Source organism: Cololabis saira, chromosome 17, assembly GCF_033807715.1.
Source record: "Cololabis saira isolate AMF1-May2022 chromosome 17, fColSai1.1, whole genome shotgun sequence".
NCBI classification, from domain to species: domain Eukaryota; kingdom Metazoa; phylum Chordata; class Actinopteri; order Beloniformes; family Belonidae; genus Cololabis; species Cololabis saira.
The window spans coordinates 27,531,950-27,669,175 of record NC_084603.1 but is presented as its reverse complement, the minus strand read 5'-3'; the positions used below and the strand labels follow the sequence as shown (position 1 = coordinate 27,669,175).

The following is a 137,226-nucleotide window of genomic DNA, read 5'->3' as shown; positions in this document are numbered from 1 at the left end:
TGTGTGTGTGTGTGTGTGTATATATATATATATATATATATATATATATATATATATATATATATATATATATAGTGTGTGTGTGTATATTAGGGGTGTAACAATATATCGTGCCACAAAATTTCGTGATTCAAAAACGTCACAATACGTGTCGTGGAGGTGACAAAGTGTATCGCGATATTGGAATATTAATATTAATCTATTGTGTTGACTAGTAACGCGCATCCGAAAAAAGAAAAAAGTCAAATCATACATGAGATAAACTATTCAGTTTGTGGCAAAATATTTGTACTTGTATGAAACTGAAGATGCATAATGCAAACCTGACATTTACTTTTAGTTCAGTTTGTGGAAAATGGTTGGCCTGGCTTGCTCTTTAAAACTTAAACAGTTATAAAGCATTACAAACTGTAACAATAGGGCAAATGCACAGCATTGTTTTGTATTTTGTGTCTTTCAAATAAAAGACAATTTTTTCCAGTCATATGTTCCTCATGCAAGGTTGTTAAAAAAATACTGCTATAGTATCGTATCGTATCGTTATCGTGACCTCAATATCGTGTATCGTACCGTATCGTGAGATTAGTGTATCGTTACACCCCTAGTGTATATTTATATATAGGTATATGTATATATAGTTATATGTACATATATACACACATATATATATATATGTATATATGCATGCATATATACACGTGTATGTATGTATGTATATATAAATATATATACACACACACTATAATGTAGTGCCAGGCTTTTGTCCAATAACTGTGGTTGCAAATGCATCCCAGGTCTAAAACATGAAAGGACGTGTATGGGTATCAGTGACTAAACCGGCTCCAAAATGACTCTGTAACGTCTTCTATCGCCGCTCCACCTCCCGGTGCACACAGCAGCAGGAGTTTGAAGACGTCTGCGTGAGAATCACCCAGGCTGAGAGGATAAATGCTGGCTTCATCCTCCTGCAGCCCCTCTCACATTTCTGTCTGCCACCTCATGACAGACTGTTTCCACGATGAGAGCTCTACCTTCCCTGTCACGGATTAGTCGACTTGTTCTCTTCCCACTGTGCAGAATATCACTGTTTTAATAATGCACGGGACTCGTTTCTAAGTGTGTGTGATTTGTGCATTTGTTTAGTCTGCAGGAGTGTTTATGTCTGAGGGGGTTCACTGACCTGTCCTCTTAGTTATCAGTCTCTCCTGTTCCAGGGGTGCCTTCTCTATCGTTCGGAGATGTGTCAAGAAGTCCACCGGCCAGGAGTATGCTGCTAAAATCATCAACACAAAAAAGCTGTCGGCTAGAGGTAAGTGCATCAGATAAGTGTTGGGTGACTTGGGCTCACAGTTTGGTAGGAGTATGAAATTATACAAACTGAAGGCTGCCAACAGTAGGCTGCTAAGTGAAGTCAGATTACTTCCTTAAGAAAAGCGAGCCGGGCGCATAGTCTTGTCCTTGTGAGCTGAGATTCCTGAAAAGCTAGAGGCCACTTGGCAGAGCTGAACTGCTGCACTTTCAGTCACACGGAGGAGTTTGGTGGGCTTTGGCTCTTGTGTTTAACCATTTTTGGTTTGTTTCTGTTGGTCTCCGGTTAAAGGATTGCAAACATTCCTCTTTTAGTTTGAGCCTAAAATAACCTTGTGTATTATTGTAACTTTTAAGATGGTAGTAAAGAAACTTCTGGTTTGTTCCAGTGGTTTTGGTAAAGTAAGAGATGCAAATCAACCAGATTACCAGACAGATATTAACTAGACTTCTTGAACTTCTAATTAAGCTTCATCCATGTACACCTTAAGCAGTTTTAATGGCTTTGTGTTCTTCTCCTAACACGTCCTTATTTTTTTTTAGAGCTCAGACTATGCTTTTTGGGGTTTCTCCTGCATTTTCCTGTGTTAAATCAGTTTTCTGCACATTTGCAAGGCCGTGAAGTCCAAAGTCCGAGCCAAATGCAGGTATTCTTTCCCACTGAAAGAGCTTTTCCTGAACTTCCTGAAATGCTTTGTTTTCCATCCAACTGCTTCTCATCACCCTGTAGTAGTTCTGCATATGGCCTGCTTTAGTGGCAAGTTTTGACTTGCCTCTTACGACCATTTCTGACCAGTTAGAGCAGACTGGGTGTTTTAAGCTAAGATGGAGCATGAAGCTGAAGATGGAGCATTTCCAACACTATGTAAAGAAGTGCTGCAGCAACATGTAGGATACAATCAATACTGTTCTTTTTTTTTTTTAACATCAAAGTATATGAACTTCTTTTAGCCTGTCTTGTGAAAGAAAGCATAATCCTGTAAAACGGCAATAGAAGAATACGTTAAATGATGACGTATGAAGATACAGTTGGATGTACAAATGAGGCTAGTTATCTATCACGGCCTGGACTCTCTTTTAATAGTTAATTATCTCCTAAATTCATTCAAAATGGTGCTTAAGTTAGTCTTTTGCAGTCCAGCGAGTTATCAGTCAGGGCTATCACTTCATTGGTAAACCTCTGAGTACAATGGATGTTTTATTTATTTAAATCAAGCAAACTTGCAATGACACCCTGAGGTTACTGTATGACAAATGCTGATTTGAATGCATGATGTTTCTGCTGTGAGACATTCAACCTGCTTCACATATGTTGCAATGAGTGTCTCAAATTGTAGTGAATGAAACATGGAGTTCTTCTAAATCCTTTGAACGGAGTGGGATGGGTCTGATACTGACGTCACTGATGCCCTTGTCTTTTACCTGTTATCTGAATAAACTGCTGTCTGGTCATGTGGCTGCCCGTGTCTCTGCTGGACTGAGTTGCGATGAGATTGTCTTTCAACACCTCACTTGTTGCTTCAGGGAATACAATATACATCCTGAATTAGTGGCTCTGGCAGCCTTTGTATGTGTCCATAAGCAGCAGATCAGATACAACTTCCTGTGTCTCTGTATTTGTGTCGGATTTATTGTTAGGGCCGACCTGTTGAGTTGCATGTATATCACAGCAGTTCATCTACCATGGAGCTGCAAGCATGTTCCGTCTGTTATCATTAACACATGTGTTTTCACACGTATTCCTCTGTCGTCTAATGTCTTCCGTGTGTTGCAAACGCTGTATAGGTACTTCATGTCTGTTCTTGTAGACCTCAGAATAATATTTGAATTGAATTTTTCTGATCAGTGTTTTCATTCCAGTATCCGATCAGTGAATTAAGTCGGTATCAGCTGCTGGATCAAGCTGGTCCCATCTCTATATTTGCTGTTTTAGGGCTGTACTGGTCCAGAGCCTGTAACGCAGCAACACCCGGGGTGACACATCATCGTGGTCACATTTATCATCACACATTTATACAGAGTACTGCTGTTTTCTCACCAGCTACAATCACACATTTTTTTTTTCTTACCGTCTTACATTTAATTTTATTCACACATGGTCCGTGCGTTCATAGTTTCACTTGCTCAAATGCAAGTAGACATTCGCTTTTCCTTCAGTGCAGTGTCCTTAATCAGAGTTGAAATGTGCTGGCAGTGTTTTCTTTTGTCATTTTTTTCCCTCTCTGCCAACATGTGCCTCAAACTCTTGTACCATGCATAAAGTTGCAACCGGCACCTTGCACGTCCTTGTGTAAAGAGTTAGTTTGGTTTCCTATCAGTGGTCCTCAACCTTTTTTCAGTGATGTACCCCCTGTGAAATATTTTTTCAGCCAAGTGCCCCCTAACCAGCGCAAAGCACTTTTGGTTGTAAAAAAAAAAGACCTAAAACAGAGCACTGTGCCATCAGTAACTGATTTATTAAACAAATATTGCGGCTACGCTTCAACCACAACTCCATCGTTGGTTCAAGTGATTGACAGGTGAAGCCAGGTGGCATTTGAAAGGTTAGGTGGAACCATCCTGGTGTGGGGGAAACTCTGCGGTTTTAGGATAATAAGTTGAATAGCCTACTCCTGAAAATAAAATTCATTTTATGAATTTAGACTTATATTTTCCTAAATTATTTATGAAATATTTATTTTTAAAGGATTTTTGCATGGATGCTACTTATTAAATATATGTATATTTTAAAATCTCACGTACCCCCTGTAGTGCCTTCACGTACCCCCAGGGGTACGCGTTCCCCCATTTGAGAACCACTGTCCTATAGTATCAATACATTGTATTGTAATACATTTTTGCTTCATGTGACTTGTATTGTTGGATAAATGAGTTATACAGCGTTCTCAATCAATTTAATCAAAACACTGAAATAAGTGAGTTCCAGCCACCTTTACAATTACTGCCACAAAACAATGAAGCTGTTTAGGCAGTATGTCGTATTTCAAAACCTTTCTACACTTAAAGGCAGGGTAAGCGATTCTGTGCAGTTTCTATTGTTTTTGTCTCCTTTTTGAATCTCCTCACCATCAGTTAGCTGCCTATCTCAGGAGTTAAATAGGAAAATATAAAATAAATACATTTAAATAGAAAATCCTGGCTTTATTATCTGGTACCCAAGCAGAAACCATAACAAATATTTCTCCAGCCAGTCGCTGATAGACAGAGAGTATCAGGAGAGATCATGACGGGGCATGTTTTCTCAGGGCACTGGTAGAGGGGGGACGGGGTGGTGCTATTACCCCATGTTTTGTTGATATTTAGTTTTAAACATCAGCAGTCATGCATGATGTCACTCAGAAATTGTTTACCCTCCCTTTAATTTTTTTTTAACCTTTAGTTTGTCAGCTGTGCCATCTTTCTACCCAGCGCATGAGAGTCTGATACGAGCTCCGCTGCAGCAGCTGGAAGTTTACTGGCTAGCTCTTTGGATCTCTTTACAGCTGCACATTAACACATGCTGTTCATGCTCGTTAGCTTGTAGTCACTGTTTGTAGGCAACAAATGCACATAAGATCAGCTTTGGTTTAATTTCCGGGAACTTTGAAGTGTTGCTTGAACCGAGGAGGCCGTGTACATGTGTGCGCATAGGCAGGATTAAGCCCTATTCTCTGTGGCTCAGGGAGGGAGGGCACATTGTCTGTGAGGTCAGTGATTATAGTTGGGTCAGGTGGTGTCACCTGCATGTGCAGAGTTGCTGAACCAAACACATGAAGGTGCATGTTCATTGGTGAGCGTAAAGGTGCTGATGATCAGGTTTTCATCTGCACAACTGGGCTAGCTGTTTCCTCTTGTTTTTTATTCTTTAAAGCTTTTTCCCCACCAAGCCATGTCTAGTTTGTTTTAGCTGCATCATTTAAAGCTATAATGATGATTCTTTATGATATTTCCTTTACAGCATGAAGGGAAGCTCACTGTTGCTCAGCATAGTTGCTCTGTGCCTTTTAAACTTGAATCTATGCAGAAAACTACTGAGGGACAAGTTTTGTGATGTTCTATTGCTTTTAGCTGGGTCTATGGGATTTTGGTTTTAGTTTCGCTCCTATGCTCATATTTACTTTCCAGATGTCAATATAGTGTTTAGTGGCTGTGTTAGATGTTCTCGAAGTATATTGAGTCACAATCACTGATACAAACTGAGCTGAAGTCATCCTAACTCCGTGTTAGTGTGTTGCAGACTAGCCAGGTGTCCTTATAAAATGGGATAACATTGTGGTAGTGGCATACCTCTGCTTGGACTGACAGTTTCTATTATCTGCTAAGAAAAAATACATTTTGGATGTTTAAGATAAACTCGTTTGTAGCTGCATATTCAATGTAGAGAAAGTTAAAAATCTAGCGAGTAAAATGTTGGAAACTCCAACTTGTTTGGGGGCAAAAAGAGCTTAAATGCAACATGTGTATGTTCATGTGTTTGTAGATGTGACAGAGAAAAATGATTTACACGGACGTGCAAATGTGTCAGACTAACTCCATACAGTAAGCTGCTGATATATTTCACAAGATAAGCAGTGATGACTCTAGAATTAGTTTGCAGAAGTAGATAACTGTAGTAGATAGTTAGCCTTAGGCAACAGTGACTATTTAAAAAATATTACAAGAACCAAAAGTGAAGAAGGGAAGTGTTATTGTTACTTCAGTGGTGTAGGGCTCCCACATGCTGTTGTACATTGTCTGATGGAAAATAGGAGGTAGCGGTCTCCTTCTGTGGCTTTCTGATAAGCTGGAGGTGAAACGCATCGTATACCAAGATAAAGTGTCAGACATCAATCTTTTAGAAACACAAAACATCAAATTTAATGTTGTTTAAATTAATGTTTTATTAGCTCTTTTATCTTCAGTTTTTTGTGTACGGGGCTCACAGTCATCATCAAACATATGCTCTTATTATAATCAGGAAGTGACTAAATTCATTTTAATGGCATATTCAGAGCAAGGAAGTTTTGATCTTAAATTACTTGTAATATGTTTCTGTGTAGTTACATTTTATTAGTTAATCTCACATTTTAAACTGGTTTGCAATGTTATGATGTATTGTTCAAATACATTGTTTCACCCATGTTGTTCAGCACTCCTTGGAAATGTATTTGCTCTTTTGAATGTGTAATCTTTTATGAGAGCATGTTACAGCAAGAAAAGAGACATGAGCAAACGATAAGGAACAAAAATATTATTGAAAGCGTACGGTAAGGAGATAAAAATCTGACAAGAAAAAATAGACGTAGGTTTAAGTGTCAGTAGCTACCAAAGAACAGTCTTCATATGCACACAAATATAGAGATGTATAATAGCTGGAAATATGTATACATCTTTCACAGCACAGCAGTGTCCCTTAAAAGTAAAGATGCTGGAAATAATATTGGGATGTTTTTTTTGGAGGGGGGGTTAAAATCAGGAGGGGTTCCTTTCTGCCAACCCCAAGTGAAAAGTATAGTTTGATCAGGTACCTGAGTGGCATTTTGACCCATTACCCCCCCATCACTTTTCTCTCCTCAAATGTCCCTATTATGCTGTTGTAAACTTTAATATATTGTTTCTTCAGTGTTTATCACATTAAGAAAAAGGAAAGTCACTGCTATCACAGGAAGCAACATGTTAGCAGAGTTGCAGCTTCATTGCTCTGTAGTTTTTGATGCAAGATCTTTCAAGTGCAGTGTTCGATGTAGGTCATTTACTGTATAGCAGTATTACTCAGACCACTATTCTTTATTATACCCATGTAAAACAGAAGACATTTTAAAATTACTTACAAAAATGTCCCTGGGGTCACATTTGAATGACTGAAAAACTATATATATTTTCTGTTCTGACGAAACTCTGACTCTGTGGGTTCTCTCGAACACAAACAGAAAAATCTTCAGCGTCTGATCCATCTAAACTGCGCGTCATGTTATTTTTAGCCACAATTACATGCCACGTATTGTGTTGGACTGGGAAGGCAGAATATTTTTACACTGGCATTAGGTAAGACCTTGTGATGTGACGGAAAGAGAAGGGGTGAAATAGGGAGAGGCTGGCGGCACTCGTCCTGCTGTTGAATTATTGAGGCGCAAGGCAGCTTCCCCTTTACTGAGCATGGATGAGAGCTTAAAATTGGACCCTCACATTGCTTGTCTTGCCTCTGTTCCCCATTGAATTTCCTTTAATTCGTCTTATTTTTCTTCCTTTTCTACCTGTTTTCATCTTGTTTCTTCTCCCCCCCCCCTCTTTCTTGTCCTCTCCTGCTCTGTCCCTTGTCTGCATAGCTGACGCATCAAAGGCCATACAGACACGCAACGCATTTGTGTGCGTGTGTGTATTTTAGTTTTTCAGGCTTTTGGTGGCATTCTGCTGCGCTTGCTGCAGGCTGATTGGTGAGGGGCAGATAAACGTAGCAGCTCTGCGCGGTGAATGTTTAATGGGACCAACTGTGAATATTTAATGAGGGAGGAGGAGGGAGGGAGAGAGAGGCTTATATGAAAACAGAAAGATGTAGATATTGAAGCACAGTGAGGCTGTCGGGGCTGTATGCTCCAAAGCAGGCATAGTTCTTGGTAATGGTCTCCCCACAGCATGCAAACCTTCCTCCGTTATCAGGGCTTTGGAACAAGAGTTTCAGTGTGTTTTTTTTTTAAATTCTCTTCAGGATTTTTTCTCGCTACTTTCATGTTTCCATCTTTTCCCTTTCATGTTCATCATTAATCCACTTTATCCAAAGGGTATGTCACAATGTGGAAGCCAGCTTGTATAGAACTTTCATTTGCCAAATAGTGTTAGACACAGATGACAGATGCTAACTGAGATTGAGATTTACTACCTGAAAGTGAATCTGAAAGTCACGTTTCACTACAACTAACTGTCTCTGTTTTGGAAGGTACTTTTTCTTTAAAATGGTAGATTAAGTCTCAGTCTTCATATTGAGCTTTAATGTTTTAGTAATGGTTAAAATAAATGTTAAGACTGGTCAGACTTAAAATGTGATAGGAAAAAACAATTGCACTTGGTGGATTCATTCCTCTATCAATATGGTTTTGAAAGTAGTATTTTGTTGAGTCAATAGGCTAAAGATTACAGAAAAATCCATCATAACTTCAATTGTAGATACATCTGGTAACATAACTCACGACTTCTCCATAATTAATGACTCTTTCAGAACTTTTTACTCAAACCTCTAAACTAACCCAAACGCAATCAGAAAACCTAGACCGACCTCTCTCACTACAAGAAATCACCAAAGCCCTTCATCTCATGCCCAACAATAAATCACCCGGTCCAGATGGCTACACAGCAGAATATTATAGACAATCTTGGCCACTTCTCTCATCATATTGTTATGATTATTACATTATTGTCATTATTACAACCATGATTATGACTGTGATGATAACAATAATTGTTTGCTGTCATTTTTGATGAGTGAAATTATTAGTATATACATGTTGATTCTGATTACGATCATGATTATGAATATTATCATTATTATTACCACTTTTGTGGTTCACATTGCTATTATTATCAAACCGTCATCACAACAAAATTTTATTTTATTTTTTTTATATTACTTTTTAATCTGAACAGTAATCATGATAATGAAGTTATCATTATATTATAAATATAGTAAAGGCGGGGGGGCAGGGAGTCTGGGAGTTGCCCAGACCAGGAGAAGCACAGGAGGTCAGATCCACAACAGGCCGGCAGCCTCCTCTGGGTCAGGTTGCGGTCCAAGATGCGATCCCCCTGACTCTAAATCACATTACACAGAATTAAACAAAATTAATCAGGAGGGGAGGCGGGGGAAGGGGAATAGGGGAAAAATAAAAATTATATATATATATATATATATATATATATATATATATATATATATATATATATATAATTACTTAAAATCAAAAGGGGAGGGGAGCTTTCCTTTCACTGCCGTCCTACCTGCCTCTTGCTGGGGCTCCCGGTCGGGCAACTGGAGTCTGGTGGGGGCTCCTGCTCGCTTCCCTGACGCCCCCGTCTGACCTCACCCCTCATTGCAATACATAAATTACCAATTCTAACTCTAATAATCATTCCTGGCATTATCATGATATATTGTTTCATAGTGTATTATTATATTAAGTTATGAAATCTCATGGGATGTTAAACTATAGTATTATTATATTGTTATATATTATAGTATGGTGATGTAATTTTGTTATGTTATATTATGTTATATTAGGATATTATTATGCTATATTTATATTATATCGTGCTACACCACTCTATATGATTGTTTATTTGTTTACTTATTTATTCTCAAATTAATATTCTTAATTTATTAATCTACTTTCATCATCTTATTTACACGCACACACACACGCATACACACACCTAGATACATATCATTGTAACTGATGTCGTCTTTTGTCGCTGTTTGCACTGTATGTTAATAAGTTAAAAAAAAATTAAAAAAAGGCCTGTAAAGATGCCATTGCAATAATCCAACCTACTGGAAAAAAAAGGCTGAAAATTAATTTTCATGTAGTTTAGTCGTCTGTTGTTTGTTTTGTTAGATTTTAAGTTTAAGGCCAAAAATGGAAGCAGACGGCCCCCCTCCTTGCGTCTTGGTCTGCAGGAGATCTTTTCCAGGTAGAGCAATATGGAGTTTGACTATGGATCCTCAAATCATTTTATATATATTGTCATTATAAATTCATTTTTATCGAAATTAATTATATTGAATTATATTTGTATTAGATTCTTTGAAGTCAGAGTATTTGAACTGGATAGGATTTATATATATATATATATATATATATATATATATATATATATATATATATGGATAGATAACAGAAATGTATATAGTTGGACTTGCATTTTAATTCCTTTGCTTCCCTATAAAGTACCTTGAAATGATTTTTGTTATGTTTGAATTACATAAGAGCTTAGGATTTCTTTTGACCTGTGCTTTCAAGGGGCTATGTTCAAATAATTTTGAAAGTTTTTACAGAAAATAATCATGAGATCAGATGCAGCCCTGGTTTGTGGTTGTTAGCCTGCCAACACTTCATTGGATTTCATTACACTAGATAATTCCAGGTGCTTGCACACAAGTCCATCAGTGTGTGTATGTGTGCTCCCTTGTCAGTCCTTGTTATGTCAGTGTGTGAGTCATGAATGAGGCCTTGTTTGTAAGTCTCTTTTCTCACACTGACAGTAAATTTGTTCAACCATGAAGCATGCCTTTTAGTTTTTCAACTCTGCCTTTTTTAAGTTTGTTCTTGCCCTGAAGGCACAATAAATTGAATAACAAGTGTATATTCAGTGTTCAAAGTTCATATGTTAGAAGGAGGAAGAATTGGCAATGATAAGGTTTTGAACCTAAACTGTGATAGCTGTAACAGGGTCAGAGCATCTTTGCACAACAGCACCTGCTGTTTCAGTGAAAAATAAATCTTGAGGATGTTACAATCTAATTTGCAGGATTATAAAATAATATTTTGTTGCAACCTTCATCCAAACTAACTCACCCTGGTTGTGTTAGGAGGCATAGCATAAAGCTTTTGTTCTTAGCTGTGTCAAATATAATAAGAAACTTCTTGAGGAGATGCAGCATTCAAGGTGGTTTATTGCACTGTAACAGCCTGTGAGATAATTACATTTTATTGATGGATAAGTTACCAACAGTAGAATAATACAGTTTCCCAAATGAAGAGATTTTTTTTTTTTTATTGGTGAGTATTATTTATTGTAACTGTTTGAGAGAATGAGGAGGCAATAAAAGAGACTACACTCATGGGAGATCATCTAGCAATATTGAGTGTCTGTCTTTTGTGTTTTTGTGATGGTGAGATCTCATCAGGCAGGCTTTGCTTTCATATACGTGCATCTCACTCTTTCCATCACTCAAAATCTCATTTTTCTTTCAGCTGCTTCTCAAAAGATGTTATTTAGTTTTACATATCCAGATATTTTCTACAGAGTTGGTGATGTATGGCTGTGAGAAATGTATCAATCAATACTGGAAAATGATATGCTTAAATAACAAATAAATTGAATAAAAGAATTATACTAATGCTTCTACACTTAACCCTAGCAGTGGGAGCCAACAACCTTTTTCTTTTAACCACGGAGCTCCTTTTTCATATTTGATCGTCTCTTTTGGAATTGTTTATCGTACATCAAGATAAGTTGCATCAGTTGAAATTGTTAATTTCATTTCTTGATTAAGATGTAATCTATATATAAATAGACATACATATACACACACATACATATACACATATATTTTGAACATAAAACCCTTCTGAATAAATATATAGAAATAAATAAATCTGTTTTCAATGAATGTACACAAAATGAATACATCTATACCCAATGTGCACACACCCATCTACATACATAAACACGTGCACATGCATAACAATACACATAACAGATGAATCCTGTTTAACTTGTCTTAAAGGGGGTTAGGAAGAAGTAAAATGTGTTCAATCTTACCACTTCTCCAATATTCCATAATTACACTTTACGTTCATCTGGTTTTCTGAGTGTCTGAGAATTGTGATTTTAATTTAAAAAATGTGATTAATCTTTCATTCCTTTGCACTAGAAAGATGTCTGAAAATCTAAGTGTCCGGTTGTTGTCTCAGTTAATTTGCAAGGATGTATCCATAGACTCGAATAAAATATTTAAAAAAAAAACCCATTGCTGACAAACAACCTTAAAACCCTAGTTGATGTCTTCATGCCAGCAGAGAATAACATTAAGATGTCAATCCAATACTCACTGATGATTCTCATTAAACAATCATTTCAACTTTGAGTCTCCAGAGACTGTATTCAGGATAACTGCAGCTTTGACATAAATTGATGAAACATTTTTGAACAGCACAGTCTCTCAATTACTTGGGAGTGTAATAAAGTAACCTGAGGTACTTTAGGGTGCAGTTTGGTGCAGAAGTGTGGGTTGTGAGTGCATTATTGGAGCCCTTTGGCTCAGCACCATCAATGTTCTGTATCAAACTAACGCATATTTACTTTTCTGGGGAGGTGTAGATCAGGCATAGGCCAAGGTTTATGGCTGACATGCGTGTTTGGTTCAGCATACAAACATAAATCAGCTTACAGGTCATAAAAAAAGCATAAATCATCTTATAAATGAATCATTTATAAAGGTGTTTGTCAGAATGGTCACGGTATGACCTACTGTGACAATTTTGACCAACACCCTTATAAATGATTAATTCTCTAAGATGATTTATGCTTTTTTTTTTATTACCGTGCTACACAAAGAAGCCATATGAAGATGGTGTAACACAAGTGTCATCTTTATTCCACTTTGTAGCTACTTTTTCTTTTATCTTTTAATTTTGGACAACTTAGGAAATTCTACATTGTGGGACCCCCCCCCCCCCCCCACTGATTTAAGCAGATCATGTTATAAGACTCTTCACACATTGGAACTGCTGGATGTTGATAATCGGTTTAAGTGTTCTAAAATGCTCTTGAAAACAGTGATTCGATCCAATCTATGAGGTTTGTGATCCGTCACAGCTCTTGTGTGCGTGTGTCCATCGCTCCCCAGGAATAATCCACTCCTGATTACACCACCCACCTTAAGCTGTCAATCAAGCAGCTTGTTGCCAGAGCAACAGCTATTTTATATTCCATTCAGTCTTTCCCATCATAGAGCCAGGATTACATAATTTTGGTCACTATATTCATAGCGTCTTTTAAGTGGACATGTATAAAAATCTGAAAGGCCCTACTGTGAAGCTGCACTGCCCTCAATTTCAAATAAGTAGCAATGTTGTTATAAAGGTGAGGATCAACACGGGAAGCCTCTGCAGCAGTGGGAACAACTTAAAAGTTAAATCAGCTTGGAAATATTTTGGTCAGCTCACAGTTATTTGTCCAGGCAACAGAAACTCTTGTGTAAATCGTGCTATTTTGCATATCTCAGTATTTTATTGATGTAAGCTTTTGAGTGTTAATTTTACAACATGCAAAACTGGTGTTATCAAGAAACCATGTAGACATCTCAGTACGGCGTTAACGCCACAGAAACACACACTTTCACACACTCACACAGGACACCTTGATGTCTTTAAATATTTGTTCACCTTTTGTTGTCATTATGTACGTTTTGTGCACAAGGCTGCTGTTTTCCTAAGAAGAGGATGTTTGACCAGTGAAAGATAAACACACACCCACGTTGATCACAACTTCACACACAGTGTGGTGTTCCATTTTCCCTGCCTCGTTCCGTCTCTGCCATCTGTGTAATAGAAACAAATTACACCTGTCTGCGGGCTCTTGGCCAAGTTAAGATCATTCTCTGATCTCCAAAATCTGCTCTGCAGCTCTAATAGTTTGTACTACTCCAATAAACATGTTCAATGGAGTTTAAGTGTGCGGCCGTATCATTTTGTTGAAGTGTGTACTCCTGCTGACTGGCACGCCACCAGCACAGTTGGTGCGTTTGTGTCTGCTTCCAAGGTTACAATCCAAACAGCTCCTCATAATAAAACTCTGCTCACTATAAAAGTCTCATTCAGGGCCTGTTGCCTTGAAACACTTTAGTGCCAGAGAGAGAGCGATGCAGGTTTTTAAAAAAGGCTCTAGTGGAATGAAGCATAACCTCTATTTGATCACTGGTGGATTACAATTACAAAAGAGCTGTCACAGTATCAGGGGAGCCAGATGTCAGAACTGTTTCCAGCAGTTTGGATTAAACCATAGTAACCGGCAAAGCATTTTTATACCTAATTGGCTAGGTTGAGAAAAAAACAAACAAACTGTATTCAATTTATCAGGCATTAATATGCACCGTTTGATTCAAAATGGATTCTCTGCTCAAAATGGATTCAAAACTATTTTTGATTGCGTAGGTACAGTATAAGGGTCCTAATTTCACTGACTATGAAAGTCCACTGTGTGCAATGACAGCAGACTTGAGTCCTGTTTTCTAAATATAAAGTAATCTTAAAGTTATCACAAGCTCAAGTTATTATAAATGGAGATTGAAGTTGAAAGTGAAAAATGGACACACTTTGAGAAAATAAAGATTTGAGAAAATAAAGACGTTATGAGAGCAAAAACAGTACTATACAGTTTAAATGGGTAACAGTCTAAAACCTCTCTATCTGGATTATGGGCTTAGTAGTAATATATTTATAATAAAAAGTGTAAACAACTTTGACCCACTGCTTAAACACAGCACCGTTTTAATAGATGAAATCATGCAAATCTTATGCAAACCTTCAGTAAATCTGGATGAGCCAACATTGCCTAATTTTGTTTGACCTCTCAGGGTTTATTGACATTTTCTTAACCTCATAAAATGTATAAGTATGGATTTAGACTAACAGAATTGCGCTCACAGCTCACACAGAAATGATGCTGTTAAGCTTATAAATGTATTTAATGACAGGACCACAAGCTGGCACAGTTGTGATGATATACCCAATGTATCTTTAATCTTGTATTTGCTGGTACAGTTGACGTAAACAACAAAGCTTTTCAAGAAGACTCATACTTCAGTTGATGATTTTAATGTCATTGTTCTCACTTCCATTATTGAAAGGACTGTTGAACTTTTACATGCAGGGCAGCCTTCTGCTCGGATTGTTTATTTTAAAAGATCAGGAAAAAGTAAGAACATTAGTTTGGGTTCAATGGACAAATATGATGAGACGATGATGGAGCACTAATGCCCGGGATTTTCAAAATTATATGAAAAATGAAGGTTTAAAAGGGATTCAGTGCAATACCAGCAAGCCTTTACATAACTCACATCCTTCACTTGTTTGGAGTTTTTAACCTCTCAATTTTTATCACTGTATCAATTTGCCTACTAATTGGTTGGTTACAATCCATTCATGAAGACATTCTCAACAGGTTATTACTTTGTCATAAAAAAACAAAAAAAACAACAAAAAATAAAACGCTGATCCTTTACTGTCCAAGGATCCTGCTGATGATCACTTCCATTTAGCCATTGCACTTTGTAGTTGGTTATACTCTTATACTTTTATATCTGCAATTCTGTGCTGAGCCAATGCCACGAAATGTTGTTCTGCGTGCATTTGACGACACTGAATGACAATAAAGTTTGTCTAAGTTATTGAGCTTCCTGTCAGTCATCGAGTGTTTAAAAAGCTTTCCAAAAGTTTCAGCTGCTGGATGTTATAGAAAAGGCTACTAAATGTCGGCTACTGTTGATTAACAAAAATGGTCGATTTCTATCGTAAATATTCACTTAGGATCAGCTTGAAACTAGTGATGGACTGAATGTTCGGTAACCGATATTGTTCGGCCGAAAATAGCAAAAAAACACTTTCGGTGTTCGGTGGAATAAGTGGGGAAAAAACCAAACAATTAATAACGGCATGTTTAGAAAACGCAATCAAACAGCGGACAGCGTAGAGTGAGGGGTGTGCGGTGTTAAAAGCAGCAAACATATCAGCATGTCAGATCATTACTTGGATGTGGGGAAAAAGCAGAGGACACAAGAAATGATCCAGGCTGAGTTGGATTTGGGAAACCGCTTGGTGATGGAGACGATTACGGGACGCACAGCAGAGAAAAGGGCCCCCACTACCGATGCGGTGGAGAACCCTCACTGTCTGATATGTTTGACGAGATCGTCCAAGAAAATAACCCAGATTTTTACAATTATTATACAAGGCTTCAAATTGCGGAGATCAGCCCCACCGCGACCTGATTAATTGGATTTGAACAGGAGAAAATGAAAAAGGATTATGAGAGAAAATACAATAAGTACAGTAAGACAAATTGTGACTGGCGGGTATTTCACTGCACATTTATTTGATTTATGCAATGGTGAAAAAATTAGCAAAATAAATGAAAAACTGCGAAGAACCATTGTTTGGTATTACTCGGTATTCGGCCAAGTGTTTATTATTATTTTCGGTTTCGGCCACAAATTTTCATTTCGGTGCATCACTACTTGAAACCCATTTAAGTGAAAGACTCCCACAGACTTTAAAAGGAATAAAGTAGCTCATTTGCCCCTTGTCCAATATTGACTCCGGAATTTTTCCAAACGACGGCGCAAAGTAGTATTTGGGTCCATCTGTTGTGATATATACTTTTTTTTCTGTGTGAAAGTGAACTCAATACCTTTAGGTTCTGTGTTGTTTATAGAGTAAAGAAAAAGATGAGTGTTAAATGATTATAAAACCCAAGCTGGCAAAATGTGGAAATCCTGTTAAACTAAAACGAGTGCTCAGATTTAGCTTGAATCTTAAAACACTGAAGGTTTAACAGTTACTGTACACAATTAGTTTGAAGTTTAGTCCATGAATGTGAGCATGTTGACACAAAGATGAGTTTAAAATGACACCCAGGGCTGCTGTTAGTGCTGTAAATTCTTGGGCCGTTCAGCCCATTTCTGGCCTTTTCTTCCTCTTCGCTGGTTTTTGGCTGTGCACAATGTCTGCCTCTGGGGCTCTTTAGAGTAGAACTAATGTCCGTCTCTAATTAGCAACCTGCAGAGTATTGATAAATAAAATAAACGGTCAGCTGGAGAAGTTTTGAGGACTGGATTTAATTTGTAGCCTAAATAAAAAAAGAAGAGAATTGAAGAATCATAAGATTAGTATTGTTGTTTAAATGGAAGTAACATATTTTGGGTTTCACAACAATCTTGGGTAATTTCACCATTATTGCTACATAGTTCATCTTTTCCATTTCTATTCTAATACTAATACTTTGCTGGTCCACTGACATGAGTCTGACCTCACAGTTATGAGGCATCTGACTTGAGTCAGTCTTTGATAGGGAAACTTTAGAGATCTTACAAAATCTACGTCAGAATGTTACCTTTACCTTTCTTCTTTCTTTGTGCAACTTCATCTACTAGTCCAACTCTGTTTCTGTTGGTCTCAATTCTCATTGTGTCTGTGTGTTTTGTGATGCAGTCGGGGTCAGGTCACTGTGATCCAGGGTTGTAAGCTGGTGGAGGATTGGTTCTATTTATAGTCCTGTCTACTCTGGGCTACACTGACCCTAAGCCAGTGTCTCGTTCTCTTTTGTTTCTCTTTTTTTGTTACTCTGCCAATCATTAAGCTCATTATCAGTTAACTGTTATCCTCAAATCGGAAGAGATTGCTGTCAAGTGTTTAACAAGCTCAATGTCACAGTAACTGTCTTTCAGTAATGCTTTTTGAGATGCCTGTTGCTCATGTTGTCATTTTAAGACGGCATTATAGTTTTTATATTTTTGGTGTTGGAATAAAGTTATAACCTACCTTTGAATTGGCTAATTTCTGTTAATTTTAAATTATTATTATTGTTGTTATTATGGTTGTTAATCATTAACTAATTGACAAAATGTTTGTATAAAAGCTAGAAATGCTGGCCAGTACTAACCTTAGAATACATGCGTTACAGATGCTTGTAACACTTTCATTTGTTTTTTTTCCCCCTTTTTTTCATAATAGATATTAAATCATCATCAAACAAATCATTTTGACAGTTTAAATTTATGTTTTAATCCACTGTGTTATTTGGTTGAAGATATTTGATAGGATGAAATTAGAAAGAGTACATGGATACACTTCCTGAGGACTATGTACATTTAAAGAACAGAAAACAGGACAGTTTCAGGAATGCTCTTTCCTTTACCTTCATATTAATAATAATGGCTTGGTTTTATATAGCACCCTTCAAGGCACCCGGAGCGCTTTACAGAGACCATTATTCATTCATACACATTCTCTCCGGGGGTGGTAAGCTACGTTTTTGTAGCCACAGCGGCCCTGGGGGAGACTGACGGAAGGATGGCTGCCATATTGCACCAAACGGCCCCTCCGACCACCACCAAACATTCAAACACATTCACACGGGGCAAGGTGGGTAAGGTGTTTTGCCCAAGGACACTACGACAGCAAACTGGGACAGAGCGGGATTCGAACCGCCAACCTTCCGATCATTGGTATCTTTTGTATTCTTTATGTTATACAAAAGTAATAAAGTATGCTATCCTAATTCTTGCAGTTCTGAATACACCAACTGCTATTACTACTGCACAAGTTCCTGGACAAGTATTTTTGTACAAATTAAGCCCAACTGCATAAGGAGTTGTATAACATAAATACAATTGCATAAACATGCATGGATGACTTTCTGTAAAGGTGTAAAGACACAAACCTTTATCACACAGCTGGATTGCTGCCCAATAATCTGCCGCTGTTTTTGTATCTGGAGGACCCTGACTTTGAACCGCAGGGCTCCAGCCCAAACCTTACCAGAACTAGTGTAGTATGCTATTATAGGGCTATGCACAAAATGTAGAAACCTTTTGGAAAAACCGTTCTTTGCTAAACAGTCCTCGGGTTACTAGATTTGCTCCTTTCTATAGATTAAACATGGCCTGCTTTGTCTGATCCCGGAGGGGTGGGGACTTTGACAGGGTTGCAAAGTGACAAGCTGAGTATTTATAGTGACAGATATAATTGTGATATGTCAAACCTTTTGGTCTCACATACTGGAATAGATTTTGGGATGATGCATCGATGATACATTTATTAGAAACCTGCAGCTATGCCTTTGTTTTTAGCTGTTGAGCTTAGTGTTTACTCTAATAATCTAGCGACTTGAAACTTTTTCTACCTCCTTCATTGCTGGCAAAGCTTAATCTATATTCTTAAGGGGGGGAATATGGGTAATTTTTCAAAAAGTTAATAAAAGTTGAAAGAAGCCATCTGCATTCTGTTCGGAGCTTTCAGATGAGATGAGCGGAGGGCTGGCTGGATAAACGAATACAAAGGAACATGCCTTTGATCGTCACTCATTCCAATCGGGCTGAGTGCTGTGCTCTTCTCCTGGAGCAGGGAGCAATCACGATGATGTCACAGTATCTCCCTGGAAAGCTTGAAAAGGTGTGTGTCTGCTGCGTGGTCAGGTGTGTGTGGGAGTTGTAAACTGTTGAGTAAACTGAGACTCTTCCTGCTGTTGGCAGTTTTAAGATCCAGGAAAGGACTTGCCCACCTTTTTGTCATCCTTATGTACCCTGCAGCTGCCTCAATGATACAGCCATCTAAGATGGCAAAATTATTTTCTCTTCTTTTTCTTCTGTTCAATCCAAACTGCTATTGAAGTGACAAAAAGTCAATATTTATTAGGGGTGTAACAATATATCGTGCCACGAAATTTCGCGATACAAAAACGTCACAATACGTGTCGTGGAGGTGACAACCTGTATCGCGATATTGGGTTATTAATATATTGTGTTGACTAGAAACGCGCATCCGGCCGCGGCCGCGACCGCGCGGACCAAAATCTTACTCCGCTCAGAACAAAAAGTAGTCCCGTTTTGCGGTCCTGTTTTGAGCTCTGAACCTTTACTTATGTAAGGCTGGTGTAGAGTTAAGCCTTACCTTATTAAATTAAACCTTTTTCGGGTGGTGAGTAGGATAAACACGGGACAACTTCTGCGTGAGTTTGCGTGTACTTCAATGTCCGCTCAACAGCGTAGGATTTTAGAACATCAACACAGCACCTAGTGCTGTATCACTCCGCCCAATCTAAAACATACTAATCACTACAGATTAACTGACTAGTGTAATTATAGTCCCTGATTTACAGAATATAAAGAATATATACATTTATAAAATAATGAACCCTGAATTACCAAAATAACCTTCTTAACAAAAATAAATCTCCTCTTAGACTTATAAGGTGAGCATGAATCAATCTTTTTTATGATGTAAAAATTGTATGTATTTATTTATTCAATTTTAGTTGTTAAATTTCTGGAAAAGAAAAAAGTCAAATCATACATGAGAGAAACTATTCAGTTTGTGGCAAAATATTTGTACTTGTATGAAACTGAAGATGCATAATGCAAACCTGACATTTACTTTTAGTTCAGTTTGTGGAAAATGGTTGGCCTGGCTTGCTCTTTAAAATTTAAACAGTTATAAAGCATTACAAACTGAAACAATAGGGCAAACGCACAGCATTGTTTTGTATTATGTGTCTTTCAAATAAAAGACAATTTTTTCCAGTCATATATTCCTCTATCAAGGTTGTTAAAAAATACTGCTATAATATCGTATCGTTATCGTGACCTCAATATCGTGTATCGTACCGTATCGTGAGATTAGTGTATCGTTACACCCCTAATATTTATTGACACAAATGTTGCTGTTATTAAGGATCAATATGCATTTTTTTTTCTTCATTTGAGGAGCTGTTTATTGGTGCCAAAGCTTCATCCCACTGAATTGTCACACGTCTCACCTGGAGGTCTTTGTAAAAAGAGCAAAGGGTAAAATTGAATCTGCTGCCGTTTCTGTAAGGTTGCTGGGCATGAATTCAATGAGGGTGCGCTGCTTGTCCACCTGCAGCATTTGTCACACTGATGACTTTGTTGGCAATGTTTTTTTAAAGCCTTTCTTCTTTGGAATAAGTGAAATGTTTTACATTTCGTTTGTTCTTATAGCTTAGGTTATCCTTTGTATTTCTTAGACAGAGTTGGTTTGGCCTCTGCTCAGCTTGAAGCTAAATCCTGGGCCAATAAATCTAACAGCACATTGTAAACAAAGACAGCAGTCACCAAATCCCAGCAATCTGTTTCTGTTGTAGCTTTAGACCTGGGAAACATGCATCACTCTCATGTTGTGTCTCAGACAGAAGGTAACAATCCATATAAGTAAAACTTGCAATTCTTTAATCTTTTTTTTTTTCGATGTCTGTCTGCTGTCTTGTCTGAATGTATGCAGTCATCTCTGTCCCGGTTATTGCAAAGGTTTTTAGTTTAACCTCTGAGGGATTTGCTTTTTCTTTTGAGGTTGTGAAACAAAACAAAGGGTTTTTTGTTAATGTTTAAATATCCAATTCAATTTAATTTAAATTAATATTTGCTCACTTGTATGAAGCATCATAGACCTGAATCCATCTTTTGTGTCTGCTATCAGCAAAAACCAGCCAAAGTAAGTTCCAGCTCCCATCCCGGCGGGACAAGTGTGTATTGGTTGACACATCGACTATGATGAAAGGAGCTCACAGAGCTACACATTATAGCTGAGGCGACTATAATGCTAAAAAAAAAGTAATGATAGACGAGGAAATGAAAGTGACAGAGGAAGAGAACAAACAGAAGTAAATGTTAAACAGCTTTGTAAAAGCAACTTAACCTCCACTTACAGTATAGGGGAACCAGAAAATGTCAAACATTGCAAAAGTTCCTCTATGTCGCTTTAAGAACTGCTGTTTGTTTTGCTTATCCAGGCCTCATGAGCCTGTTAAGTGCTGGAAATGTAAATGTAATAACGGCACTCAAACATTTTACTGTTGACAGGGTCCCATCTTTCAGACTGAATTTTTAGTCACCGTGGTAAATAATGATGTCAGTGGAATTACTGAATGAGGTTCCAGTTTTACTTTTTGACTGTAAAAAAAGCAACCTTACCAGACTCTAATTACATAATGTTTACGGTGAAGTTTAACAACCGCTGTGCACCAGACACAGGCTTTGCTTTGGTGTTAAAAAAGTGACGGTAGTGTTTCCTCTAGGATTTTCTTCAGTGGCAGGGCCAGGCTGTCCGGGGAGTTGTTGCATCATGAAGAAATTACACTCGACTCCAGAGTTTACTGTTACAAACTATTTATTGAATGGCCAGTTGAAAATGGCATTTTCGAGGCTGAATGTAAAACTAAAAAGTAAATAAATAAAACAGTAAAACTAAATAAAAATAATTCCTTTACAGAGTCAGTAGGAAAGTTTGCACCCAGACTCAGGACATTGGGGTTTTTCTGTTTTTTTTTTTGTAAAACAGCTCTGAGGCTCTGTTGTATGGAAATTCTTTAATAAGCGTCCCGTTGATGCTCAGCAGCGTACAGGCTGCAACGGGACACCCCTACAGCCTGTTTCTCAAGTCAGTCTTCACCTACAAATAGAAACAATAATGAGATTGTTTCTCTCAATTTCCGACACCCTACTTATTCGTTTCTAGTTTGTGTCTGATATATTATTACCAGAGGTGTATAATCCAGGTGCCATAAAGTAAAAATGCAGTCCAGCAGGTGTTCCAACCAATCACTAAACCAGCTCCTCTGCAGGTAGACGGTAGGTTGTTAGTGAAAACCCCTGTTCTAAATGTACAGGCTGATCTAGAAACATGGCAGGGTTTTTACTTTGTCGCACCTGGATTATACACCTCTGATTATTACGTATCTTACCCTATTCATTGTTGAAAAGTCCCTCACAGTTCACAATATTAAGTTGACGGCTTAATTCTATCAATTAGTTTACTCAAGTAAGGGTTTCAGGATCAGGTTAACGCTTAAATGGCTTTTTAGTAGTGAAAACAAACTGTGCCTGTGTTTTTTGTTAGGTTTGCACCTTTTTTTTTTCATAATTAATTGTGGAGCCACATGGGTAAAACTGGATCCTTCTGTCAATGTTGCATACTAGTTAAGACCACAGTTGTGGAATGTGAAATGTGAAATGTTTAAGGATGACAAGACTAATAACAAGTTTGAAGACTGAATTGAATTGTTTTGGAGCCTCTAGAGGGGTTTGTGGGAGGAAGAATGCTTCATGAAATCAAAATTATAACGGATCACAATAAGAATCCTTACTGTGCAGTAATTCAACAACAAAGTGTCTTCAGTCAAAAGCAGACCACGATAGGAGATCCTTCCTGCCCACAGCAATGATAGACTGAAATGACTCCTTTAAAAAAGCTTAATTACTGACAGTTACTGCAATGTATAATTTCCCTTAGAGGATTAATAAATCGGACTGGCGACCTGTCCAGGGTTACCCCCTGCCTCTCGCCTGAAAATGAGCTGGGATAGACTCCAGCAGACCCGTGACCCTGCAAAGGATAAAGCGGGTATACAGTAGATAATGGATGGATGGATGGATTAATAAATCATGATTGGATTGAACTTGAATACATTTGGGCTGAATTGGAGTGTATTTATTTGCAGCACCTTGAACTTGTTTGCTTTTTATGTAAGTTGCTTTGAGATGACTTTTTGGCACTATACAAATAAAGCGAATTGAATCAATTTGAGTGGAACTGACTCAAAAACTCAAACTTTAAGCTTCTTCTTTAAACTCAATTATAAATGTAAACAGTAAATGGTGTGATTCAGATGAACTTGTGTTCAGTGTTGCATTACATTTCAGAGGGAACGCTGGAACAGAGGTTATGTCGTGATCTGTAGGCCTGCCAAAAAAATGCAGCCCCTTGCAGGAACAAGGGTGCTATTCAAGCCATGTTTTAGAGGGCGTTAGAAAGCTATAGTTTTTGTGTAAGGTGAATGTGTTCAAGTGTGAGGGGGATGCCAGGCGTAGAGACATAAAGGACAGGCCATTAATCAAGCTGCTCTGGTATGTAAATCCACAATATGAAATAAGTTCTGAACACAACTTCTATATACACATTAATCAGAAAATTGTCTAATTTAGAAGGTCAGTCATTAAATCATCCCTGCCTGTGTCCAGTGACATTTGGAGCCTAATCTCCAATTAGCCCTTTGATTGTCTAAAGTTAATAGTGGTTATTTGGATGGAGAAACAGCTTGCATTTACCGACTATATTTGTTACTGCTGTTCTTCTGCAGTTAGTTTTTATTTTCTACAATATATCTTTTTTTTAAAGGGGATACACATTCTCTTAAATTTTCACTGAAATGCCAAAGTTTCTATTATTACTAAGCACTCAGCTGCCAAGATTGTCTGCCATCATAAGTGAAATAAAGCATCTCAGGTCAGCACTAAATAATAGTACTATTTTTGTAAGGCAGATCTGACTTCTAAGGATACAAGCTTCCAAAATAGCCTGTTATGGCTCTGAGAAGAAGGTTGTGGAATGTCTGCAGAGAGCTTTGATTTGCCATCCCTTGAGCACACTGGTCTTATTAAAACTTGGATGTGTCTGTGAGTGGAGGCTTTACAAAAGCATGGGTATGGTACTGGATAGGGGAAGTTTACATGTACACATGTCTCTGGAAGCTGTACTGTATGCAGCTGATCGGTGTCAGAAATCAAAGGTTTGGGACCATATCGAGGATATTCTTATATCTTCATGTTTTCTTGGTGGAACTAATTGGTCAGGACAATAGATTTAACTGGTAATCAATGCACATACTTTTATGTTGCTGAACAAAAACTGTAACAGGTTTCACTATTTAATTTTCAGCAACTAGTGAATAACTTCGATCAGCTGTTTTGGCATTTCTTTCACAAAATTAGAAAGATTAAAACTGGTTGTGTTTTTGGTCTTTTCTTGCATGTTGATGTAAAGAAGTACAGTTAACAAGTTGACTTGAAGGTCTGTGTTAATGTTTTCAGCAGCAGTCCAAATAATACCTAATTTTATGCTTCTTAGATATTTTGCTGCAGAAATTATTTTTGCCTTCAGTGGACTTTGCTGCCAACTCAGATGCAGAAGGATACCTGTAATTCCACTGTCATAACATCCTGAATACATTCGACCCAGCAGATTACGTATTAACATGGTATTCATGGAATTGATTTTTCCCTGCCCCCACAAGTTCCCTCTTTGCTGCGGAGGAAGGAAGTGTTTCCTATTTTACTTTCCTACCAGTGTTTTTCCAACCGCAAGCAAGATTTGAGTGGACTGAAGTCTCTTGTGCGTGTTACCGCAAAGTAGCTTGGTCTGTTGATAATATACAGTTTGGATAAAAATTGGGATTATTGGCTCTAACTATGATAGATGCCACACTTCACACACCACCAAGAGAGTTGTAGCTTTTTCCCTAGAGCTTCTGATGACTGAATTCAGAGTTTCTCTTACATATCTCCTGTTGTTTAAGCACATGTGACTATTTTCCAGTTTTGAGATTTCAGCACATCAATTTGGCACTTTGTGGGGGTTTTTTTAGGCTACCTTATTGCTTAAGTATACATCACTTTTACCAAAAATGGTCATCAATGATATTCGTTCATGATGTAGATTTCAGTTTCGATTTTTTTTTTTTTATTCAAATGTTTTTGTTTTTTTTAAAATTGGAAATGTATATCATAACAGCATCTTTGTCACATTTCAAAGAGCAAACTTCAACAAACTAGCAAACTTCAGACGGGCCTGGACATGTACTGGCTTCAGCAGGGGGAACGTCCGGCACTGCAGGATTTGAGTCCCTGGTGGCGTAGTGTGTTACTGATGGTACCTTTGTTACTTTGGTCCCAGCTCTCTGCAGGTCATTCACTAGGTCCCCCGTGTGGTTCTGGGATTTTTACTCACTGTTCTTGTATCATTTTTACCCCACGGGGTGAGATCTTGCGTGGAGCCCCAGATCCAGGGAGATTGTCAGTGGTCTTGTATGTCTTTCATTTTCTAATAATTGCTACCACAGTTGATTTCTTCACACCAAGCTGCTTAACTATTGCAGATTCAGTCTTCCCAGCCTGGTGCAGGTCTCCAATTTTGTTTCTCACGTCCTTTGACAGCTCTTTGGTCTTGGTCATAGTGGAGTTTGGAGTGTGACTGTTTGAGGTTGTGGACAGGTGTCTTTTATACTGATAACCAGTTAAAACAGGTGCCATTAATACAGGTAACGAGTGGAGGACAGAGGAGCCTCTTAAAGAAGAAGTTACAGGTCTGTGAAAGCCAGAAATCTGGCTTGTTTGTAGGTGACCCAATACCGGTACTTATTTTACAGAGGAATTTACCAATTGATTCAGTAAAAATCGTTTGTCCACTTAATTTTAGAATTTTATAAACATTGAATACTTTTTGTAGATAGTCCCTGTTTATCTGTACATAAACATTGAGCCCAAAGTCCTGGGTATCACAGTGAATTAAGGCCATGTTGGTGTGTCAGCCTCTCTGTCTTGCATGCCACATAAAACTACACGTGCACACGTGTAAGCAGCCCATCTGTCCTGGGAAACAGCAGCTGTTTGATGGCAGAACAGCCAGGACGATCTAGACCTCTGACATTTGACAGCAGTAGGTGTTATCTACTGTATCTGTCTTAAAAACCAATCTGTCTGTCAGATACACACAGCCTCGCTGACATCCTCCTCATGTCATTAGAGTCATTAACTGGACACTGATTAGATTAAGGCAAAACCCACAAGACTAATTTCACTAAGTGCTTAAAGCTTGTGCTTGCCCTGTGTGCGCGTACATTAAATGTAGCAGGCCGTCTGTGCAAATGCATATTGGTTGATCATCTCTGTTTAAGCATCTGGTTTTGCTTCTGTGAATTGTTTGCAGCTCCATTCATGACAACTTCCTTTTTCATTACAGTGATAAGAATCAGCTTCAAAGGAAAATATCCTTTTGATTAGAATATAGTTTCTAGAGGCGTGCCAATAAAGTACGTCTGTGTGTTTAATGCTGTTAAGAAGCAGGGTAGAAAATCAACTTTACCAACTTTTTGTGGTTGCAAAAACTTGTAAAATATTGAAAAGCTATGCAGGAAAAACAGGTCTGAATGTGTGCTGCTGTTATATTTGCCAGTCAGATGTTTACTTGAACTGTGATGACTCATTCAGAGGATTTCCAAGAAACGTTTCTTTGATGGCGGTGTACTGGTCACTGTGGTCCCTGCGGATCACACGCAGGACAAAAAGAGAGCAACTTTATTACTTCCCTTCCAGTCACTGATATTGTTTTTGAAACGTTTTCTCTCTCATCTATTCACAGATCACCAGAAACTAGAGCGGGAAGCCAGGATTTGTCGTCTGCTGAAACATCCAAACATTGGTGAGCTACTTTTGTGATATTGGAATAGCTATCATGAATCACATCTCTCATAAAAAAGGTTAAATATGTTCAGTGACCTCAACAATTAAGATTGCAGGGAGAGGTCCTCTTATGTTATTTTGAAATGCACTCTACTTCCTCACTGGAGACTCAAAAGTTTATTGCCAGGAAGAAATGAAAAAGGAAATAAGTAAACTGATGAATAAATTCAACAAATCACTGCTTTATGTCTCTCTAAGAAAAGCTCATATAAAACTCCAATAATCTGAATCTGAACAAACCCATCCGTGATCATGGAGGTTTGCCACTGTATTAAAATGATCACTGACACCAATCATTACCGTACTTTCGTATTTTGCAGCTGAAAAATATTAGTTGCATACATTTCTTGAGGATGTTAGCTGTTTAAGCTTTTCCCATAAAATGAGGATAAACCACTTAGTTTGTTTGGAGCCTCAGTGAACATGAAACCATGTTGGACAGCACTGTTCATGAACGCCCTGATCAAAGTCATCATTATTGAGCGAATGATTGAAAACTGTTGCAGCTTAGTGGAAGAGGTCTGGTGTGGATTCTTATTTCATAATACATAAGATGTACTTGTTGTTTAGATGTGGTTTTAGAGAGGTAAAACTGTTATAACCTCATTACATCAAATACATAATGCTTTTATCCAAACCAACTTCAAGCTGAATCGACAGACAAAGTGGAGCTCAATATATTTCTCAAAGACACTCAAGTTAACTGGAGAGGTTTTGGACCGTTCCAGAAGGTTCTGGTTAAAGGACGACCACTTAACCTCCAGATAAACCGTCACACCACCAACTGAATTGACATGATTGCTGGCATTAATCCCCAAACCGAAACAAATTAAGAATAAATTCATAAAAGATGAAAGGTAGTTGACAAACTGTTGGAAAGGGTAGCAGAGAAAAAGTTATGGTTCAAATCTCCAAAGATAACTTTGAATGTATTGTGGTTTTTGTAGCTTGGCAACACCTGAGCTAGTGATTTCACTTGTTGCATTATTAGGTAACACAGGTGAAATCTCATTAGATGACATGGATAAAAACTCACAACACAGCAGTTTGGATATATTCCTTCAAAAGAACATGTTCAAGATTACATCATCCCGTTATTAACAGGCATTGCAATCTCCCCTCCTTTTAGTCCGGCTGTGCCGTTTGGAGTCTCTGTCACCCCGATTAGTCTGAACGTTGGCCAGAGAGGCCGTGTAGTAATGAGCATGTTCCTGCAGCCATGTCTTGGTGAATTTCTATTGGAAGCTCAGTAGAAATATCTCAAGTTGATGCAATATTGTTACAAGATGACCAGAGCAACTGCAACAATCCTGGACCCTGAACTTGAGGGATGAGGGAACATATTGAGGCAGAACATAATGTGGGAAGATATGCTAAACTGAAGCTTTTTCCTGTCCTTTTACCTGCCCTAACATGAAACAATGGTTAGTCTCAAATCAGATGAGTCATTTTACTGTAAAAACACACACGCACGTACACACACACACACACACACACACACACACACACACACACACACACACACACACACACACACACACACACACACACACACACACTGTCTTGTTGCATTCAAGTTCTCTGTATCCGATGCGGATGTGAAAACCCTGTTCCTCTTGAACATATAACCACTTGGGTATTGTTTCATTTCACACCTTGCAAAAATAAAAAAAAATACTTCATTTTAATTCTCCTCATCTATGTTCAGTTTAATAATACCGGCAGCTGAATTGGTTTAGATGATAGTCCAACCAGACAGTTACTTGATCTGTCACTGTGGAAGATATTTGCATTGTACAGATGGTCAGCAGACAGGAAGACGGCGTCGGAACGCCACCGTATGTGCTATCAGCTGGTGGTGTAACACTTTTACAATTGTGTGCTTTGAGGGTGTGAAGATGAATAGATGTTTTCTCAATATGACTATTACACCCTTTATCTTCAAACATTTGTAATATGTATTAAGTATCATATATCCTGTGTGTGCGTGTGCGTGCGCGTGCGCGTGTGCGTGTGCGTGTGCGTGTGTGTGTGCGTGTGTGTGTGTGTGTGAGAGAAAGTGAGAGAGAGATAAACAAAAGGAACTGGCCCCTTGAAAAAGGAAGGAAATGACAAAGTATCTTTGCGGCAGAACTGCCAAGTGTTATCACAGCCCGCCATCCTCTGTAAGCCATACATACAGACCTGCGGAGTATGATAACAATATAATAGGCTGAGTTTTATTGGTCTGTCCTCGTCCCATCTGATTTCTGCTTTTTCATCGTCCTATTCTTCCTTTCTTTTTCTCCCCTGCTGCTCTTTTCTTATGCCAGTCTCAAGGGAGACCTTGTCAAGTTCTTTTTACAAAATGCTGCTCGCCTACGGAACGAGAATAAAATAGAACATTTCAAGCGTTAAGGAATTAAAGCAAACTCTACCACCTCAACACTAACAGGGTTTTAATCAGGCTCTTAAAGCCCAGATAATATTTTTGACTTAAAGGACCTTCGAGTTACAGATTTTTTTTTTAAAACAGCCTTTTTATGTTTATTGAATTAAAAGAACAAAAATGTCTACTTCTCCATATGATAAATAGATAGATACTTTATTAATCCCGAGAGAAATACAAGTATGTGTATACGCATTGTGTGTATACAATGCAATGTATAGACAATGGCTTAGTTTATTTTATATTTTGCCTTTTTTTAAGGTGTTACATTTATAAGTCATTTTTTTTTTTTTTTTTTTTTTACCTTGTCTGCACACATATTAATGATTGATACCATGACGGTAGAAACCAAAGGTATATATATGTGCATTATTACTATATTTAATATATATACATATATATACGCATACATAAATATACACATACAAACCCTTTTTTTTTTTTTTTTTTTTTTGGTGGGGGGGGGGTGACGACATCCACTGCCAATCCAGGAAGCAGGAACACACGGAGACACACGTCAAGCACTGGAAATCTGCAACAAAAATACGTCATTTCAAGTTACATTTTAATTGGCTAATCAGTAGACGAAGACATATGATTTCAGGGACTGTCTGAAGATTAAATCAGGCAGTCTTTGGTTGCAAGACCAGTATGACGTGTATCTGCCATATTTCACATTGGAGGATGTGACACAGCCAATTTTGACCTGAGATGACAGATATCACTGCTATATACTGCAGATATACTGCTACTCTTTCATGATGGCCATCTTTCATCTGATACTGCCAAAAATTGTGCAGCGTCTGGGAGGCTTTAGTCAAATAATGGCATCACCTCAATTACATTTTCTTGGAGTGAATCAGCAGAAAGTGTTAGTTAGTTTTAGAGATGGCCCCCAAAGCAGGAATGGTTTTAGAGGTGCAGGTCACAGACCTTTTTTCCCCTCCTTTCTCATCTTCTCTGACTGTTTTTCACTAGTTTTGCATTTGGCTAGAGTCAGTTTCACGACTGGTAGCATGAGTTGATACCAGGACCTGCCAGAAGTTTGCACAAGCAGTCCATCAGTGTGTGCAATTGCCAGAAGGTTTGCTGTGTCTCTCAGCAGTCTCAAGAGCATGGAGGAGAGTCCGAGAGATGGGCAGTTTCTTTAGGAGTGCTGGACGGGGCCGTAGAATATCCTTCACCCATCAGCAGGGAGGAAAAGAAGGAGCGCTGCCAGAGCTCTACAAAAGGACCTCCAGCAGCTCACTGGTGTTACAGTGTCTGCTTCAGAACAATCAGAAGCAGACTTCATGAGGCTGGCCTGAGGACCTGATGTCCTCTAGTGGGCCCTGCGCTCACTGCCCGGCACTGTGCAGCTCCATTCACATTCTCAGTAAAACACCAGAACTGGCAGGTCCAACACTTGCCCCCTTGTGCTTTTCACAGATGAGAGCAGGTTCATCCTGAGCACTTGTGACAGACTTGAACAGATATAGAGAAGCCATGGAGACATTTATACCGGCCATAGGATCCGTCAGCATAACCAGTTTGGTGGTGGATGAGTGATGGTCTGGAGAGGGATATCCATGGGAGGACTCACAGACTCCTGCAGTCTAGACAGCATCACCCTGGCTGCCATTAGGCATTAAGATGAACTCCTTTGCCAGACCCATTGTCAGGCACTATGCTGATCTGCTGGTCCTGGTTCCTCCTGGTGCACAACAATGCCCTGCCTGATTTAGTGAGAGTATGCAGGCAGTACCTGCAGGATGAAGGAGTTCATGTCATCCACTAGACCTTGTTTGTTGGCACCTTAGTCTCAGTTACTTGAAATATTATTAGATGCTATTACTATTCTTGTTAATAACACTATATAAATACTATATAAAACTACTAAAATAGCAAGGTGGTTTACAACTTCTACTGCGAATAGTTTAGATTTAGTTATATTATTACTAGAACAACTTGTAACAACTTGTAATACAGCTACCATGTACCACTATTTTACTACAATTAATACAATAGAGATAACTTTATCTCCAGTATTTAATTGTTTAACAATTGCTGCAGCCATCTATTGGACATTATCTGTTGTTTCTCTTGTTTTGTATTTGTCCTCCCACCTGCCCAAGTGTTTTCAATCATCATATTTAAGGAGAATCAATGTATTGAGTGTTACACCCTGAGGAAGGCTGTGGCCGAAACGCGTGGGCTGTAACCCACTTTTTTTTAATCTTTCCACATGAAATAGCCAATTTAAATAAAGGCTTTTTATATTTGAAGAAGAGTGCCTTGGATTTTTCTTCCTTTTTGACATCCTTTTTCCCACCAAAGAGCACCTTCGTCACACGGCTTAGATGAACCTTCTGAGCACTCTGGACTTTCTTTTTTGTTTGTAGAGATAACTTTAACTTTAATTCTTTAGTCAATGTCACCGACTTGCTGGACTGGATTTTGGAACAGGAGACTGTCCAATCAGAGCCGAGGAGACATCACACTGTCTCTGAACATGACGCGCAAGAGTGTGTGAAGCACATAGGAAGGGTTGAACACATGCTTATCTTCTCCATTTGTCTCATCTGTGACTCTGCACACGGTGAAGACATGCCGCCCACAGGGCCACACTTCTCTGCTCTTGAATATTGTTGTGTTCACTGCGCTGAAATTCACTTCGTATTGATTTCTTCCCACTGATGGGCACCGTTATACACACTGTTTTCCACACGCACACCTGGTTTGTACGTAAGTGGGTTTGTTCTATAGATGAATGAAGACATGGGAGTGTTACTGGGAACAGTATTTGCAATTTGAATGCAGCATTTATTTATAGAAATAGTAATGGCACAACTGAAACCTCTGCCCTAACTCACTTGCTTTCACCCAGAGAGACTTCCGTCATGGTAATAGTTTGCATTTTGTTAGATGTTAACTGAGATGAGCAGTGATGTTTGACCTAAGTGGCTGATTTTTAATTGAGGGCTCTCTGTGTTTCATAGTACGACTACATGACAGTATCGCAGAGGAAGGATTCCATTACCTCATCTTTGACCTGTAAGTAAATCCCATTAACACAGACATGCACACAGTCACTCTTCCTCTTAATTATGCCTCATTAAATAATGATTTAATATTGGACGTTATAACTGCAAAACTTGAAGTCTAAAAATGAAATTGATGGAATAGATGAAGAGGTGTCCTTTATTGGACTTTGATTTTTAGATAAGAAAATAATGGAGAATTAAAACGTTTTTGTGCTCGTATTCTGTTCCTGACACTTGTGGGAGAAATGTTGTATCTGCTACAGATAATAGTTTATAAAAAAAAGATTTGTAGAGCAATCTTTCAAAGTTACAATGGTTAATATTTGTTTTTGTTTGCTGCTGTTCTTTGATGTTTATGTGTATGCATATATAGGTGTGTATATGTGTGTGTGTATATATGTGTATGTATGTATGTATATGTATGTATGTATATATATATATATATGTGCATGTGTATATATGTATATGTATATGTGTATGTATATATATATATATATGTGTGTATATGTATGTATATGTTTTTTTATATATTTTGTATATTATTATGTGTATATAGAAGTATGTATATATATATATATATGAAGGCATATAAAAGGATATGTATGAAGGATATATATAAACCTTATTGGTCCTCCTTTCTGTTTTTTCTGGATTAGCTTTGCTATTGTTTGTTGGTATGTAGGACAGGCATTAATATAAGCACTATGCTTCTGCCTGTGCCTTTTCAGTCACTATTTTATTTTGATCACTATTTTATTTATTTTGATAATGTTTGTGTTCAATGTTTGTTTGGTGAAGTGACTGAATAAAGAATTTCAATCAAATCAAATCATGCAGATTTGTGCATTTCTAGAAAAATAACATAAAATAAAATTATAAACTAATTGGAGAAAGTTTTGATTTCAGTTAATGAAATAAAATTGCATTGATCAGTATTTATTTATTTTTTTAAATACAAATGAGCTGATGATCCTTCAGGTTTTGGGCAACAGCTTTTAAGCTATTGCTCAGGTTTTAGGTTGGGCTTTACTTTTCCTGCCATTTGAAACCAGAGATGCATATGAACCTGCATGAGACTTGTAAAGACTTGTATTATCAATAACCAGTCAAGTGGCTTTTTTAAGCACCAGTTAGAACAGTTCAACATATAGAAGTGAGCACAGGAATATTTTATGAAGTATTTAATTGAGGTTTTCTGTGTTTTGCATCTCTTCATCTTTTAGTCATTTTAATAGAAATCTTCTTTTAACTCTTGTTAGGGTACAAGACAGATAACTTTCTTTTTTTGTCACTACAGGGTCACTGGAGGAGAGCTGTTCGAGGACATTGTTGCTCGAGAGTACTACAGCGAAGCAGATGCCAGGTAACATTTTTAAGACGGACTACATGTTAAACCTGGTAGCTTGAGTCTTGAGTTGTGTGCAAACTACATACTGTTTCAGGAGAAATATTCAATATGATAACAGTGGACACAACAGCGTCAATTTCCTGCAGTACAGTAGTTATGCACTTGAGACGGCTGCTGGTTGCTCACTTTGTACATAAATAACTATTCAATTGAAAGTGAAAGTAACGCAACTCCAACTGCCAGTGAGGCCATCAGCAAGTTATGTAGTGAATGGGTTTGAAAAGGTACATTTTTAGTACAAATATTTATGTTTTTTATGTATTTTATATTTGTATGTATTTTATTTATTTATGGTTTGGAATTTCAAATACAGAAAATGTTTATGGTGTAGCAACTGTAAAGTTAAAGGTGCAATAGCAGCAAAGCTTAGTTATGAAAGACATGTTAAGAAGTACTTTGTGCTTCAGTGACAGAAAACGGTGCTTGCACTCACTGCCAGTACCAGTATTCACCTCGCTGCCTCGGGCCTTTTAAATCTACTTTAATTAATAAATAATGGCAAAGCTGTCCTTGTATTGAAACCTTATTTTGGAGTTTGTTTTTCTCTCAGCAGCACATCACCTGCCTGGATAAACCATACTGTGGCAGGTTTTAGTTGGTTACTATACTATATCACAATAAAGCTGTTAAAGAAATTATTGCAGTAGAAAAAAGCAGCAATGCAACAAAGATTGATGAACATAATTAAAGCTCTTCTGTGAATAAATGACTCCATCTTCTTAGTTTACTGCCTGTGTGGTATCGTACAATTTAGTGATCAGTTAAGCAAAACCTGGTTGGAGCTGTGAGGCCTCAAATTTGTATTCGTCTAGTGGATTACAACAGTTGAACATTAAAAACCACAAAATCTCTCAAAGGGTTCACCTTCCGTGCCTTCAGAATGGCATCTGGCATTCAAGAAGCAGAGTACTTGAGCCACTGAAATAAATCTTGCCAGGAATGTTATTTATTCATTTTCAAAGATTTCTCTCATGTAAAACATGTTTTTCTTGAAAATGAGACCCTCAATGTCTCAATGAAACTATCCTGTATAAATGAATAAATGAGAATAGATGAGATTTACAACGCATACATTATTAGTGTCTCACAAAAGACCTGAAACATGCTAAATGATAACGTTAATAAACCTAATGTTAATGGACAATGTCTGGTCAGGTAGATGAAAATGGGTGTGGGTTGTCTGAGTGTGTGATTGAAAGGAAGGAGAGATGAACTGAATGTACTCTGTAATCCATTTCAAGCTTAACATCGGCACACCATCAGTAACATTCTTTCACTTCCTTTTCTTTGCTTTCTCCTGCTCCTGAACATGTCTTCAACTTAACACATCCAGCTCAATTTATTTAAAAAGAAATGAACCTGCAGAAAGAAATGCATACCCGCAGATAAGCTTAGATCAGATTAGAGATTAGATTGCTTCTCCCTCACATCCTGTCCACTTCCTTCCTTACATTCAGTCAGTTGAAAATATACCACATCTCTCTTCCAAAAGCACCGAGTGGATGTCAGTAAATGATACAAATTCCATGGTAATGTCGGAAAGGTGTTGTGGAAGAGGCTCTCTGAAGCTTTGTAACAGGACCCCGGATGCCTTTAAACAAGATTGAATCAGATCTGTATATTGTGTGATGTCATTGCAAACATTCTCCTCATCCACATCTTCAATGTTGTCTTTTGGCCATTTGCATAAAACATTTGTCTGAGCCTGTAAATCTGATGTTTATCTTGTCTTTATACTATGAATCAGCCACTTTGTAATACAGCAGACATTTAAAATAATTAACACCATAAGATGATTCTTTGTCTAAGTGGTCCTGCTCATCTTTTGATACTAGTAAAGCTTTAAAATGCTCATCAGACTGTCAAAGAGCAAACCACCACTGATCGCTTACAGTGAGCACTACAGTGTAGATGGCATTAGCATTTGGTTTCAGCTTTATTCACTTCTTTTTGTCACTTTCCCCCCCTTTTTATTCAGTTTTTTGGGGGAGGGGCTTCTTTTAAGATTCTAGAGCCTTGTTATTTTTCTCTCTTTTCATTTGAATGCAGAAACCACTCTCTATAGTCTGCACAAAAGACTGAGGGTGGGGGATACTGTGATGGATTTATTTTTCAGCATTTGGAAAATCCTTCAGTCTACACCCCATTGTCATCTAGCTGCTGTGGATTTACAAAGGTGTTTATCTTCCCTCTGTTTCAGCCACTGCATCAGTCAGATCCTGGAGAGCATCACTCACATCCACCAACATGATATTGTGCACAGAGACCTCAAGGTAAGCTATCGTGGTGATCAGTACTAGGTGGTTTTATATCATCTGACACATTCATTGTACAAACATTGACATATACCGACCACTAGAGCATGAATGACGATCAGAGATGTGTGTGCAGATGCACAACAGGTCTAACCAAGCGTACACATAGCTGCACAGGCGTCATGCAGTCGTTCACTGTGTGACGTCTGTGCAGCTAAGAACAACTGGTGGGATGAGCGTCATTGCTCACCTCACAGAAGAGCTTTTACCTTTTCTCATTTCTCTGCTCCCATGCCATCTGTACGTCTACACCCCTCCCCTTTTTCATCTGTCCCCCTATTTCCTTTCTATCCCTCTACTGTCTGTCCCCCCGCCCACTCCTCCCTCCTGCACTGCCGAGGAGTGACGAAAGCAGACCAGATGCTATTAATAGCGGGTTGGTGGGTGAAATGACGGCCAGTGATGATTTACCTCACAGCATCACCAGCAGAAAAAGAAGCTCCCCAGCTGTGTGGTTTTAGTTTGAATAATAATGCGGTGGATAAAGATACAAAGCGTAATCTAGACTTGAACATCTCGATAACTGTGCAACCTTTTTTACTTACCCTCCTTTTTTTACATTTAAAGTTCCGACTTAGAGTTCAAACTTTGGATAGTTAACTCAAGTGTGGTCTGTTTTCCCAATGGTGCAGAATAGACATAATTGGGAAAACAATTGCTTTAGTATGACAGTGTGAGGGGTAATGCATTTGTCTTACCTTTCCTTTATTTATTTTTTCATTCTTGTATATTGATGCTGGTATCAAATTAACTTGTAGAAAGAAGAGTCTTGGGAAGAGGGTAGTGATTATAGAAGGTGAGGGTATTGTATCACATTAGTTGGTAATGCACATCTGTCTAAACGGTATTCATGCTGCACCAGTACAGTAATCAATGTTTTCTTAAATGTTTTACTCAACAACAACCCGCTCACAAAAATGATAAAAATAAATAAATCAATAAAAAAAAATCATTATTTTTGAAATTCACCCACCAAATTGAATTGAATTGCTGTGGAGCAATTATTACAAACCCATTCAATATAAACACTAAAAACTGAACAAACGCAATCTGGAGCTAAAGGATTTTTTTTCAGTTGTTGCAATAAAGCATGATTAAAAAGGAAAATTTAATTTTTTATTCTATTTTTTTTTTTAAATCTGTATTTGTGTGTTCAATGTATTCTATTCTTTTTAATATGTATGTAAAAAGGTCTGCAATGTTACAGTCCATGCCACAGGAGCTCATCTGTCCCACGGGAAATACTGTGCCTGAAACGCTTTGTTGGCAGTCCAGGCTTTTTATCAGTGACTTATCTACATTACAATGTAAAACATTTGAATAAAGCCTACCCTGAGGTTAGTGCATTGTGCTACAGTCAGAGAATAAAAGCTGCCTTCTGCTACACCTCCTTTGATTAATAAGAGTAGACTCCAATGGAGACTGTCGGACAGAAAGGTTGGAAAATTCTAAAGAAATAAAGGAACACAGGAAATAGTTCAGGCACGCAACAAAAGTGACATTTTGCATTCAAACACACCCCGCTACATGGGTCGTTCCAATTACACCTTCCATTTTATTAATCTGTTTAAAGGAGTAAACAGTACCTACCTCTGGCAATAGATGCACAATTGACAAACTCTTTCTACATCCACCTCTCTGGGCTTTAACTCCCTGGATCAAAACAGGAGAGTTTGATTGTTGCAGGGAAAACAACTTTAGCACATCAGTTCAACCTGTTCACACGCTCTCATGCAGCTGAATCCCATCAACATTATATTCCATATATTGCATAGGCTCCCTCCACAGAAAACGATGAAGTGTGCAAACTCTCCTTTGTATGGCAATCCAGTAATAACTTGAGAATCTGAATCTTGTTTATGCTCTTGTGTAGCGGCGGCAGGACTCAGGATATGTAAAATACAAATCACGGTGAAAAATGTAAGGACCATTATTAGTCAGTGATGAGAGTAAGCATCAAAGTATGCCATACATCCCTGGGAAAAAAATAAATAAAAAAGGGGAAACAGGTATTCACAATATAATAGATACAATAAACACACGAGGTAAAAAACACAAACCCAAAAAACAAATGGAGGCATAGTAGATTAAAACGGCAGGAAATAACAGATACAGGTGTATATTTTCTTTTTTTTTTATTATTAGTAAAATCATTCATAAACCCAGTGAAACAAAAGAGAAGCTTTTCAACTTACATGTATGCATATGAAATTTACCGAAAAACAAAAATAGCCTCTTTTTATGATTTTAATTATAACAATAACCTGCTTCCGAGGGTCCGGCTTAAACACAGGTCTGCTCTGATATAAGTACGTTGAAGTCCATGAGCCCCTCACACCCAGAGCTGAGGACAGCATAAATTTGTATGTTACGGGAACCGTAATATGCAACTGGCCACTAAATTGACAGACCATGGCTTTGCAAAAACTGAAACTGGGCTAATGAACAAATTAAAGCACCTTAGGAAGAAGTTCTTATGTGGCAAACAACCACAACGGCAGCGGTGGCAGAGGAAGACTCCACTGTTCATATTGTGATTGTGCTAATGATTTTGGGAGGGGGGGGGGACTAAATCTGTTTCCTATTCAGAGTAGCATTGATCCAGCACCTGCTCCATCTTTGCACCCGCCGCATCTCTTCAGGTATTGATGAAGCCAGCGAGGCCAACCAGACAGACAGCGGGGGCGTCATGTTACGCAGTACCTTTCCCCATTCTTCCTCCCCTCTCTCAGCTCAGCTCGAGGCTCTGGGGCGGCAGTAACGGCCCCTACATTCACGCAACGTGCGACACGAGTTCTTGGTCAAGGGAAAGTAGTTGGGTCTAATGTAAAAACATCTAAAAAGATTAAAATGATTGTGTGTCTCTTAAGTTGTAATATCCAGATATGTAAATAGATAAGCCAGTGTTCCTGAGCATGTGTGCTCCTGATTGGTGGAGTTTCAGGCTTATGGATTCATGCATTCATCTTTTGTAGCTTGATTATTGTAACAGCATCTTTACAGGTTTACCTAAAAAGACAGTGAGACCACTGCAGCTCATTCAGAACTCTGCTGCTCGAGTCCTCACAGACCTAAAAAGTGGACCACATCAGTCCAGCTCAGAGGTCTTTAAACTGGCTGCCTGTCCGTCAAAAGATAGACTTTAAAGTTCTGATGCGTGTCTATAAACCTCATCAGTGACCTCCAGACCCCTCAGGTCAACTGGATCTGGTTTCTTATCAGTTCCCAGTCAGAACCAGACATGGAGAAGCTGTGTTCAGCATATGCTCCACATGTCTGGAACAAATTCCCAGAAAACCTCAGATCAGCTGAAACACTCAGTTTATTTAAATCCAGGTTGAAGACTCACCTGTCCTCAGCTGCATTTGAATAAAGCTCCAAATCTGCACTGGTACTTTTGAGTTTGAAAACTACTGTTTTGATCTGTTCTTTTTTTCTTTCTTTTTTAAATCGTGATTTTTATTTCTAGTCACTCTGGTCTGAGACTGAAATGAGTACACAGAATGTACTGATCGCCGTAAAGGACCTTAAATCACCTTGTTGTTGAATTGTGCTATATAAATAAACTTACCTTGCTTTATGCTTGGACCACACATGCGTGTTGGAAAGGCTGTAGTGATGAAATGGGAGTCCACATCCTATGTTTAATGTTGTCTTTCCTTTTTAAATGGCTTTTTCATCCTTCCCTCAGACTGTGTCTTCTGCGTTCAGAAAGTTTATATTACTGTCCTCAAAATAATGTCCTTTATCCTTGTGAAGGACTCGCAGGAATCCATTTGCTTTCTGCTCACGTTTGTTTTTTTGATTTTCCTAGACTTTGATGACTGTGAATAAACGCCAGCATGAAGGTTTAAAAAAAAAAAAAGTAGTATAAACTGAAAACAAAGAAGAAAAAAAGTATAATATGCAGTTGTTTATTTGAGGATTGAAGCTGAATTTGAGATGTTACGATTGCTAGTTGTACCCAAGCATCCCCCCCTCTTTTTTTGGGGCCATTTGTGCGTCTTCCATCTCCTTCAGGAAGATATCTGGCTCTTTACATGCCAAAACTTTCACCATTTCACCAGGCTCTTCATGGACATCGGTATTTAGAGTATTGGCACTGAAAAAATTATGCAAAAAATGGCTTGTGTGAACCACTTGGCAAGTTTTTTTGGATGAATTGAATTGAATTGTCTTTTATTGTCATTATACATTGTACAAGGAAATTGTAGAGCTTCTCCTGTGCTCAGTGCAAAACAATTAAAGTAAAAACAACAAGCAGATATGCAAAATAGTAATGTAAGAATAAAAAGTATAAAGACTTTAAAAATGTACGGTAACTGTACCTTTTGTATCTTGTATTTATTCAGGATGTTGATGATGATTCTTTTGGAAAGACATTTTATCTCAGTAATATTACTGAGATAATGATAATAATAATATTATTATTAATATTATGATATTGTGGAAATAACTAGAAACATTGCTGTAAAACTATGATCTTATGTTAGATAAGATCATAGTTACTGATCCTGTTACTGCTCATTACAGTTGATCAGATCTGGCAGATAAATTCAACTCATCCTGGCCAGCACAAAAATATAACAAAGTTAGTCGCTAATACTAAGGTGGATTGTGAAAACAACTCTAAATCAGCAGCAGTGTCAATGTCTAAGTTCTGGATACATAAATAGTCATCATTTTTATTGTGTATTAAGCACATGTTGCACTGATGTTGTTATGCTCTAGAGGGGCCCCAAAACAATTTTACAATGTTGCTTCAAGGCATTAGTTTCTCTGAAATGTACTTGGATGGAAGTTAGTATGGATAATACCAACATAAAGATGATGGATGGATGGATGGATGGATGGATGGATGGATGGATGGATGGATGGATGGATGGATGGATGGATGGATGGATGGATGGATGGATGGATGGATGGATGGGCTTCAAGCCATTAGTTTCTCTGAAATGTTTCATTCTTAAATTAGAGGTAATCCCTGTAAATTGCACTTAAAACGAAAAGACAAGGAAAATCAGATTACTGGTTATTTTTTCCCCAATAACATCAAGAGGAGAAAGCTGCCGAAGGCAGCATCCTAATTGGATTCATATTCATATACTAATCATATAAACAAAATGTGCCATGGAGAAATGTGACCTCACACGCACGTGTCATATTTCTGCCTCTTTTACATCTTGTGAGGGCCATACGCTGAAGGGAAAACAAGAATTGGAGAAAAGGAGTTGAACGCTTTTGGCTGGTGGCAGGGTTGCTATGGTAACAGGGGGGCGAGGTCACCCGGCTGCTGCAGCGCCAGCATAGGGACTTATTATGCCACCTCCCATCTATCTCTGTATGTCTCTGTGTTGCTTTCACTACGGCTCGGTGCCCCACTTTTTTTCCATTGTTTGAGCTCTGCATTATTGGTGGGCGGTGGGGGGAGTTGTGGAAGGAAGGGCCAATGTTTAGCTAGACGACAAGGCCGATAAATTAAAAGAACCAGCCTGAAGGCATTTGGCACAAGTTTCTGACATCCATCCATCTGTCAACAAGCAAGCAATGAGGATCAATCAGCTCAAACACGCGCCATCTGAGATTGTAGTTTTGAATGTACCCCCCCTGAACTGTGAATGAGATTCTTCTAGTAGTCTGAGTGGCCTTAAGCAGTGACATCTTGCTGTTTTCTTGAGCTTATTCAGCATTGATTGCTTAGCTTTTTGTTTAAAGACCCTTTGACTTTGAGTGTTCATGCCATCTTGATAGTATTTTAAGCTTTTGTCAAGAAAAATCTACATCCCAGTATTGTGACAATAGGGCACAGCAAAAGGCATGTGTTGTCTAACTTGTAAAATATTAAGGCACCATTTGCTCCGCTCATGCATATAGTTCCTCAGGGAAGGGACAATGTCTGTGACAATCCAGATCAGATAGTACGAAGCTGTAGAGTTGGATATCCTTCATCTTATGAATTAGATTAGGATTCATTATCCAAACCCATATAATCTTATATGAGCACATAACAAACAAAAACACGTTTGTGGTATCCTGGCATATTCAATTAAATCCAAACTACTACATTAAAATACAGTTTAATTTAAAAGTGTCTTTAATTCTGTAACTCTGCTGGTTTTATTTGGGAGAATTAAAGGAAAAAAGCAGGATTTCAAAATCTTCGAAAGTTAAACCTTTGATTTGCCTGTGTGATGGCTGTTGTTATTATTAACCAGCATTTTTAACTGTTCATCATTAAAGCTGGTCCTGGGTGAGATTTAAAGTAGTCTGTAAAACTTTACAATGGACTTGGCAACTGGGCCAAGAAAAAGCTTCCTCTTTCATACAGAAGAAAAAAGATTAGCTGGTGTACTACAATATGAGAAATATTTAAAACAAGTAAACTGTTTGCTTGTTTCATCCTTTTTTTCTTTTTTTTTCTCAGATATGTCGTCCTAAAACTGTGATTTTACATAATGGTGTCATGAGAAATATATTTTGTTGAATGCGGTGAGAACTGACTTAAGAAGCCTTTCCTCTGAGGGGGAGACTTTGCAGTGGCGGTGCTTTTATTACCGGCCTCCCAAAGTTCAAAGTAAAAAGTGACAAAATAAATAAAATGAAATAAAAAAAACTACCTTTAAGATAAATGAGAAAAACAAAAGAAATCTAAGTAATAAAAATCAGAAACAAGTTCTTCAGTACCTCGAAATGAAATTTAAAAAAGAAACATCACATAAACTTTAGTCCGCATCTCACTGTTCAGTACCTTCTGCGTACTCATCTCAGTCTCAGAGCAGACTGACCAGAGCAGGACTTCTTTTTTTTTTTTTTTTACATGTCTGCATATATATATATATTAATAATAATAAAATCATTTATTTAATAGGCAATCATCATTTATATTGTGACATATCCGAGCAAAGATAAATAAATAAACTGCATGCAGCTCACATGACAGGGCACTGTCATACTGTACTTCTCCCTACTTCCACATTGGGACAAACTGGGACCAGAATGAAGCGCACGCTATGTGTGGCAAGTGATGCGCAAATGTATGCGTTATTAAACTGCAGTGTGACCAAGTGTGCACAGAACCGAGAGGAAATGGGTGAAAGTGGGCAAGTTTTCATAACTTTAAATGTACACATGTGTGGGTGTGGGTGTGGGTGCTGTCTGTCGTGTTGCATCTCCAGTGGAGTGGGGGAGTGTGCTGCTGAGTTAGGGATGGGCCGCTCCATCACAACACACTTCCTTCCAGCTGCCTGTGTACATGTCATAGTGCTCCTGCTGATCATAAAGCCATGCAGGCAAATGTAGATTTCCTGTAGAATAGTACATGATTATGTCATAAGCCCTTAATTACATGTATCTTCTACCTGTTGTTGTTCATAGCAATGACCTATTGTGCTATGCAAAAATTCAGTTTACCAAAAGGAAAAAAAAAACTTTATTGTCTTTGCAGTTCACAAAGTTAAAAATAAAATTGAAGTTATACTTCTGTCTTTGATAACATGTGATTGGCAGTATCATTAACTGATGAAGGAATGCTGGCTGTAGTTTATGTGAAAACATTTCACCTTTTATTTTGTCTGTGTTACAGCCAGAGAACCTGCTCTTGGCCAGCAAGATGAAGGGAGCAGCTGTGAAGCTTGCAGATTTCGGTCTAGCCATCGAGGTTCAAGGGGACCAACAGGCATGGTTTGGTAAGAACTTATTTGCCTTCATGTTTTGATACATAAAGGGCTGTCTCAGAAAAGCTTAAGAAAACTCAAATATCCTATCTCAAAAAATTTGAATATTCTGGGAATATTAATCTTAAACTGTAAGCCATAATCAGCAATATTAAAATAATAAAAGGCTTGCAATATTTCAGTTGATTTGTAATGAATCCAGAATGTATGACATTTTTGTTTTTTTTAAATTGCATTACAGAAAATAAAGAACTTTATCACAATATTCTAATTTTCTGAGACAGTCCTGTATAAGTTGAAAGTTGCAAGAAGATGCACTATTTTTACATGACTGTACAGCGGCTGTCAGCATTCGTGTGTTGACATTATTACTGTGAATATTACATTTACATAAAAAACACTGCTAAATACTATATAACAAACTTGTAAAGGCATTATTTTAAAATAAAAGCAGCATAATAAGAGGACAATGAGACATGATAAGGTTTTTTTTTTCAGCTATCACTATGATATTGTTGATTTAATATCATAATCAAATACGGCTTGTGTTTGTATTCCGACAGGTTTTGCTGGAACTCCGGGATATCTGTCTCCAGAAGTGTTGAGAAAGGACCCGTACGGCAAGCCAGTGGATATATGGGCATGTGGTCAGTTACGCCGCTTTTAGACCGCAGAAACACACACCCTTTTTTTTTATTCTTATAGTCAAGTTTTATTTCAGTTTTCATTTTCACCAGGTTTTAAATAGATTTCATGCCTACCCTTTTGATAATTTATGTTACTCTGGTGACCATCTTATGAAACTCGACCACAGCAAGTAATCCACTGCACTGAGATACCATCAGACATTTGCATCCTCCTATCTCACAGTTCCTGAATTGTTGAGTTTCTTCATTATGTATATAATTGTCCTATGATATCTTATCATTGTAAACTGGTGCTAAATTGGTTATAAACTAGTCAGCTTATCTTTATTGGCCCGAACATTTAGCCCTGAGTGGGCTACAAGCCAAAATTCAACAGTACTGTTGTGTATTTATTCTACTACCTTCATACTGTCATCTGTATTCATGCGTCAAAAGCCATATTTAACATGCTTTTATATAAATCTCCATGTTCACTGTATTGATTTTGTGTGTAGGTGTGATCCTGTACATCTTGTTGGTGGGCTACCCTCCCTTCTGGGATGAGGACCAACACAAACTGTACCAGCAAATCAAAGCTGGTGCATATGATGTAAGTTCTCCTCATATTCTAGTATTGCTCTACCTTCCTCTCTCTGTCTCTCCCCCTCGCTGTGCATGTGAGCTGTATTTGGGTGTATGCAGCACAAAATGCTTCACGTCACACCATCAGCTTTGTAAAAGTCACTTTAAGTCAGGCAAATTTACTTCATAGTCCATAGTGTGGTCAGGAGTCTATACGTGGTGTTTTTCTTTAATGTTGAAAACTGACTGGATTCTGTGTTTTTCCGCCGTGTCTCAGCTTAACGTCCCTCTGCAACCTCACTTAGCTTTCGTCAAAAAACAGTCCTGAGTCATATTTTGAGTCGAACAGAGTGGAGAGCTGCTTGGAAATGTGCCACAGCACATCTACGGACATTAACTTGAGTGGCTCCAGAGTATCCAAGGGTTAGACACAGTCACCCGTACAATCCAGACAAAACTTTTTGATGTTGCTAAACTCATCTGTACTTAGCAAGTGTAATATTTGTATCCTGACAGGAATTGAATGCGTATAAACCCTTGGTGGATGGTGAAATAGCGCAGAATTGATAACATACTGCAATCCTAGAGCTTAGAGCTGCAGTTGAACTCTGTAAGTCAACTACATTACATGATAGGGGTGTGCCAACAAATAGTTTCACATAAGAATTGCGATTCTCATTAACTACGATTCAGAATTGATATAAAATGTCCCAAAATCAATTTGAAATAATAAAAAATGGTAAAAGATTTAATATACCCTAATATATGGGTAGGTTAGCTGACAGCCCCTTACATATGACCAACGAAGAACTCTTTTTTTATCAGCAACTGGTGTTTTTGTCACAACCTGCTGAGGAAAAAGCAGTTTAAATATTTTGACCCATTTATTTCCTATTCTGTGCTAAACAGAGTTTAAAGAATGTGTTTCTTCGAGCTCATGACAGACCAAGACACTGAAAATGCCATAAAGAGTAGAGTTAAAAATACAGATACACATTGTATTTTTTCATTGTCTATTTACCTCATAAAAGAAATGATTATCTGTTTTTAAATAATTTTGTAATTTAAGTAATTTGGTGTCAAATAATAACTGCAGTCACAGCAAGTGAATGCAAACCTTTTTTTTGTGTGTGTATTCCTTTACAGTTATTTCAGTTGTAGTCTGACTCTCAGTTGTTGCCATAAACAGGACACCATTATTTACTCATGTTACCTCTGCAAACAGCTAGGGTTTTGTTTAGTTTCGTTGGCTGACTTGAGTGCCGCTGCAGCTTGCTGGTGTTACAACTGACAACTCATGGCAGCTCCACACCCACCTGCTTGCCTATGACACCACTCATGTGAACTGCATATGCATGAAACAAGTGCACATAAGTACCAAAGAAATTAGCAAGAGGTCTAGTTGATTGGTAGAAAAACAAATGATTTCCATTGCCAAGAGTAAAATAATTACACATGCTTTTTTTCACACACCCAGCCTGCACAGATGACAGATGTTTTTCAAACGGATTTCACAACAGTTCTGTAATAATCATAATAACCAGTAGAACAAAAATTCTTCTTGAAATGATCACCTACTCAGCCTTCAAAATCCATAAATTCTGTTAGAGCTCCATGTATGTTCATGAATTATGATTTTTAAAACATCATCTTGATTTCATCATAATAAGGAAATCACTTCAAGTCTCATAATGCAACATTCCCTGAATAAATTTGTGTAACTTATTTAGAAATGTATTTTTTGTTTTATTATTGCTTGATGCCTATTATTATATGATGTTATTGCTGTATCAAGAAGTAATGCCTTAGAGAGCAATATGTATGTATGTCTGCCTATTGATCATGAATTGAAATACCAAATATATTTGCAAGCAATAAAAATGGAGACTTATGTGGCCTTTTGTAATTTTACAGCACATGAATAATAAAGATCAAGTTTAAACCAAGCCTCCAAACTAACACTAATATTCAAAATGATCTTTTCACCGAATTGATCTGAACAGGTTTTTTTCAAAAGAAAGAACATAAATAAACGACTGTTACTAAGACAGGGCCCAGTTAGCAAAATATGAGTGAATCAACATTGCAATATGGTTAGGCAGAAATTTTCAAATTAAAATTTTTAATATGGCTGACTGAGTACTCAGCGATAAATTGTACATCTGCATCCAATTATATGTTTTCTTTAAGCCTGACTTTCAGCTGCTGTGTAGTTTGAGCTGCAATTAGAAGAGTGCTCATCCTTGAATGACATTTATTGATGTGCAGATACTCTTGTTACAACTTTTACACTGTTTGACTCTCTTCGCAAATACAGCTTCATAGATTCTTTCATAAATCTGGTCCAACACTTTTTAATAGCATCAGCTTAAATATTGTTCCTGGCATTTTTTGAGTTACATTTTCCCTTGATTTCTACTTTCTCTTCTATCCTCTTAGCATCTTTACAGATGGAGGGATTTTTGGGCTTCACAGAGTGTGATAATCCTTAAATACCACTCTCATATGCTATGATGTTAGTAATCCATATTGCTAACTTAATATTAATGGCAAGTCCATAAGGCATGTTAAAGCGCTTTATAAATAAAGTTTTGATTGATTGATTGATTGAATTAACGCTAGAGGATGAGGCTAGACAATTGAATATCTTGTGGATATGCATATATGTGGGGTTCAGTAACTTGTACATGTTTAACCTGCTTTTAACAGTGATAGCTAAACATGCACATTCTTAATATGTCTTTTTATCCACCTCTTTCTATCAGTTTCCTTCTCCAGAGTGGGACACTGTGACCCCTGAGGCCAAGAATCTGATCAATCAAATGTTAACGATTAACCCTGCCAAAAGAATCACGGCTGACCAGGCCCTCAAGCATCCCTGGGTCTGCGTAAGTCACACTCGTCCTCTTTGGGTTTCATCTTTCCCAGCATATCAAATAATAGCACAGCTGCTCATACGAAAGCACACAATGTTTTCTGTCAAGTTTATTAAGCAGTCATACATTAACTGCTAAGGGAGCTTTCATTTTGTTATGATTTGTATTTTTCACTGATAATTCACTACATCTCTAGGTTTGTATTTAGACAATCTTATCTCATGGGTTTGATTTCAACCTTAAAAAGCCACTTCTAGAAATGTTAGCTTAGGATAGCTGCCTTCAAAGACTCCAGGGTATTAAAAGTAAATTTCAGCACTTTATAGAAGATTAAAACGTCAAATTCCTGATGAAAGAATATACTTTTGTTGTTTATTCCTGTGGTATTTTGGTGAAAGCACGTCACAGGCTTTTCATTAAGACTTCAGGGAATTGTGCCAGCTTTTGGGAAGCGGGCATAATATTCAGTCTCACTTGACATTGTAATTCTCCAAGATACAAATCTAACAGTTTAATGTTGTAGCCGCCAATGAAAGAGAATATTCTATCACCTTGTGACTATAATTCTGATTAAGATCTATAATACATATGAGCCCTAAGGAGATGATGTCGTTGCACCTTATCATCAGGGACATAGCTATCAATACTCACAATCTCCATGTTTTAAACAAGAGATAAACAGTATTTTCAAAGGCAATCTGTTATTTCATTTCTGAGTCTGGTGTTTATTGTTATGCTGAAAGTTGTGCTTTCTTATCGCATTAAAAGGACTCTACTATAAAAGCTCTGTTTATTTATTATGTTTACTTTCCACATTCAGCAACGCTCCACTGTGGCCTCCATGATGCACCGTCAAGAGACTGTGGAATGTCTGCGCAAGTTCAACGCCAGAAGGAAACTAAAAGTAAGTGTTACCAGAGTTAAACAGACCCAGATGATTTCACAACACGCACAAACGTAACGTAGATCTTTGTCGTGTCTTTAGGGAGCCATTCTCACAACGATGCTGGTGTCCAGGAACTTTTCAGGTGAGCTTTATTCATCACTTTGAAATTGCGTATGCCGGAAGGTTCATCACCATATAATGATCTCGGGTCTCGTACACACCAAAGTCTTCACATCAGTGCCGTTCTGCTCCCGTACCTCCTGTCAGCAGTCTACTTCCTGTAATGGCACAGTTTATATTTTGCACTTCAGGGATTTGGTTTTTTTTTTTTTTATCACCGTAAGCAGTTCTATGACTGAAAACACAGAGCACTTTTGTTTGAACACGCAATTTGCAGGCTTGATGGAGGCCTAGCAAGCTAATGTGTTAATGCTATTGGCTCTGTGTTTACATGCTTTCATGTCAGCAAAGTAGCTCCAGTGGATTAACGTCAAGCAATTTGTGCAGGTCAAGACTGATGTAGTCTGTAGAAAGCAGGCGGGCCACACCTTTGAAGTGCTTTCCACATTACTCTAGGCTTTTTCCCAAAGTGGTTTTCCCATCTACTGCTTCACCTCAGCGTAAAAAGGAGTTGGGTATCACAGAACATCGTTTTTTTCAGTTAAAATGCAATTAATAGTGAGTAGCTCTTTGTCGTGCACATTTGATCCAAATGCATGATGTGGCTAATTACCATTTAAAAAAAAAAAAAAAAAAAAAAAAAAAAAAAAGTGATAGAGAGCTTTAGTCGGGCTTAGGTGAGGCTCTTCTCCCAACCTCAGCACCAAACTGAATCCCTCTCTGTCCCAATAGTGGGACGGCAGCATACCAGCCCTGCCGCTACCACCAGCACGGCCTCAATGGCACAGGAAGGTATGTTTTCAAGAGGGGGCGTTGGAGTCGGGCACTGCCAACTTTGTACTCAAGCTGTCGGCATGTGGCCTGGGCTGCTTGAACTCCCCCTCTTCCCCACCTGCTGCCCGAACACTGATGGACCACTTCGAAAATACTCATGATTGCACTGTGGCATCACACAGAGACACACACACACACTGAGCTATAAATAGAAACTGCTGTTGGAGCTCGGCTCTTGACCTTTCAGTACTGCTGCAATGCTCGGTGCTCTAATGAGCACATCACTTCTACAAGTCTGGCCATTTAATTTCCTCTGTTAAATTCAGCAGTGGGTTAAGTGGCACCCAGCATGACCGTCTGACCTTTTTGCAACTACCACAGCTGCCACTCAGAAAAGCTGTGTTTACACATCTCTGGATTAAACCAGTGTTGCAGGTCTTTGTCTCTACAGCAAGACTATATTAGCCTTTAATATGACAAATATAAACAATAATCTTAGCCTTCAATCCACATAACACTCCCAGTTGCACCTCTTTGAACTGGTTTTCATCCATGGAAATGATGCCCAGTCGATGCCTGCCTATGCTCGTTGCAACCTCTCCCTCCGCATGGTTCTGGTGTTAAGAGCCAGCCAAGCATGTTTATGAGCGTTCGGTACAGTTTGGCGACCTGCATGGGAAGCTGGATAAACAGAATGCACAGTCTCCTGTGTCAACCATTTTTCTTTGTCTCCTGCCTGCTTTGTTGTTTTTGTGTGATCAGACAAACCCACAAAAAGCCTCAAGGTGTCTGTGTGCTTTAAACACGGTGCTTGTATAATCGTCAGTCGGCATCTGAAACTCTGAAACTCCAACTTCTGAGACAGGAGGGGATAATGTGTGTCATTATCTGAAACTGACTCCTGTACAAAAAAGAAACAGAATTGATGACACTGATCTGCGCTGGTGGGGTTTGTCAGGGCCATCTTACACTGAATGTGGTAAAGTATCTTTTGTAAAAATGTAATTATTTTTCCATACATGAGCTGACGTGGTCTTCACACAGGTTTTATTGTCATGTGATTTCAGGACGATTGTATTTCTAAACTGACACTGGGGTCACAGCTATGCAATGATGGGAAGAAGAGTTCATCTGAAAGTAGATAAAATAATCTATAAAAAAGAAATATAAAGTCAAATGACAAAATAAACAATTAAATACATTTTACTTTTGCAATTTTCTTCATGTAATATCTTTGAATATTTATTATATGGTAATTTACAGGTTATTTTTGGTTTGTTCTAAAATAAGTTTCTTTAGTATCCTTTCATTTTTACTTTTCCTCTGAAATCTTTTTAAACATGTTTATCTTTATAACATCTTCATGGCTTCAATTAACTTCTGTTTGGGTCATAGAACTTGCTTTTACGCAAGAAAAATGTCTTCATATTTTTGCCTTGTAGTTGTAACATAGGTAAAGATTTACAAACTGTTTTTATTTCTCACCTCAGGGTTCTTGAAAAGCAGAATTTAGTGAATATTGGTGTGAAATATATATTATATATGAGATAACCTCATACGCATAATAAAGTTTATAAATGGTTGCAGTCAACTCTGCTGAAACCCAACTGGCTCACAGTTAAAATTAGAATCAAAGAAGAGACAAAACAGAAAACATTTGGTTTAAAAAAAAAAAGGAAAATAAAGGAATGAATTAGTAAAAAAAATGTTTTATCTAATAATGAGACTAATTATAACTAAGTTTTTAAATGTAATATAAAAGAAAGTAATATACTAGACTACAGTATAAGGAATGATGGCTTGTTAACTGATGATGATAATAGTTTTATTTATTAAAAATAACATTCTTCTTATGAGATATAAAGGTGTACTTCATTATATTTTTGTAAAAATGACATTAATAGTGTTTATTTCACTATTTCAGGGATTATAAATCATCAATTTAAAGTTTCTATTTGGACATTTTTTTTATTTTAATACAATCACCTGACTCTTATTAATGCTCATTTGTATAATTGATCAGGTTGTTTTGTTGCTGTTGACAGAATTCATGCTTGTATAATTAATGCAAACAAAGACTCGTGGTGACACCCACCCTGTCCTTCTAATCACTGATGGGATCAGTGTGGCAGGCTTTTACCTTTATTTTGGAGGGTGGGGATTCGGTCCAGCTATGAGCAGGTGATTTAAGTTCAGTCAGATCCAGGAGTTTTAGGAAACCTGAACCTTTCAAATCCGAGTCAGCAACTTTGCTTGTTACTACATTCAGACAATATGGTTTGATATGCAGATATGTCTTAGCTGAATTTCCCATCATCATGGAATCCCACTGCAAAATCTCTACATTCGCAAGGGTGAATATGTACACACAGTGTTGAGGGATAGATGATGGTTGTGGATCTGTACAGATGGCATCCTGAACCTAAAGGTGTCTGCTCGGTGTGGTGACTGTTAGGAATGCGTTCCTCTGCAGTGTTTAAGAAAAAGACTTTGAAGTGAATGCTGCATGCCCGATTTGTTGAGCCACAGCTACTGCATGAAGCCATCACCTCAGCGAAAATGTTGTCAGAATGTTTTAATCTGCAGTAAAATCCTGATAGCTCATTCCTGTAGTTCTATTCTTTGTTTTCAGTTCAGATTTTAAGATGCAGATATTAAATTCATGATTGTTTTCTTGCCTTCTCCATTGCCCTCCTTTCCTCTTTATAAATGGAAGGTAAGGGTGAATCATGGGAACATGGCTCACATTAGTCGTATTAAAGAATGTATGTTACATTTTAATTTCATATGCGTATATGTGCATTTGTGTGTTTTATTACCAGTTAAGTTCCCTTTCGAATGTGTATTTGTGTAATTTTAGTATAAGTCAGTTTACAATGTGTCAGTGTCATTTAACATGAATTTGATTTTGATAAAGTAGCTCATGTCACTCACTCATTTATCTCATTCTTTAGTGTATTCAATCATGCGTTCATGTTTGGTCACTTACAGTAGAGGAAGGAGAATCGCCTGCAGACCAAACACGGACACAGATCTGTTTGTTGCTGTTAATGCTCGGGGTTTTCACTGCTTTTCAGTATGAAGGGTAATTTTACTCAAAAGTAAATGGGAAAAGAACTTAGATATTTGAGTGAGACGATAAAATTGGTAAAAATGAAAGCAGTTTTAAATATAAATTGGATAAATAATGATCACTCCACAAGAAAAGTGAAATTAGAAAACCTTCAGGATACAGTTCCTGATCCCATATTGCTGTTATAGTCCTTGTCAGTCAAAATCGCGCAGGTAAATATAAAATGTTGACTGATATACAGTATTGACCAATATTACTTGCCTCTGAATGATTTTTACATTCTCTAATCATGTCTAATAATTTTGATTTCAAGCTTTTCTCTGTATCCGATCTTTATTTACTTAGTCCGTCAGAAAATCTGATTTTTGGTGGAATTATCCTTCATACAACAATACTGACGTTAGTGTTATTACTGTAACCATGTTGAGTTTGTCCTGCTATCTGAATGACTTCAGCTACTTTACTATTTGATGGAAAACTGCAGCTAAAACTATCTCTCTCTCTTTCTCCTTTCAGCGTGCAAAACCTTACTAAACAAAAAGTCGGACGGTGTTAAGGTAAGTTTGCTGTTTGTCCCGGGTTTTATACTGTGTATATATATCTGTTATTTTCTTTTGGTCTGTCAGCCTAACTACCCTTTGATAACATGCACATCTGTGATACTATAACAGTAGGTAAAATCAGTGCTTAACATCGTTATTTAGGTCATTTAAATATTCAAATTTCAGTGACCTAGGGGTAAATATTGAACTTAAAGTGAAGTAGTTCTGAGAACATCTAAATGTGTTGGCCACAGATTTGAAGGTAAAGTAAGTGACATAATAGCAATGAGCTTCTAAAACTGTTTTGATCGGCCGTCGGCGTCAGTGCATGCAGTGAAGTGCCGTGATCGGCAGGGGCCTCAACAAAATAACATACATTGACTCAGACAATATCGAAACTCTCGCCCCCTAACCTCAAAACATGAAGCAAATTAACTCCACAACAACTGATTTGCTAGTTATTGAAAAATGAACTCCTCAAAATTCAATTCTCAAGTGAATGTCTTTTCTTTCTGCAGCCTTTCCTAGTATTACGTTCTCTCATCTTTGCTCCTGTTTGTGTTCTGTTTTCCTGGGATCAACCTGTGCAGCTTCACGTTTTTGCTCTTTTGATTAGTTCCTTGTTTCCAGATGACTCTTTATTTTATTCCTCCTCCTCTCCATTGCTATCTGTCAGAAAAGGAAGTCCAGCTCGAGTGTTTGTTTGATGGTGAGATCGGTCGTTTTGTTTTTGTTCTTTTTTTTGTTTTGTTTACCTGTGTACTTCTCTCTGGCCTTCCCCGTTTCCTTTTTTGGGGGGTCGGGGGGGGCAGAGGTCCTTTAGGCAGTATTTTTGTAGGATTTCCCGACTTCATAACGTCCTTTACCATAAGCATCACCAAAACCACTTCAGCTCAAAATACACTCACCCGTATCATCAAAATCTGGTCTGTTCACGTTATCCCTGATCATCACTGGAAAAAAAGATCTGTTAATCACCACAAACATCAGTTGACAATCATTACCCCATGTTTAGTTATTGTATTTTCATTGCATGTCATTACTTTTCATCTTATCGGATTCGTCTTTCTTTTTCTTTTCTGTAAATAAACGGCTGTCTTGGTCTCCTGCAGACAATTTCTTTTCTATCGAGCTTCAGCTCAAAAGAAAGACACCTCAAACTGGCCCAAGTTACGATGCCTAACCTTGCAGATCTGTTTTACTGAAACATCAGTAAAGTGTATATAGCCAGTAGATAACATGCCCTTTATCAATGTAAACTAGCCCGGACCCACTTTGCTGAAAACTTTCCAAATCTGACAAATCCCGCCTTAATGTTTTTCCTACAGAAATCGTGAGCTAATTTATTTTCTTTCAAATGAAAATAAAAAAATCCAGACTAAAGGCTGAAGAGAAAGTCTGCATGTTCACACCTCACCGATAACTGTTGCCTCCAGTATAATCTTGAGGTCTGATAAGCAGCAGACTTCTGATGTTCTGGTTGCAACAAAACAGCATCACATAAGTGAGAAAGCAAAAAATGTGATCATTCCTTGGATGAGTTGAGATCCAAAAACACTAAATCCTGTAGTTCCAGTAATGCAGCCGGTAATCGATTTTCATTCCAGGCTCTAATTTGTTTTCATGAAAGTGCGGAAAATAAAAGTGACACTGATGTTACTTGTTTAACTACATTATATTTTGTTACTCTAGCTTTGTGAGTTAGTTCAAAAAAAAATAAAGAAGAAAAAAATACTATTTATAAAAAAAAAAAAAAAAAACTATGCAGATAACAGTTAACTTTTTGTTGCAGCCCTAAATGAAAGTGTTGTTGGTGTAGGTTTATTTATTTTTCCTGACAAACCAAAATTTCTGTTTTTTATTTCAATCTGTCTGAACAATAAACACCTTTTCTCAACATTGGAGTTTTTTAAGCTGTTGCAATAATGCTGCTGTAGTTTAGAGATGTTAGTATCGTCTCTGCAACAGCTGAAAAACATACAGTCCACATGTCTACACACACACACACACACACACACACACACACACACACACACACACACACACCACTCGTCATAGTTAAATAAAGGGCCTTCATCAAGGCCTTTCACTGCATGTGCCGACCTGGACCTGATAATCTCTTATAAACGTCTTTTTTCCAAGTTGTTTACATATATCTTGCTGCTGCCAGATGAGCCACCAACTGCTCAAGCTTGTTTTAGATACAAATTTATAATTTTGCTTGTTGCCCCGGCGCAGATGCTGATTTACATATTTTAAAACGCTTGAGGGACCCAGAAAACCACCAACCTTAAAACATGTTCTGTAGTTTTTCTTCTTTATGTGCCCTAATGTAGACAAACTGTCAGAATGTTTGTTTGTAATACTGTTTTATTATGGAAGGAGAAAGAGAAATTTAAGTTAAATGTTCTGACAGTCACGATGACTAAAATTGTTGTTAGTAGTTTGAACACTACATGCATAGTCAACACACGCAGTAAAATAACAAGCTGCTGTTTAAAATGCACAAGGTGGTGCGATGCGGAAAACTGAAACAGATACTCTGTTGGGATTTAACTCCCCACACATTTGTATCGCTCTAAACCATGATCACTTACTTTGAAATGAATATTTTTATAGGCTCTCTAATAGTATTTTCCATCTGCGACACTCTCAGGAGTGTTTTTGATTTGGTAGAAGTCACTCCATGATGTGTTTCTTTGCCCCAGTCACAGGGAAACAACAGTAAAAACAGTGTAGTAAGCAGCAGCACCAAAGACAGCAGCATATCCTCCTCAGCACCAATGGTACCATGTCTGTTTAGTTTCTCTCATCGCTTTTCATGGTGTCTTCTCATTGTATTTTTAATGTTTAGTTATGTTTGCTCATGTTTTTGTCACACCCCACATTAAGTCTTCTGTCGTGTCTGTCACCCTCTGCCTTTTTTGCTTATGTTCTGAACACAACTTGTGATGTCGGCGGTGAATTTGTGGCCAGATTTAAAATTGAGTGCCTCTCATGGCTTGTGTTTTACCCATAACTCCTTGCAAACACACTGACGGGTAGACAGATTGCTTTAATTTTGTGGCACAACAGCAGACACAATCAAGTTCTGCTCAGCCTCATCCTGGTGTGTGTTAAACTGTGTCACCAGTGCTTTATTGATGGGTTTTTACAGTTAGTGTTTATTGGGTTTGAGTGGATTGAAAAATGCAAGAACTTCATCAAAACATTGTATTTTATTTGTGATTAGGACTTCTGGGTAAAACAGGAGCATGATAGGATGAGTGACGAATCATAACTCCACGAGGATGCAGCCCCCATGTACATATATTGTAATTTGGAAGAATGAAACGTGTCAAGAAAAAGTCAGTTTGATGAAAGTTGGTCTCTTTTTAAATGACGTGGCTAGTTGCATTTAAACTTAATAAAACTAAACCAGACAGTCAAGCCATGTCACTGAAATCCTAGATTTAAAATCATCTGAGTGTTTGGACATTCAGTCAGTGTTTTTAAATGTTTACTTCCTCAGCTTGTGCACCAAACATCCCTCTCATGGCCTGCTCGTGCTCAGATGCATAAATACCAGCAGACATACGTTTGACATATGTCATACATATGTTTGACTGTTCATTTGAAATCCTGCACATGAGCTCAACAAATCATCACGGCAGCAGAGTATCTGCATCGCCTCCCCACCTTAAAAAAACAAATCAGCAACACACTCATCCATGGTGAGCCTATAGGTCACAAGGGCCCAACGAGAACCAACTTCCACACTAAAACAACTGTTGTACTATTTTGGTACATATGATTTTTGCAGATTAAACAATGAAAATGTTGCATTTTTAGTGGTGAGCTTTTGAACTGCAACTACAGTTCAACTGAGTTCACAACTGTCCCATTATAGTCTCTCCATTGTTTGTAGTCCTGACTTAAAATATAAAAAAACCCCATGTATTTATTTATTTGTAATATGACATTGTCGGAGGGGCTGCATGTTCTCCGGTTACTTCAAGTGCTGATAAAGATCAGGTGTGTGTGAGACAAATCTAGTAGAACATTAGTTTATTTCCCATCCTGGGCAGTACTTGCTGTGGCTCACTGTCTCTCTGGGTTCAAGGCTGAGGAGGAGAGATTGTTTACACCAACAAACAGCAGTTTATCAGTAAAGCCAAAAATATTTGTAATGTGGCATCTTCAAATTAATAATAGCCAGAATACTGATTGTGATTATATGTTGAAATTGGAAATACTCCCAAGTGACAGGATGCATATCCATCTGTGCATCTGTACTGAATGTAACTAGTGCCAAACCCTCCTCCTCAGTCCCGGTGTCGGCCAGTATGTGTTTAGCTGTTCGTAGTTGTTTTTGTGCATTTTGGAGATCCTGATAAGACTGAGCGTCTCGACCTCTACAGCCGTGTGTCGTACCCTGTGTGCTTTGTTGTGGTGCGCGCACATTAGTGGGTTTATGTGCGTCTCTGTCATCATGGACCGTGTTGCTGGTCCGTGGCATCACTTGCTGGTGCCCCCCTCATCCATCCCCTCACTGCATGGTAAAGTGTGTCCTACCTCCCCCCAGGAAGCCCAGACAACTGTTGTACACAACCCAGCTGACGGCACCAAGGTAAGCCGCTCCAACAGAAGCCACCAGCCACTACAGATTCAGACTAAATGACTAAAAACTTACAGTGAATCAGAGGACTTTTAAAAGCTTTTTAAGGATTTTGAATATAATTCGCAGGTCAGTGTATTTTACAGCACTTAAGGAGTGGAATTATATATTTAAAAATACTGTTTCTAGTTTCATATGCCAAGCTTGAACTTGGCTTAAGTATAAAATCAGAAATCTTTCTTGGACATTTACGCCAGATTTTGACTTGCAGAGTCTCAGAAACTCCCTTAACCATGAATCCAGGCAGATTTCAGAATTATATAAAAGAAAAAATAAACCTGAATGACTTGTCTTCAACATTGGCACTGATCAAGTCAGTGAAATTGACTTTAAGGAGTATAAAAAAGAATCATAAAATGCTCCACAGTGGGTTGCAAGACATCAAAAACGAATCATGAAACATCATTTCTGCCAAAGTCTACCTGACCAGACCCAAACTTGCACACTGCTTGCTCTGTCCCACTGATTCATGAGAGGCATCATCAGTTTGCAAGATTTGTTGTTTTTGTTCTTCACACTAACCTCGCTTTGCCACATGGGTGTGCTTCCTCATGAAGAGGTTACACACGTAAATGCAGTCTCACACACTTTCCACTTAGATTTAACAACTCTACTTCAGACAGCTCTCAGACATTGCTATTTCTTTGCTTCGTCTCAATGGCGTCCTGGCTGGTTTGTGCTCCTGGCGGGGGGGGTCATCCACCACTCCATCAGTTCGACTCCATGTCTCTGTGGACAATGTGTCCAGCTTCAACAGTTTCTCACTTAGAAGTGGACAAAAGGATTTTTTTCTCTTTTCCTCCTTTGTCAATTTTTCCTCCTTCAACCCTTTCGTCTTCTCTTTCCATCCATATCTTTTTTTTCTGAACCCTTTCTGTTTGACAGGGCTCCACAGAGAGCTGTAATAATGCAGAAGAGGAGGACATGAAAGGTAGGAAAGGTACTTATCCAATTCTCACCTCTTCTGCATGCTTCTTTGGGCTCACTTTATATATCTTGTCCAGATCAGATGGATAAAAGATGAAAACATTTTTTTTTCTAAATTTATCATTAATGCATGCCTGCTGGGTAGACATTTTAGAAAAATATCAGCTGCTATCCCGCTACAAAAAGAGATTTGGTGTAGACAGTAGAGGATTGGAGGTCCAGCGTGTCAGGAAACAGCATCTACAGGACTGTCTCAGAAAATTAGAATATTGTGATAAAGTCCTTTTTTTTATGTAATGCAATTTAAAAAAAAAAAAAAAAAAATGTCATACATTCTGGATTCATTACAAATCAACTGAAATATTGCAAGCCTTTTATTATTTTAATATTACTGATTATGGCTTACAGTTTAAGATTAAGATTCCCAGAATATTCTAATTTTTTGAGATAGGATATTTGAGCTTTCTTAAGCTGTAAGCCATGATCCGTAATATTAAAATAATAAAAGGCTTGCAATATTTCAGTTGATTTGTAATGAATCCAGAATGTATGACATTTTTACATTACAGAAAATAAAGGACTTTATCACAATATTCAAATTTTCTGAGACAGTCCTGTAATGTAAATGATATACTGTGCGCGCATGAGGGAAAAATAACACATGAACATGTTTTAATGTTTGGTATCCTCAGTGCCAAAACTTCTGTTATACCTGGTGAGAAGGAATGGATGCATTTCAAAGGGGTAAAAGTTCCCAGCCGTTTGTTTTGGGTTGAAAGAACAACCTCTCCAGACTCCATCAGTGCGTCTGTATCTGTGTTCTCTCTGTGTTGTGATGATGGCAGCAGCCGTCGGTGAGTCTGCTAGCAGAGAGAGTGCAGGGTTAGGACATGGCAGCTCTCCTGTGGAACAGCTCCAGATCTGCTCTCGAGCCACCTGTAAGTCAGCAGGAGTTTCTCTGATCGTCTTACTGCTCATCTTACTGCAAACAACAGTCCTTCAAAAACAACTTTACCTCACAAGAGCTTCCTCTGCCCTCGTCTGCTGCCATCTACTGGCATCTTGAATGACTTCAGTTTACGGCTCCCTTTCCTACTCTTGAGTCAACTGTCTTTCAAACACAGCTGTAATGTGCTTCATGAATAGTAAATGAGCTTGTGTTGATCAATGCTGTGAGGCTGAGCATCATTTTACTGGACTGACTGTACCTGGCCGTCCCTGTAGCTCAGAGCTCCCGCCCTGAACCACATTCCTCTGAGTTCCTCCAGCAGGCTGGAGCAACCTGCAGCAGAGTGAGTGGGAGGGAGCCTCTACACACTTGTGTCAAGTGTGTAGAGGCTCCTGAAGCAGCTCCGTTTGGTTTGTTGGTTGTGTGGCTCGTTGGAACTTTCTCTGCCTCTTGTTGGCAGAATATTCGAGCTAGACTTTACAGATGAACATGCAACTGCCAAGTCAGATCTGCATGTACTGTAGCTGCATCTATGAAGTCAGGTGTGTGCTCATCTCTTCTGCTTCACTGTCCTAAGCACAAACTAAAGGTCGGAGCGTAAATGGGTTTGTGTTTCCTTCATGCAACCTACCACATTTTCTTCATATTTATTTCTTAATACGTTTTGAGATGGTGCACCACTTCCTGCAAGATTTGGTGTTCTGATACATAATAATTGGAGTTGTTTATTTGCGTTGGCTTCTGTTAAAGTCTGCCGATTTGAGAGTTTATTTATAGAGATATCAGGGTTGAGTTAAACGTACACTCTCTTTAGTGGTACGTGACGCGTTTTGTACAGGTTGACCTCCAATTCAATTTTAAACACAAGGGGGAATTAATTTGAACAATACAGTGAAAGTCAGGCAGGAAGTCGAGATGGAGCATGTGGTGTGGGATGTGCATGTTTGATCTCCAGGTGATTCTTGCCACTTTGTGACTTTTTCTGTCGCCTCTTTTCCCTCCTGCTTTCAGCGCGTAAACAAGAGATAATAAAGATGACCGAGCAGCTGATTGAAGCCATCAACAATGGGGATTTTGAGGCTTACACGTAAGTTTATGAATAGAATTTCCTTTCAACCAAGTCATCTTCAAAATCTCCTGTACAAGTCAACAAAAGCACAAAGCAGCAGTTTATTTATTTACTTGCGTACATGAAATTGAGGGTTTATTGGGGTTTATTTATTCAGTGCATTTGTCCCTCAGCTTTTAGTCTTCCATTCATCACATCAGGATTATTTATAATTGCTTTTTCTTCCGACAGGAGAATCTGTGACCCTGGACTGACTTCTTTTGAGCCAGAAGCTCTTGGAAACCTGGTGGAGGGAATGGACTTCCACAAGTTCTACTTTGACAATCGTAAGACGCTCAGTTTGGTAGATTTATTACACATTGCACTGTTCAATGCTGGGAGGCTGATCACTTTGAATCTACAGGCATGTTAAAACTGATACTGGTCAGTTCAATATGTCACATTTACCTATTAGTACTGATTATCGGGGGAGATGCAAATTAATCTGTAGCCCATTTTACATTTGCAGATACCCCACGTTTAAAGCGTGTATCTAGCGTGTCACCTTTCTTGTCTCCTTTTTACATTGACCGTCGTGGCAGAGATTTGTTGATCACGTAACCTGATTACAACCCACCCGGGGAGGTTGTTTTTTCTTAATAATTTCCGATTGTTATTATTTTATAAAAAAACGGAAACAGCAGATGAGAGTAACAGCAGCAGTAGGAGGTTAAAGGTGGAATCTATATTTGCAAGATAAGTAAGTGGGGAGATGAGCAGATCCAGGGCTACTCAGCCTCAGAGCTGAGGACGCCATAAACTGGCGTATGTCCGAACCATAAAGGATAAAGGTCCATTATTTGAACAAGTAGCCACAAAAACGACAAACCGGGGGCAAGAACAAAAATCCGGCCCAAAAACGCTCATCCCGATGTTCAATCTTCCTCGTTTTGAAAATTACCCGTCTGACGGCGTATAAATCTTGGGAATAAAGGGATAATACGTGATTCTACACACCCACACAGGTTATGTTGTGTTACACGGATAACTCCTCCCGGGGTGGCAAATAACACGCCATGCGTTTATATTACCCAACATCATCCAGCGATAATAGTGGGATCCAATCTAAAAACACCACATGTGGTAAAGAGGCTCTGCTTTTGGAAAAGCAGTCAGCTCCACAGAAACGGATTACACATGTGTGGATTGATCTTAAAGCAATGACAGAAATATTGGTTTATTACAAGCAGCAGGCTCTAGTGCAGGGATGTCAGACTCATAATAGGTAGAGGGCCGCATTCCTTCAAATGAGACCTTAAGGGGGACGGATAAATTTTTTTTACATCAATCAAATACCAATATAACTCAAGTCAACATAATTGCATGTTGGGTACATGAAAACACTGGTAACACAATGTAAAATTACAAATGTAGTAGAGAAAAAAAAATAGCCTACCAAAGAATTTTTTTTTCCTAATCATACTACTCTACTCTTAACAATAATTATGAGTCACTCACAGAGTTAACAAAAAATAATAATCTACCAAAGAAAAGATTTTTTTTATTATTCATACAACACTTTTTACAATATAAATCTGAGTCAGTCACTGAGCTAACAACTCATACAACACTTTTTAAAATTTAAATGAGTCACTTACAGTTAACAAAAATAGTCTCCTAAAGAAAACTTCCCCATCAAACAACTCTAAACAATTACAGATGTTGTTTGAATCTGAGTCACTCATTAATTATAAGTGTTATAAGTGCGAGGCGCCGCAGCTCAGTGCAACAGGTGAGCGCAATTTGGACTAATAACAGCTCGAGCCAGAAACAATGAGATGACACGAGTGCTGACAGAAAGACAAGATTATACAGGAATCACTAGGAATCACTGGAGAAAACGCGTGGGAAAGAGGAAAAAAGACCAAAGAGGCTACCGGTTTTTCACGCGTTTTCTCCCATGATTCCTAGTGATTCCTGTAATCTTGCCTTTCTGTCAGCACGCCATGAACAACTCGTGTCATCTCATTGTCTCTGGCGCGAGCTGTTATTAGTCCAATTGCGCTGAGCTGCGGCGCCTCGCTCGGACACGCGCATACACATGCACGTGCACCCGCTCGGAGACGCACCTCTCGGCAGATCAGGAGATTTATCTTTTTTTTTTTAATTTATAATTATTATTATTTTTTTTTACATAATTATTTTTCCCTTTCCACCGGCCGGATGAAGCCTGCTTGCGGGCCGAATCCGGCCCGCGGGCCGTATCCCTGACATCCCTGCTCTAGTGTGTTTTATATTGTAAAACTAAACGTTTCAACTTAAGTACATATTTCAGCATTTTCAATAAATATCACACAATTTTGGAAACGTATAAGAATTCCTGTATTAGTTTCACCAGGAGAAAATGTCAAGACTTAAGTGTGCATTTGTCCAAATGCAGTTCATGTGAGGTGATTACAGTTTTAAATGCACTTACTACCGTCAGAGCTGGTTGCCTGCACCTGAAATAATCACATACAGCTGGTTGTGTTTTGTTTTTATCTTCATAGTTCTGAGTAAAAACAGTAAACCAGTGCACACCACCATCCTCAACCCTCACGTTCATCTAATCGGGGAAGACGCCGCCTGCATCGCCTACATCCGCCTGACACAGTACATGGACGGCCAGGGCCGGCCGCGCTCCTGCCAGTCAGAGGAGACGCGTGTGTGGCATCGCCGCGAAGCCAAGTGGCTCAATGTGCATTTCCACTGTTCAGGAGCACCGGCTGCACCGCTGCAGTGAACCAACAACCCAGGCCCAGGTGAGGAAACATAGTCGTTGAAATATTACAGGTGGTAGTAAAATCTCTTCTTCAGACACCTTTGTTCATCTGGTGTCTTCATGCAGTTGAACTGCAGAGTTGTGGGGTCAGACGTCCCCAGACCGGGGCCTCATGTACAAAGAGTGGCTGGATTTCATTGTGAATCCTCACGTAGAAATTTTGCTAACGCAAAAAATATTAAGATTGTGTGTATTATGGTGTACGCAAACAGTTTTGTACATCTGTATCACAACCAACGTGAAATTGAACACGGATGCGGGAGCACAACACTGCTCCCTAAATATGAATATAATCATTACTATAACTATCCTTTAAAAACTCTTCATCCAAACAAGGAACTTGCAAAGACACGTGAAAAACCATCAACTGTCAGAAGTTGAGGTCTGGAAAAACTATTTATTTGGCGCCTTTTCGATTTAAGCTGTAAAAGATGTCATTGTTTCTTGCTTTGTGTTGTGTTTCCTTAAGAGTGGTGGGTTTATCGTGTTACAGGTTTGTGAACGTTTATGTTCAGCATTAGTGTACAGAGAAAAATAGAGAAAATTGGAGTGTTGCAGGGGTCAGACCGGCCTCCATCCAACTGGATATCAGACTCTGAAAGTTACCTAAACATCATTAAAAACTTTAGTCGCATCAATTCGCACCAGCAAAACGTTTAGTGTGATGTTAGTTTTATTCTAAAAAGACAACTTTAGAGAACCGGTTCTTCGCTGCAAAATTGTGTTTTAATGTTTGTCTGTTCAGACACAGTCATGGGATATTTTAAGGATCTGGCTTTCATCTCGAGTACTCGTCCCATACGGTCGTCATGGTTGCAGAGAGATGTCCGACCTGTCAGCAGCTCCAGCTGAAAGCATCATGTTGGTCTGAACCGGAGCAGCTGGTCCAGTTCAGGGCAGAGATCCAGAAGAATCCTCTTGGTACCTAAACCAGCAGGTGGTCCAGTCTTAGTCCTGGACCAGCAGGTCGGTGTGATCTGATGCAGCAGCAGGTTCCTCTAACGGAGCCAAGGCTGCCATCGGGATTTGCGGGTTCCATCGTTGTGCTCTTACCTTTATATGTTCATGTGGTTAATTGTGTGGTTGTTGCAGTTCTACTCACTTGTAACTTATCTGGTGATGTGTGGACTGTCGTTCTCCTTCGCGTGTGGTCATGAACTTATTGTTGATGTTACGTTTCCTTATATTCTAGACTTTGCTGCATCGCCACTGAGTGTTGCCGACGGACAAAACCTTACACTAAGGCCAGCCTTGATGTGTGTGTGAAGCACTGCAATTCCATGTCACTTTTTGAACATGCGACCGTGAGCGTAGAAAGTGGCGTTCGCACATTTTCTGTGTGCTGCACTCTTTGTACATGAGGCCTCAGGTTTAAATAACAACAACTGAGTCATAACTTTCCCCTGATCTTCTCATGAAAACTCAGACAGGAGGTAACCTGTCACAGTTCAGGATCTGTTCATCATGGTTTGGTAGTGCACAAGAAAAAAAACAAACTTTTCTCCAGGAAACATTGATTTCCATTACATACAATTACCTGACAGCAGTTTTACAGTTTTACGAGGAGCCATGTTTGGTGTTACATCCTATTAGAAGTGGGGCGTTTCCTGCCAGGGTTGGATGTGGTAGATCCAGGTGTTCATCATCCCACTACCCGGTTGAGAGTCATGCAGAACTAAGATGTGCTGCAGTTCCTCGACTGGCCGCTAGAGGGTGGTGAAAAAAGCCAGTCAGTCTTTGATTCCCAACATTTTCCCAGATTTTGAGCAGAAATAAACATATTTACAGCCTTTTTCAGAGAACCATTTTAATCTCAATTGTTTGATTTCACACCCATGACAACTCTAAGGCCGGTGAACCTTTTTGTACAACACCAGGAGAATTTCTACAAAGCAACACATTCATTTCTAACAAGTGAATGAGCGTCAGCTCAGCCACTGACTAGCAGTTATCCTCATCCTTAGCAAAGCAACCAGCGTCAGCTAGACGCAGCAGTTCATTTTTATCACTGCCCAGAATGTCGTTAAACTGTATATTCTGCTGTAAACGTCTGCTGGCAGATATATTGGTGGGGGATTTCCTGCAGGAGCTGGTCACCAAATCTTACTATAATTGACATAAGAGGGCATTTTCCCGTCGGCCTCCCGGGAAACATGGCTGCGCCCCATATGAAGAAAAAAAAAAGACTTAATGTGTCTTCAGAAACCAATTGGTCACAATAGATAGATAGATAGATAGATAGATAGATAGATAGATAGATAGATAGATAGATAGATAGATAGATAGATTTATTATAGTACCCTTGGGTAAATTTGGTTCACAGTGAGTGCTTCCTCATACAATCTAAAACCATACACTCAACAACACAGGATAATATAAAGTGACAACAGTGCTTTGGCTAAAAGAACAAAGAACAAGAAGGACGGCCCCAAGATAAGAATCAAGATAAGTTAAAACATCAGTAGATAAAAACACTTAAATATTAAAACCAAGCAAAAGGATAAAAAAATATAAAAAAAATAAAGTTATGTTGCAGTTCCCTCACTTATTAATGGCACTGATGGCTGCTTCTACAAAGCTATTTTTATTTTGTATTTCGTTTCGTTTTGCAAGCAGGTACCCGGAACCTCCGACCTGATGGAGCAGCCTAAACTCACATTTAAGAGGGTGGGAGTTGTCTTTTAAAATAGAGCCAGCTATCCTCTGTAACTGTTTAGAATACAGGGATTCTGGATGAAGCTGAGACTCACCAATCAGCTTGCTCGACCATTTCACGATTTGGTTTAAACACTTTTTGTTTTTAAGGGACACATTTCCAAACCATGAAGCAAGACAGAAAGATAAAACTGATTCTATAAAAGCACGATAAAACAAGATCAGCATGGTCCTGGCAATGTTAAAAGTGGACAGTTTTCTCAGACAAAACAGGCGCTGGCGTCTCTTTTTGTACACAGCTTGACAGTTTGCCTCAAAGTTCAGTTTGTTGTCGATGACAGTTCCCAGATATTTATATGTGCTGACACACTCCACTGCCTGACCTTTTAAAACTGTAACCTCTTGGTTGGGAGCACTGTTTTTGCGAAAGTCAATGATCATGTCTTTTGTTTTAGAAATATTCATTTGAAGAAAAGACTTACTGCACCAGTCAAGGAAATCTATGGATGATAATGGATGCTTCATCCATTGTTTTTTTTACAGTCTATGATTAGAGCCCATCAAAGGCTGGCTTGTGCCCCAGTGTCATCTGCATACCGCTTTTTAATTTCACACTCACCTACGCTGGTGGCAGTACAGTTGAAAATATTTATTGCCAGTTGGAACCGTTTGAGTTACATTGTAGTTTATCTTAAAAGGAAGATATCTCCAGGCTAAACATGAAAAAAAAAAAGCTTGAGGACTGTAGTGTGTGTTAATGTGGCCCGGATAGCTGCACAGATGTTTGTGTGAGTGTTACAGGGAGATCTCTCACCTCAGCTTCTTCTCCTCCAGGTTTGCCTGAACTCTTCTTGGAACATTACTCTCCGTGGTCGGAGTGGACCCTGGATCCTGGTTGGACAAGGCTGCTCGGGAAAACATAAAAGTGGAAAAAATATAATACAGTCTTTCAAAAAAAAGGATAAAGCAAATAAATAAAAGTATATATCAAAAGCTTGAGTGAATAAGCGACCAACACCAACCCAGTCCATCCCTAGATAGATGATGTTGGGGCCTTTCTGATGCCAGCCCCTTCTTGCAGATGGTGCATGCTCTTCTGATAGCAACAAGGGGTGACGCCGTCCTGGTCTTTTTCTCCCATGGCCTTTATTTGCCCGTGTTCGTTTTGTCTGCCGTGTGGAAAAGTATTAACATGTTAAAAACAATATATACACAACAGCTGAAAAGAAAGTACACTTCACACACAGCGAGTAGGACAGGAGCAGCAACAATATCTGGAAAAATGTGATTACTTTTTGTCTGGAGAGAGCATCTGAACGTATACTTTTATACAAGTATAGTTTATTTAACTGTTATACTAATGTGTGTGTGGGTTTATGGGAATGGGAACAACAAAAATCTACTTAGTATCAGAGTTGAACACCAACTTTCAGAGTCAGGCCTGAGCATCTGTAGACAATGATTTCAAGGGATTTAGATGTCACGTTATTGAAGGGACCTTTACTTTTGTCGTATTTAAGCGCTTTGTTTTATCTCCTGAAAAGGAATATTTTAAACATGTGTTGTTTTTTAATTAAAAGGGGATTGTATTTAACAGAATTGTGTATAAATAGATATTTATATAGGAAGAAAAGGGGAAACGTTTGTTTTTAAGGTGTGGGGTGGGAAAGCATGTGGTTTTTTTTCTTCTTTTTATTTTTTATTTCCCCCCTCCCTGCTGTGAGGACCAGTGTTGTAAATACAAACAGATGATACTCAGCCACAAAATGCATGCACACAGAAACTCAAGGTCCCTGTACTCCCCGTTCTCTGAGCTTTAGAGCGAACACCGAGGCTGGTCAGCTCATCCTGAAGTTGCAGAAGGCCTCCGTCTGCTCGGCCTGCCGTGTTTCACGTTAAACACAGAGTGGCGCCGTCAGCTAGAGTCTAGAGCTCCTCACTTGTCTGAAGTGATCTGTAAGCACGGATGCAGTATCACACCAACTTAGTTCCCTGTTTTTGTGCATTTTGAGGTGAAAGCATGATCTATTTAGACTGTCTAACGGCCTGTACTGTTTTTCTGCACAGACACTTAAGACTCGATGCTGTTCTGTTTGCTCTTCGGTGGGAGTGAACCTTTCTGCAACTTCAGGTTATGCTTGCCAAACTCCCTCCCGCCCACCGTACCTCTGCCCCTCTACTTCAAATCATTCCTGCCTCCGATAGTCTCATCGATGTGACCTTCACCGACAATCCCATGACGCTCTTAGCAACATCAAGCTGTGTGATGATGTCAACGTGCACCTGTCTCTTGTTCTGGTAGCGTTTTTAAAATGTTTGTGTCGTCTGTCTTGGCTTGCTCTACTTCTTTGTGAAGTCCCGTCGCTATAAAAAAGCATGTTAAAAGGGAATGCAGCTAAGGAATAGGACGAGGGGGGGTGGTGTCCCAAAATAGCATGATGGAAGGAGGGTTACGTCAGCTAGAGGGCTACGGGACCTTTATTGATGGCAATCAATGCATTTGGTCAATTATCACTTTCTGTTGTAAATGTTGTAGTTTTGAATGTTTAATACTTTTATCAGAGAAATATAAATGTTTGAAAGAAGTGCAGGCTGAGACTGCCACCATATTTTTTTTCTTGAAGCGACCCTCACTCACTCACGCACTGATGGATACACACAAATGCTGAAATCTTGACACACATTCACTGCCAGCTCACAAGCACATAAGATCACATGCATAGCTGTCGTTTCACGGTTTTGTAAAAACTTTGTGTGTGACGTCGTACCAGCCGAGGGGTGACGCTTGTCACGTGTCACGTCTGTTATGCTGCCCCATCCTAACTGATGCGCTACTTGCTGGTGGTCATCTAAAACAAAATAAAAACTGAAAAAAAAAGCACAGCAACTGCAGATTTTCACATCACATGTATTTCCACAGTCTAGCAGACGTTAAAAGAAAAGACAACGTGATTCATATTCTGTCCTCCTGTGTCAACCGCTTCTGCTCCTCTTCAAGTGCTGTGACATATCTGACATACCATGAAAACTGTGTCTCCCCCACTATTTGCACCACGATGACGCGTTGTATAACTAGTACTGAAACTATGTGACGTGTGTTTCTCTCTTTTTTTTTTATGGCTCTAAGTGTTTCTGTTTGTGGTGTGGGTGCTGGCCCAGTTGTGTGATGATGCCACCATTTTGACAAGGTTTTTTACATTGTAAGTGTTTCTCCACATAATCATGGACATGTTCTTGGAAGAAGTAACTATGATGCATTTCAACTGTAAAGCCTTTGTTACAAAGCAGGTTGAATGGGTTGGGGAAGTGTGCTGAACCTGAATGAAGGTGCGAGTGGCTCCGTTCACCTGACCAGATCGCCACGGTAACTCGCACTAAACCCACTAACGTCTCCAGAAAAGCCCAGTTTTGGATTTACGTCAGCTGTACAAAGCAACACCCTGTAGTTATTCCAGATAACACCCTGGATGGAAAAATGAGATTAAAAACAAAGTTTTTATTACCGATTGCTGATATGTAAACCAACTTGAAAAGGCTAATTAATTCTGGATAAATATTGGATTTTCAAAAATGCTGACAAGTCCAGCTTAATTTGGTCTAATTTAGCAACATTGTTTTAATATTCAATTATCAACCTTAAAATAGCTCAAACCGTAGGCTGCTAAATGCATCAACATCTAAGCCGGTTGAGCTGAAGACCTTCCATCCTCATAAAGATAAGGACTTGCACTTCCTATAAAAGTACTACTGATGAAGAAACAGTTTGGTCCTGGTTAATTAACATTTTTCAAACTGCTAGTGAATCCAAGACAACAGATTTAATTAGTCTATTACTAATGTTTCTCTAAGATTTGGTCAAAATTTGAGAATTCAAATATCATGATTATGTGCAGGTTTCACCTTATAAATGGCAGCAAACAGTGTTTTTGTTTTGTTTTTTTTTAAACAATGAATAGTATATTTTAACTTCCTAAACTGCACATTTGAGCTTGTCGGCACGCCTGTCTTAAAGTATATGCAGAAAGCGTTGCTTTCTGTAGTAATGAGTTGTATATCCTTTACTTCCTTCTTCTCAATCAGGTGTGTGTTGTGTAGATGAAGGGTTGAATGAGCCACACATTACCCTTGTTCATGTTTGAGCTTGCAGTCAAGGGAAAATGGTGAAAGATGATAAATTATTTAGTTTTAGATTTTGTAGAGCGCAAAGGAGGACTGTTGAACTTGTTTCGTAGTATGCTTGTCTGAACTGATCTGGTGGGAACAGACAATTTGCCACAGTATTTGAACGGTTGAGTCACTTTGCTCAAATAAAACAAAGCTAAAAGTTCACAGTACACAATAATTGTAATTTAATAATTGGAGCAGGAAGAGCGCAAGTGTACATGAGCCGCTCATCTCTTTTTATAGTTGCAAGAGATCAGAAGTCAAAAGTGTTTTGGTGTCTTAAAAATGAGTGCAGGCCTTTGTCACATACGGGGGCATGCTTGTCCAACTTTCAATGATTTACTGCCAGTTTATCTCATTAAAATTCAGTTAAAACTAGCATAAATGAGAAATATTTGAGTAAAGCTGCATATCAGAATTTTACTACTACAGTTCTAGCAACAAAGTAATATTTTCTCATGGGCTTATACCTGAAGTTGAGTGTTTTGTCAAGTATAATTTGTCCATCTGAGAGAACTGAGAAAGCGTGCAGCGCCGTAAATGTTTAGAAATGCAGCAATATGCAAAATTAAGACTAGTTCAAACACTTTGGCAAATGTCGAGTCTGGTCGGTTTAATTTGGGAGTGAAATGTTTAAAAAAAGAAGTTGTTGGAAGTATTTAAAGACCACAATCTTTGACAGCAACACTATATATGCAGTTTTACAAATGGAGGAAATATGCATGTTTACTTCTGTCTGGTAATTTTTCACCGTTTACTTGATAAAGAAATTGATATTCATTTGTTTGCATCCTTAAGGTTATGTAATGCCTAAGTTATCAAAAACAAGCAATGTAATACTGCAGTAAAATGCATAAAAGATTTACAAAAGCATTTGCTTTCTTTGTGGCCCTTTCAAGTAACGTTATTGAATTGCAACCTTACAAGGAGGAGCTACATGTCCAAACACAATTGGATGCTGTTTTTTTTGCATGATCATACAGATAATAAAAATCGTACATTAAAACTGTTTGTTTGGTTGTTATTCATGGCTTTATTATTGGAGACTTAAAATGTATTTAATTTCAACATTGTTTCTTTTTCTATAGTATAAAAGTCCATGTCTGGTTGTTAGCCTTTCCAGCAATATCTGACTCACCCTCTCGTGCTTTTAGTTTTATTTTCATACTCTTTTCTCATATTTATGTAACAAAGTTAGCAGACCTGGAAGCAGGAGAAAAAAAAGAATCAAGTGTCCTTACAGTAAGTGTTTCTCTATTGTACCACAGTTGCCTTGATGGACAGGGCAGGGATCTTGAAATACTTCTGCAGGGTAAAAAGAAACAAGGCACCCTCTAGAAAAAACCTTGCAGTTATACTCCAGGACTAAACGATTACATTTTTCTAACCAGTACAGGAACCTGCAGTAATCCAGCTAAGATTTCTTGAGGGTTGAGAACAATACAAGGCGATAGGATACAAACCAGTCACTTATAGTAACACACATCTAAGAAATATGAATGGGGAGACTCACCTTCAATAACTCACACAATGACGTAAAATAAGGCAGCAAGGTATAACATTGAGCAATGCACTACTTTTTATTTTTGCTATGATGGGAAATTTGTTAGAGTTTTGAGCTCTGCCTTTATTTTGCTATGATAGGATATTTGAGTTTACTGATAATTCATTTCAAAGTCTTGAGCTTTGCTCTTTTGTATTTGCTGTAACCAATGTAAGGTACCAGTAAAAGAGAGCGGTAGGTAGGTAGGTGTATGTATATATATATATATATATATATATATATATATGCCTGTACCGAAATAAATAACACCGAAGCAAAAAATGTATTCAAACATTTTTAATTGACAAATCGTTTTTATATAGAAACTTTATAGAACTACAATCTGGTCGAGGAGCGACTGCTCTGTTTATCTGAGGCATGATGGGAAATGTATGCTTCATCAAGTTAGTGATCATGGAGTTCAGTTGCTTCTGCAACCTGGTAAATGTGGGACTTCTCTGCCTCCTACCTGGTTCATGTGATCCTCCTTTTCCCCCTCACAAGGTGTTTGGTTCCCAGCATCGACTCCAGGATCATCTTCATCATGTACTGCATGCTGCTGTGGAATTGTTTGGATCACAAGATGCTTTTCTATCTAAAAGTTGAGGAATAAAACTTTCTTTTGATATGTTGAATTGAAGCCCCCTGGAAACGTGTTATAATAAAGGTTTAACGTCTTTAGTCACTCAGGGTAATTGGTAGTAAGTGGAAACACCTGTGCCAAGTGTCAAACTCCCAATTTATCAAAAATTATCAGTCTGCAAAACGGTAAAGCCATATCTGTTGATGAAATTAAATCATTTTAGACCCGGGTATGTTAGAATAACCATAAATACTTTTTAATGATAACAATGCTCCTGCATTAGCTCAGAGCCACCTGGCGGTTATTAGCGCCAGAAACCATAAAATACACCAAAAAATCCTATTGCTTTGTGGGTAATGTTTGCACTGGATAAATGACGTATCCAGCCTGCTTTCTTAACTTACTTAATCATAATGGCAGGTTACAAAAGATGTTTTACTCATCTTCGAATTTAAAAAGTTAACATACATTTATTTCCCTGTGTTCTTCATAAAAGGTTGAAAAAATAAAATTGAAACATAGTAAAATTGACAATTCTTGTAAGTGAAAGTACTCATACTGAACAACAGTTAAACTGTTAATATATTTCATCCTAAATTCAAGATTATATTTCAGTAGTTATCCAATGAGGAGCCGATTGAGTGCTTTAATTTGAAATCTGTAGAGAACACTTACATACAAAATCTATTGTATTGTGGCAGAGAAAATATAATACAAGGACACTAGTCATTTCTTTTCTAGAGTAAGACTAAGATCTAAACATGCAAAATAAAAAGACGACACTGTAGTGTTGATGAATTTTAATTACATCAAATTGACTCATGTAAAAGTGGAAAAGGAGAAAAAACACTGGGTCTTATCACCAATATGTTCAATACAACAGGAATCTGTACGTTTTCTAGTTAGCGGGCAGGTTACAGGTCACCTATACTCCAGTCAGACTTATAAACCATATCTTACAAAAGTGCCTTCTCAGAAGTAGTTATACGACAACGCACGGTGTGTTTACTGTTACTTCTACATCAGAACAGGAAACAATAAACTAAATGATCCAGAACTATTTGGCTGATAATGCATGTTGAAATATGATTTCAGTGAACAACAACAGTATGAGGTTTTTCTCCGGGGTGACATGAACCACAGCTGAACTCTTATAGGTGACCTGGAACAGTCCCGTCGTCAGTCTCACTAAGATCACACTCCCTTCACCCGTGATTGGCAGGCCACACACACCAATCACTGAGCAGTCATGGCTTTATGTCCATGTGCATCTGGCCTCTTGGCTATTCAAATTCCCCGTGAACATCAGCATCCACTTTGACTGGATCAAGGACGTAGAAAGACAGGCTGATTGATTGCTCCATGCAGATTGTGATTCCTCAGTCTGATGAAGTATCCAAAAGTAGTTTTGTGCTGACATGCTTTATGTTGTCTTTGTATGCTCTGCCTCTTTACAATTTGTTTTAACAACCATGGCATCAGGCAAAAGAAGAAGGTCCCTCCGACTCTGAAGTTGCGTAGATCCAAGGAGTCTTTAGTCTAGTTTAAGATTGCCATTTTGACTGTTGTGTGAACATTGGCACTTTGATCTCAGTCGCAGCGACTAGTGCACATTTAGCAGTCTTCCACACTGAAGCTCGTGTGGCGGTGCAATCTGCCACAGCACTTTTTAAGGGTTTAAAAAAAACAACAACCTGTCAATACAACATTTTTTAGTATTTTTATGTTTCCTTGATTCAAGGAAAGACAAAAACGAAAAGAAATGGAGAAGGAAGCAACTTATCTCCACGGAAGTATCCTGGGATGAATAAAAAAAGTCGAAACTGGGATATACAATCTTTTCTCACTGTTGACGGTCTCAGCAGATTAGCTCTACTCAGCTTCAGACACACAGCTCCAAGGCCACCTTTCTATCTGAATCCCACGCAAGCAAAAAGACAAAGGAAAGAATAAGAAAGAAGACACGTTAGAAGAGAGGAAGACAAACAGGACAATCAACGAGAGAAAGAAGAAGCCTGAAAGTCAAACTGCATCAACAACGATGTGACATGAGACAAAGGGAAGTAGTTAGCCTGGATCAACACTTAAGGGGGAAGGATTTCATTGCTACACCAAAGCCATGCAGCAGTAGCGCAGGGACCACGACTCACAAACACACCACACTCGCATATCATCGTCATCAACGGCAGGGGGAACACGATGGAGACTGCGTGCTGCTGGAGTTGCAGAGCCTCTCTTTTTGAGGAGGTCGGGGACAGAAATAGGCAACCTGGTAAGCGGGCCCATATGCCGAGCAGACCAGGTTCCCATCGGGGTCTGAGCGGCGTCTGGCACCGCAGGGACGGTGAGCGGGGCGGGGAGGGGGGGGGGGCAACAGCTGAGAGAAGCGGGGGAGGCAAGTGCACAGCAGGATGGAAGACATCTGTTACACCACATTTTAGGTTCCCATGGAGACAAGACTGGCCCGTAGTCCCACCCCCTTTCCCTCCCACTGGAGCAGCACTCACTCACCACACGCTCGCAGCATGGTAGCAGACAGACGAGGGTGGGAAGGGCAGGGCTTAGCAGCTTTGCTGCGGCTCCCCACTCCTGCTTTTAGACTTTCTGCCCTCCACATCTGTAGGACAAAGGCAATTTCTGTTACATCTGCACAGTGACAGGAACACTTTCATTCACGTTAAACCTTCATATATTGCGGAGAAAGATAAATACAATAAAGCAAGTTTAAAAATAGCCATTACAGGAAACAAAAGGAGAAATAAATAAGGATCGAAATGCAGTTTTACTAGGTTTGGCACAATAGTTAGTGCTTGTCTTTGATTTTAACTTACATTTCAAGTCTGTACAAGATGTGGCTAATCTGAAGCATGACATCAACTATGGTACAATGCAAGTGGTGCATCAGGAAGAACTTTGACAAAAAAACAACAACTTGCGATATTCCTCCTGTAGTTCAATAGCTACCAAAAGCTGCCTAAAACTAATATTTAATTTCCATGTTTATACTTTATTCCACGTCCATAACCATTTGATTGAGCCGTCAAAAAGATTAAACAAAAAAAACAAACATAATCCTTATGATCGTCTATGGGAATGAAGCATCATAATTTAGCCACCAGCTTCAGAGGTCAGTAAAGATCCATCAAGATCACAACCCACCAGCCACCCAGGAAATGCTCCACTTTATGTGAATAAATAAAAAGGGAGGTTAAAATGAACACACACAACAAAAACTGAAACTGTACACACCAGCCAAAGCAAAAACAAGATAAACAAGAATTATTTTGATCAAAGATCAAAATGAGAGTTTCAGGCCAGACGAGGGCAAAGCCATGCAGTGAACATTGCAACCAAGTTAAAAGTGAAACAAAACATCACAATAAAGTGGGAAATTAAATCTATTATCCGACACCCTGGAAGACTTCGGTTTGACAAAATGGCCTTAGTGAATCTCACCGTTGGCGTTATCTGACTTTACTAACATTCCCTTCAACCTGAAGTTATGGCCGTCTGTGCAATTCAATTCTTCAATTTTAAAAGTAAGACTTAAATATACCCCTGTTGCAGAGCCCACTCAAACAGGGCTCTGTTTTTTTCTCAAAAATAGGTTTATTACCAAAACTTCTTAAGAAATACTGAAGTGCTTTTTTACTTTGAATGAAAAATTTAGTTTTAAGGGAAAATATATATTTCAATATTATTCTAAAAGAGATGATTAAATGGACACCAGCATTTATGATCCCTTAATAGCTAAAATAAAAACAGTCTGGTGTTTCTGTACACTGCTCATTACAAAACATTTCAGTAATGCAGTCAAATAAAAATATATATATAAAAACAAAAAAGCATTGCGTTATTTGCCAGAACACACCAATTCAATGAACATTAATTGCTCACTGTCTGAACAATTACATTTGTGTGATCCCTAAAGTTGTTAGTGAACGGCAGATGGTCCGTCACAGTGCAATAGGATGTGCTGAATTATATAACAATTTCAGTGCTTCCTGCATCTATTTAATATTTCCTCTTTACTAGTCCCCTGCTTTTCATTGGATGTGAAAAAATATTAACAAAAAACAGGCAAATGCATTTCTAAATCATAGCTGTGCCCTTAGTTTGAAAATAAAGCTGCACTGTCTTGTAAAAAAAAAATAAAACAATAATAATAATAATAATAGAAATGGTCACAATCTGGAGTGCTGTATAGCAGATAATAGTGTAGTCAGTAAAACAATCTGATGAGGAAAACATAACATGTCAAAGACTGTTGGACGGAGGAGAATTCATCAAAGTCCCAACCCAATAACAGAAAACTCAAAAACATAAGTCACCATTTAGTACAATGCAAAAAAAAAAAAGATCAAAACACAACTCAATAGATCTGATTAAGGAAAAAAAAAAAAAAGCATGCAGAAAAGAAAGATTTGCCCCTTGTCCGTTCTTTCACTCGCCGCTTTAGTCTAATCAAAGTCAGCAAGCTGGGACCCCGTGTGTGAATCACACGCAGCCGTACTCATACCACAGAGACTGGTTATCCTCTGGGCCCGGCGCCTGCTCTGAATCATTCTGACCGGGCTCAACACCATCATTCTGCTCTTTCTGGCCATCGGGCTGGCTCTGAGAGCTCTGGCTCTGATCGTGGTTGAGAACGGGAGGGCCGGGAGTCTTATTTGTAACGGGGGGCCCACTGATATTGCTTACAAGGGTTGGGTTCAGAGACAAGAACGGGAGGCCGTTTCCTGCTGACTCACTAAAGATGGAGTCCATGAACACGGACTCTACAGTGAAGGAGGGGCCGAGAAAGGACTCCAGGGTGGAGAGGTCGGACTCGTCCAAGCTATGGCTGGGTAAACTGAGTGACTTGGGCAGAGGGGAGGTAACGGGTCCTTTAGGGTGGGCTGTGTTGGGGTGGTACTCACTGGGTGTGGGCTGGGAGTTTACTCCAGCCTCGGGAGGAGCAGGAGAGGAATCAACCGACACTGGCTGTCTCTGATCCTTGGACAGCATGTCGTGGATGCTGGTGCGCCGCGTGGTGCCCTCGGCGGTGGAGATGACGCTGCTGGCCCGGGGCAGCGTGGCGGAGGCCGAGTCCAGGCGTTCGGAGACTGACATCGCTTTGCCCTGTAAGGACAAACTGGAGCGGAGCGAAACCGAGCCTTTCACCCGGGTGCTCTCAGCCTTTCGCAGGGTTGGCCGCCCTGGTTGTCCGGAAGACCTCAGGGCCCGGTCGGAGCCGGATGGGGCTGCTTTCCCACTGGATGAGCGTAAAATGCCCCGGCTCTTGGTGGAGGCGCGGCCTTTCGGGGCATGCTCAGCAGAGGTGGAGAGGCGAGGAGAGTCTACGGTGAGGTTCTCCTGACTGCCGGACTGCCCAAAACACAGTAAATACACTATTCAATAAAATCTTATTTATATAGCGTCTTTTACAACAAAGGTTGTCTCTAGGCGCTTTCCAGAGACCCAGAACATGATCCCCAGAGCAATTATTACATAAACAAACAGTGGCAGGTAAAAAACTCCTAGTGGCAAACGTTATTTTTGGGAGACATAATGTTCGAAGCATGGAATGTAAAAGACAAAAAACTGCTGACTATACTGTTGGCAGCCAGTAAGAAATGTGTTACAAGGAAATGGTTAAAAGTGGAACCCCCCACTATCGACGACTGGATTGGGATCATCTACGAGATCTATGTTATGGAGAAGATCTCTTCCTCCCTCAAGGTTGAGAAAGAAAACTTTTATAAGATCTGGTCCAAATGGACTGAGTATGTGAAACCAATCACATCTGACTTCATGTGAACTATTTTTTTATGTGATGTAATGATTGTAAACATGGGTGCGCTCCCTGGTTTTGTTTTTTTCTTATTTTTCTGTTATTGTTTTTGATTACTGTTCATAAAAAAATGCCTGGAGGACAGTGGGGACAAAATCATTTAAGTTAAAGATTGAATGTAAAATGTGTAAGATGGAATATTGTCGTTCTACATAAAGAAAACAACTCCTAGTGGCAGAAAAACCTCAAACCAAACTATCAAAAACCTAGTTGAAATAATGGAATCCTTTGCCATTAAAGTATTTTTAATCTTCACACAAGACACCTTTAAGAACTGATTATGTGTAATACCTAGTTCATCATCACAGCACCACCAGACTTACTGGTCTCTACCCAAGTTTTGCTGATTAAATCTGTAATATGCTGTAGTCATAGTTTAAGTTTACCAGTCCTCACCTCTGCAGGATCAATCCCCTCGTCCAGGAACTGCTGTAAGGAAAGCACCTCGCTGGGGGACCCCATCTTCCTGGTCTGAGCCTGTCCGGGGGGGCCTGCGGGGCCGGCCGGCTCCAGGGACCGGCGCAGCTGCAGGGGGCTCTGGTGGGAGGAGCGGGAGGAGCAGGGCTGCTGCACGGGGCTGCTGCCGCTGCTCGACCACACCTCCTGGTCCAGGCTCAGGCTGAACTCTCCACTACTCTCGCTGTGAGGCCGGCTCAGGCTGCCGTTCAAAGTGCCTGTGGGAGGAAGTGGTGATTAGTGGTTGAAAAAAGAAATTGTAGGTCTTTATTGTTGGCCATGGGTCACCGGCAGGAACTGCACTGGTGCTTACGTTTCTATACAAGTTCAGATTGTGTAACAGGAAAGTTTGTCCACCCATCAATGATTATTTTAAAATTACACGGCAGAAAATACACACTTGTGCCCACTGGACTATCCTTCAGCAAAGAAAAATAAATAAAAGATTCTATTTTCATATTGAAGAGAAAGTAATAACCCTTAACTTTTAAAATCAGGATAAGTCGACGTGATCAGACCACATAACAGAAGGTTTGAGTGAAGGCATGAAAGAAAAGAAATCAACAAAAGAGGAAGAACAGAGTGGTTAGTGGATAGGATTAGAGGTGGAGGAAAAGGAAGAGCATACCTTTGCCCTCCAGAGGAGAAGTGAGGTGCGAGTTATTGTTACTATTGCTACTGATGGTCCTGTTGCTATGGAGACTGGTGGGTCTGGAAACTGGGTAGGGGCATAAGAGGGAATAGGAACACACATTCACGGTGAAGAGTTTTACAGATTTGCATTATCCACACCAACAATCACTAGCACAAGGAGTAGCACGCAAGTGCATGTGAAGAGTGTGACAGAGCTTCCTGCTGGGGCAGCAGATGGCCCGTGCCAGGGTGAGGGACAGGAAGGGCGGCTCAGTGCCAGACTGCTGCAGCAATATGTCCATTTAATAAACAAAGAAACGACTGATGGAGAGGGCAGGGACACCAAAATACAAAAGGGGAAACTGGAGAAGGGGAAACTGATAAAACTGGTATTGAATGACAACAGAGTGCGAGTCAGTAATAAAAGAAGAACAAAGATGATGTGGAAGAACTGAAGGACGGCAAACAGTAGACGAGAGATGACAGTGTGACCTTGTTCTTTTTTGTGTCCACAGAGATAGACTGGAAACCAGTGACTGTGAAATTGTTTCAGACTAGTTTTCAGGACGTGAGTGACATGAGATTAGAAATGAAAGCCACTCCCAAAAAAATGAATTAATACTTTAGGTGTAATATCCAGAACACCAGCCCATCACTTGTGGCCCAAAGTGATTGTGGTTGCACAGTAACTGTCACTTACTGCAGATGCTACAGGGCACTCGGCACATAGTGCCGATGTCGACGGGAGGAGGAGACAATGCAAATACACAGCTATACCCCAGCAGCTCTGGTAAGATACACACATATACATAATGCAATACACCCACTTGGGGACATGGAGCATGTTAAAGGGACATCGCACTACTTATTACTGCTGCTTAGAGTATGCACAAGCATAGTTTTATCCTTGTTTGAACTCTAGATATACATGTGAACTAAACATAACAGCAAGGCAGACAAAAGCTAATAAATCAATAAATATCTAAGTACCATTACGAGACCTGAGAGCTGTAATATCTGGACGGTGAGTGGGCCTGGATGTCCATTTCCTGCAGCCATTACAGGCATGAACTTGGAAATGAGTCACAGTGATGCATTTCCTTTTATAAGTGCATTCTGAACTCATCAGCGAGGAAGAATCCAGGCTGGGCACCAGACCAAAGTTCAATAAAAACACATTTAACTGAATTAAGAGCAAAGGGACGTTGAGGGCTGGGTCATGATATATATTTTGTCTGGAGGGTGTTTACGTTTTGTGTCAGACTAAAAGGTTAGAACAGATGCATTTTTTCTTAATGTATTTTCTTTATAACAAAAAAACAACACAACCACGTGCAAGTACCAATGTGCAAGTAATGTGATGGCTTTTAACAACTAGGTCATCAACATTTACCAGCACAGACATGATGAATCACTGCCTGCTGGATAACTTCCTAAAACCTGAATTAGAGGCAATCCTACTTTCATCTGAGGCGGATGTTTCTCTCGTTTAAAAACTGCTTCTGATCAGTAGAACAAGCTTAATAGAAGTGGAGGAACACACATCAGAGATTAGCAGCAGATCTGCTGAGGACATGACCTGCTCAGTCTTTTCATTTCCTTGCTTTTCAAGTGCCATTAAAATGTCCTGCCAGTGCAGATGCTGGTGCAGCGACACCCCATTTTTCATATGGGTTCAGGTCTTACCTTGATTCTTGGGTTCTTCTGGGTGGCCGGTGACATCCTCACAAGAGGCAGTTGCTGTGGAAATGCAAAGGAAAATTATGTTCAACCAAAAACAACAGACAATTTATATAAAAGCCAAGAAACTCTAAAACTGTAGACATTAATTATACACGTTAACTTCTTTACCTTTGGCCTGAAGCCGGTGCTTGGCCCTGCTGTGGCCCGAGGTGGGCAGCGTCAGAACAGCACAGTCAATGGCATTGGTGGAAAAGGCGAGTTCCTTCATGCGCTGACCGCGGCGCCGGCTGCTGGCCATCATGCCAGGTTCTCCGGCTTCAGGACCATCTAGATTTTCTGTGCTGCCTGTCCACTGTACCCCGGGAATGCCCGCCACTGCCATGGTCTGCAGCAAATCATTCATGGCTACAAAGGGAAGGAAATGAGGAAATACACTAAAATTTGATATTTTATCTTACGTAGGGCTCTGTATTTATTACTTTTGCTTTGGTAATTAAATTTTGTATGAATTAATCCAGTATTGAAGAATAACAATACAACTGGCAGCCAATAAATAACTGCCAATATGAATGGTTATCCATACTAGAAAGGATGCTAAAGCTGGTATTTTATCACCAGTGGGCCCATATAAAGAAATAAGTCATCAAAGATGGGTTGAATTTTTGCTGAAATTATTAATTATTAAACTATGACATGAACAACCTCTTGGTTTTTGGTTAAAGTGGTCTTATTAAATAGAGTAAAATCCAAATGTGTGTCTCTATTAACAAATTGGATCCAAAAATATGGAAAATAAAAAAGAGGTTTAAAAATTCCAACATTTTCCCTTCAGAACAGAAGTTATTCTCCAATACTGGTTCACAAGGCTTTCATTCGGTAGCCTTTAAAAGTTTAAGGCTCACCATTGATATACTGTACAAAGAAAGATGGCAATATTTTTGGAGAGATCCTGAATACATCAACTAGATCTTACTCAGCATCTAGTAATTTCATCTTGTTGAACAAAAATGAGATTTCATTGAGAACTCAAATCCCTTGCAGGCATACAGACATTAAAATAACCTGAAGCAAAGTGCATAAAAAAAATGGTCATCATGGCTCATCTTCACCACATACTTTTGTACATCACTGTCTTCATGCACGTCGTGTTAATGAGCCAAATACCAATGATAAGAGAGGCGAGAAGGCATGCAGCAGCAGTACACAACAGATCAGAGCGAGGCAAATCCATGTCAGCAGAATAGGATCTGAAATGCAGCACGCTGACGGAGCAAGAGAGTGAGACGGAGCGCGAGACAGAAAGAATCAAGGCTCCATTTCAGGTCCTCCATGGTGAATGCAAGTGTTGATCAAGCAATTGGTGGTTATTTTTGTGTCATGCTTTAATCAGAGCAAACACACCACAAGCGCATGAAAGGCAAACCCTCAGTCTCTCCCACTATCTCACCTGAACAGGCAACCTCACACGCAAACAGAAAAAGCCTTTCATTCAGAATTCCCAAAATGAAATCACAGAGCACAAGATGAAGCTGCCCAGTAAGCGATTCATGTCGTGATGAAACTGAAATTTAAGCTTTGGTCTAGAGATGCAAAACAAGACGGCATGACTCTGCAAGAGATGTCAACTGGAAGAGAAAGGCCCGACTGTCATTGCAGTTTAAATCTTAAATTTTAGTTTGTACATCTTGCTCTCAGACAACGCTAGCGAAGTTTGCATTATTCATTGAACTGAGAATGGTGAGTACAAAGAGCGGATGGCTTTTAAGGTACAGTATACTACAGGAGAGCGGAGACAAAAGACGCACAGGGGAGGAAGTGGTGGAGGCGAGAGTGCTACTAGAAAAGGGTTAAGGAAAAGTCACTGAAGTCACCAGATGCAGTATGGGGGTTAAAACTAAGGCAAAAACTGTTTAACTTGATAACAGCACTTCACATCAAACTACAACCTAAATATTAGAGCTGCTGTGACAGAGATGTAAAGTACCAGACTGTCACGACCCCACACCGTCACCACCCTGACAGTGACTGCTCCTTTCTCTTAGCACGACAAAACGAGGGAGAGGAAGGCTAGTTTGGCGGCTAACGGAGGTCTTACACATGGAGCGCCGGTAGATGGCCTTGGCCTTGTCTTTGTCCTTGGATCTGTTCCTCATGAAAGGCAACCTTTTTATAGCTGTCAGAGCACAGCCAGAGACAGACAGACAGGGAGGGAGAGCGACAGAACAAGCCCGAGGGAGGTGGAGGAGAAGGAAGGGAGAAAATAAAAGAAAAAAGGAGGGCAGAACAGACAGATGCGGTTAACGTTTGCACAATCGGAGTCGGGGAAAAATGTACAGAGAAAGAGCTCAGCCCGGTGGACCACAGACAGTGTAAAAGACTCTCTACAACGTATGGCATTAAAATTGATGGTTCAAATTCCTGGAAAGCTTGTTGGATAGATTGTCAAGTATGTAGTGTTTTAATCTCTAAAAACACTATCCCATCTAAAAAAAAATAAAAAAAAGTAATCCCGTATACAACAGTGAGGGTAAAAAAAACCCAACATCTTTCTTTTGTGAAGTTCAACAATCAAATAATTTTTGGTTGATTGTTATTTGATTGTAAGGCATTTTAGTCAACTTTGTTATTTTTTAAATGTACTGGACATATAAATCTGATCTTTTAGAAAAATAAAGCACATTTCCATAACTATTGTTTCCCAAAAAACAAATAGTATTCAGCCCTAAAGTTTTAGAAGCACTGTTTAAAAAAAAGTTAGATAATTTGACGAGTTGTAAATGAAAACATTGATAAATGCTTTTAGGCAGACTGAGTTTCATTGGCTTATTAAAAAAATGTGAATAATACTTTCGAGGGCAGACTCCTGTGTACAAAAACAAATGAGGGTGGGGTTGGGATGGGGGTGAGGGGGAGTGTTACCCAAATACACACTCACGCACCTTCCAGCAGACAATTGCCACAAACATTCCTGAGTTAATGGTCCTGACATCTACAAATGACATTACAAGCTGAACTGAAGCATTACATAGAAGAGGCAACAACACAACAGTCCACACGTGACCACACTTGGATGAGACACGGACGACAAATATTAAAGGGTGCAATCAGGAGAGTGAAAGGGGGAGGTTAACGGCTTCAGCAAAGGCTGCAGTGTTTCCAAAAGTCACAGAGAATAAAAAACAACTGTAAAAGGGTTCACTTGACTGAGTTATGTTTATAGTGTAGTTGTAATTATATATTGTCACCATGGTCGTTAGAAATCATGCTTTATTTGTGTTATAGGACTGAATCAAAATTAACACTTTGATCTTGTATACAAGCTTGTTAAACTGATTTGCTTCTTGATTTCACACAGTGTTTCATTCATATTTCACGTTGTAGCAGATGTAATGAAATTCTTGTTTAATGAAGCTGATTGGTTGTTAAGATACCGCTGAATAAGAACGACCTGTGATGACAAAATAAGCCACAGAGCATTGCACCTTTTAATAACTATGAAGCTATGATAGAGTGTGGTTTGACTTTACTTACAGGTGAACTGCACAGAGCAGCAGTTTAACATGTCAGCTCCAAGCTTAGACATGTCAAAGTAGATTAACAGTGAATCAGACCTGAATATAGTTGTTTTCAATATATGAAGCGCATGATGTGACTTGATTCAGCTTGAAACCTTGTCCAAATAAATGCACTGCGAAGAAACAACATTTTTTTCCCCTGACCTTTTTAAACCTCAAACTCTTCTTGGAAGAACAAACAATTATGTCACCCCTGACTTTGCAAATCTAATGATTGGCTCCTGGAAGATACTGGGTTTTTCTTTTATACTTGACATAAAACATAATGGCCCCACAAAGAACCTTTGTATCTTAATTCTTTACACTGATGGTAACAGATAAACTAGTGAGTCAAACCTGTTTTAAATGTGCTGTAGAAATAAACCTGAATTGACAATTTACATCATTTAAAAGAGAAAAATAAAGTAGTGCAATAGTTGGTAAGGAGTAAGTTGGACTGTTCCTTATAAATGGCTCTGGGTAGTAGAATAAAAAATAACAACTCAAGGCTGTGATAATGTCCATCATGAATGATGGGAGACGGTAAAACAAGGCAGCTGAAATCAAGTGCACTTCGTGTCGTTTTTTTTTTCTTCCTTTTTCCTCCAGGTCTGAGATGAAGAGTCACTAGTCATTCTGTGCAGCTCAGCTGTAACCTCTCTAAGTCTAGTACAGCGACACAGACAATGGACTCACAAAAACATGCCCCAAGAGACATGAGAGTCGGTTCAAGAGCCCCGCCCACCCTCCCCATCCGCAGCATACCATTGGAGGAACCCTGTACTTGGGCATGGGACTGCTGCCCTCTCCTCCCTTTGCAGAGAGATAAAGAAGCAAATGAGCAGTTAGGTAAGGGAAGACCCATCCTACCACTAACACACACTGTGCAAACACAAAGAAGAAGTGTGTTTCTGACCATCTGCATACAAGAAGGCAGGTTTATGTTTCAGGGAAGAATGATCTACAGGACACTGATTTTACATGAAGCAGAAGTTAAATCACTGCTTCCTTTAGTGAATATTACTGCAAATCATGGGTTCTCATCTTTATGGGTGTGTGTTTTGTACTCACTGCTGCTCCTCTTCTGTGTGAGCCCGTCATCTAGCGAGTTGGAGCCAGAGCCTATGGATGAACTATCCTGGCTGTCCTGAGGAAGTGTCAAAAACGCATCTCCATACTCTGAACGAGATGGAGTCATTGTGAGGGAACGCATCCTCTCTCGACTCTTTGGCTTGATCAGCTTCTTCATCTTCAGTGTGATCCAGTTACCACGCCTTTACACAAATTGGACAGGAGGAAGAGAGCATTCAAAAATCTTTGCATAATGGGATTAATGTGAAGGTTGAATGCATTCTAACTGATTTGTTCCATGTGTTTTAGAAAAGACCGCCATATCTTCCCTCAGATGATATCCATGTGAACGATGCTGCAGTATACGGCTGTTTAACCCTCTGCATAATATGAATATTTGATGAATCTCTACGAGTCTGCTAGGTTTTCAACACGAAAAACAGATTCCACTGGAGCTATGGAGATATTTACTGCCTTGGTCGTGCTATTTAAACAAAATAAACGTATGTGTATTGTCTCTTTAATTGCGTAACAAATGTGACTAGTTGATCCAATTAGCTGAATTAGCATTTTACCTGCGTGGAGGTGAAGGGTCGTAAAATTTGTATTGGTCCATGATCTTCTCCTCCAGTTTCTCCTTTTGTCTTCTCAGCTCATTCAGCTTGTCTCTATAGTTTGCACAAAGAGGAAAAACAACCAACAGAACTGAGTAAAACAGGCATGAATGTTCCACATATAATTTCTGCCAAGATTAATTTGTCAGAATAAATATGGACATGGACATATTCAGACAGCGCATTTGTGATAACTTAAGAAAACATCCATATTCATGGCGTTACATGTATTGTCTTTGCTCTACATGGAACAGGTCCTTGCTCTCCATCGTCTGCTCCAGAAGTGTGCGATTTTGTAGCATCAGGGTCTGGATTTGGTCCAACAAGTGACGGTTCTCCTCCTCCAAGTTTCCCTTCAGCTGGCTCAACAGCTAACACAACACAGCGACATTAAAGAAACGTCCAGACACGCGACTCAACAAACGAGATTAATTAAAAATAAACCAAACAGATGGTTTTAGAAGACACCTCATCAAATACAATTAAAAGACAGACAAAAGATAGTTATTTAAAAAAGTGGCCAATAATAAACCATTTAGAAGAGAAGTCCCCTCACCTCACACTGGTTGGTGAGCTTGGTGGAGGTGATGTCCAGCTGCTGATATTGTTCCTTTAGTTTGGAGAACTCAGCCTCCAGCTTGGTCTGCTCCAGCTTGGCACTGTTCAACTGAGTCTTTACATTCTTATGGTCCAGCTGGAGATTCTCATTGTCTTTCAGCAGCTGACGATAGGTAGTGTTCAGTCTGAACAGAGAGCACGGAGAATCCACATACAACAATAAGTCATAACATAACCACAAGCCTAACAAGTATCCTCCAAAGTAGTAATGACAGGAATGCCAGCAACCCTTAGGGCTTTGTGGATTGCAGGTGGGGTCTCTGTGGATTGGGCTTGCGTCTCACAAATGCCACAAGATTGTTTTCAGAATACAGTGATCTAACCTTTCATTTTCCTCTTTGAGGAGTTTACACTGGTCAGCTGTCGCTTGATGGGTCTGGTTCTCAAGGGCCATCTTTTCCTGTTGTTCTTTCAGATTTTTCTCCAGCTCATCCAGTTCCCCCTTTCTTTGCAAGAGCTGTTTGTACCTGCGTGCATAAACAAACATACATATAACTAACAAGACTGAATGCAGAGACAAAGAGATCTAGAGTTCCGTCTCATTACTCAGCATGGTGCTGGTTGTGATGGGTTCGCATCGCTCTTGTAAGAAAGTAAATACTATACTGCCCCTAACCAATGACTCACTTGTCCTCCAAGTCCTTGTGCTGCTGCTCCAGGCTCTTGTGGGACGTCTTCAGGCCACGATGCTTCCCAATCAGGCCTTCGTACTCAACAGCCTGTCTCTCATGGAGCGCAGCCAACTTCTCGTGATCTCGGAGCAGCAACTCATAAGTTGCTCTCAGCTCTTCCTTCTCTTTCAGTGCTCCCTCTCTCTCTCCCTCTATGCTGCTCTGCTGAGTTTGCAGCTGGGCATTTTGGGCCATGAGGGACGCACCCTGTGAACTCAGGGTGGAGTTCTCCACCTACAGGTGAGGACAAAGGCAGCGTAATAAAGATAAATATCAAGATTGATGTGAGAATATTGGAGAATTGTATGTGCAAGAAAAAAAATGTTATCAGCTTCTTAAGTCAAATCAAAGGCAAAATAGAAGTAGTTGCAGATTTGAGCAATAGGGGGCAGTGTGTCTCTATTCACTCTGCTCTCATGAACCTTAACCTTCATGTTCCCTTAACGGTCACATCAGTTTCCCAGTCTAAGCCCTCCATCATCACAACTAGATGCGTTTCTTCACACTCATCACTTCACACTTTACTAATGTGATGATAGTCTGCCCCTTTGGAGAGAAATGTATTTTTCTTCCTGCTGCGCGCACACACACGCCTACAGTGTGTACTGCATATACACAGGCTACTTTGCAAGGCAAGTTCTTTTGTTATAAACACATTTCATGTACAGGGCAATTCAAAGTGCTTTACATACACCATACAGCAAGAAGCAAAATAAATAAATAAATGTTTAAAAGTAAAAAGTAAATTAGGGCAGATAATTGCACCACATTAAAGTTCCATTGCAGCCTTGGCAGAGTATCAAGGCAGCAAGTGGTAGATTTTAAATGACATATGATGTCATTGGGGTTTTTAGGAGGGATTGAAGTGTGTCCCAGAGTCTCCTCCGAGTGGATACTGAGATGACACATATCCTGCACAGGCATGGGAGCGCTAACTGTCCAATTTTTTCCGGTAAAGAAAGTGGCAAACTCATCACAGGCATGCTTGGATACAAGATCAGTGGCTACTGACGCAGGAGGATTAGCTAGCCTGACTACAGTAGTGAACAAGACACGTGCATTATTGCCGTTTATAGCAATGACATCAGAAGAAAATGATTGCCTTGCCTTTCTCAGCTCTGAATTATAAGAATTCAGTCTCTATAGATCTCATAGTGAACCCGTAGCTTTGTTTTTCACCTCCTGCTTTTGGCTTTTCAACACATTCTTTTTCAGCTTTTACCACTGTGGAATTTTTCCATGGCGATTTCTTTATAGTAGTGATCACTTTCACCTTGGTGGGAGCAATTACATCAATAATGTTTGTCATTTTACCATTGAAAATACCCACAAGCTCATTTACCGTAAGCCAGGGAGAGGGTGAAGAAGAGAAAACTTGAACAAATTAAGCATCAGTTAAATAATAAAAAACTAAGCAGCTATATATTATAGCTAGCAGCTATAATATGGCCAGTATAAAGCCTCCCGTCCACAAAAGCAGTTTTAAAAACCAAGTTTTCAAACACGGCAGGTCTAAAACCACACCAGGAAACCAAGCAGCCTGGCCGGGTGACTGTACAAAGCCATCAATATAGAGAGGAGGCTGGATGACAACAGTTTGTGTTTAAAATACAGCGTCTACAAGCTCATGCTGCATTTATTCTAGAAGGGATACACGTCTGTGGCTAAATAAGCGGATGATGACAGTTAAAGCTTTACAGAATGTGCCACCATTTGGTAATTTATAATCCATCAGTGGAAAAAAAACACATGAAATATATTTCTCTTCAAAGCTGCTGTGATAGAGCTATTATACCGGCTGTGATGGAAGACTGGTTTGTCAAGTGCCATTTTCAAGATCAAGCATTAACTTTGAAGAGTTAATGCTTGATCCTACTTCAAAGCATAGATCCAAGAAACTATTAATCCTTAAAAAATAAACCCAAAGAAATGTAACATTTTTACATTGATGAAAAACCACTTCATTATCTGCTTCCAAAGCCTGTTGCAGACAGATATTTTGCATGTTTTAGCAAAATACAGCTGTGTTAGTTGAATGATATTGAACTGATTTCCTTAATTTTTCAAGCTGCATGGAATCCCCCCCTAAAGCAAGCATTCATCTCACTGTGATGGAATTACCTGCAACTTGGCATTCTGCGTCTGTAGAGTTGTGTTGTTCTCCTGTAATGAAGCAGTCTGCCTGTGCAGGGCGACTATCTGAGCCTGCAAGTTGGAGCTTTGGGTTTCCAGCTGTTTGAGTTGGCTCCTCAGTGCCACCTTCTCTGCCTGCAGTGTGGCATTCTAGGAAAAATAATAAGACATCATGCCGACAGTCAAAACTGATGTAGGACAATCACGTAAGCAACCTTGCATATTCATCTTCAACTTACATTTCTTTCCACCTCGATGAGTCTGTCTTTGACTTTCAGCAGTTCCCTGGTCGTTTCATGGCTCTCTTTCTCCCATTTACTCACAGTCTGAGGGCCTTCTCCTCCTTTAGGGGGGGAGCTCTGCACCATCCTCTCCTCCTCCTCTCTCTGACGGAGTGCCTCATAGTTTTTCTTCACCTGGGTGGCGACCAATAAGTTAAATGTGTGGGCGCATTTGCTGCTCCCTCAGTAAAAATAAAATCAACTCCGACAAACAGTAAACATGTAAATCCAAGATGGAAAACAGTGAGATGGTGCTGAAGGTCTGAGTGGATAAATGCAAATGAAAAGCATCAACAAGAGCTGAGTTCATGCCTCAGATTATTCTGATAACATTTATATTTCAGAGTGCAACTGCGTGCTTAAAGGAAAGCTGATGACATCCCTCCCACTCCACCTTTCAGACTCCTGCCATCTCATGAATAGATAACTGGTAATGAAAATGTAGGGTCAGTGAATCAATAATGTATCAGACTGAGGAAGCCCTGAGCGTTCCCCCCTGTTTTTGACTGCAGAAGGGATTTTAGACGAGCTGTTCCACCACACAAAAGTCAGTGGTTTGACATTTGGAGGAAAGGTCAGCATCTGAGGTTTGTGCTTGAGCTAAAAACATGGAAAAGAAAACTTTTTTTTTTTCTTTTTAACTTTCATACTACGATCTGGGTTTGTTGTGTTACTAACCGTCTTCAACTCCTGGCGAAGTTGCTGGTTGAGATTGGAGGACTCCTGCAGTCTGGCCTCTAGAGCAGCAATTTTTTCCTCTTTAATCTCCAGAGATGATTTCAGAGTCGACTCGAGTTTGGTTTCTAGCAGCCTAAACCTAAGTCAGACATTTGTAGAGTGAAAAAAGATACTGTTCAGAAAAAAGACCTACAGTCATCTTGGTATGGGTTCTGGCTCTGAAATACAAAAAAATGATCAAAACAACAGCACATAGTCTAAAATGGGCCAAATGTCTTATGTACAATTTTAAAATGTCTTGATCACATTTTGACTAAAACTATAATATCCTTCAAATTATTATTGAACCGAAATGCAGTTAATGATGCCTGTATGCCTGTAGTGTTTAGTGTGCAATAATACCTGTCATCCGAGCTCTCATCATGAAGAAGTCTCTCTTTGTTCAGTCCAATCTTCTCCAGCTCATGAGTCAGTTTCTCTAGATCATTATTCATCTGCTGAGTACGCAGCTTCTCACTCACAAGTTCCTGAACACACAATTATTTGGACAGGATAATTATCATTCACAAAACATCTACAATCTTTAAAGGGTAGATTAAAAGAAAATACCCAAAACTGAAGGGTTTTAGTTTCTGAAGTATTGATTGTGAATTGAACACACACACACACACACACACACACACCCACAAAGCCTATTCTTAATACTTGATATAAAGATGTTGCCCTGTCAACCAAAAGGCTCCTTCAGTCCTAATTGATTTGTCCTTCTTGTGAGTCACATACTGACTCACATGAAACTTGAACTAGTTTAAGGTTGCCATGACCCTTTATGACTGATAAATCTACATCAGCATATCATCCTAGCAAGTTTATCCAATGGTGAGGGCATGCAATGATCAGAGAAACTGCAAAAAGAATTAAAAAAAATCCTCTGCACCTCAACCCCTGCAAGCTTCAGTTAGCACTTTAAATATCAGATTTCATAACAGAATCAGAAAAATATTGAATTTTTCCACTGTGACTGGTCTGATATTATAGCGGTTAGAGGGAAAGCCTCCAACAATCTGACTAGAGGAAGTCAGTTATATCAGGGTTGGTGTAGGTGAACCTGTGGATGGATCATTAACAGTTTGAAGAGGATTTGCAACAGTCTTTTGTACAGACAAAACAAAAATGGAGATGATTAGCAATAATTCACAGCACATCTGATGAAAACCAAACAAGGAAAATCAGCATAATTTCTAACCCCTGACAACACATTTCAGCCACAGGACTTAGGCCACTTTCATACTAAGCAACTTTCAGTCAGCTGATTTTTCAGACTACAAGACAAGCCGTCTCGTAACCAGGGGTCTTGTAGTCTTGTTGTTCATACAGTGTGACGGATCTGCGACACAGGGTCACAATCCTACAGTGACTCCGTCACCCAACTTGTCTCCAAGCAATGTTTCTTCAACAAAACATCCAGGAAATGCGACCACGAGCAAACCACGAGTTATTAGAAATTAACCAAAGGGGAAAAAAAATAAATAAAATAGGAGTGCTATGTGTGAAATGATTTGGAAGCATAGGACATGGGTAAATGATTAATTAGCACACAGCAGCAGTGACTGTCTGTGCCACATAAAGAGTTTGTTTACAGGATCTACCCCTTTGCTTCTTGGATTTTCCCTTCCAGATTCTTTTCCTCCGAGTGACCACACTCCATGCCTTGTTCTCTCACTGGCTGCAGCTCAAATGTGGAGTTGGCCAACAGCTCTAGATATTTTACAGGTTACACTTATCAAGTCTTTCACTTGTCCGCATATAATGACTGAGTGTCAACCAACGACTGACCGCCAGTTTCCTCCCCACTGCAGTCTGCAAGCTTGGGGACTGCCAAGTCAAGTCGGGTTATAACAGTGCAGTGAAAAAGACATGACATCTTCTGTAAAAACAACTATTCCAGAGTCAAATGTGAGTGCAGCTAAAGGTTGGCTGGAATTCAACCATGCAATAGGACAATGATCACATCACAGAAACCATCATATCAGCACATCTATAGCAGAAAGGCTTAAAAAACGGAAGACTCAAGCTGTTGCGAAGGACAAGTCAAAGTGTAGACATCTACCGGTACATCATTAAACTGAAAAACAAGACACTTCTGCTCCAGGACATGATCTTAAGCTATGCATAAACAAATGCCTGCAAGCCTGAATGAGCTGAAGCTATGCTGAAACATTCCAGGAAATGACAGAGGACACACTTTAATTTTCAAATGACATTGACAACATATGCTGAATGTTAAGATGTTTTGGAATATTTTATTATTGTGTACACTGAAACAGGTCTGTTTACCTCTCTGAGAGTCATCAGGGTCTTCTTATCGATATTGGCCAGTTTGGCCAGCTCCTTATTCTCTTTCTCCAGGTCTTTGACTCTCGTGCAGGAGTCTCTGAAGAAGATCATTTCCTTGCCCATGGTTCGGTTCTCTTTCTCTAATGCAGAGATTCGTTGGTTGCCGTCATCCAGCTTGGAGTCACGGATCTCAGCTTGCTGCCTCAGCCGCTTGTTCTCCTTCTCCAACAGCTTTTTGTCTTTCTCTAGCTGAGAGGTTTCCTGCTCTAGAGTTTTGTTCTAGGGAGGACAGCACGTAATTGAGTGCACTTGTATCAAATACAATTTGATGGATTTATATTTGGTCTAAATTGCTTGCACAAAGTTTAGCTAGAAGTGGAAAGAAATTATATCAATAGCAAAAAAATCAATTTGACAAGGCTTATGGGAAAACCCATCTACTTGATAAAATGATCAGCAGCAAGTGAGAACCCCCTCAGGAGGATCCTTGCGTGTGTTGCTTATTTAATGTTACAGGCCCTTCACAAACTACCTTAAAAGAAATAACTGTTGGGGCTCATTATGAAAATAGTTAAGAACATTTTCAAATGCTTTCAAGTCCATCCAAATATTTTCTTTTAAGATGGAACAATTCCAAGATTTTAATATTATATGTTGTCTCTACAATTTACCTCCTGCTCAAGCTGCTCGAGACGTTTACTGGAGATCTTCAGCTCCTCCAGATTACGTTGGAGAGTCTGATTCTCGGTTTCCATCTCTTGCAGCTCAGCCTCCAAATGCTGAATCTTCTTGCTGCTATTCTCCAACGCCTTCTGTAAACGCTGGTTCTCTGTATCTAGGCCTTGGTAGCTCACCTGGGACGGGAAAAACCAGATTAGGACATTCAAATCATCCATGAACTAGTTATGCTGCTCCCAAAGCCATGATATTCCAGATGCCTTGTACCTTATCAGTAAAAGAAATATGGTTATTATAATATCAATTATGGTTTCAATCCTTTATTAAAAGGCATAAGATGTGCCTTCTCTGGACCAGGTAACATAAACACAACAGGTGCTCACTTAAACTACAAGCAGGTCATAATAGCCTTTTATTTTGGAAAACTATTTATTGCCACACATGGCAGCATTTTAGTTGAGTCTCACAGTTGGGTGGACGCAAACACCTGCTGCATGTCTGGTATTACCTCTAATCTCTCAGTCTTCTTAGACGAGGCTTTGAGTAGCTCTAGGCTGCGCTTCAGCTGACTCCTCTCACTCTCCAGCTCCCTGTTTTCGGCTTCCAGCTGAGTGGCCTTGGCCCCCGCTGACCGGAGACTCTCAGCTGAGCGCCGAAGCTCAAAGTTTTCCTGCTCCAGCTGGGAAGTCTCCTTTTCCAAAGCCTCCAGCTGGAAGGCCATAGTCTTCAGACCATCCAGCTTCTTCTTGAGACGACGGGCCTCTGCCTCTAGGTCATTGTTCTCTTTCTCCAAAGACAACACCTGGTACACGGAAACAAGGAACAAATTAATGTGATACAGAAACGCATAAACAGAGGCATGAACATAAAAATAAAGGGCAGGTAGGAAAACAAGACCAACTGACCTTTTCGCAAGTAATTCCAAGACTGGCTACTTTCTTCTGCAGGCTTTCATTTTCTCTTTCCAGCTTTTGTACCTGAATCTCAATTTCCTCTGCTCTCTCACCTTTCTCCTTCATCACTTCAAGCTCCTTACCTATTCAAAAAGAAAATGGATAGCTTTTGCAAACAACCAGAAAACTATTTTTTGAATACCAAGTCTGAAAAACTAAAGTATTGTGAAAATGGAAGTTCCTCAATTAGACTGAGATAGAAAAATAAACCCACAAGAATTTACTGCAAAGGTCTAAACACATTTTGGAACGTCACTCACGTAGATGCTTCCTTTCAAACTCCATCTTATTCAGTTTGGCCGTTGTCTCACAGATTGACTCGTGAAGAACACGATTCTCTTTCTCCACATCCTTGACCCGAGCCTCAGCTCCAACCTGGCAGCGCTGACGAAGGGATGACACAGTTTGGCTCAGGTGCTTGTTCTCCTGCTCCAGACCCTTCAGCTGACAGCAGTTTAAGAGAAGCAGTTTAATTTTCCTTGCAGACTTGTATATCAAGACATCAATGAAAAGATTAACAATTAAAACAGTGAAGACCACACAAGGATGCAGCAGAATGCTATACAGCAACAGCAGTGAAATCTCAAATGTTTACGACCACACTGATAGGCAGACCTAAAGTAATCAGAGTTGAGTGTTTTGTTTTCGTTCCCTTTGAAGCTAATCAAAGCCGGATTTAACAAATCAGACAGTAAAACTAATCATAGGTGCCAGATTTGGGTCCCTGCCGACAAACAGCCAGAGCCCGGGTCACATGCTGCCAGAAATCTGAGCGGTAAATAAAACAGTGGCAGTTCAACTAAATAGATCTATCAGCCGAATGAAAATTGCACAAATACTGCTGTCAATAAAACTTAATAGGCATTAAAGACTTAAATAAAATGTATATACAATAGAACAATACAATTTTTTTAAGCTTCTTGGAAAAATAATCTGTGTAGTACATGAATGCTCATTTCTCTAAATAATTAAAGTCAAAGTAAAGAAAAAGTATACATCAGGAGTATTTCACATTTAAGTCAGTTCTAACACTAGGCTAAAATAAAGGTTATTCAAAGTTGTGAGGTTCATTTGGGATAGAATCATGAAGCAGAATGTGTAACGTTGGGAGTCAGTAAGTGTGATTGTACCTGTCTTTCTGAGTTTTCTCTGAGTGTTTCCAGAGTCTGTTCTAGTAAAGCCTTCTCCTTCATCAGGTCCGTACTGAGTGATTCAGCGCTGCGGAGCGACTCTCTGTCCGATGACAATGCAACCTCTAGTTGCTCCAACTGTAACAAAGATTAAAAGTTTAAAATGACGTTTTAATATTTTGACTGGTGTTTGTGGCTCAGTTATCAATTATTCTTTTCTTGACAAGTGTGAATTCCTTTTCTTTAGTTGCAGACATGGTGAAATGTATATGAACTTGCAGAATCATCTTATTTTATTCAGAAAGATTCAGTCAAACCGAAGCCCTCGCTAATCCTTAATACAGAAGTTATTTCTAATGTTTCCACCTTCACACAAACAAATGAGGCCATTTCTGTGCTAAAAGCCACACAGCCACTGCTTTCCCATTTCAATGTGCTTTAGCTTACTCAGAAGTAAATGTCTCATCCTTTGTGGGAAATGAACACAGTTCCATGCTTTTTGTTCAGAGGGTAAAGAAAGAGTCTTATGTTTCTGAAAATAGCTGAGAGACTTCTCTTAGCAAGGGGCATTCGAGTGTCAAGACGGGGAGAGAAAGGCAGTGCAGGGCTGCCTGGATTTACAGCTTTGCTTTCATCCTTTTATCCCCCCTTTCCTCCCGCTCTTTTTTCCCATTTTAGGTTTTCATTGTCGCTGTGTGAAAAGGTCTAGAGTCAAGTGATAGGGTGATTTATTATGGAGGAGTGGTGGGGCAATATACTAATGGGATGGCGAAAGACGAAGGGGACAGAATTAGATGAGTCTTTGAAAAGATCACGTAAGTTAATTCAGTGTACAGAGAAGATGATGTGATTACAATTTCAGTAATTTTGTTTTGGTCATTACTGGAGACATGAGCTTCATTGAATCACAACTTATAGGATTACATTATTAGTCAGACTTCACAGATGTTATGCACGATGCAAAACTTTCAGTTGATACAAAGAAAGTTAAAATTATCAGTAAATCCAATTTTTGGATTAGACTAATAATAAAAACTATAAATAATTGAAACTTGATTTACAAAATAAAACAAATAAATAAAATGTAAAAGTTATTTAAAAAAAAAAAAAAAAAAAAAAAAAAAAAAACACCAATTCTTTCAACAACACAGAAATATACAAAAAGACCAAAACTCACTTTCTGGTTCAGTTTCTGTTTTTCGTTGTTGACTTTGGCCAGTTTTGCAATGGTGTCCTGACTGGCTGCTCCTCTGAGCTCCTCCACCGTCTTCAGCAGGGCCTGATTGTCTTTCTCCAGTTTCAGTAGGCGACTCGAGGTCAACTCATTCACCTCCTCACCCAGAGATTTCTGGGGGACTGAACCAATGGTAGTAACATATTAATTCTCCATAACTCTATGATGAAATTTTCAAAGTTTAAAAGCTGCTAAAGCATGCTTTTGTTTGCAAAAAAAAAACAAAAAACACCCACACAAAGAGTTTAATTAGATCCTTAACAAGTTAAACCTCTTAACAGCTCTTATTAGCCAAACAACCAGCTTATCTTTCAGAAGCCTCTGAAAATTAATTACAGCACAGGCCTTAACCAGGTGGAAAGAAAACCTAGTGTAAGCTGGGAAATGCAGATGGAAACAGACAGCCTGGTCTGTCAACTGCCTGAAGCCTTCAACCTGGTTCATTTACTGTAGCTGACCATCAGCTGTTTGAGATTTCAATGTAGCGATCTATTCTTAGTTTTTCTTCCATCCCTGTGTTTTCCTTCTTTTTAAGTACCATTCTATGCTCTTCTTCTTACCCTCAGTGTGCTCGGGTGTCTTTGCCAGCTGCTCCAGTTCCCAGCCCAGATGCAGGGACTCATCCATGCTCTGCTTCTGGGCCATTTCCAAAACAAGATTCTCTTCCAAAAGTTCCTCCATACGCTTACGATCTAGGTCCCTCTCCTAGACACAAGACATGGGGGGGTTTGTTCATTTACGGTTGACAACACGTGACATTACTCTGCATGTTGGCATAATTCCACCATCTTACCATCTCCAGGTCATGCATCTTGGATTTAAGCTGCAGATTCTCTTTCTCCAGGAGGTGAAGTTTATCAGATCGTGTCCTGCTAGCATCCAGCTGCTCCTCCAGCATAGACTTTGTCTCCAGCAGAATCTGATTGTCCTCTTTCAGCTCCTACAGAAACCACAACATCAGAGAAAACGAGTCAAAACAAAAGCAGATAAACCTCTTGTAGAATAAAATTACCATTGTTGCTGTTAAAATGTACAATAACCATGCCCACATGTTCTTAAATGCAGAATATGCTTGGATCAACTTGGTAGAACAAGTTTGTTTTTTCTACACAAATTAGGCCACCTGTACATAGAGATTTGGCAGTATGGACATAAGCTGCTGATCTTATTGGCCACATACGGCTTTGCTTGTTTTAAGTATGGACATATTGGGGGGGTGTGACTGTGGATGAAGATGGTTTTCAATCTAGTGTTCTGTACCTCAATTCTGGCCTTGTAAAACTCAATATCGTGAAGTCTCTCCTTGTATCGGCTGAGATCACTCTCCAGTTTGTCGACACGTATGGCTTTCTCTCTGAGTGCGTCCAGCTCATCACGGTAGGCCCGGGCCGACCGAGCGTCTGACAGCAGCTGATAGTTCTGCAAGTATGCATAGCCACATAGAGAGGGGAAAAGTTAGAGATACTTATCACATGAACAAAGAGAGTTGCATCAAAACAATCATTATCTTTGAACAGAGAACAATGAAAAGGCTCATCTGTCCCCCCCCCCCCCCCAAACAAAAATCTCTTCACATTCTCCATTTTCAAAAATAAACACAAATGCCCTAAGTTCATCCATCCTGTTTATAACAGTCCACCAGTGAAATCACTGCCCACTCCAAATCACTCCAAATCAAAAGCAACATGGAGCTGGGGTAAGCCTAAAAATAGCACTAAAACCTTTAATGAGATAAGTCACTTTCTAGCTCTTTAAAGTCTGGCAACACTACAGAATAAGATACTTAGAAAGAGCAGAGTTGCAGGTGGGGGGATGAAGTCATCTAAAATGTCTGAGGGTTTCTGAGACCTCTGCCTTACATCTTGCTGTAGTCTTTTTAGCTCCACTTCAATGTTCTCCAGCTCTTGCCTTGTGTCCAGAAGCTGCTCACTTTTTTCCTCTCTGCCAAAACAGGAGGAAAGATAGGAAATAAGGATAAAAAAATAAATTAAAGAAGGCATACTGTAAGTCAAGAAATGACAGTGGTTTTTTGTATTAAAAGATTAAGGAAACAATTTATTTGCCATTGTGACGAGCATCAACGTCTACATTGAAAATTAAGTACAAAGCTTTTATGTGTGTAAAGGCATGTTTTCCAACTATAAACAAGGACGCGCCTTAAATCATCATTTAATGGTGATCACCCAAAAATTTCAATGAAGTTGCATTAACAGAATTAGCCTGAATATTACTTCTTAAACCAACCTGAATGACAATATGTTATTCACCTCAGCATTCTGAGAACTCATTTGGCCAAGGCTTAAGTAATGCTAACTAAGCTCAGGTTTTTAATAATTTATTAAAGATTAAACAGTTAATTTTTTGATGGATCAAGATAATATTTCACACAAGAGGCATCTTCAATAGGATTCTGGGGTGTACAGGGATAAAACTATGCATTTGTGCTTAGTGATTAGTTTCATAGTGATCATTGTTTTATCCATTTTGTTACACAATCTTTACAATTACCAACAACAAAAATCCAATGAAACATAAAAATATCCTATGTAAATTAGACAAAAATACTTTCATATTGATAAACAGAACAATTCAACCCCTCAAAGACTACTGACATTTCCTGTTTCTACTCAGGATGAAGGGTTTCAGTCTCAAGTAAATGTTTTTATATACTATACCAACCCTTGCAGAAACTTGCAGTTTGTTAATAATCTGTAAAGCACTTGAAAAGACATTCAATTTGTTTGTAACATGCTACCTCAAGTTCAACCAATTTATTTTCCTCAACTCTGAGGAAAGGACTGCAAGAAATCTTGAATTAAATCTACATTTTTTCCCCCACTATGACTACCAGGATTTTTTTCTGTTATCTACCCTTCGGTTTTTTCTATTACCCACAGCAGCATGGCATTTGCCGTTAAATAAGCGACCATGTCTGTGCAAATTCTCCAAGTTCCTTTCATAGAAAGAGAATGTGTCACACTGATTCGAAAGGAAACTACTACATTCCTGATATGCTCTTCTGTGTGCATGAGTTTGCATGAAACCGCTTCACTGAACATCTGATGGCCCGTTTGATTATAGCTCTCTGGAGTCTCTTAGAGCATCCAAATACTTGCCATCCTATTCTTTTTTACCTACTCATTCAACTCCCACTTCCTATTCCAGTTACAGTATTTGGAAAGTTGACCAATATCTCCGGTTATTTTATTCTTCTTCCTGTTTTATTTATGTCATGCATTTATCTATCCTTTATCTGAAACTCCTCTCCCTCCTTCTTTAACTTACCACTGGGAAAACCACAAACACTTATCAACTCCAGCTTGGCAGATTTGTTTTTTTGAGCAAACATTATGTATTCGGTTGGTCTATTTTTGCCAATTCAACACATCAAATTTCTTCATAAAATTATTTTCTTTCACCAGAAGAGAGTGAATGGTAATACTTCTAATATTCTGCCCTACAATAAGCATAATCACCATTAAATTATTCAAATGAGTAACAATGAATCAGTTATAATTAGCGTGTATTTTTGTATTAAATGCAGTAATTTTCAAACAGTCACTCTCTAAAATTCTAAAAAAAAAAATCTGATAATGAATTTTCCAACCGTTTCTCCTTTTGGTCAGTTAAAATTCTGCTTTGTACCCTTAAAAAAGAACCATGTATCTTAATACTAATAAGCCGAACTGTGAGTATATAAAAACCTCAAACTATCAAATCTCACTTTGAATCAACAAATATTAAATAGTTATGTGACAGGAATAAACCCAGTGTGTGCTTAGCAGGGAAAAAAATAAAATGAAAAAATAACCCTCACTCACACGCACATTGAAGACAGTGTTGCGTTAATGGAAACATTAACAACAGTGCACCATACCCCCCAGCTATGACCTGCTGTCCCTCAGACACAAACACATATGCACACTAGACCACACACATCCACATCTGGATGCAGAGGCAGTATTTGAGCATGAGCCCACGGTCACAACAAAACCACTCCCCCTCTGCATTGCAGAATAGAAAGCAGTCATGTGATCAGATAATATAAACAGAAAAGACTTGAGGCTTTTTTGGTCATTGTCAGCTTCATCACATGACAACATTCAATCACAGATGTCACAGCACAAAGTAAACATCATAGCAACCAGCAAAGACAATGCATTTTCATTAAAGTTATTGTTTAGTAGCCCTATTCAAGTCCAGTGATGAAATAATTTAGGTTAAGTAATTGTGAAGTAGGGGTGGGCACTGAAAATTCTTGACAGTTTTTAAGTTTAAGGTCACTAAGGGTTAAATGCTTTTCACTCTTTTTATGTGACCAAGCAACACAGTCCATTCTGTATGAAGACTAGAGCCAAAAAACAAAGTCATGATTTAGACCTTCACTTCACACAGACTATTGTTTTGACAAAGGAAACAAAAACGTGTGCTGCTAAATTCAGGGACAGGAAGATGCAGCATTCTGTGGGACAAAACACCAAGCAGAGCTTTTTCCTAACAAGTAAAAAAACATTGCTTGAATAAACGATTTTCCACACTTAAATTATTTTCCATTTTCACATCGTTTCTCTACAAATGACATGTGGATAGAAAGATAGACAATATTTATGAGCTATCAATTTTTTAATGTGTCACACAGTTTTAAAATCAGATGCCAGTTTAGGAAACTGTGTCTGCTGACGTAGAACCACATGTGATCTGATCCAGCACAGACCGCCATTGAGCTTTAGCTAATTATTACTTCAACAAAAACACAGTGGTAAAAATTAACCTGTCTGGACTAAACAGTTCCCATAGAAAGCATTTGAAGGACACCCGCTTCACACCACTAGCTACTCTGTTGAATCCCTTTGCAAAAAGCCCCAACCTGAAAAGAGACTGTAGGATTTTAAGGAACTTTAAAAGGGGAAGTTCAATTATTCACAAATATAATTGAGCAGACCTTTTTAAAGCCTGTTACAACAGTTTTTTTGTCAGACATTTATCAATATGTTGAAGCCTTGTTCATAGTGATTTAAAAGTTCTGCATTTGATGAAACAAATGTTTCAATTAAGATTAATAAATCTCTTCAGAAGGAAATGTCTAGCATACAATATTTATTTATTTTTGTTTCTATTTCAAAAAAAGAACAAAAAACAATTAATAGTACTTCCACACAAAGACCAGCAACTGTGGCACAAAAATAATTCAGGGCCACCTTCAATAGTCTGAGAGAATGGCAGTTATATCAAATAAATAAGTTCTGGGGAAGGAAAACATGCACTTTTGAAAACAAAGGCTGGATCTTATCTCGTATTCTAGATAATGTCCAGATAAACTTTATTTTGACCTCAGACTGAACAAGACTCAAATTCCCTTCACAGTTAAGATCAAACATGCTACTGTAAGCAGAGCTGCAAAGATATGAAAATGGGACCAACAAAAGCAAACTTTGGCTTTACTTGTATAGGTCTATTACAAGCTCCACTTTCTTTCCAATTTCTGTGTGTCTTGCCTAATTTAAGTGATTGCTGATCTAACTGCTCCCCGGGCACCGGAAGAATGGCAGCCCACTGCTCCGAGTACAAAGCAGAGGACTATTTTCGACGCGTTTCGTGAGATATATACCAAGAAAAAAAGACTATTATCATTATAAAAGCTGCAGCACTCACAGTTCCTGTCGAAGGCGCCTGATTTTGGCCTTGGCATCAGCCAACTCCACAGAGAGGTGCTGTCTGCTTTCAGTCCTCCTCAAACTAGGGGAGTCTCCAGGGGACTGGGTCACACAGGGAGCAAGCGGAGACAGTTGGACACAGTCTCTCTCCTGGGTTAGCTCCACGATACTCTTTATGGAAGCAGAGGGAAGAAGGAAAAAAGATGGTAAGCTACTGTAGAAAAAAAAGACAACTGTTGGATTGAACTATTTGAGATGGATGAGGCTGTGATTGAAGGATGCGACTAGAGTAGATGTAACAGGAAAGAAAAGAGAACATCCATAGACCAGCAAAGCAGTCCCACCACCCATCACACAGAATGCAGCCATTATGATCAAAAGGTCCATGGAGTCCCCTTCACAGCCTATTTTAAACTAGTGCCCTCTACAGGAAATGGGATTTTAATTGAGAGCGGCTGGACTCCTCAATGATAATCTGGAGGCTATTAGATATCCCCCATACTCACAAATACTCTCAACACATGCACACACAGCCCAATACACACACACACACACACACACACAATCCCAAAATCTGTAATGACAATCTGCACCCCAAGGGTGGGAAATTCATTTAATGACGTATATAGTCTAAGTAAAACACACACACAATCACACACCCTCCATCCATGACGGTTAACAGTTTCAAGCCTTCCTTCCTGAGGCTGCTCGCTTGTGGTAAAAGCGATAAAAGAAAAGGTTTCCACATAAACCTGCTAAAAATGGCTCACTATTTTCATTAGAAAATCTACCCCTAAAAACATGGATAACTTATGGATATAAAAAAAAAAAAAAAAAAAAAAAAAATTTAATTGTGGTACCTCCAGCTGTATGTCTCTTTCATCCACCAGCCGTTTGAGGTGGAAAGCCAAGTTTCTTGACAAGCTGTCCAGATCCTCTGGAGGCATTTCCCCACTTTCAAACCACTGCAGGTCCATCACATTCTCCTGGTTATGAGTCACCTATAATTCAGTACAATTATGTGATTAATAATATTCTGCGGCAAAAGCATACAGTGAACTATTCAACACTATTACTATGCAACAGTTTTATTTACTATGGTTATTAAATACCTCTTGGATGTGAGATGCTATGGCGGCTTTGGTATCAAAATCAAGAGTCTGGATACGCTCAATGTAATCTTCCTTTTTCTCACACTGCAAGTAGAAGAAACAGGAAGCATAAGTTCAAGAAAAAAAAATCTATGCATCTTCAACAACATGAAGGGAAGTAAGAAGATTTGGGATCTTAAAAGGGTTAGGAAGTTCGGGGTCAAGAGGAGTTCAGTAGACCAACACTCCACTCACAAAGTAAAAGCTGATCTGATAAAGAGGTTTCCGGGACGCAGAAGCACCATGTAAAAATGTAGTCACGTGTTCACATGAAAGATTACATTTTGGGTCAGACAAAAAAAATCTTTCCCTCTTGCAGGCAAAAGGTAATATTTCATTATAACTGAAAATTTCAACGATGCAAGCTCACTTTCACTGTAAGGTGTTTCAAAGTCACTTGTGGATGCTACTGTGATTTAAGACTTGATGGAAACATACTATTAGGTTGGAATTAACTGCATAAGCACAGCTCAAGTGCTTTTGGAAAACAGAGAATGTCATGTTTGAAACACTACAAGAACAGATGTTTTGCCACAAGACATAACAAGTTATATAATGTATCATACACAATTTAACTATAGACTATATTGCAGTAATGGCAGTAACTAACACAGTTGGAGAAAAAATGTATAAATAGATATGAAAAAAAAATGCTATGTGGTAGTCATAAAAAGTGAACATATGAAAAAGTCTGTACAATTTGACACAAGATTACACAGCATGTTTATGTATTGCATACAATACATATGTATTGACCTTTTGAATCCTGAACTACAGACACAATCGGAAAGGATAATTATCAACTTTCATAAACATGCTTTTGTTGGATGAAACCTGAATTACTTATGTAGTTGACGGTGTTCTTACCTGGACAGCACAGCCTAGTACCAGCAGCAACAGTTTCCTCATCTCCTCCAGACCTTGTTCTAAAGAAAAACACCATCATCACCACAGAAAAACCACTAAACACGTCAACATTAAAACACAAAAAATTCTTACGAATGACCTGAGTCTCGTTTCCACTTTGACTTGTTTGGCATTCACTTAAATTATAGGATTCATGACTTATGAAAGGTGAATAAATCCTTGTTTAATTTTTTCTTAATAGCAGTGGTAATACTTTCCCCTCAGGCACCACTACAAGCCGATTATTATATTCAGGGGAAATGACTCAGATGGCACCATTCCAATGCAGATTTACGAAGCATTTTGTGACAAGATGCAGTAATTTTCATTTTACAGCTATAAAAATATGTAGGGCTCGCCTCTGCTTGGTAGATGGGGTTTCACTCGTCAAAAAAAAAAAAACATTTATTCAGTTGGAATCTAGATTTAGTAAGTTTTAGTTGTCATACAGGCTTTTTCAGGCAGAAATACATTTTTCATCTTTTACACATTCACTTCAACTTTTCTGAATTCTGAGTTTGTTACAGTTTCCCCTTATAAAGTCATTCCCTCACTACTAGACAGTTTTAAGCAATCTAGCCGACAAACCTCCACAACTGTTTTGCATGTTGTGACATAATCAAGAAGTTTGTCATGTACACAGCAGTTTACATTGTGCAATGAAATTCTAGTTTTGCGACTTCCCTTCACACAGCTCAAATTAAAAATTAAAATTAAATCTTTACCATATGCTTATAAAAAAAAAGTGCAATCCTGTACAGTATTAAACAAGTATAAAAAATGGATGAATGGATGGATAAGCATAAAAAAAAGCTTACTATAGTATAGAAAACAAAATATATTAAAAACGAGTATACCATGTACAAAAAGGATGGGGTTGCATAGATGCATAAAACAGTTAACAGTTACTTATCAGAAAGTGCTAAAAGCAACGAACAGCTGTCTGCCTGTTCAACAGGCCTGGGATCATATGGGGGGTTGGGGGATGAAAAACAGCAAACTAGGTGATGTGTGTTACACTGAGTGATATAGTACAGGAAATGTTTGTGCATCTATGTGTGCACTAGCACACGGTGTGTTCTGTGTGTCTGTGTGTGATAAGCTAGCTGATTAAAGGCAGGGGGTGGCACTGTCCAGTCCTAATGATTGTAAATCCAGATTAGTGACAGCATATTTTCTGTAGGGGCTGGCCTGTCTGTCTCCCAGTTGAAATTGGCCAATCAGAGCAGGGGAATGGCCATAAACAAACGTATACAAATATAGATATACTTTTTACTTTAGAAAATGGTTTCAATTGTATAAACTCTCAACTTTCAGAAAATCAGACAACCAAATTTATGGATGCCTTCATTTACAGAGTGCCCTATATTGAGGAACCATCCATCTATTTCACTGACTCAACAACAATCAATTTGCTTCTCTTCTTCCTCCTGAGTCAACAGACCCACCCACATCAATTTGTTACAGAGAACCAGACATAACATGTGGTCAAAATGTGACAAGGTTAATTATAACAGGTTTCCATCTCAGGCTTTTTTGTTTTGTTTACTTAATTTGTCACTGCATATAAAAAGCACAGTGCAACTATAAAAAACATTCAACAGAAGCCCAATTTAAAGCACCACCATCTTCCCAATACTCAAATAATTACTGTATCTCATTTTCCATGATATCCAGTGTTTCATGGCAAAACTGTGAATAACTGTTTATACAAGTTTGCAACAACATTACAAATGTATGGTTTTAAAAGGATACTACAACTAAGGACCTAAAATTGAGAATTACTAATGATTTAGAAAACATTTAAAAATCAACCAAGAACATGAATTATCTTACATGTGTATGCCATGTCAGTTTTTCACAGTAAATTCTGATAAGTCAGATGCTGGAGCAAGATACAGTACGGCTGAATCAATCATTCATCAGCACCCGCATTCATCGTATAAAATGAAATGCATAAGAAAAGTGGAAATGAGCAATTGAGGGACTACGAGGTTGGTGGCAGATAAAACTTAATTCTCTGGGCTGCAGGGCTTTATAATAGTCTATTAGAGCCAAGGGAACCTATTCCACGCAAGGAAGGGATTTAGCTCAGCAAATCTACTGAGCATTCTAGGAAAGATAAAGAACCTCATAGGATAAATAATTTATATGGCTTGAGCCGAAGAACGAGACAGAAATGGTGAGGGGAAGAGATGAAAAGAAAAATCCACAAAAGAGGGATATAACCACTAAGGGATAAGCAACAAACACAAGGGAAGAATTTAGAAAACACAGAAACGCAGTGACAGAGCAGCTGAAGGAAAGCAAAGATGCAATGTTGAAAGAAGAAATCTGGCTCCAAGGAAGCAGCAAGGCGGCACCACCCTTGTCTCTTCTAGACTCATCTTTTCTCCATCCTTCTTCCTCCAATATCATACACTTAATTTATTTATTTTATATGACAAAACACCACCCCCCTTCCTTCCTTCCCTACTTTAACATTGTTCAAAAGGATCTCCATCCCTAGTATAAATATCTGAATTGACAAATCTTGGCTTCCCTTTTCACATCCTTTCCTTCCTCCCTGCTTTATAGGGTTGGCAGGAAACAAAGGGTCAGAAGGACGGTGACTAACTCTTCACCCCACAATGCCATTGTTATTCTGTGTATGAGGATGTGAGTGAGTATTAAGGAAATACATTATGTGTTTGTGTATGTTCTGCAATGCTCTTTCCTGTCATGACCAATAAAGTCATTCAGGAGCTGATGCGTGTTGTGCCTGTATCAAAACCAGTGCATGTGATCTGACATTACACTACAATAGATGCAAAATATTCAATCCATCCATCACCCATAAAACATGAAAGAGTGGACTGAATCTCTGAGAATGCTGCAAGTCATTGTGGGGGGCGTCAACAACAGCCCGAAGCTCATATCAGTGTCACAGACAGCAGTTCACATGATCCAGACCGCCTTTATGCAACCAGCATAGAGGTCTTAAGATAAAATAGGAATTTTTGTCCATTTGTGTATTTCTGTCTCTTCTGTCATTCCGGAACATTACTCACCGCAGAAAACAGACTGCACAAAGTTCTGACACATTCACCATAAACACTATTGTAAAACTAGCAACTATGCCCCAGAGGTTACTCTGTCAGCTGCCGGTTGCCAACAGCTGTCTCGTCTGTTGCAACTGTCAGATGTTAATCAGTAAGTAAATCAGTTCAGTCATGTATTCTTGTCATTATTTATATAAAGTAATAAATCAGCTCTAACAGCAAACCCTATTTTGAAGTAAATGTAGATAATAAACCAAATATCAGCCAGATGATCTAACAAAGAAGGTCGTCTGTGCCTCTGATGCATACATACAGTCATACTGACTAAACACCACTTGCATACACAAGACTGCATGTACACCTCATCATGCGTGTGTAAGCAAGGCGGACTAGACTGGCTCAGAGCCTGAGGGGGTACTACAGTGCATTCCCACTGTTCACTGTTGTGAAGACACCCCTCCCCCATCCTCCAACTAAACGCACATGTGCATGCACACACAAGCAGAGTTGTCCCGGCTCCCAAATGGAAGCATAATAAAAGCCACATGGGCGATGACTTTCAGCTGGCAGCCACACTCCTCGTTCACCACTGGTCTGGCGGGCTGACTGACTGATTATCTGACAAGCTACAAGGGTAAAGGGCAAAACAGACCACGAGGGATGCTCTCTAATGCTTTCTGTCCACCAGCCTGGGGTTGCCATGTACAGTTTTCTACCCTCTGCCAACTTTAACATTGACTCTTGCTGGGTTTAAAGGCGGTAAATGTGAAAGATAGATCTTAAGATCATTCCTATTGTTAGATTGTAATGGGTTGGTATTTCACAAAAAAATGTCCTTGTTGATTTCAAAATAACTAGTAATTATGAAAACCAGCATTGAATGTGACCAATAACCCACAAAGAAAAGGTTGTGAAAGAGTTCTGAAACACGGAGCGCATACAAATGTTTGTCTATTCCCTGCTGCCTGTATTGTTCGTTTATTTACCTTTCATGGTTGTGTGGGTGACTGCAAATTGAAGTGAATCCATTGAAAAGCGAGGAAAACCCCAAATGACAGCAATGGTAATGGTGAAAGTGTGAAAAAGCCAGCAATGGGAGGACAGGGATTAAGGGCCTTTGCTTAAACAGGACAACGTCCATCTAGGTCTATGAGCTGAGCAGGGAAGCAAATGCATTTAAAGAGATGATGAGCATGTGATGTACACAAAGGCTATGAACCTTTTCACTGACAATACTGATCCATGTGGACTGGTAAATATTTTCATCACATAACTCTTTTTATCCAATAACCTTCAATATTGTGACCTTCAATAATCACCTGCTATGGGGTTTATAGTCCTCAGGGGTTTAATATTTGAATATCAAATAGCACTTGGGGCTGCATAGGTCAAGTGGCTCAAAAATGTTTTCATGACACTTAAACCCATGATACCGTCCCTCTCTTGCTTTAACAGCGCTCAGACATATCAAATCACATGTCTGGGATCAGTAGGTCACAATTTAGCTGCAAAATGGTTAAATTAATTTAACACTATAGGTAATAGAGCTGCCCAGATTTTGCCTGCAGCAGCATCCCTTTGATGAACATGAGGATTTATTAAGTACACGTTTAGTCTAACAGTTAGTCTTTGAAAACCAACCCAGTAATTTTCCCAGTTCCTACCACTGCATGCTTATCTCCAATTTAAGCATTTCACTCAAATTAGACTCGGTGGATAACTGTTTAATGTTAGCTTGTGCAATATTGTGGTCAAATCTTTCCACACCGTTACTTACCAGAAAGAGGATTTCGACCCAGCACCAACACATTTGGTAAAGCCATCATCACCAGCTGCTGGAGACTCTCCTGCCACACAAAGAATAAATGAAGTTGGTCAGGAAGGCATAATACGTTTAATACTCGAATGGAGTTACGGACATTATAATTGAAGCAGCACAATATACAGAACCACAGCTAATGCGAGTAATGTTGGATTTTGTCAGTAGTTCAATATAAAAAAAAACATTCACTTTTGCAAAGAAGGTCAATAAGCTTCAATAAAAACACTAATAGTAAAATTGACCTGAGAGATCACAGCAAATGTAATTTTGTTAGAGTGGATGGTTAGAAGTGTTATTGCAAGAAAACCAATAGCAGCAATCGCTAGACAAAATCTGCAATATAAATGAACTCAATATAAAACCATAAGCTACAATTTCCGGTTGTCGTGCAAACAAGTGCAGATATGTGTATGCACAAACTGAAACAATGAACAGAAATAAGCAGGCCTTAATTAGTATTGATGTCTTGCTTTAGGTCATAACTCAGAGGAATAGGAATTAAAAACAAACAAAAAATAGCAACAGAAAGTTTTCTCTTTGCATAAATATGGCCTAATGTTTGCCAGTATGTATCTCAATTGGTTTAAAAATAGCATCTCATCTGTAATGATTAACAATATGCTAAAAGCAATACATTAAAAAGTGTTCATGGAGTATATTAATTGGTCATAATGACTCTACAAACTGTCTGGTCATGATGACTAAAAATATTTTGGCAAAGCATTTCAAACCAAAACCAAAGCAGAGCTGAGATGGACGGCTGCTTTCTTTAAGCTGAAAGGACATGGCGGTCCGCTAACTTAAATATTTCATGTTTACTTAATGGCTGAAAGAAACTTGAACTCATCTGACCCAACATTTCAACTGCTTTGTGCAGGTGTCTGCTGAAGCTGTGGCAAAGAGGCTTATATAAAAGTGTGGGGTTCTGTGGATGTCCCCCTCACGCCATAACCATCTGGACCAGACATGTCGCATTACCTCATCATGAAGGGGATAAGAGGGCTGGAAATCTGACATTAGTGTATGGTTTTGCTTGGCCAGGAACAGAACCAACTATGTGCCCTGCTGACACACATTTTCCAAATAATGATCCAAGTAGTTGAATAAAAGTTTAGGTTCAAAAATACTATACTTTATATAACTTCAAAACCCTCATAAGTCTACTTCAAAAATTCAAGATGCACGGCCAAATTATGGCAATAATTTACAGCATCATGCCTGACATCTACTCACTCAACTAGTTTTAATATAAGTTTAAAAATAACTTTCTTTGATTTGAGGTTCTTCATAATCATTACAAAGTTCCCTAGTTCTTTCTTATAAACTTTAGATACTCCTTATCGAAGCAGCAGCAGAGTCGACTCCAAGCCTCTTAACTTATATCCACCCTTTCAACTTCTATCAACTGTTTGATTTAATGCACAGACATTAAGAGACAAGTTCCCCCAAAAAATAGTTTAGAACTAAGAGGATGACAAATGTACAAAGTGCATCCTACACATACACAAAGGAGCTTTTTATATTTAGAATATTTTAAAACCCACTTTATTCTCTGAAGACATCTACATTAAAAAAAAGAAGAAAAAAGATCTAACAACCCACTTAACAGCAAGAAAATTGCTCACTGACCCAGGATGAAGGTCAAAGAATGGATAGTGATTACAATTCATAGTAATTAGGTTAGGAGTGTGGCTTCCTCTCATTGGCAAAAAGATCAGTAACCCCAAAGCCTCTAAAATTTCTGTACAGATTTTAGTGTATAACATCTCATCCTTAACACACACGCAAAAAAAAATTCTTCCATACAACATCTTTGGATCATAAATAATACATACCCCTTGAATAATACTGAACATTTTGCATATCATAAATGCTTAACGAAAATATCTAGTGATAGGAAAACAGTCCCTGATAGTTGATGACTAAGGGAGTTCCTGACTGTAATCTTGACTAACATCAGGCAGGTTGTGACTAAAATGAGCAATACTGTCTGAGGACTAACGTGGGCTGACTCAACGAGTGTCCAACAGAATAATCGATGTAGTTAAGAGAACCACAGTTGAGAACTCACAAAAGCATTTTGTGCGCTTCCAGACATCTCACCATTAAGTCATAACAGCCTTGGTCAAAAATCAATCAGGAAACAAATATATTCATCAAGGAAAACTAGAAAGTTACTCTGAGGCTTTGGGTCAATTTACGTGTTCTATATTTTTCTATTACTATTCTGAGAAGAAAGAGAACAATACATTTGTCTGATTCATCTGTTGCTTTATATAATAGAACAATGAGAACAGGCCCTCAGGCCCACACTCTGCATGTATATTCATTTCAGAATTGTTTTTTTTTTTTTTCTTAATGCAGTTCAAAAGAAACATTTTTCTCTCTTTTTGATTAAAACAGCTCAACAGTGTACGATTTACTCTATACAGAAAAAGGCATGTAATTGCAATATTTTCCTGTTTCAGGCCACTTCATCTTGTCACGTAATCACCTCATTCTTTCGGTCACTACTCACAGCTCTGGACCATAGCTGAGGGTAGGAACGTAGACCGACTGGTAAATCAAGAGTTTCGCCTTTCGGCTCAGCTCCTTGGTTACCACGACGGATCATTACAGAGCTCGCATCACTGCAGACAGAGCACCAATCTGTCTATCGATCTCCCGCTCCATTCTTGCTTCACTCATGAACAAGACTCAGAGATACTCAGAGATACTCATCCACTTGGGGCAGTATCTGATTTCAGACCAGGAGAGGGCACTCCACCCTTTTCCAACTGAAGACCATGGTCTTGGATTTGGAGGTGCTGATTCTCATCCCAGCCGCTTCCCACTTGGCTGCGAACCGCTCCAGCAAGAGTTGAAGGTTTTGGCCTGATGAAGCCAACAGAACCACATCATCTGTAGAAAGCAGAGACCCAATTGTATAGATCTCCAAACCACACACCCTCCGCTGCCCGGCTGCACCTAAGGATTGGTGACAAAAGGGAAGGCTTGGCAGAGTCCAACCCCCACAGGAAACGAATCCGACTTACAGCCAACAACATGGACCAAGCTCCGACACCGGATATAGAAGGACCGGACAGCTCCTTTAAGGGATTCCGGCACCCAACAGGAGTCCCCAAGAGACACAGTTGAATGCCCACAGAGCACATGTGGACTGGATGGGTAAACTCCCGTGCACAATCCAGGACCCTGCTGAGGGTGTAGAGCTGCTCCACCATTTGCGGGCCAGGACGAAAACCACACTGAGCCTCCCCGATCCAAGGTTCGACTATCTGGCGGAGCCTCCTCTCCAGTACCCCTGAACAGACCTTAACCAGGGAGGCTGAGGAGTGTGATCCCTCTATAGAAGAAGGGGGGCATAAGGAGCACACCCTTCTGTCCCCTTTCTTAAGGCCGGAACACACCACCCCGACGACCGACCTTCTGCAGAAAAGCAGTTGGACTGAAAGTCAGCTGCATCTCCCGAGTCGGTCAAAAAAATACAAAAATACAAAAAATACAACCCGAAGCTGACTGGAGCGTTCGTTCGGCGCGTGGCATAATACAGCCCCATGACTGCAGACATCTTTCTGATGTCACCCAGAAAGAAAAGGAAAGAACAACAACCCGAAATGACGCATCGCTCTAGTCTAGAGTTTTGAACAGAGCTCGCTGTCATCCCGGCTTTTGAAGAAGAGGTGGGGACCACCACCCCGATAGCCAAAGCAAATGCACTGTCCCAGATTCAGAGCAAAGCATCTTAAATATGATACTAGTCCAATGGTATATTTTGCTGAGATATGTGGTAATAACATGCTTTGAGGCTTAGCTGTCAGCAAAAAACTGAACTACAGTGCCTTAGTATGTTTCTTGGATTAGCTGGCAATGGTTTAGCGCTCATAAATAAAACATGGTCAAAACTACAGGGATTATACTAGCCTCCATCACACTGAGGATGTCTTACCAATGCGTGATCTACAGACACACATGAACTCACTGTAAGCTTTCAAACAAAGCTTTTACTGCTTTACCAGGGAAACAAATGTGTGCAGACAATCAAAATATCAGTCTATCCAATATTCAATCTGAGGTCAACTTTATACATGTGGGGAATATGGAACAGCCATTTATTGAAATGAAAAAATAAATCTATATTTGAACATAGAAAAAGGGTCAGAGAAATAGTGGGAGGATAGAGAAAACAAATAAGAAATTAAAGTAAAGAGATGCGTCTCAATTCCATCACTTCTCACTCTAGACACGCAGGGCGGATCTACCTCCTCCCAAATCCTCATCCTTCATCTCCCCCATCCCCCTATCCTCACACTACATTGCTGTATTATTGATTCCAGCAGAATTCAAGCCTTCAACACCCGCTCTTCTTTCATCCCAGAGAGATATTTAGACAGACTGATTGAATGAAGTGCTGGTTAAAGAGGACCCTTTCCACAACTATTTCCAATGATATACAGTGGAAAATTTATGGTTCCACTGTGGATTATGTACATACTGTATGTATCAAATATCAATGACTTAACACTATATCCTGCTCTATTGTCTAAAGCTAAAAGTGATTGAATGGTCATTTGCTGACGAGAGATCACATTCTGCTGACCTACCATCCGCAGGCAGGGATTCGATGCCAACTCACGCAGATATACAATTAATCCAAATGAAATATAAGGCAAAAGCCAAGGTCTAAAAAATGTTACATTAAGCATGCATGGGGGTATGTAATGGAGAAAAATAGTGTTATGTGGACATATTCAGGTTGTATTTATGTCAGCAGAAAGATTGTAAGCCAGCTGGGGTTGTATCACATAGAAGCACTGCCACACTAGCCTTCTCTAACTGACACTCCTCCCAAAACTACTTTCCATCTCTCCACCCAAGCCCAAGTTCCGCTATGGGCGAAGCTTTAACAGGGGGCTAATTGTACAGCTACTGAGTGCAGGCTGAACCCTCAATCACACCCATTCTGCAGACGTGGAATGTTGCCATAGAAACAGGAAGACTGGTTTATTCTCACCAAGCGAGGGAGCACGGTGCTCATAGTACAGTAAATGTTTCGGACAAACAAGTTCTCCTTTCCTCTGCAGACTTTAATGCTGAAAAACAGCATAGATTATAAAACCTGAAAAAGGTGATTTACCACCAGCAATGGGAAGAAAAATGCTTCTGCCTTTTTCTCATGAGAACACACACGACCTCCAAACACTAAGTGAAAGCACTTAACACGATCTCAATCTACATCGCCATGAATTGAATCAATGCAAAGAAAGCTTCTCCTGCTGCTCAGAGCTGCAATAAAACCATAAGAACCACACTGCAGCTGAACGAGCAGGACTGACTCACCTTACCCACAGAACTGCTGCTTTTAAAGCAGAACAATAACCAACTGATTGTGAGCGTCTCTGTAAAATCTGGACCTCCTCTAAATACTTATTAACTAAGTCAACTTAATTATTGACTAAGTCAACTTAATCGTTTAATTCCGAGAATCAAAACAAGTTTCAACTTAACAATGAACCAAAAAAAAACTACATAATGCATTTTCAATTTGGAAAAAAAAAGGAAAATTTAAATATTTACCACCAAAATCTGATATGAAAAAGAAAGGAACATGTCTAAATGAGGTGGATTTTCATTACACTTTTTTTGCACAACAAAACAAAAACTGAATGGTCAACAAACATGGGGGGCTGTTTCCCATTAAACAGTATTTTTTTTGTTTTTTTTATGAGCGTAACTGTCATAGTTCTCTCTCTGTATCTCCGTAACTCTCTGTAGCTCATTGAGACTTCATTCAAGAAGAAGAAGGCAACGCATTCGAATGATTATTCAAAGAAAAAGCCCTTATGTAATGCAGTAGTGTATAATGATTAAGTTATAGCACAGCATACATCATATTAATGCCAAAAGCAGCTGGAAACCAGACTTTTATGACTCAAGATTAACTGTCTACATCACAACCAATGCTGCTGCCCAAAAAAGTGTTTCCATTACACTTTTGTGATAAAATACATTAAGACACATTTGAAAAACCACCTTATAAAAAGGTTTTTGCAATATTTGGCTTTTTGGGGGCAGGGAATTATGGTCGTTTCTATTACAGTGTTTTTGTATTTTTTGCGATATTTCAGTTTTGTGCAAATCTAGGGGTAATGGAAACGTGACTATGGATGGGTCTTACATGAGGAGGGGGGGGGGGACACCAGCAGCAGCAAATGTCTTTTGTTCTTTGCCATTATCAGCTAGAGAGCTTGTTAAAACAGAGCTTTGAGGCAGAACGAGTATATTAGTTGACCCTACTCCTCACCTCAAAAGGTAGAAGCAGTAGATCTAGGAAAGCCTGACCTCTTCATCATCATACCATCACCTCAGAATTCTACACCCATCGAAACCCTCACAAAGCCAAGTCATTTAAGTATTCATACCTGTATGTATTCTAGACAGTTTGTTGAATTTACTCAACTCTTAATTTGTCGTTTCTGCAAGAGCCCCCTAAAAAGAGAACGCACTGCATTTTCTGATTGAACACAATATGGAGACCTTCAAATTTTGAAGAAACAAATCTAAAGATTGCATCTCTCAGAACAGTAATAACACATGTTCTAGTGTTTTATAAATTTGTGAAAAAGCAGAACAGTGTGTTCAATTTCCCCATGTCACAGTTCTAAAAACTAAAAGTGACATATGGGAGCTTAATAGGCATCATTACTTCCAGAAATTCCACTTCCCTCACGTTTCATTACAGTAGGTACAGGTGCATGCACGCACACAAAGTAACTGCTTGCAGACTTTAATGGACATATAATATACAACTGTTTGACTTCTACTAAGAACAAAGAAAGAAAAAAAGGATCAAAAAAGAACCTTACACTCAAGACAAATATTTTGATATCACTATTAAGTTGATCTGGATGTGAAACGGAACAACATAAGAAAAAAAAAAGGGGATATTGGTGGCTTCAATTAAGTGCATGTTTTAGGCACTGTAATACTTTCCGTTTCAGATCAAGTGCTGTGTGAAGAAAATAGTAACACTACTCAAGGAACAAATGTGACCTGTATGTGTCATGAATCACTTCAAGTTAACAAACGGCTAACATTTACTTTAGCAGAGCTCCCTATATCTTACCTGGAGGAAAAAAAAGGAGTGAAAATGTAATTTTTCTCATGATCATTTCATTCACTCAAAGTAAATTAAATTTACCTCAAGGGATGCCTGTCTGTCTGTTTAAGCTGTCCAAAGCCTAGCTAGTAAACCGAAGCATGACCGCACACATTCAAGATCATCCTTTACAAAATTGATTTGACCATATCCAATGCTGAAAGGTGTGTCAAAACAAAACAAAAACAAGAGGCGAATTCAGAGTTCTTAAAAGACATGCTCTATGGAAGACAAAAAGCTGAATATTATGGGTAATGTCTTATCTCCATTTTTGACAGCAACAGTTGCAGACTGGTCTTGAATACCTGATTGTGATAGCAATTCAACCAAACTCCGGCGCAGTAACAGAATATATTTATAAGGCTTGAGATCAACAAGAAAAAGCAGCTCTCTAAAAGCCATAAATCTAGATACTTAATTTGACAAGTCCAGACACACAAAGGAAAAAAAATGATATTAAATATGATATGACTAAAAGGGATTAGAGACAACTACTGCTAATATTAGAAGTCATGGAGTAAGCCAGCCTTGACACCAAAAACTCCAGATTGCTTGTCCAGACTAAATACCAACAAAGATTAACATCTGAAACATGACAAATGTACATGCTGAACATTCATTTAACAGCAGTGGGGGATAAAAGAAAGAACGGGGCAAAGAAGAACTGTAACTTCTTAGCAGGCAATTCTTTAATACTAAACATAAATCCATAAAAATCTCTGGTGCAGAGATCCAAACAGAACTCCCAACATTAATGGCCAACCCACCCCAACGCAGAGATCAGAAAGGACACAAACACACAATAAGGCTAGTCCATTATTGAGGGAGAGGCAATCATAATCACTGTTATTTGGGTCAACACTGAAATCACGATTATGTATGTATAGATATGTTTTTTTTAACAATTATCCGCCAACCTTTAAAGCATTTTGTATTAATCATATGCAACAATGTTGAAAATTCCAGGGTTAAGTTAAAATTCAACTTGTTTTTAGCCAAACGTGCAATGCAAAATTATTCAAAATGAATAATTAAATGAACATTAAAAGAGGAAGGAATAACTCAACTAGAACAAGTGGAGTTTAAGCCTGAAGTGTATGTATGGTGTATCCGAACACGAGAATGAACGTGTAGCAAAATAATTGTTTTCCCCATTACATTGTTTTTATGACTTAAATGAGCAAAAACTTAAATCAATTAAAATTTGGGTAATTGCACATGTGATAATGGTTTCAGCAGAGAATAGAGAATGCTATTGTGAAACTTATAAAACTGATTTCACAACATCCAAATTAGTTAACAGGATATGGAGGGGGAAAAAAACTTGATAAAAATGAATATAAAAAATGTTCCCTCTTCTTTCAATTTGAAATTGAAAAGTTGCTTTGAATAGTACCATCTGCTAAATGACTAAACTTAACGACAGGTATAGCATTAATGACACCGCTAAATGCTCTGAACATGATTTTCATGAAACAGAAAAATGACTTGACGCTCTGGGAAAAGACAGTAAATGGCACAAAGGTTTTAGTTCATCTGGCTGAGGTCCCACGTTACATCCTGTCTAAGAATGTCAAGCCAAAGCTCCTAAATGAAAATGTTCCCACAATATATTTGGACCAACCATCAGAGCTATGAACTTGTATGTGGACAGAAAAAAGCAAGAAATGACTGAGAAACTGAAATAGTTCATGTCTGACTCAGTCGAGTTATTATCCCAACAGCAATGCAATAATTACATACATCCAAATATCCTCATACTACAGATAGAAAAAAAAAAAAATCACTCCCAACATTGCATCCATTTCTATACGTCATTGAAGATACCTTTAACAGATGCAGTTTACAGCTGGTTGACCTTGATTAGACGAACAGATTCATAAATCAAAAGGCTGTTGCCTGTCTAGACACTGATCTCCTCCTACACAATCTACTTTCCCAGAACAGGCTTTAAAACACAGGAGGTTCAAACCAATACAAAATGATTTGAAACTCAGTGAGCACTCTATAAAAACCATCATCATTAGATTTCTAAGACATTCTGCACACAAGCTCCTAAAGTTCAACAAAGGAAAAGCAAAGGAAAGCCCCACGAAAGGTCTTCAACTGTCTGCCCTCAACTCAGATGAGAAAAATATGTTTGCTCGACACCAGAAGATCCTTTGGGGAGTCAGAAAGAGCTCCAATTTAATGTGCTCCTTTCTTCAGTCTTCCTACAAGGTGTGCAATATAAACCCGTCATGGAAGAAACATCTGTCTAAACGAATGAACTGTTGCATTTCCTTAACTTCATGTGGGTGAATTTCTTTGCAATTTTCTTTGATGCTCCACTAAACCTAATAAACCTACATAAACCATTTCCCATTTTTACATACAGACATTCCCGCCTAAAACAAGGGGCATTCTTGGAGTTTGAATTCAAGATCAGAGAAAATTACTTCTCTTATTTAAAGCAAAAAATAAGTGAACTCAATGCCCCAATGAGGTCTGTGCCAGAGCAAAAATTGTTCAGAGTATAGCATGTAGGGGTGGGCAAAATATCGATATGGCATTATATTGGGATATTTTGCCGGCCGATTCGATATTGATGATCAAAATTTGAATATTGATTTTATTTTGTCAAATAAATTGTTTTAGACAGGTTGTAAATGGGCTTAAATAATATTGTTAGTTAATTTCATATTATGTAAATATGAAAAACATATGCAGCATGTAAAATTTGAATTACACTGTTTTGACTCAGTTTGTCCCATGAATTATTATAATCTGATGTACATTAGGGGTGCAACGATTCGTTGACGTTGTCGACAAAAATCAATAATCAAAATTGTCGACTATGAATTCCATTGTCGACAATTGTCGCCAGACGTGTTTTTCCAATAGAGTGAGGCATCTCACTTCAAAACAATCTCTGCCGAGAGTCGCGCATGCACAATAGCGTCTCTGCCGAGCGGTGGGGAGTAAAGCAAAATGATGGCATCCTGTACAGCAGCTGCGCGTAATAAAACTTCAAAAGTTTGGGAGCATTTTAGCCTCGAGGTTTGCAAAGCCTTGCTTATCACGGGAGCACGTCGGTAATGCACGAGCATTTGAAGAGAAAGCACGTCGGAGTGTTGAACGAAATGGACTCGCCTTGGTAAGATATTAAGCCTATTTTCATTTGTTAAATTAATTCGTTTCATTCTTTAACTTTGTTTATTTCATGTTATTTATTAGTATTATTTGAGACATTCACAGCCTACTCTCGTTGCTATAACCTCAATCATAATTGATGCGTGCGCGAAAGGCAAAAAAGCTTGTGTGATGATGACAATGATGGATTTACATCTGACTTTCGATCAGGTTCCTATGAACTGTCAATTATCCATCAAGCTCCACAATGATCATGTTAACATTAAATCAGATAGATTTGTCTGGGACATTTCTCTTGCGGGACGGGAGCAGACACAAAATCAATGCATCTCTATTATTGTGCGCCGTGCGGGCATAAATTCTCCGAGTTTTGCGGGAGCGCGCAGGAGTGGATATAAACAGTGCGGTGTGGGCGGTAATGGTCAGAAATTCAACGGGAGCCGACGGGAGCAGGATGAAGAAAACAGTCCCGCTATATCAGGGCTCTAGTACCCATCTTTCTTGTGTTTATTATAATTTGCCACATAATTAAAGCTACCTCATACTAAATTTTAAAAAATTACTAATTATCCGATTAGTCGACTAATCGTTTCAATAGTCGGTGACTAGTCGACCATTAAAATAGTCGTTAGTTGCAGCCCTAATGTACATGCGACTTGGATTTTAAGATGCTTAAAGCCTTACAGTTTTCAGCGAACCATATATAACATCACAATACGTCTAGAAATTTGGATATCGTATTGTGACTCGTATCTTGATGTGTATCGTGAGGTCCTTGGCAATACTCACCCCTATAAGCATGTAGTATTTTTTTTTTCCATATTTTTAGCACAGAAACCCTGAAGAGTTTGAAGGTTGAAGAGTTTAGCAAATTTGTAAAGCTTAAAATAAGTACACCATTTACACAGAAAACACACACACGACTATTTAAATCATGAGAATGTTATGTAATGAGTTTGGGTTTTTTTTCCCCTCATATCCTTTATTAGGTCATGTTTCGTTTTGTTTTTCCTTCTCGTCATCACCTGAGTAAATGAATGACACTGACAGGGATCAGGCGACTGTCATCATGCTGCCTTCTCAATTGAAGACAGGTGTGCTGTTCGTGGCTGATCGAGATCAGCACACTTGTGACCGGAGCCGGCAAGCACTCGTTTCGTGGTGGATTTGCCGTTCATTACTGATTGGGATTTGCGTGGATTACCCCATCAAAACATCGGAATATATCTAACATGGAGCTGAACTTCTATTACCTTTTGAGGTGCGTTTCCTCAGGTGGGTTGGGAGCCTCTCGCCAGATGCTTGAGCCATACAAACCTTTTCATTAGCTCTGGATAATCTCTTTTTGTTTGAACTGGTCGTGGCGCTGTGAGCTTTTGTCTACTTGACTTTGGGTTGATTGTGGGGTGTGGATTGCTCTGGGATGTCTGTGTTTGGTTTTGTGTTTTAAGTGTCGGGTCTGCAATGTCAGTGCTTTTAACACTGTCAATTAAGTTTATTAATACAATGACCTGCCTCACAAAACCTTTTTGGTGTGTGTGTTTTATGGGTTTGATTATTTAGTAAATTTTTTATATAGCTTTTTTTGTGTGTATGTAAATAAGTAAAAGCCTAAAACAGCAACTAACAATCACAATATTGATCCACCTTTGCCTGTAATAGTGTTGTGACACATCTCCTTTTATTCGATTGGATGAATTGTTACAAATGCAAGTATTATCCAACTAATACTGACAATCTACACTTAAATCACTTAGTGAGCTGAATTAAAGAGCCAAAGAAACACAAGATGTTTCACCAACTGCCCTGCGATTGTTGTGAAATGGCAACACTGACTTGACAGATGACAACACGCTTCATAGTCATGTTTTCATCACCCTCTGATCTACCAGCCAGACAACAAAATTAGAATGCTATTTAATACATGCACTCACCACTGGTAGACATGAATTTGTATGTAATCTTTAATATGCAAAATTTTGATGCAAAGCTTTATTTTATTGCTGTATTTGTTTCAGTTGCTAATCAAAAGGATAATCACATGTGTTTCAGCATCGGGCCGGAAAAATGTCCCAAAAGATTCTACTGAAAACTGTATTTTAAGTTGATACAACTCTGAAATTCCCTTTTTGAAAACATAGGCAATTACATTTCATCCAGAATCCCACGAGTAGTCATAGACACAGATAGGGAGTTACACGTGTGGGTCTCCATGAGATCAAGTCCGCAGACACGGGTTTGAACAATAATGTGACCAGAAGGTAAATTTTCGATGTACAGACAAACAATGATTTATCAAAACAGAGATGAACTATTTTCTTTTACTGATTTTCAATGTCCACCTCATTCAGAAACCACAAGTTGCACAGCAGAATTTACTTCATAGACCCAGTTATTTTTTAAATTAATTTCACTCCAGACATTTAATAGTGTATGAAACCAAAACTAAATTTTATGAGCTTGAATCATCATGTTAATCCATGATTAACTACAAAAAAAGCACATACTGAGAATTTCTTTTAAATCTGTGAATTGGTTATTGTGACCAGATAATGTAGTTAAGAAAACATCAGAAACCAGAGTCAAGAGTCAAAGATCTGAAACAGCAAGGCCTGAATAAAAATGCAACTAAATGAAAAAAAAAAATTGAAATATACTACTATGCAATGTTTGCAGGAAATTGTTATGGATAAAATCATACATTCTACTGAAAGAGTCACAAAAAGGCACCATGTAAATGTTCTTAGCCATTCTCATCATCTCATCTCCGGCTTTGCTGGTCACTGCTTAACCCTGAGTCACCACTGAAAGCAAATAATACTCCTAGCACTCTGAAGTAGTCTGTTGGAGCTTTTGTTGGCTTATGACAGCAAAAGGCTAAACAATACAATGATTACATTAGATAAACCAGGAGTGATTAACAGGATGTTCACAATCAAGGCAAGCCTGACTTCACAAAGCAGTTAATCCTTAACATTTTACCTTTGACTTCTAAGGAAGAATTGGTGAAGGAGCTGGGAAATTGTAAACATAGGTTGACAAATCGAATGTATAGGGACAAAACAAAAACCTGGAGGAACTGCTTATGATTAATCAAACAAATTTGAAGCCCAAAATATTGTGACATTCAATTAAAGGTTTCAGAAGGCCTTAAAATTAATTTATTCCCAATTTGGCCACGCTCATTTGACATTCAGGCAGTAAGTACTACTTTGAATAGGCCCTTTGAACGGGTAATCATGAAGAAACCGGCCACAAGCCTGAAGTTTGGGAAATATGTGTTTCAGTGCAACAACTCAGGCATAATACTCCTCAACTTACAGCTGTCTTCAACACTGGCACACTGTTAAAAAACAGCAACTCATTTCATTTAGATAGCACCAATTAACAGGGCTTGACCCTGAAAGATGTAATTATTGGGCAAGTGGAAAATGTTGTGCACTGAACATTTTTGATTCATGCAAGTGAAAAATCTGCTATTGCATTTATTTTTCCTTATTGAAAATTGTAGTGTCATAGTTGGTTGTCCACTCGAGTCCATGAAGCTACTTCCAAAAATCCATCTAACAGACTGCTCAAAACTTGTTGACCAGTGTGTCCCCCACACTATATGGTATTTACAAACTCAATCACACACCAGGATGTAATAATGAAAATAATGCTGGTTGGTTTTGATTAAAGAATGTTCCTCAAACTATCCAAGCTTTTAACAAGAGCCTGCTACAGGGGGCACATGTCATTTAAGAGCAGAAGTCTGAAAATAAGCTGGAGTTTAATGGATTTAATGGGTAAAGAAAAGCCATTAAAACTAATCAAACAAATAGATGCTGTAAAAAGCATACATGAAGCAGAGCAGTAAAGGAAATTCAGAGCTGCCTTGTATTTTTCCAGGATTTGCTACCATCAGGAGAATGACAAAAAACATTTTTTATTACTTTTCCAGCATCCTAAGAGGAAAGGAAAATTTCCCTGGGGTGGGAGTCATGGAGGAGGGGAAAGATATATCCACAAAATTAAAAGAGAAATTTGAGATAATTCTTAAGATCTTAAGGTAGGTATAAGTATATATTTTATTTTATATTTGCTTTGTGCCTGCTTGTGTTGAAGGGACCCCTGCTCTAACCTTCCCCTCTTTGGTCTCATTATATTTATGGGAGGTTACAGTTCTTTTCTTTTGGACCAAGCAACAACTAACTGATAAAAACGTAAAGGAACATGTTTGTAGAGATTCATGAGCTAGTATCACATTACGCAGAAAACGGCGACTGAACAAGAGATAAAAGGTTTACAGTTGTGACCGGGTCTTTTATCATCCTCACATCTCCAAAGTCAAGCCTGTCTTGCAGGCATACAAGTAATGCTACAAGATGTTACGTGTTCTGGCTCTGGGGCTCATGTAATAAACTAAATCCATGAGGGTGCCAGCCTCATTCTGAAGGACAGTCCTTAATGCCAGGAATAAAATATGAGAAGGAAATGGTAGAACAGCTGATGAACATAATTAAATAAATGAATAAATATAACATACATACACACACACCAGACACTGAGTGTAAGCATGACACACACTGCCGTATCAGTGTGTTACATTCCTGATGTCTCCATAAATTAACTGAGCTTCTTAACATCTGCACGAGGGCCAAGACACCACATCACACATATACACATCTGCAAATATATACTGGTTATACAGCAAAGTCTTTAAGAGGCATGTGCAGATTCAAATCACATGTGTAAGCCAAGTGCAGAGTTTTTTTAATTGTATTTTTCCACTGTAAGCTAAATGGTTAGACCATACCACGTCAGGCTTTAGAGATCATGGAAAGATGAACCCATTGTGACATTTGATCAACATGAGCAGATCTGCTTCATCTTTCCCAAGAAAAATTCTGTATACCATTTTATCCTTTCATCTCTGCATGAAGATGAAACTTTTGAATAATCAAAAAAGGAGTGATCTTACCTGATAGTAGGCTTTAATCTGCCTTATGAGAATAGTAAGGTTCTGGATGCGTAGGGTGGGGTCATTGTTCACTTTTTTGTTGGTCCTCTGCACAGTTGCTTTAGGATTTCTGTAACAGAAAATTGAATGAGTCATTAAATATTTACAATTAGAATCAAAGACAGGTGAAAGTGAAACATTTGGTCATTTATCTTCCTTTAAGGTAACAAAGGTAAAATCATATAGAGGGAACAACAGAAACTTAAAAAAAAAACAGATGAATAGAAACGTCACATTTCTAATGGCACCAGTGTTTCGGACCATGTCATTTCCAGGCTTCTAATCAAATGTTATGGTGACATATTTGAAAGTTTTTACATTTTTAAGCCGAACCAGAGCGGGATATTCTGGTAATTGTCTTTGAAAGTTTGATATTTTCTTCTGATATCTTTTAAACAATAGAAGTATTATATTATGGGCGTCCAGTATGAGAGGCATACCATAAACTCAACGGTACCTAACAATGCAAAATATTTGCTCCTCCGCGGTAACTTAGTTTAAAATTGAGAATACTAAAGTACATTTTATGTTACAAGTCTATAACTAGTGCCAACATAACTAAATCACAAATGGGAGGAGGGAAAAAAAAAACATACATTTTCTTGGCAATTTGCATCTGCCTTTACCTTTAATTTCAACTGTATGTCAGGCAACTTGATCAATACCCATTCATCATCATTTAGGAACTAATTATTGGTATTTTCTGACAGTGAACTTCTTTAACAATATGAATATTGCAGATAAAAAGGTGACCGAAATGAAAAGTTTAAGGTTAAACAGACAGTAAGCAAGACCTTTTCTACGCTTCCCGTTTCAACCCATTAGCTGATATGGTTTCACAGTAGTCAATGGACAAAAAAAAGAAAAGTCGAGTTTTAAGCCATGAAAATGCTCCGATTCCGAGTTTCTGAATTTCTGTGTTTGAAAAATTCTCACCTGCCAAAGGACATTTCAGCAAATTCTAGTTTAACTTTTTTGTTAAAACAAAATTTCATGGCATACATTTAATCATCATTTAGACTGAACATTCAAGTGTCCTCATGAGAAAGCATTGGTTATCGATTTTTAGATCATTTAACTAGAGCACAAGGGATGCTCAAAAGTCCCTACAGAAATTATTTCTAACCTCTTAAAGCCTCTCATTAAATGTTATATGTCAAAATACCACAAGATGCAACAAGCAAGTTATTGAATGATTATTCAGCCCGAATGCAAAACATATTTCTTTCAGTTTATTTCATCTAAGTGTATAGAACTGAAGAGTATTTTACTGCGTCTATACCTAATGCGCGCTGAAATGCTACGGCCAGCCCATTATGATCATTTGAATGATCCTTCAGCTTCCAGGAAATTACTCTCTAAAATTGGCTGTGGTATCGTCTATGAACTGCAGATTTGTAGAACCTTACTTCAACAACGTTAATGAACAGCTCTCTTTGTGGTATGTGCTTTAAACTTCAAAGCATATACATCCAATGACCTATATGTATGAGGGTCAATAGATAAGACCCTCCTCCACCCCGAGTAGGGGAAAAGGATCTTGGCTGCTTATAAGTGTGTGCACACATGCATTTAGCAATTTGTATGAGTGAAATCATGTACGCAGTTTAAAAAGGCATGGAATTGAACTCCTGAAATTGAGAATAGCCATATCAATAAAAGACTATAGCTATACCATAACAGCATGAAAGAAACATGTTTCTAATGTGTGTAGTATCGGCCGTTTTCTTTGGGAGAAAAGAGAAGAATTGCAATTTATTTTTTATTGTGAATATTCTGCCTTACTGATGCTTATAATCAAAGGGGACGGCTGGTTAAAAGGAATCTTCCTTATCAGGACAACATCCTGCAGATTTCTTCCGGCTGAGAATAGATATCAATATTACACTGACATGCATCACGCAAACTCTACAACATGTGAGGTTTGTTTGCCCTTTTGAAAACTAGTTTAGATAAACTTATGCTCTTGTTGGGCAATTGAATTTAGCTTATGTAGCCTGACCATAAAACCCTAAATCTTATAAAGCACAAAAACAAATGTTGAAGTGGGAGAAGAACTGCTTGTTTTGAATTAGAGATTCAGTAGGTGTTAATCAGTCTTTTGATGAGCCTTTGCCTCAATGCACGTATATGCACACAGTCATGCTAGCACAGGACAACACAGGGCTCATTTTATACCAATTTAAATTAATCATGCGACCTTTCCATTACAAACTTCACCCATCCACCACCCACACAGAGCCTCATTCAAGGGGTCTATTTAACCTATTAATTAAAAAGCACAGAGGAGACGTTAATCCTATCAGGAAGAGCAGGATAATGTAGTGAAAAAGGCTTGTAAAAGGAAAAAAAAAGGCAAGAAGAAGGTCCCATTCACGCAATCCATCATCATCGGCATTAACCGAGAACACTACAGCAAAAAAAACAAACACACACACAGCATTCTTTGATGCCACACATACAAGCACATACAAGACCAGCGCAACTGACACCCTTGTGGATTATCATGCAAATAAATAGTCTTAAAACAGTAACAGCTGCAGTTAAATAGATTAGAAAAAAAATAGATTAGAAACAGACAGACAAAGCCAGCTCAACAGCTAGCAAGACAGACAACTAGTCAGCAAGATGGCCAGACGGCCAGTCAATAAGTCAGTCCATTGGTGCTGTCGATTGGCACCGCAGCTTTAGAGCCTGAAGCCACATGGGCTTCCTCCTCCCATCTCCTGGCTTTGATTGGCCGACTGGGTTATGGAGTAGTGTTAACCTATATATGACAGGGCAAATTACACTCAGCGTGGTCAACCAGGCACATGTGAACGCACGCAAACAGAACACTGCCTACATGCGGGCACACAAAGAGGAAATGCAGGCTACATTTGGCCACGTGTTGGAGATGGTGCTCATAAGCTGTGCTGCACAAACACAGCAAGAGAAATGTGTGCATCGTCTCCATGTGAATGAAGTGATGAAAGCAGAAACAAGAAATTATTGACAGCTGTACTCATGTGGGAAGAGTCTGAATATAAGATGAACAATCTGAAATATGGGCTGCTCTTGGTCATCTTGGCATCTCCGTATTGGTCTCTTGTCTATAATTTGTTGGGGTTAAGACAGTAGTCATGGTTGACACTGACCTCCTTTGAGCGAAACAAAAGTAAAAATTCTCCATTATTGGACAGCAAACCACATAGTCCAATCAGCACAAGTTATTTTGGACTGTACTCCATGCCAACATGCATTATAATCTAGTTAAACTCTTGCACGAATCTTAGTCAATTTTTCAATTATTAAGCTAATTTACTTGTGTTGTAATCTTATAAATTAAATCAAGCAGTGTGCAATTCTTTCGCTACAGTACTAGAATCCTACTTTACTTAAAAGTACACTGCTCCAACTTCAAAGAAAGAGAAAATAAATACTAAATTATTTTTATATTTGGTGACTGACCCTTAATGTTAAACTGCAACTATTAAAACTCAAAAACTCACACTAGCGTTTTACAGCAAAAATCTTTCAGAGTAAAAGAGGATTATATCCCCTGAACCACTGAAAGGCTATAAACCGATGGAGGAAGTGTTGAGTTCGTATTAACTGTCAAGTGCAGCACAAGCAATTCAGTAAAGGAAACTGGAGCAGACAAAATGAATTTATAAAAAAGGTATACTAATAAATTAATTCAATAATCAATCAATACATCTAAATAAACAATGTTAAGTTATGATGGGCAGCAAATCTTTAAAACATCAAAGAAATGCTTTAAGAAGATATTGTCAATATGAGTGTGCATTGCTGGGCAGAAGAACTAAGATCTAGAGGAACTAAAGTCCTGCACTGGTCTCAGAGTTAAAAAAAAAAAAAAAAAAGTCAGGTTTTAAGGTTCAGAATGGCTCAGGTTGACAGTCTTGTTAGAATGTTTTCCGACATCACAGCTGCGGTTTCCCAGACACGATGACACACATCCTCCTTACTACTTCTACAAAAAGAGGGCTAAAGATGTTTTTGACAGTTGAAAGCTTAATGTATAACATCAAACTCCTCCACTTTGGTGCAGGCAGTAGCAGTCAAACAGCAGTCTCCAGTCCAGCTGGAATCTCAACTATGTCTGCTGTAACTTGCCCCAGAGAAAGCCAACAATGGCTTCAACATGCTGTTCAAGATAAATAGTGAAAGGAGAGAGCTGGGACGGTGAGCGGTGGAGAGGAAGAAGTGTTGTGAAAGAAGACACCAGCAAGTGTTTCAATATCTGTAGGTGCTGAAGGGTTGTGTATTATTAAAGTAAAAAAGATTTAATGACAAAGAGGGTGGCAAAAGATATAACAGCTGACTATTTTCTCTAGGGTTTACAGTATTTTGATACCTCATGATAATTTGGATTTTTCTTTTTAATTTGAAAGAAAAAAAGATTTAAAAATCAGTTTTAAAATAATTTGATTCCGTATGTTAAACTTAGTATCTACTGGATGCTACTGGAGGAGTAGAGGTAAGCTTGAAAGTAAAAGGGGCTAGTTTTTGTACTTAAAAAGGTTTCTGAAAACAAGACAAAACGTTGAAGTGTTTAAAACGAATACTGTTGCATAAGCTTTACATAAAACATGTTTTCAGTCAACAACAGTAAGTTAGTAATTACATAAGTCACATGATCTTATCTATTTACTTTATTTATATACAAGACCCCTTACATTGTTATACTGAAGAACATTTAATAAGACAAATTATTGATGCAATTTCCTTTGCCGACTCCAATTTGTGCTTTGCTGGAACATCTGATACCAACTATAATTGACTGCACACATTAACCTCAATGGAAGGTAGCAGAGACTGCAAACTTTATGCTTTACTAAGGTCTGGCAGCTTTAAAACATTATGCTTGGTGAGTATACTCAGTGGAATGATAGCATGTTCAGCCTGCATTTATGTGGATGTGCTGCAAAGCTATTCACAACCAAAACGTGAGGGAGTATCGAGCTTTGGAAGGATCTTGAGTGAAATCATGTGAACTCATTGGTTGAGCGTTTTACAGGTTTAAGGTTTTTGGTTTTTCTATGGGGAGGGGGCAATGTTGGATTTAGACTTGACCAATTAGAAAAGATGACAATTTAGTACAGTGAACCAATCACCACTCATGGAGTTTGCATCCCGCCGATGCGTTACCAGAATATTTGGACGTGCACATTGATCAGCACACAACTGTGGGGAAGGGGGTTCAGGTCAATACAGAGCCCGTGTCTTGTGATGGCGTTGATTCAAGGGAGAAGAAAGAATCAGGCTTAAGGTGTTGGATTGAGTTTGTCCTCTCAAATGTTTTGGCTGTTTGGTTGTTTTTCTTTGTTTACAACATTATTTCTGTATCAGAGAGGCAATGGCATGAAATAGTATGAGTCAAATTCCTTTATTAAATACCTAATCCTTTGTCAGCTCCATTGTACAAGTGCAGGTCTTGAGATGAAACGGGATATGCATGTTGGCTTTTTACAGTCCATTCATACTTTGCTGGGTTTAGTAAACTGATACAATGTACTTTGGTCAACAGCTGGACATTTAACTTACTCGTGGCTGTGGAAACTGGCAAATAATGAGCACCAAGACATCTGTAGTTTTCCCAATGTACTTGCATTTCATTCCACAACCCTTGCATATTAAATCAGACATGTACAGCTCTTTGCTCTCTACAACAGCAAACAGTCGATATACTGAAATAGTACCAAGACGGGGAAAAAGCAAAAAAACAAAAAAAGCCATTTGTATCAGCAAACTGCACTCAAAGAGCTAAGAGGTTTAGTCATCTCCGTGTTGCCTTTCAGGGGGGAAAAAATGCAGATGAAAATTTGATAAGTATCGTTATTCCTACACTCAGACAAGCATAGAACTGTCTTGATTACTCAGACCTGCACAAACCTTAACTCCGAGGACATGTTCAACTGCATTCTCCTTATTATCTAAATCATTTTCATTAAAATAAGGAAACCTAGTACTTTTTTACTTCTCAGGGTTTTAGTTCTTTCCACAGCTGTGGTACAAATGTAAGATTTCATTGCCACAAAAAAATAAGAATTATACTGTTCCATTCAAGGTGGAGAATGATGTGCAACTGCTTTGCATCAACTCATCTTCAATCCTGGTTCCCCAACAGCCTGCAGTGAATGACTGAACGGTTGACCAAGCAGGCCAGTAGGCCAGCACGTGTCTACACAGTTGGCAGCAAAACAGACTTCAACTGGACCATTGTCACCCAGTCAAAAATTTAATTGGCGCCTACTTGCTGAGCAGGAAAGCCAATTGGTTTGACAGCGCTACTGAGGCCGTTTAATTGGCTAGATAATTTCAGTCGTGCAGGGGGAGGAGGGGGTGTGGTGTCATCTGGGTGTCTGTCAGCAAACCGTTAGATAATCCAAGGGTCCCTCTTCTCTCTACATGCCCTCCCATGTTGTCCTGATGACAACTGCTCACAGTCGTTCTGCTATGTCGCTTCCTTAGTGACAGACATAGTAACACTGCAGATTATACAGCAACAGCTGATACTACCTCAAAAAAGATGTAGGAAAAAAAGATGTAGGAAAAAAAAAAAGGTCAAATTTCATCATCTTCATTAGAAAAAAAGATTATACAAATAGGTAGAAAATAATAAAGATGTTTAGCAGCCTTTTTGCAAATATTACAGCACCTTGACTTTCATCTACTGAAATATAGATTTGTGTTTTCTTTTTAATCAGGCACTCAAAACAAGTATGTTACCCAACTTTTAAACATAGTACCCTTTACCATTTTTGACTTAAAACACAAGCTCCTGCTCAGACTGCAGCAGAGCCTTTTCAATATTACTGGTTAGACCTCAACCTCACTACAATGTTCTTTCAACTGCAAAAGCAAGTAAAAAAGTAAATGTAAATAAGGTGTGTTTTCTTAGCAATTGCAAGAAAATAGTTCCAGTTAATTATCGGCTACAGTCCTTCAAGCATGTCGGAAAAACCTCTACCATGTTATTGTTTCAGAAACTCAGTACTAGGAAAAAATACACAGTATACCTTCAATGCCATTATCAAGAAGTCTCGGCAGTAGCGAGGTTTGGATGCATAAGCTTGAATATACATTTCAGGTTATCATATTTCTGTTACATTAGACTACTTGATTCAAGACATCGCTTGTTAAGCGAGGGAGACAGACAAAGGGCAGATTTACCAAGAAGATCTGACCAATACTGTAGCCCCTTTGTGTGGGAGTGTGGCTAGACAAGACGACTACCAACAGCTGCCTCGGTCCAAAACCAAACGCTGAAGGGAAAAAAAAAAAAAAGAAGAAAAAACGGCTACAAATACACATGCTCCCACGCAGACAGAAGCCCTGCAGAAAAGCATACATACAAAAAAAAAAAAAGAAAACACAAACACACAAGGGCTGGGTTGTGACCAGCAAACCCTGACATCCTGTCATGCAGCCACTAAACTGGTCACAGTTCAATTTAAATCAGTGCTGGTCATCTCCTGCAGGAGCACTGAAACAGCCTCAGAAATGCCCACATCAGTTCATACTGCCAGATGGGTTTGTCCAACCTACACTTAACTAGATCTTTTGATATCTTTACAAATCTTTCATGTTGTGTCAAAAGGTTCTGGAACATCATTTTCACATCATTATTCTATGTCCTATAGGGGAAAATATTTTGAAAAAGCTAATGACTTTTTGAAAGAAGCCGTGTGTGGATAAGGAAAGACAGCCTTATCCAGATGAACCCTAAACAGACTCCCTAAAGATGTTTCTGTTTTGAAACCACTGAGTGGGCGGAAGTGGCTTAAAGGAGAAAAAGGAAAACAAGCACTGGTTAGTGAGATGGAGGGACTGTTTAAACTTAACAGGCAGCTTAGTAGAATGCCAGAGCAGCAAGAGGTTGAGGACAGCGAAATAAGGCAGGGGGGAAGAAGACACCAAGTGACAAGAACCAGCCGGTGGAGTTAATCAGCTGTGGGATTTATGCAGCACACCTACAGTTCAATACAATTATTCAACAATTCATATTTGTTGCTAGAGTTGCATAAAAATAAATACCATCAAAGGATTTGCGCCCAAGATCAGTTTATCTTTATTGCACATTTCCTCTCATCTAAACTTTGGATTAAAGGTTCTGGTGAGAGGTGACAAAGCAAGTCCCACTCCTATGCTCTTGCAAATGGATAAATTCCACTGGGGGTAGGCAAGGCTGCATGCTCCGTAGAGCGCCACTGTAAATGCTGACAATGTTAAGTGTGGCATTAGTGGAAAATATAAAAATTGCCCTGCTAGCAGGAAGTAACAGCCCGGAGCCAGACAAAGGAATGGAAATCTGTCTCCTGTCATGCCATATATATTAGTCAGTAGCTATAAAGAGACAAATTTGAAACGCAACGCCTCATCTTCCTTCAGCATCCCAAACCTTTGGCCATTAAGAGCTGTAACGGAGCATTTTAGTCCCTTTTTAATGAAGAAAAACCAATAAATGTGCATCTGCGCCTGTTTGCACCTCTGGTGTGCCATCTAAATGCACGTCTGTGTTGCTACCAGTGTCTGCTTAAAGCTACCACTTCTAGATTAATCTGCGGCACAGCGGGATGCAGTTTTCAGGGAGCATGGTGGCCTCCAGCCTACTGCAGATAAGAGTGACTGAAAACCAGAGCTGGAAAGTTGTAAAGCGGTACAATCCATCCATGCACCATGAATGTTTACAGATAATCTGCATAGCTCAGAAGGCAGCCTAAAAAGAAATACATGCAAACATTTGAGACAGTGCTACCCCTCACTGCCTGCAATACTGGGTCCCTTTGTGAGTAACCTACATTCACTTGAGCAGACAATTTCAAGAGCTGGACAGAGGCTGCAGTTGTTTGATCTGCTTGATGTGGGGATAACCCCAGTGAAGGCCTGGGGGGCCAGTATCACTGCAACCCTCCTCCACATCATATATCATCTTGTAACTGGTAAAAATGGTAATGATGCAGACATAGGGGTAGATGTGGTTTAAGGTTTTGCATGGCCCCATTTGCCTAATCCTGCGACGCTGAGCAGGCCAATGCCTGGAACAGATGGGCTTGTTTGTGAATGTGTCAAATTACTTACATCTCAAGCATGATCTCATTCAGGTAAATCCCATCCACTAATTCAATATATTCCGATAAATTGCTGCCATCCGTCACAGTCGGCGTCCCGACTGTCTTCACCTGAGAATAAATGGGAAAACGCAAAAAAAATAAAATAAAAAAAAAAAGGTGTTAAAATAATCAAACACTTGAAATTAAAGCAATAGGTGACTAATTAGTGAGCTCAAGAGTGATTTGAATATGTAATTGGCGTGCTTACCCAGCAGACCAGAGGCGTGAGCATAAACTGCTCCAGCAAAGGAGTGAAAACCTCGTTTTCCATATTTTCGCCGTTTAAATCAGCAGATATGTAAAACTATTCTTTGGCGAGTCTGCGTTTCTTTAGAGCCTAATCATGTGGTTAATTCAATTAAGTCGACGCTCATTTTGGTTAAAGGCCACGGGAGCACGGTTTCTTGGAGGAGAGGTCGAAAAAAAAAAGAAGAAAAAAAAAACCCTTAATCCACAATCTTGTCGACACGACCCAGCTGTTTCAGATGCCAAAGACCGAGCCTGGCCACCTCATGGGAGGAGAGGGACTCACATTTTTCGTTCAAAAAAGGGAAGAAAAAAAAAAACACGACCTTAAAGGTATTTACTAATTTAGGGGTCAAGCGTTTTCGCAATGAGGAGCTATACAAAAGCGATTAAAGGCAGACCTGTGCCAGGTAGTGTGCTGGACTACTGGCAGATTTCTGCAGGGAGGGGGAATATTACTCCAACGCGATTCAATGCAATATATCCAGAAGCGGGCAACATATCCAGCGGTTTAAGGTCCGGCTTCGTTGTCCCTTGTGTTTAGTTAAAAAGTCACTTCCAGCCGTCACACCCCCGTCTGCCTCCGTGGAAACGCCGCACCGCTCTGAGCTCAGCAGCAGCGGGAGGATGACTGGAGGACACGCAGCACCGCCTACAGCCGGAATTATGCTTCTGCGTTAAACCGACGGCGTAGGTTACGCGGTGACGCGCTCGTAGGGTGTGACGCGTCGCCGCGTACCCTACGCCGTAAGGTCTGCGTTGGTGTAACGCGGGACCATAAATCAGGCTTCCCTGCGCATCTCCCTCCGCCTCCCTACACCGCCCATCTTTAAGAAAAGTAGGGCAGCGAGCGATCAAAGCACCCCGTTCTGTTTAGATTCCCTCTGCTCTGCCCAGTCACTAATACTTCTGAGTCGACATTTGGCCAAATAGGGTATTTAAATTAGGCTATCTGGAAATAATTGTGAAAAAGAAACAATCTTTATTTTTTATTTTATTTTTTGCCAATAAGAATGTTTACAGCTCTACCTATTCTATTGAATAATAACTGTATTTTATACATATTTGATTGATTGACAGGCAAAAAACTCTGGTGTGCCATGCATACCCTTTGTCTGCATCGCAGCATACATTATGCGTCGAGGAAGACAAGCTACTGACACCTGGTGGGTTATTTTATAAAGAGATTTTATTTTTGAATACATCTTAAATGTACAGTAGACCATCTTTGTTCTAACACCATTGCTTTTCTGTGGGCTGATATATATTACAAAGGTACCAAATGATGAGTCAGGGCCAATATTAAAGAAAACTTAGAAACTGATTTGATAATCATTTTTTAAAGTACTTTTTCAAAAGTTGCATATATTTCAGCCTCCTGATATTTTTGTGGCTTTTCCCCCCATGTTTTTGCTGAAACAAGTGTTTTTACTCGATAGACATTATGATTTCCATAAACCAGTACAAAAAAAATAATAATCATAATAAAACAATAAATAATCGATAACACTTTTGTGAGAATTTGTGTTTTCTGAATTAACTTCTGTAATGAGGAGTCACTTGCATGCATGCCAAAATTAAACACCAATTTAAGATAGGGTATGCAACCAGCAGCCAGACAGAGATTAGACGCACCTGATTAATAGTTGATTTATGGCTCTGATGGTGTGAATAGGGAGCAGAGGTCATGTAATTAAATAACCAATTGAAGCACAATTACCAATTTGAGAGCTGGGGACCTGAGACACTTCGCAGGAGCCTGATTGGAATAAAAAGATTATTGTTTGTTCACCTAAAATATAAGGTGCATATACTGTATCAGCTTATTTCCTCTTGGAAAAAAAGCAAAGGTTCTCATTCACATCTGGAATAGCAATTGTTTCTGTTGGTTCTTCCACTTGAGGCTGTGCAGTATGTGAAATCTTGACGAAACCTGTTGTGTCATGTTTGCTGCCAAACATGTTTGACTGGGAGAGTGTAGCAAACAACTTGGGGGTGGGGGGAGTGGGGATTTACTTTTCTATACATTGCTGTAATTTACAGTCTAGTAAGCATCTTCATTTAGAGACTTTAAAATCCCTAATCCCAGACTAAATTAATCAACATGAAAGAGCAAGCGAGGCTTTACACATACAAAAGAACCAGGGAGGGCTATAAGAATATATATCTTTCTTATTTGAAAAGTAGTGTATTATCTATTCACACATTTTCCTATTACATTAAGGAGAAACTTCCAAAAGTGCACTAGTTTGGACTCAAAAAACTGCATCATTGGAAGGTGCGATACATTCCCTTTCATTTCCTTTTATATTAAGCAGCTAAATAGTCTGCATTATATTTAAACTTGATGAGCAATGTGCAGTTAAAGGAGCTCCCAGGACAGTAAGTGTATACAGTACTAGTAAAAAATAATGCACCAATGGGCTGAGCAACATATAAAAGGCAAGGGTGCAGCATCATTTCCAAAGAAAAGAAAAAACTTAAAAACGTGAACATTTAAATCTCAACATTCACAATATCTTTCTTTTCAATATACTTTAGACAAATTCAGTTACAACCAACATTTAACAGAGTGATTTGACAAAATAAGAATGCAGAAGGCCCAAAAACAGCTGACCATGTGTGGTATACAACATCAAACACTAATTTGCATACAGTATTTGATTTCTGTGGGTATTGAATCACTTGCAAAGTCACATT

The 137,226-nt window shown here is 38.9% G+C and overlaps 2 protein-coding genes across 20 annotated transcripts in view; one reads left to right on the top strand and one right to left on the bottom strand.

Annotated features, from left to right (window-relative positions):
- Positions 1-67,440, top strand: part of camk2g2 (calcium/calmodulin-dependent protein kinase (CaM kinase) II gamma 2) — a 68,564-nt gene extending 1,124 nt beyond the window's left edge. The window contains exons 2-22 of one of the 15 annotated variants that reach the window (XM_061744652.1): positions 1,215-1,309; positions 26,964-27,023; positions 32,471-32,525; positions 33,813-33,878; positions 36,124-36,196; positions 43,821-43,923; positions 44,475-44,558; positions 45,053-45,147; positions 47,885-48,007; positions 48,816-48,899; positions 48,981-49,023; positions 49,734-49,793; positions 53,365-53,405; positions 54,067-54,099; positions 56,099-56,176; positions 57,955-57,999; positions 58,933-58,978; positions 60,935-61,010; positions 61,224-61,318; positions 63,521-63,772; positions 67,282-67,440. In XM_061744652.1, the coding sequence (XP_061600636.1) occupies positions 1,215-1,309; positions 26,964-27,023; positions 32,471-32,525; positions 33,813-33,878; positions 36,124-36,196; positions 43,821-43,923; positions 44,475-44,558; positions 45,053-45,147; positions 47,885-48,007; positions 48,816-48,899; positions 48,981-49,023; positions 49,734-49,793; positions 53,365-53,405; positions 54,067-54,099; positions 56,099-56,176; positions 57,955-57,999; positions 58,933-58,978; positions 60,935-61,010; positions 61,224-61,318; positions 63,521-63,753 (1,588 nt within the window). In that variant the 3' untranslated portion in view covers positions 63,754-63,772; positions 67,282-67,440. Of the gene's footprint in view, positions 1-1,214; positions 1,310-26,963; positions 27,024-32,470; positions 32,526-33,812; positions 33,879-36,123; positions 36,197-43,820; positions 43,924-44,474; positions 44,559-45,052; positions 45,148-47,884; positions 48,008-48,815; positions 48,900-48,980; positions 49,024-49,733; positions 49,794-53,364; positions 53,406-54,066; positions 54,100-56,098; positions 56,177-57,954; positions 58,000-58,932; positions 58,988-60,934; positions 61,011-61,223; positions 61,319-63,520; positions 63,773-67,281 lie in introns of all 15 variants that reach the window. The other 14 variants (XM_061744639.1, XM_061744637.1, XM_061744643.1 and 11 more) reach the window with 14 other exon arrangements.
- A 6,064-nt stretch (positions 67,441-73,504) lies between these two features.
- Positions 73,505-135,045, bottom strand: ccdc88ab (coiled-coil domain containing 88Ab). Of its 5 annotated transcripts, XR_009784400.1 has the most exons (38): positions 134,489-135,045; positions 134,249-134,349; positions 125,123-125,231; positions 109,824-109,893; positions 104,967-105,025; positions 104,061-104,144; positions 103,809-103,949; positions 102,947-103,119; positions 99,154-99,235; positions 98,555-98,713; positions 98,088-98,234; positions 97,855-97,999; positions 97,238-97,416; positions 96,061-96,198; positions 95,191-95,374; positions 94,883-95,013; positions 94,486-94,779; positions 93,971-94,153; positions 93,300-93,578; positions 91,365-91,489; positions 90,963-91,101; positions 90,243-90,419; positions 89,992-90,153; positions 87,827-88,104; positions 87,523-87,666; positions 87,138-87,324; positions 86,807-86,952; positions 86,543-86,635; positions 85,968-86,170; positions 85,662-85,709; positions 83,438-83,515; positions 81,511-81,747; positions 81,346-81,399; positions 79,655-79,744; positions 78,967-79,244; positions 77,657-78,104; positions 75,249-75,354; positions 73,511-74,651 (listed from the first exon to the last, which is right to left on the bottom strand). XR_009784400.1 is itself a non-coding variant. In XM_061745950.1 (37 exons), the coding sequence occupies exons 1-37, from the start codon at positions 134,549-134,551 to the stop codon at positions 75,299-75,301; spliced, it is 5,664 nt and encodes a 1,887-aa protein (XP_061601934.1). In that variant the 5' UTR covers positions 134,552-135,045; the 3' UTR covers positions 73,510-75,298. The 5 variants fall into 5 exon arrangements, 4 of the variants coding, with proteins under 4 accessions (XP_061601930.1, XP_061601931.1, XP_061601932.1 ...); XM_061745950.1 differs by having other exon boundaries at positions 73,510-75,354; XM_061745946.1 differs by having other exon boundaries at positions 73,505-78,104.
- Positions 135,046-137,226: the final 2,181 nt, after the last annotated feature.

Bases quoted from the DNA above. Each gene is read 5' to 3' on its own strand.
- ccdc88ab (XM_061745946.1), bottom strand. From the start codon at position 134,551: ATGGAAAACGAGGTTTTCACTCCTTTGCTGGAGCAGTTTATGCTCACG. The intron at 95,375-96,060 runs GTACAATCACAC...AACTGCTGTCAG, and splicing joins GAGAAAACTCAGAAAGACAG to CTGAAGGGTCTGGAGCAGGA. The intron at 87,325-87,522 runs GTTAGATCACTG...CTCTCTGTTCAG, and splicing joins CTCAAAGAGGAAAATGAAAG to ACTGAACACTACCTATCGTC.